Source organism: Hibiscus syriacus, unplaced genomic scaffold (genome assembly GCF_006381635.1).
Source record: "Hibiscus syriacus cultivar Baekdansim isolate YM2019G1 unplaced genomic scaffold, ASM638163v2 tig00112857_pilon, whole genome shotgun sequence".
NCBI classification, from domain to species: Eukaryota; Viridiplantae; Streptophyta; class Magnoliopsida; order Malvales; family Malvaceae; genus Hibiscus; species Hibiscus syriacus.
Window position 1 is genome coordinate 794296 of NW_024063412.1, and position 144179 is coordinate 938474.

The 144179-nt window shown below is 33.6% G+C and overlaps 14 protein-coding genes, 1 long non-coding RNA gene and 4 pseudogenes across 21 annotated transcripts in view; 9 read left to right on the forward strand and 10 right to left on the reverse strand.

Moving 5' to 3' along the window:
* Positions 1 to 2407: 2407 nt before the first annotated feature.
* Positions 2408 to 4018, reverse strand: LOC120184079 (F-box protein PP2-A14-like). The gene is made up of 3 exons (XM_039188642.1): positions 3497 to 4018; positions 3259 to 3377; positions 2408 to 2843 (listed from the first exon to the last, which is right to left on the reverse strand). Exons 1-3 carry the CDS (start codon positions 3800 to 3802, stop codon positions 2423 to 2425), a joined length of 846 nt encoding a protein of 281 aa, XP_039044573.1. The 5' UTR covers positions 3803 to 4018; the 3' UTR covers positions 2408 to 2422.
* Positions 4019 to 8559: 4541 nt separating this feature from the next.
* LOC120184173 (protein 108-like) lies at positions 8560 to 8850 on the forward strand. The gene has a single exon (XM_039188704.1). It carries the CDS (start codon positions 8560 to 8562, stop codon positions 8848 to 8850), a length of 291 nt encoding a protein of 96 aa, XP_039044635.1.
* A 1452-nt stretch (positions 8851 to 10302) lies between these two features.
* On the forward strand, positions 10303 to 17993 carry LOC120184174 (annotated as a pseudogene).
* A 2973-nt stretch (positions 17994 to 20966) lies between these two features.
* Positions 20967 to 24622, forward strand: LOC120184072 (methyl-CpG-binding domain-containing protein 13-like). Of its 2 annotated transcripts, XM_039188636.1 has the most exons (6): positions 20967 to 21260; positions 22234 to 22359; positions 22476 to 22571; positions 22706 to 22858; positions 23000 to 23180; positions 23331 to 24622. In XM_039188636.1, exons 1-6 carry the CDS (start codon positions 21177 to 21179, stop codon positions 24560 to 24562), a joined length of 1872 nt encoding a protein of 623 aa, XP_039044567.1. In that variant the 5' UTR covers positions 20967 to 21176; the 3' UTR covers positions 24563 to 24622. The 2 variants fall into 2 exon arrangements, with proteins under 2 accessions (XP_039044567.1, XP_039044568.1); XM_039188637.1 differs by lacking the exon at positions 20967 to 21260 and having other exon boundaries at positions 22232 to 22359; positions 22468 to 22571.
* A 17176-nt stretch (positions 24623 to 41798) lies between these two features.
* Positions 41799 to 42760, forward strand: LOC120184067 (chromosome transmission fidelity protein 8 homolog). The gene is made up of 3 exons (XM_039188633.1): positions 41799 to 42016; positions 42097 to 42316; positions 42624 to 42760. Exons 1-3 carry the CDS (start codon positions 41867 to 41869, stop codon positions 42674 to 42676), a joined length of 423 nt encoding a protein of 140 aa, XP_039044564.1. The 5' UTR covers positions 41799 to 41866; the 3' UTR covers positions 42677 to 42760.
* Positions 42761 to 43046: 286 nt separating this feature from the next.
* LOC120184032 lies at positions 43047 to 45761 on the reverse strand (annotated as a pseudogene).
* Positions 45762 to 46926: 1165 nt separating this feature from the next.
* Positions 46927 to 47776, reverse strand: LOC120184175 (F-box protein At2g26160-like). Its single transcript, XM_039188705.1, has 2 exons — positions 47425 to 47776; positions 46927 to 47363 (listed from the first exon to the last, which is right to left on the reverse strand). The coding sequence occupies exons 1-2, from the start codon at positions 47774 to 47776 to the stop codon at positions 46927 to 46929; spliced, it is 789 nt and encodes a 262-aa protein (XP_039044636.1).
* A 2988-nt stretch (positions 47777 to 50764) lies between these two features.
* On the forward strand, positions 50765 to 51756 carry LOC120184176 (transcription factor LAF1-like). Its single transcript, XM_039188706.1, has 3 exons — positions 50765 to 50891; positions 51027 to 51156; positions 51270 to 51756. Exons 1-3 carry the CDS (start codon positions 50765 to 50767, stop codon positions 51754 to 51756), a joined length of 744 nt encoding a protein of 247 aa, XP_039044637.1.
* Positions 51757 to 72011: 20255 nt separating this feature from the next.
* Positions 72012 to 73656, forward strand: LOC120184062 (MYB-like transcription factor EOBI). The gene is made up of 3 exons (XM_039188629.1): positions 72012 to 72221; positions 72760 to 72889; positions 73006 to 73656. The coding sequence occupies exons 1-3, from the start codon at positions 72083 to 72085 to the stop codon at positions 73610 to 73612; spliced, it is 876 nt and encodes a 291-aa protein (XP_039044560.1). The 5' UTR covers positions 72012 to 72082; the 3' UTR covers positions 73613 to 73656.
* A 7174-nt stretch (positions 73657 to 80830) lies between these two features.
* Positions 80831 to 85410, forward strand: LOC120184120 (golgin subfamily B member 1-like). Of its 4 annotated transcripts, XM_039188675.1 has the most exons (11): positions 80831 to 81177; positions 81266 to 81466; positions 81567 to 81689; positions 81794 to 81831; positions 81913 to 82009; positions 82140 to 82883; positions 82962 to 82979; positions 83010 to 84140; positions 84388 to 84540; positions 84814 to 84902; positions 85017 to 85410. In XM_039188675.1, the coding sequence occupies exons 1-11, from the start codon at positions 81106 to 81108 to the stop codon at positions 85204 to 85206; spliced, it is 2856 nt and encodes a 951-aa protein (XP_039044606.1). In that variant the 5' UTR covers positions 80831 to 81105; the 3' UTR covers positions 85207 to 85410. The 4 variants fall into 4 exon arrangements, with proteins under 4 accessions (XP_039044606.1, XP_039044603.1, XP_039044604.1 ...); XM_039188672.1 differs by having other exon boundaries at positions 82140 to 82979; XM_039188673.1 differs by having other exon boundaries at positions 82140 to 82979; positions 84394 to 84540.
* A 2323-nt stretch (positions 85411 to 87733) lies between these two features.
* LOC120184095 lies at positions 87734 to 90160 on the forward strand (annotated as a pseudogene).
* A 1386-nt stretch (positions 90161 to 91546) lies between these two features.
* On the forward strand, positions 91547 to 94778 carry LOC120184113 (annotated as a pseudogene).
* Positions 94779 to 95554: 776 nt separating this feature from the next.
* LOC120184220 (heavy metal-associated isoprenylated plant protein 39-like) lies at positions 95555 to 96437 on the reverse strand. Of its 2 annotated transcripts, none has more exons than XM_039188742.1 (3): positions 96343 to 96437; positions 96134 to 96212; positions 95555 to 95984 (listed from the first exon to the last, which is right to left on the reverse strand). In XM_039188742.1, the coding sequence occupies exons 1-3, from the start codon at positions 96349 to 96351 to the stop codon at positions 95728 to 95730; spliced, it is 345 nt and encodes a 114-aa protein (XP_039044673.1). In that variant the 5' UTR covers positions 96352 to 96437; the 3' UTR covers positions 95555 to 95727. The 2 variants fall into 2 exon arrangements, with proteins under 2 accessions (XP_039044673.1, XP_039044672.1); XM_039188741.1 differs by having other exon boundaries at positions 96134 to 96215; positions 96343 to 96366.
* Positions 96438 to 99936: 3499 nt separating this feature from the next.
* LOC120184061 (heavy metal-associated isoprenylated plant protein 31-like) lies at positions 99937 to 111551 on the reverse strand. Its single transcript, XM_039188628.1, has 5 exons — positions 111546 to 111551; positions 110762 to 110763; positions 101211 to 101232; positions 101043 to 101121; positions 99937 to 100337 (listed from the first exon to the last, which is right to left on the reverse strand). Exons 3-5 carry the CDS (start codon positions 101217 to 101219, stop codon positions 100009 to 100011), a joined length of 417 nt encoding a protein of 138 aa, XP_039044559.1. The 5' UTR covers positions 101220 to 101232; positions 110762 to 110763; positions 111546 to 111551; the 3' UTR covers positions 99937 to 100008.
* A 242-nt stretch (positions 111552 to 111793) lies between these two features.
* Positions 111794 to 114326, reverse strand: LOC120184177. Its single transcript, XM_039188707.1, has 4 exons — positions 114246 to 114326; positions 112544 to 112733; positions 112134 to 112460; positions 111794 to 112062 (listed from the first exon to the last, which is right to left on the reverse strand). Exons 1-4 carry the CDS (start codon positions 114324 to 114326, stop codon positions 111911 to 111913), a joined length of 750 nt encoding a protein of 249 aa, XP_039044638.1. The 3' UTR covers positions 111794 to 111910.
* Positions 114327 to 130232: 15906 nt separating this feature from the next.
* Positions 130233 to 130774, reverse strand: LOC120184066. The gene is made up of 3 exons (XR_005521984.1): positions 130716 to 130774; positions 130552 to 130629; positions 130233 to 130436 (listed from the first exon to the last, which is right to left on the reverse strand). It is a non-coding gene; the product is annotated as an uncharacterized LOC120184066 (long non-coding RNA).
* Positions 130775 to 133975: 3201 nt separating this feature from the next.
* LOC120184033 (60S ribosomal protein L36-2-like) lies at positions 133976 to 135410 on the reverse strand. Of its 2 annotated transcripts, none has more exons than XM_039188605.1 (4): positions 135329 to 135410; positions 134754 to 134857; positions 134233 to 134432; positions 133976 to 134121 (listed from the first exon to the last, which is right to left on the reverse strand). In XM_039188605.1, exons 2-4 carry the CDS (start codon positions 134853 to 134855, stop codon positions 134088 to 134090), a joined length of 336 nt encoding a protein of 111 aa, XP_039044536.1. In that variant the 5' UTR covers positions 134856 to 134857; positions 135329 to 135410; the 3' UTR covers positions 133976 to 134087. The 2 variants fall into 2 exon arrangements, with proteins under 2 accessions (XP_039044536.1, XP_039044537.1); XM_039188606.1 differs by having other exon boundaries at positions 134754 to 134860; positions 135329 to 135388.
* Positions 135411 to 137003: 1593 nt separating this feature from the next.
* On the reverse strand, positions 137004 to 139809 carry LOC120184043 (uncharacterized protein At3g49055-like). Its single transcript, XM_039188615.1, has 5 exons — positions 138806 to 139809; positions 138433 to 138509; positions 137947 to 138058; positions 137705 to 137821; positions 137004 to 137415 (listed from the first exon to the last, which is right to left on the reverse strand). Exons 1-5 carry the CDS (start codon positions 139748 to 139750, stop codon positions 137071 to 137073), a joined length of 1596 nt encoding a protein of 531 aa, XP_039044546.1. The 5' UTR covers positions 139751 to 139809; the 3' UTR covers positions 137004 to 137070.
* Positions 139810 to 142650: 2841 nt separating this feature from the next.
* Positions 142651 to 144179, reverse strand: part of LOC120184034 (uncharacterized protein At1g76660-like) — a 3257-nt gene continuing 1728 nt past the window's right edge. Inside the window, exon 3 of the mRNA XM_039188607.1 lies at positions 142651 to 144179. This exon is cut by the window's right edge and continues 42 nt beyond it. Within this exon, the coding sequence (XP_039044538.1) occupies positions 143241 to 144179 (939 nt within the window). The 3' untranslated portion in view covers positions 142651 to 143240.

Sequence of the window (144179 nt, forward strand, 5' to 3'; positions counted from 1 at the left end):
ACATAAGTAATAAAAGGCGATAATAAAGATCAATACATTCAACACCAAGACGTTTCAAGCTACCTTCACAAGCTGCTTGCACATAAACAGGGCCACACTCATGATGATCATAAGTTAAATAAGTAAAAAATAGTTGGTTTAGAAAGTAGATGGCTTGTTTGAGGATTTAGAAAGAACACTAATTAATTCAGAGAGGAAATTGAAATTTATGATTGGTGCAACCTATAACTGGATTAACCGCAAATATTATTGAAAATGAACCTCCTATGATCCCATCCCAAGCAGTAAAATGTCAACTCTATTGGTGAAACTTAAAGTCAAAGAAAAAGAAAGTTACAGATGCAAATAAAAACCAGGAGGGGAACAATGTTATTCAAAAATAAAAAAGGAGTGATTTAATTACTAGTCCCATTCCATCATGTTGTTCTAAGTATACAAACTTGAGGTCTAATTGTCTGGTTATTTTGTTCAAGTTGTGGGTATCATGAACCCGAAGACTAGTGTGTACCATAATAAAGAATAAGAAACTGAAGGTATTTATTGTCGTGAGAATGCAAACAAATTTGAGTAGATTTGTTGGTGAAGGATTCATGGTGTCATATTTTAATGATGTAAAATCGTGATTACGATTCATTTCGAAGTCAACTGAGCTTTTGATTACGGTTTATGGTATCTTCCATTCATTGATGCTGACTACTGAAACAATGGAGTTTGCGTACTCTCCATCCTTGGCATGGGGGCATGGGTAAAATAACTCTTGCTCAGCTTGTTTACAATGATGTCAGCGTAGAAAATTTGTTTATCACAAGATTTGGATATGTGTTTCCGATAACTTTGATTTCCTTAAAATAACCAAAACTATTTTACAATGGAGGGTTTGATCGACCAAGGAAGAGTGATTTTACATAAATATCTTTATAATAGAAAAATTAGAATAAGAGCTTAAGGAAAGAGAGAGTATGACAAAGAAAGCGGACAAAAAGGTTGATAGGTTAGCACTTAATGGGCCACATAAGTTTTCGGTCACCCACGTTAACGGAGGTTAATGGCGAGTGACTGTTTTGTTACAAATCGATAACGTTAGTGGCAAATTTTTTACTTTTGAAACTTTAGTGGGAAAATGAAAACTTACTCAAACATAGTGACCATTTGTGTAGTTTACCCTTTTTCTAACGTGGCAGTCAACCCATCCATGTCAGCAGTTATAGCGTCAACTGTGTTTTCTGTCATGCCTGTTAACGACTATTAACGTAGAGTGACCAGTTTATAACCAATCGATAACATTAGTGATTGATTTGTAACTTTTGAAATATCAGTGGGAAAAACAAAAACTACCCCAAACATTATTGACCAATTGTATAGTTTATCCTAATATTTATCATATAAAGGATGTATATCTCATAATTCCATCAAAAGCAAGGAACTTTCCACCAGCAAATGCTTGACATTTGGAAAGATAAGTGAGTCACTCATCTCTTGGATCATCAATTATGATGACTGATTTGTTGGAGAAAAAAATAGGTGGAGGTAGGTTATATCAAGGAACTATGTAAAGCAAATTTAAAATTATTTTACAGGTTTTATTAGATAATTTTTCAAATTTAATATTATATTATATGCGATATGAATTAGGATGGGTACCGAATCCGAACTCGGTGGGTTTTGAATCCATCTTACATGATCGAGTTATTTTTTTTAAAAAAGGTTCATATTGGATTGGGTCATGTTTTCTAAAAAAATGTTTTGATTGGATTGAGGTTCAAGGTAAAAAATACATGATTCGACTAGACTCGAAAAATAATATAAATTTACCTTATATTATTTAGGGATAATTATAATAATAATCTTCTATATATATTCTTTTTCAATTAGATCTCTATATACTCGAAAAATAATTATAATAATAATCTTCTATATATATTCTTTTTCAATTAGATCTCTATATACTCGAAAAATAATATAAATTTATCTTATATCAGGTTCAGATTTTATCTTAAGAATCAAGTTAAATTCAGGTCGAGTGAAGTTATCTTTAAATTCGATTCAAATCAAATTTTGAATATAAAATATTTTTTAAATCAAATTGAATTGATCGAAAATCCGAACCACGGGCATGGTAAAATCAAACACACAATGATGAGGTGCGCCATAATTGTGTAGATAAGATCGCCAACGTCACAATTGTTTCTCACCTATGATTCACAGCCCAACTGTGTTAATTTCGCTTATATAATTCAATTAGCAATAATTGTATTTTCGACAAAAAAAGAAATTATATTTTTTTATGTAATTTTATTTTCAACAAATAGTAAGATCCAAACCAAAGGCACAATTAATAAAGTAGCCATGTAAAGGCACATGTACAAATTATATCCTTGTAAGAAATACTATTTTTTTAAGTAATTAGTATCTTCCTACTTAATTAATCAAAGCTCATTTGTCTAAATTCACTAGGACATATAAAGACAGAATCCACACAAAGACCTCCTTTAGTGTGTGTACAATCGATCTGCATCATTGAGAACTTGATTTTAACAGGAGAATTCGAGTCGTCGGTGACGACAAAATCGCCAACATGGTAGTAAATCCATTTCCCGGAATCATACAAGTAACACTCCGACGAGACTTCCTGGCCCGTCGATGTCGAGAGTTGGAACCGGACGGGCTTGATGTTCCACCCATGAACTTGGTCGACGTTGCACATCTGTCGACCGAATCTTCTCGAGGGTTTACCTAGATGTAGCCTGAAAAATAAACTGTATGATCCGGGTGGAAACTCGAACTCTAATTCTCCGACCACTTCAAACCACCATATTTGTTGAAGATACGCCACGGTCTCAAATCTACACATATAACAAATACAATCAGTATCTAAATTTACTCCATTTAAATTGTCGGCAATGCTGGTTATACAAGCTAGTGGGGATTAATAAAATGTAGCCACAATTTTCATTTTGTAAGGCATCTACTCTGCATAAGAAAACAAATATACAACAACAACAAAACCTTATTCACATATGTAATAAGATAAGGGTAGTAGACTGACCAACGCCAGGTTGAGAAACAAGACCAGTAATCGGCATATAAGTGAATTAAAACACATAACCATTCAACTTGGTTTTAGTCTATTTTAGGGTCTAGAGTGCAAGTTGCAAATTTCGAGATTCGATCTATGAACAACTAGACATCAACAATGTCATGTTCCATGGCTATTTAGCATGGGACATGAAGAAGGAGAAAGTAACACTATTGTATTACCTGGATTCTTCTGTCGGAATGTGATTCCAATATCTCCGATCATCGATCCCTGTTATTTTCAGCGCCTTGGCCGATACCGACAAGCAAAGCTTACCTCTCTGTTTATCCAACCACACTTCCTGCAGAAAACAAAGTCCATTTTACTCGTAAAAGACTCTTTTTTCTTCTTCTTCTTCTTCCTTTTTTTTTCCAGGTTTTTATCCATCGACAAGCAAAGAAGAAAGAGAGAAAGCTATACCTTGGTGCCGCCATCAAAACGATTAGGCCTGCACAGTCTAGCGAAAGTCTCTTTCTTGCACAAAGAGTCCGGAGTTTGACCGAGAACTTTCTTCACCAGGTACCTGTGATTCGACGGCAGCTTCGTCTCCCACACGAAATCGGCCAACGAAGCTCGACGGAAGGCCCTGTTCAGCCTAGCCAGTTTGCAAATCTCCGGCGGATCCAAGAACATATATATGGACGATATACAACCTTCGGGCACATCGTTAAGACCAGTCTCGAACTGAGAATCTGCAGCTGAAAGACCAGACACGCCAACCCCCATAAAAAGCAAAAAAGGAACACCAGAGGTGAAGGAAGATGGAAAGCAAGGGTTGTTCGTGGCTCAAGGAAGGGTCTGAAGGTAGAGGAGAAGATGGTGAATGAAGCAGAAAACAAGGGGAGAAATCAGAGGAGAGGGCACCACCAGTTTCTTCATGTTTAAGGGAGAGAGAAAGAGGGTTTTCTAGCAATTCAAAAGGTTCTGGTTTTTGGAGACTTTGGGGAAAGGAAAAGGGTATGAAGCCCAATGTTTAATATTCGCCACTTGACAAAAGTGAAAAGTGTACGTTTATGAGTGTGCATGGAATATATACATACATTATATATGATATTGAGACCGATTAGGGATTTTTATTGAATTCGACTTAAAAAAAAATTTATTATAGAAAATTAGATTAATTTTTGAGTCATGATTTTTTTAAATCTAAATCAATTTGAATGAAAAATTTTTTTGAATCAAATTCGAATAAATCAACTCTCTCTGCATTAAATATAAACCGTACATATATTTGGAATAATGTGGACTAGACCTGGTAAATTTGATCCGAGCCTAATTATTCAAACTGATTTATCCGAATTGAGACTTAAAATATGCCCAAACATAATGATCCAAATTTGACTCGAAACTCGAAAAAAATCGAATCGAAACCAACTCGAATTTTAGCCAAACTGAAAGTAACCCGAACCGAACCGAAACTAACCTAAATTTAACCAGATCAAAGGTAACCTAAACCGAAAGTAACACGAAATGAAATTAACCCGAATTTAATTTGCCAAAACCCAATATTTTTTACAAAAATATATCAATAATTCTATATATACTTGATTTGACTAATACCCAACTCAACTTGAATTGACATGAAGATTCAAAGTTGACCCAAACCGAAAATAATTGATCGGATATGACTTGACCCGAAAATTAACCGATCTAATTTGATCCGACCCGAAATCAACCGATCTGATATGACTAGACCCAATACCCGAACCAACCCGACTTATTATATACCCGAATAAAATCGAAAGCCGAAAAGACCCGACCCAACCTGACATACTATAGACCCGAATAAAATCGAAATCTGAAATGATCCGATCTGACTTAAACCTGACCCGAATTAAATCTAAACCAAAATGACACGAGTCAAACTCGATCCGAATAACCCGTTTGCCACAAGATGTATAAGTTATCCATACACCATTGTTTTTGGTGGTTTCAGGGAATTGCTGGTTGGTTCATTTAAATTCCCAAAACAAGCCAATAGTTAAATTGGCTCAAAACTTGGAAACTATAGGTTATATTTTTAGTGTATGCTCAGCCATCTGTCCATGACATCAGTTTGATAGTTCCGACTGAATTATAATGTGTTTTTATTTAGTTTTTCTAATATAGATGAAGTCAATTCTAGAAACTTCAACATTAATGAAAAATAAAATAATAGAAAATACTTGATATAGATATGATGATATTTTATAGTATGGTGGGTAAATCTCTCGGTAAAGATTTATTTCTTGTACAAAGATTCGAACTGAAGACCTATTTAAATAATATTAAAATATCTCGTTAGTTGATAGTTTACACTAATTTAAACAATATAAAAGAAAAGGAAATGATAAAATTAAAGATTCATAGTTATTCTTTTATATTTAAACAAAAAAAAGTCATTGGTTGGTTGTATTATAGAAGTATATGGTATGATCGTTTCCCCCCCCCCCTTTCATTCTTATAAGGTACTTTATGATATATCTTGAATATTTGATATTTTTTTCTCTCATTCTTGTAAGGTACTTTATGATATATTTCGAGTATTTGATGGTAACATAATTTTCTCATAGTTAGATTACATATAAAATTGTGAATGTTAGATTTGATATGTGAAATTTATTAGGCCATATAGACTTTAAGATCAAACTTTTTCGAGTGACAAAATATTACGGAGGATATAATATAAATGTTAATTGATATAATAAAAATATCCGATGAAGTACTAGGTCCCTTAAAATCAATGGTTCAAATCTTAGCGTTTACGAATGGAGCAAACTGGGTTGGGAGGGCATTCCTCGTCTCTGTAATACCCGATCTAGATTAGTCGATCAATAGATCGGATACCAGTGATTAATTCAAAAAAAATATCCGATAAAAATCAGAACTAAACATAGATGTTTAAGCATGTATAATTGCTAATTCAATTAATTAAGAAAGATTAATTAATTAATGGATCATCTAAATCCAAATAAAAGGATTAATTAATGGTTAGGGTTGATTTAATCACATGAATTCAGCATTTTTAAAAAAACCCATGCGTATGATGTTTTATAAAAATTAATAAGCTTTCTGTCTATTAATTAATAATGGTTCAACTGCCCAGATGTCCACATGCCATTGATTGTACCTGCTTCTCATCATATTATAGCATGACTGAAATTCATGTCGAGTGTCATGTGCTCATTTCGGTCGGCAAATGTACCAAAAAGCAAATAATGGAAACCCGAATGTGTTTTTGACCCATTATTTCTATTATTGATGACCAATATTTAATTGAACTAATTTCTGTAAGTATTATGATTCATTTTGATCCGCTGAATTATATCGTGAGAACGTAATATAGATATATCCCTTTAGATATCTACATAAGGGCGAGCTGTAAGAATTTCTAAAGATGCACTAAGGGTTGTCGGAAGATTAAATTTAAGATGCCAACTAGTATTGATAAAAGTGGTTGGAATTTATGAATTTGAGCTTATAAGATAAAATTTGAATCCTATCAACGTTATTTTTTATGGTCAATCTATAAATTCTTATGTAAATATTAATTGAATCATAGGTATGCCCTAACTCTAGACTGGGGAGCACCTAAACTTTATGTAACAAAAAAGAAGAAGAAGATTAAATTAAAGATAGGTCTCAATTAAAAATTCAAAAATAAATCACAATTATCTTAAGAATTTGAGGATTATGAATAATTTAAATATAGTATAACAATAATAAAAGTAATAATTTAAATGAAACCCAATAAATTATTTTGGTTAATGAAAGAAAAGACATGGGGCTGGTCCCAGACCTAGGGGCCATCCTAGTCCTTATAAAATGAACCACAAACCATCATTTCATCAACAGTAATATCAACGAGGATACAGCCCTTGACCTGGCACTGACTCAGCAATGCAATATAAATAAGACCCAGAATTAATAAACATGCACGTAGGGATGGCAATTCAACCCGAATCCGACAGGTTCCGATTCGACCCGACTCGATCGGGTCGGATTTTTTTTTAAAAAAATTAGGTTTGGGTCGGGTCAAGTTTTTTTTAAATGCACTGTTCGGGTCGGGTCGGGTCGGGTTTAGGATAAAAAAATCCGACCCGACCCGACCCGAAAAATATATAATTTTATCTTATATATTAGGGATAATTACAATAATATCCCTCCATATATAATTTTTTTCAATTAAGTCAATGTTTTCATTGAATTAAATTTTTTTTTTATTTCGGGTCGGGTCGGGTCGGGTTTCTAAGTCATATATTCGGGTCGGGTCAGGTCGGGTGAAACATTAATTTTGTCGGGTCAGGTCGGGTTACGGGTGGAGAACCCTTTCTTCTCGGGTCGGGTCGGGTGGCCCAAAAACCCGACCCGACCCGACCCATTGCCATCCCTACATACATGCATTTCGTCTCTCTCTCTCTCTCTCTCTCTCTCTCTATATATATATATATATATATATATATATATACATATTCGATTACATTTTACTCCAGGAATTGAATTCTGCTCCCCCAATTGATTCCAGAGCTTCACCTACAAGCACAAAGTAACAAAACCAAATAATCTGACTCAAAATATTGTTTCTTACGAATATTTTAAAAGGTCATTAATACCTAATATATTAAGCATTAAGATATTGCATATCTGCTTATCGCATTTAGTATGCAAAGAATTAAAAACAACAAACTTAAGTGCTACATAAATTATAGTTCAAGCATGCATCTAGGAATCATATTCCCTATATAAATTTAGTCATTGAAGGTGTCCACCTCTCAACGCCTTAATCGGCCCAAACTAGGTTATGTTGAAATAATCACATAAAATTTTAACAACACACATGATTCTCTAATTTTCTATAAAATAATTGCCGACGAGGGTTGGTATAAGAAGTTGGGATTCATGAATTTAAACTTGTAAGGTCAAGTTTGAATCCTACCACCGTCACTCTTGGTGGATAATCTGTAAATTCTTATGTTAATCTCAATTGGGTATTGGGAGCCACCCTTGACCTAATAAACTTTATGTAACAAAAAAATCTATAAAATAATTGCATGAGGGTATACTTATTAGTAAAGAGGGTCATTATTAAGTGTAATTAGTATAAATTTTAATTTGCTATATACATTTTCAGTTAATAAAATATAATTACGTATAAATAAATTAAACTCACTATTCAAAAAATAAAAATATCGATATTATATCATATAGCATAATAAGACGTTAAATACGCTAAACAATATTCAAAATCCGAATCTTCACGATATAAATAGAATAAACTAATCCTATTTAATGAATAAAAAATTTGAAAGTGGCTGCCACTAGAAATATAATGTTTCACTTTCACCTACCTTGAACACAAAAATAACTGTGATGTGCTAAAAACCATACAGGTAACTCACGCAATAGATGACTGTGACTGTTAGCCTCCAAGTCCACAACTATAAATGGGTCTAAAATTCCCAGTGAATAGTTAAAGATAAAATAAAAAGAAAAAAAAATCAGACATGGCAATTGTGAAGTCAGTAGTATCTCGCAGTTCGCAAGCTGCTGTACTAGTAGTGTTGTTGTCGGTCATAGTGGCGACGGGTAAGGCGCAGATGAGCTGCACGACTCAGCTGCTGGGCCTGAATTTGTGCGGACCCTTTGTGGTGCCCGGTGCCATCGGGACAGGCCCGAGTCCTCAGTGCTGTGGTGCTCTCCAATCCGTGCAGCATGACTGCCTCTGCAGCACTCTCAGGCTGGCTCTTCAGCTTCCATCTCAATGCAATCTCCCACCTCTCTATTGTGCTAACTGACAACGACCCTGTTCCTTTTTCACTATCATGTTTCGATTCAGTAGAGTTAAAAGTTCGAATCTTAAGTTCCCGTAATTTTTCTTTTAGATTAAATTATATATATATTTATGGAAGTGTATCAAGTCAAATGAGTAGACAAAATGCTTGTGTTGTTTTCAGATTCCAATCAGTCTTTCATTATCTCGAGTTTGTATAAATGTTCCTAACATAATAGTATATATTTAATCACCCAAATCAAATAGTCTGCTGCTTGTTTATGGGGGAAAAATGACATGCATTTTTGAGTAAAGAGTTCAGAATAATTTAAGTCCTTGATAGTTTAGGCTGCTCCTTGTTTCTTTTCTTGACCGTCAAATAGGGGTGTTTATCGAGCGAATCAATTGTGAGTTGGGCAGTGTTTGACTCGTACTCATTAAATAATTTTGTTGCTCGACTCTACTCGTTGCTCGTTAAACTCCTTAAAATTTTGCTCGACTCGTGTTCGTTAAGAAAACTTGTTGCTCAACTCGTTGCACGTTACTCGTTAAGCTCGATGCTCATTGCTCGTCTCGTTGTTCGTTAAGCTCACCGAAATTTTTACCTTATTTCCTTAACTATAGGTAAAATCTACTAATACTATATAGAATTTAATATAACCATAAATTAATACAATTTAACAAAAAAATATCAAAAGAGTGATTGAAGTAATTTTAACTTTAAAGTAACAATCCACAAATAAATTAACATAATAAATAAGGTTTGATTTTTGAGTGTATGAAATAATTTTTTTAAGATAACTACTAAAAAATTTAACTAGCTGCCCGCGAACTTATCGAGTTGAGTTGGATTTTGCTCGACTTAACTTGTTAAGGTCTCGAGTTGAGCTCGAATAAATCCAAATCTAATTTTTACCGAACTTTGACCAAGTTAAATTCGAGTTGCTCAAATCATTAAATACTCTAACATTCTATGATCTAGATAAGTCCCTTAACGAATTCTTATATATCTATAATTGTTTAAACCTACCCAAAAAGATCTCTAATTTTTGTATGTTTATATCATATTAAATTAGTAAATTATTATGTTTGGAAAAAAATCAAGAAAAATTTATTATTTTATTTTTATATTTTAAATATTTGATATGTTTTTATTTTATTTTATGAAGTTTAATAATTTGGTCCCTTATGATAGTAGCTTTAAAGTTTAAACTACAACTGAAAATTCATTAGACTTCCATACTAACGCTACCAACGCCAGCTTGGACTGCTCACTTCTTCTCTTCGGTTATAATTTTTTCTTTTAAATATAAGATTAGTGCCTCGTACCTCTTCCGAGCGCGACACTTGGTGGTATATGATCCACTCAAACAGCTCCATTCTCCCCTTAGCCGCCGGTGACGAAATCGAAGTTCCAAGTCAGACTTCAGCATTTTCATGCTCAGACTAAAACCAACGATGAACACCGTAAGCCCCCATGTCACACTCTCTGCAATCCAATGCTATATACGCTGCATGTAGAGGAGTCGCAAGGAACAATAAAGGAGAATGGCTATTTAGATTCGCCAGAGCAGTGGGGAATTGCACGGAGATGGAGGGTGAACTCTGGGGAGTTCACAAAGGAATGGCTCATGCATGGAATATAGGAGCCAAGAGAATTATTTTTGAGATAGACAATGGTTAAGTGTTTAAGATATTGACACAAGGACAACGACGACAGGCAAACCCGGCAATCATCCAGCACATCCAAAACTGGATACAGAAGGATTGCGGAATTTCTTTCTCCCAGGTGAAACGCAGATTCAATCGGCTAGCCGATTAGGTGACAAAATTGGTACAAAAAGATGACTTTGATGGACCTGTGTTCACAACAATACCGATAGCAATACAAGCAATGGTGCTTGAGGACAGCTTAGATAATTACAAGTACTTTGTGAACAGTTAGCTTTATTTACAAAAAAAGAGAGACAATATTTACATAATTTATTATTACAATTCCACATTCATATGTCAAATTTGTGAATAGTTAGCTTTATTTTATTTAACACGTGTTATATATGTACATACAATAATCATTGAAGTTGAACAAATACAATCAATAAGATCATTACAATTTTTAACAGATGTTATATGCGTACTAAAAACAATAATTGAATTACATGAACTAATTTATCTCAGTAATTAAAAGAATCGTTGTTGTTCTTAGAGGTCATGGGTTCGAGCACTAGCTATTACAGTAGGGTGATTGAACGTTCATTGTCAATTGATTAAGTTGAGAGTATTTAGAACAAATATTAATTTATAATCACCTTAGCTTAATAAAAAAATAATTGAAATTGAACAAATACAATCATTATAATTTGATTTGATGATAACATGATCTAACATTGTCACTCAGTAACAAAAAGAACTTTCTCAGGCGCGTGAACTCCGGTTATTACAATAGATCCAATCATTTTAGAGTTGTTTCTATTGATAAATCAAACTATTGGTGTCACAATAAACGAAAACAATATTTATTAGTATAGTTTCACATGTACATTTCAATTTTCATAACACGTGTTGCATGTCTATAAACAACCATCATTGAGGTCGAATAAATACAATAAATAAGATCGCTATATTTTGACTTGATAATATGATCTAACGTTTCCACTCAGTAACAAAAATTCTCTTTCTCAAACGCTTGAATTCCATTTATTACAATAGATCCAAACATTTCAATTTTTTTTCCATTGATGTACTAAATTATTAATGTCGCAATAAACGACAACAATATTTATCAGTATAATTTCACATGTACATTTTAATTTTTCTAACACGTGTTAGATGATATAAGCAACAATCATTGAGGTCGAACAAATACGATAAATAGGATCATTATAATTTAACTTGATGATAACATGATTTAACGTTTTCACTCAATAAAAAAAATCTATTTCTCCGGCGCGTGAGCTCTATTAATTAATATAGATTCACATGTACATTTCAATTTTCATAACACTTATTACATGTCTATAAACAACAATCATTCAGGTCGAACAAATACAATAAATAGGATCATTATAATTTAGCTTGATGATAACATGATTTATCATTTTCACTCAATAATAAAGAGAAGTTTCTCGAGCGCGTAAACCCTAATTATTTAATATATCCGATCATCTTAGAATTATTTCGATTGGCGAATCAAATTTCCGATGTCATAATAAACGGCAATAATATCTATCATTGTAGTTCAACAAGTACATTTTAATTACCGTAACAAGTGTTATATGTCTAAAGACAATAACCATTAAAATCGGATAAGTACAATCGATAAAATCGTTACAATTTGATTCGATGATAACATGATCTATCTATTTTAATTAATAAAAAAACTTCATTAAGAGCGTAGGTTCGAATTATTTCAATAGATTGAACTATTTTAAAAATTTATCAAAATGATAAATCAAATTATTATTATCAATGATAAAATATGGTAATATTTATTATTAGAATCCATATTATCATTTAAGTTTTAATAAAACATATTATATGTTATAGAGTATTATTATATTTGATATAATCAGAATATCTATAAGATTGAAGGGGAAAAAAACCGTCCAAATATGGTTAGGACAGAGACCGCCGTTACATGATTAAGGTATCTTACCATAACACAAGGTCCACGCTCACGTGTGGTCCCAGGTCCCCATCAGTAAAGCCTAAATTACTTATTTAGCCCTGTAACGTTCAGGGCTAGATGAAATTCTCGTGCGAAAACGGTAAAATCACCGTTTCCAAGTAACCCTCGACGTCCCGGCAGAATACACGCGCCCTAGTTCAACGCGTGGGAAAAGAAAGGGCGGACATCCCGAAAGCTGGTTTTGGTGTTGTGGGGCCCACACGACACTGTATTAAAAAAGGCTCTTGATTTTCTGCTATATATATCCAGACCAGTTCTTCTTCATTTTCATAACTCAAAGAAAAAAAGTTCGATTTTTTATAGTAGTGTTACATAAGCTGCTTCTGTCCTTTTGACTCTGCAACAGATCCCAACATTTTAAAGGTAAAGAGAAAGGGAAATATCCGAGGATCTGAATACCATGTAATCTTTTACTCTGTCGAAAAACACACAGACCTTTGCTTACTGTTAAACATGATTTCTTTTTAAAGAGATAAAGCTAACATTTTTGTTTTCATTTTAATCTCTGTACTGACTTTGGGTTCTTGTTTGTGTGCATTACAGCCTGCTGTTGTGCTTGTGTATACCAGCATTCCAAAAGGGTGAGAGAGACGTCAACTGGGTATTGTTTTTCATTGGCTTTGATATCTTTTTTATGCTTTAGTTTCATCACACCTCCGTCATGGTTTCAGGCGCCGTTAATCATACAGGATTCGAGTCGTGTGAATGGCAGAGTGATGAGCTTTGCCTTTTTGTGTTCTTTGCTTATTTTTTTCCTTTTCATTTTCATTTTTCTGTCAGACATATCGATAAACAGTTGGTCAAGCCAGCTGCAGGGAAAATTTAGGGTTTTTTTGTTGTTGATGGTAGTCATGTCTTCTGGTGTTTTTCAGCGATTTTCTCAGGTGGTGCTTAGCTAGAAAAGGCTCAAACGAAGGTCTGAGTGTAAACTGCGAAGTGCGAGCTTATTTGGTTTAAAAAAAAAAGTGGATCTTTTTTGTCTTGTTCCGCTTCAGTTTTCTTCTTTTCTCTCTCTTACGGTCTTTAGAGATAAAAAAGAAAACGTCTTCTAGAAACAGATAGATACCTTGAAGTCATGTTTATTTAAAAAAAAAAAACATTTAAGTCATGCATGGGCGTTAACGAGGAGAAGCGTTTTTTTTCCTTTCACCATTGGAGGAGACGGAGTTGTTCAAAAAAGGTTTAAACTTTATGAAAAAAGAAAAACGAAAGTCAAGATTTTCATTCTTGGGGTGTGTGTTTTTTCTTCTTACAGATTTTATAGTAGTTTTGGGATTTGATCAAGGATAGCTGTGACTGATATCGTTCAGCAACATGCTAAGTGGCGATGATGCCATTGTTATTCCTTTTGTACTAGCGTGTCTCTCTTACTCTCTCTATCTCCCTCCATGCCGTGTTCTTTATTTATTTTGTTACCTACTTTATTATTGTTTGGGTTGATCTTTTGCTCTGTGAATTTATGTTTATTATTATTATTTATTAAAGACAATTCATTTAATTTTGAGGGGCTTGGTTTTGGTGCAGAGAACAATGGATCAGTTGGGGGAAAACTTGGATCCCAATCTAGTTGGGAGGACGAGGGAAGATGAAAATGAGAGTAGGTCCGGAAGTGAGAATATGGAAATTGCTTCCGGTGATGATCAGGATGCTGCTGCTCCTTCTAATGGACGCCAGCCGAAGTACCATAGGCACACTCCACACCAAATCCAAGAGCTTGAATCGTATGGTTGCTTTATCTTTCACTTCTTTGACTCAATCTTTTGTTGTTATTGAACTTTACATCTTTGCGTTTCTTGTGTTTGTTATGTAGTTTCTTCAAGGATTGTCCTCACCCTGATGAGAAGCAAAGGCTGGAACTTAGCATGAGGCTAGGCCTGGAGATCAAGCAGATCAAGTTTTGGTTCCAGAACAGGAGAACCCAAATAAAGGTCAGTTTATGATAAAGCTTTTGGTTTTGTTGGTCTTGTTGTGGTTGTGTTCTAATCTTCAGTTTGTGATAGCTGATGATGGTGATTTGTTGTTTAAACTAGACCCAATTGGAGCGCCATGAGAATGTGATCCTTAGACAGGAGTGTGATAAACTCCGAGCCGAGAATGATTACTTGAAGCATGCCATGGCTAACCCGGTATGCAACAACTGTGGTGGTCCAGCGGTTCCTGGTGAAATATCTTATGATCAGCACCAACTTCAGATGGAGAATGCTCGACTGAGAGAAGAACTAGACCGGGTTAGTGCTTTAACGAGCACGTTCTGGGGCTGCCCTTCCTCATCCTCATCCTCGGCCGGTCCTATTCCTTCCCAAGGCTTAAAAAACAATCTGGAGCTTGGAGTGGGGAGAAATGGTCTTGGAGGCTTGAACAATTCAGGAGGCACCTCATTGCCAATGGAATTCAACTTTGGTGATGGAGCTATGTTGCCGAGACCTATGGCCAATGACATGCCATATGACAGGTCAACCGTGGTAGATATTGCTTTGGGGGCTTTGGGTGAATTGATTAAGTTGGCACAGGTCGATAGTCCATTTTGGATCAAAGGTTCGGATGGTGCTTTGGAAACATTGAATCTTGAGCAGTATAGTAGAACTTTCCCCTTTCATTGGAATGAAACCAAGTGGCTACCAAACTGAGGCCTCAAGGGCAACTGGCCTGGTTTCCTTGCGTGGCTCGGCTCTCATTGAGGCATTAATGGATGCGGTATGCTGCTCGATCACTCGTTGCCCTTATGATCGACCAAATCTTTAATAATGTAATATTGTTTGAAAATTGTTGTTTAATATTATTTTTCTGTTACTTTATGAATAGAATCGTTGGGTAGAAATGTTTCCCTGCGTGGTTTATAAAGCAGCAACCATCGATGTGCTATCATCGGTTCAGGTGTAACCAGAGACAATGCATTGCAAGTGGTATGTTTTTTTTCCTACAATCTATATTTGTTTTCTTTCACCACTTAGCCTGGCCTAATGAAAATCATACTTTGCAGATGGATGCTGAATTTCATGTGCTTTCTCCACTGGCTCCTGCCCGTCGACAGAGATTCATCCGGTTCAGCAAACAGCATTCGGAGGGCGTGTGGATTGTGGTCGACGTTTCGATCGACGCCACTCGTGATGCCGCAGATAAGTACGCATTTCTCAACTGCAGGAGGCTCCCTTCTGGCTTTGTCATCCAGGATCTGGACAACAAGTACTCCAAAGTAATTGCCAATCTTACTTTACATTTTGATTCTTATTTAGCTTGCATAGTACTTGATTTTCTCCTAATATGCATTCAATGAGGTCGTTGCTGTAATTACAACTTCTGAGTTCGGTTGAGACCATATGTGTTGAGAAATAAACCAGTAACAAGTAATTTCCCTGTTACCAGATTAGTGAGAATACGAAATAAAAACGGAAAAATAATACCCAAAAAATTGATAACGGAGTTCAGCCAATTATGCTTACGTCTCCGGACTGCTGCAGATCTTTTACTAAAGAGAAAAAAAGGTGTTTACAAAACACACTTGAGAGAGAACTGGAAGATTTTGGGATGATTTTGAAACTAAATGGACTAAGGTATTTATAGTTGAAGCTAAGGGATTAATTTTATAATTAATCCTATTTTAATTATAATTAAAAATTGAGACACCGAATCATTTTTAAAAACCCCATTCATCCTCGTTGAATTCGGTGGAAAGAAGCCAAAGAAGCCGCACTTCTTGACTTCCAACAATATGGAGGTGAAATCATTTGCACTGACTTTGGTATCCATCTCCCATGACTTATGCTTTTCCGAATTTAACGCTCCTTTTATAGCTCACCATATTTCCTTTCTCTTTGATGGAGCTAACATTATTCGTCTGCTCAAGAAGATGCTAGTTGAACTTAATTGGATTATATGCCGATCTTTCTAGTTTGTCATAACACATATGTGCTTTTATGATCTTTTAAGAAGTGAATTAGGATCATATGATGATCTTTTTAAGTTGTCGTAATGCTTATGTGCTTTTATGATCTTTTAATAAGTGAATTAGAATCATATGACGATCTGCTTAAGTTGTCCTAACACGTGTGTTTTTAATGATCTTTTAAGAAGTCTATTAGGATCATACGATGATCTTTCTAAGTTGTCGTAATGCTTATGTGCTTTTATGATCTTTTAAGAAGTTATTCGGTTTGATATTTATTGTAAGTGAGCATGCTTACGAATCATTTAATTGTAGATTACTTGGATTGAACACTCGGAATACGATGAAAGCGCAGTTCACCGTCTCTTGAGGTCATCACTCAATGCCGGTTTAGGCTTTGGTGCACACAGGTGGATTGCTACACTTCAAAGGCTAAGTGAATGCTTGGCAGTCCTAATGTTGGCTGACATTCTTAGTGAAGATAATATAGGTATCCCCCCCCCAACTGCTACATTATTCTTTCATCTTTGATGATAAAGCGTGGAATCTACCTCATCTAATACATGATATTTTGCTATATAGGAATAACTTCGGCCGGACGGAAAAGCATGTTGAAGCTTGCGCAACGCCTGACACGTATGTTCTGTGCCGGAGTTTGTGTTTCGAGCGGGACTAAATGGGAAAAGGTTACTATTGGTGTTGTGGATGAGGATATGAGAGTAATAAGCCGGACTAATGTAAACGATCCCGGTGAGCCTCTTGGTGTGCTGCTGTGTGCTGCTACTTCTATTTGGTTGCCGGAAACACAGAAAAGGTTATTTGATTTCTTAAGGGACGAACGGCAGCGGATTCAGTGGGACATTCTGTCCAACACTGGTCCAATGCATGAGATGCTCAAAGTTTCCAAGGGACCGGGTATAGGCAACGCGGTCTCTCTGCTTCGTGGCGTTGTAAGTATTGTCCCCCTGCACACATTAGGCCTTAAACTGCATGTTTCTTAGATTTTCTCATCCAATGTTTTAAGCTATGTTGCAGGCTATTAATTCAAACGAGAACGCGATGCTAATTTTACAAGAGTCATGGTCCGATGCCTCCGGTGCATTAGTACTTTACGCTCCCGTCGATGTACCATCGATGAGTACAGTGATGAATGGTGGCGATTCAGCATGTGGCACTCTTACCGTCAGGATTCGCAATCCTTCCCTGTATTTCACCTACTTATTGTAGTGGACAAGGCAACTCCAACGGACATCATGTGGTGAAGTCCAACATGGATGGCAGTATAAACAGCAATGGATGCATACTTACTGTTGGATTTCAGATTCTGGTGAATAGCCTTCCAACTGCTAAGCTATCATCGGACTCGGTTGAAACCGTTAACAATGTCGTCATCTGCACCATTAAGAAAGTCAAAGCTGCACTTATGGTAACACAGCCGGATCGAGCTCGGTAAGGTGCCTTGATAATAAAGTAACTTAATATATATAAAGTATAGGAGATACAGATAGAATGGGAATGGAATGGGGCTCAAGAAGAAGGGTTTCTAGTCAAGAACGAACCGACTTCTTACGGAGTACCGGTTCGGGCATTGACTTGAACGAACTCTGAGATGCTCGGTTCGTGTCTCTCACAGTTGGTATGTTTCTTTTACTGTTTTTTTTTCTTTTCAAATTCGAGCGAAGCTGATAGATAAAACACAGGATAGACATAGCAATGCCGGTCTTAGTTTCCATGTTCCGTTTGTAATAAAACCATGGACAAGCTATATCTTGCATGTACTTTACAACTTTTAGAAGGATTAAATCACAGATTTATCATTTTATAATCTTTTTATTTTTAGGAAGGCACTAAGTTATGCTCAAATGATCACCCTCTACTCGGTTCATTTTTCTTTCAAGAATTTCATAACCTTAATGGTCCATATCGATACAATATTGAACCTTTTCAATGTTTAAAGAATAATTTGACTGAACCTATTAAATCTAGGGACTAATTTGAATAAAATTATAAAATGAACGTTAACTCCGTTTTTTTTAATCAAAATTTTGCTGAAAAGGAAAAAAGAAAACCGGAACAACAGAACCAACCCACACACTACTCGGATCACCACCCTCTGCAAACATTTTATTATTTAATTTCTAATTTTTATTTGAAATCTCAATCACCCTATTTCAATCACCCTATTACAATCGTTGCTACTCAAACTCGTGACCTCTAGAAATAATAATTATTTCTTTAATTACTAATATAATTTCGTTAGTGCTATTAAAAAATGCATTTAAGAACAAGTATAAGGATACAAAATGTAATGGTTTTAATAGTTGTTCAGTAGCATATGTTTGTAGGGAAGCAAATAAGGTTACTCATACGTTAGTTAAACGAGCCCTTGATTGTAATGTTTCCTTTTTCTTCGAGGCTGAGTATCCTGAGTTCATTACAAATGTTGTAAAGAACGATTTGTTTCTAGATTGATTAATAAAATTTGGGCACTTTTCCCCTTAATAAGATCCCAACGTTACGTTGGTAGAAGGAGTTTGGAACGAGACTCGTCTTTCTTCAGAAAAATAAGGATACAAAATGTATAGGAAAAGGGGTTGTTTACAGATCAATTCAAAATTAATATCATCCCAAGACCTAAACATAAGTCTTTTATTAAACCGTTTTCTTACGTGATATTATTTATTATTACTATTAGTGTCATTATTATTTTTCTGAATTAATCATTAGTATCTGATTTATTGATTGACTAATTTAAATCGGGTACTGCAAAGGTGAGGATGACCCTTCCAACTGAGTTTGCTCCAATCACAAACATCAAAGTTTGAACCCCTAAACTTACTTAAGGAATCTAGTGCCTTGTCCCAGTGTCATTGTTATTTTACATAACGAAGTGATTATTTTAATACTCCTTGAGTGTTGCTTTCATAACTGGTGTAGCGCCGTTTGGATCAATCTCAACCGTTGCCACACATTTAAACTTATGCACATTACCAGGTTTGGAATTAGATGAATTTAGCTGCGATTGAATCGCAGACCAAACAACTTTTTCGTCACCTTGAATAAAATCAATATAGGCCTGTGATCGATAGAGATTTACTAATCAATAAATCGAACATCGATGAAGTTAACACCATAAATTTAACAAAAAAGGAATAACATCGTACCTTGTTGCTTTCATCGTTCATGTTGCTCCATGCAACGACCAACTTGATACTGTCTCTGAAAGAATAGGCAACCCCACCCTGTGAGTCTCCGGCGAAGGAACAGGAGTCGTGCTTGATTTTTCCGGGCATTCTTGCTTGGATAACCACCCGGGCATTTCCGGATCCATACCAATTGATTTGGTCGGACATGATGAGAACATCATTACTCCTGTTTCGGAGAGTGATGTCTGTGTGAAATTAGGATGCGGGTTACAAGCTGGATCGTCAGCCATCACCTTTATTTAAAAAAAAATGACTGTCCCTTGTTCTCATATGTAATGAGACAAGGGGAGGTAAGATAGTAGGCTGCCCCCAACACTAGGTTGAGATCAACTTCCGTAAGAGACCTCTAAATTATGAAATGCCCTCCATAAGACTCATCCCACGACCTCAAGGTTAAGAACTTTATGCTCTACCAACTGAGCTGGATGGTCATTTTCAGCCATCACCTTTATTTGATATTTGTAAATGCCTTAAGTTATTGGGGTTTGATTGTGTTGTTATACATATATATATATATATATATATACATCAGTTTGCAGCCTATAGTAGGAATGTAAACGAGTCGAGTTCAAATATTGCTGAGTTCGACTCGACTCGAAAATTCGCGAACTTAAAATTTTTGATCGCGACTCAAACTCAAAATCATGAACTAAAGCTCCAAAAGGCTCAAAATGAAAAAAATCTTAAACTTAACTCGATTGAAGCCTAAAACTCGAATCTAAATCTTAAACACATAAAAAAACCTTATATTGTATTAAAAAAAATCAATACAGAAATATTAATAGTATTCATAATTTAAAAAAAATCTTAATATATTATATTTTCGAGTTATTCATGAACTTTTTGAGTCGAATATCAAATAACTTATTTTGACTCTTTAAAACTCTAGTCAAACTCGTATTCTAATTAAGTCGAGTATTTATTAAACTTTAACTGAATCGATCTTAAATAACTCTCAATCTGTTTGGTCTTATTTATTTTCATAAACATGATCGGTAAGTAAACGAAAACTATGATAAATGGAAGTATCTAATGCACGTGTCTATTTTAGATTGGAATGACATGATAGAGGAATTTCATTCACCGAACCCGTGTAAAGCCAAGCAGCAGGCACATGTTATGTAAGTGTTGCTCTTCACCTCATTCCCCATTTCACTGTTTTTTCTTACCGAAGCTGAAACAATTTAATACTAATAAACCTAAAAGGAGAAGTAGAGCAAGGGCAACATGCTGTTGTTGGTTTACTTTCTTATACGAAACTCGAATCCAAGTGGTGGAATTTGAAGAAGTGGTTCTCTCGTTTTTAGTGTATTAATAAAAAAACAAAACAATTAATTAATTAACATCGTGGAGTAGTATTATTTATCTTCGGATGAAAGCACTATGAGTTTTGGCAACACGTGGTTTCTGAGGAAAGGAAAACCCTTTGTTTCTGTAAACACTTTCCCCTTTGGCGGGTTCATCTTCAACTTCAAGGGCTTTGAGGGGGGGGGAACGCATCCTTTGTTCTGTGCTTGTTTTCCTCGTTGTCGCCGGAAGTTTTTAACCGTTTGAAGGTCGAGACTTGTGAATAAATGGAGGACCGGACGGCTGATGACTGGCTACCACCTGGCTGGAAAGTAGAGGTGAAACGCAGAAGGAATGGTAAAAAAGATAAGGTATGTTATTAAATTGCATGTTTTTCTGTTAATGAAGAACACCCATTTTTCCCTTTTCTTTTTGCAGCTATTTTGTTTCATTTTCAAGGTTTTAGCTTTGAAACTGTAAGATCCTTGGTTTGTTCGTTTTAACCTAATTTTACTTCGTGGGAGTTCAATTTTTGAGCTTTCTGTTTTGCATCATTAGCTGGGGTTTCCCCCCTTCATGTTCATGTGATATATAGGATCTTTAAATTCAACTACTATAACTGTCATGTTCATGTGAAAAATTTTAACTTGTTTCATGTTTGAAGGAAACAAATTATTCATGTGTAAAGCTGTAGCTGTAGCTGTAGCCTTAGCCTGTAGTCTGAAATCCTTGAAATTCTTGATGAGAAATAAGGTTCTGATTCGATTTGAATCGCAAGAGTAGATCACCGTTAACGATGAGAAATTATTGATGGGAAATAAGATTCTGATTCAAGTTCGAAATCCTTGAATTGCTAGGTTATGTGTGTAAGGGTCCATCTAGCATCCTTCTGCATCATGCGTGCTCGATGGTAGATCTCCGTTAACAATTCCAGCTATGTATTTTCTTATTCTATGAGCAGGGCCTTTAACAAATTGAGGAAAGTTCTTGTTAGATTTCTTAAATTTGGTTAGCTTCCCTTTGTTCCATGATCTTTGATATTGTTTGGAGCGGATGCAACGCTGATGCTTTTATAACTTGTACCTTGCTCTTTCTTCTAGTAAAGTAAAACGGGCTCGAATAATACTCTCTTTAAACGAGGGGAACACTCGTAGTGTTTATGCTTTTGTTTCCCTAGTTTTTAGTTACTGGTGGTTTTTTATGTACGAGACTCCGGACCCCTAGCATGCATTGACCGTATTTGATTGTCTTGTACCTGTTTATTTGTTTTGGCTGAGCAGTTTCATTAGCTATGAATGCAAGGTGATTTGTTCAATTCTTGCATGACATTTGGGCTTATTGCAGTGTTACTGTGCTCCGTGTGGCGAACTTAGATTCAATTCGAGGGCAGAGGTGACTCGCTATCTTGAAAAGTGTGGTTCTAAAACAGAGGAGAAGGAAAAAGTTTCGGGCAAGAAACCTTCAAAAAAGGTCTGTTGATGAAGTCTGAGCTTTTCCTTTTGTTTATATAACTTTAAATGCATGTTGATTTTTGCCTAAATTTGTTTGACTAAACGATAAATTTTTTTATTGGTCAAGTAATATAGATTACAGTTGAGAAGGCCGAGGCAGAAGGGTTACCTCCAGGATGGACTAAGGAAGTCAGGATAACGAAGAGGGGAAGGAGAGTCAGAAGAGATCCGGTACTATACTTTTTTCCTCGAAAATTTCTCTTCGTCTGTAATTCTTTGGATATTTTTTTCTTTAAATTTGATTAGTTGCCTTTACTATTAGCTGTTGACTATTGCTGTGTTAATTGATATTTATATTTCTGCAGTTTTACATTGATCCTGTGAGTGGATATGTGTTTCGTTCCATGAAGGATGCTCTTCGTTATGTTGAAACTGGGGAGATCGGAAAGCTTGCTTTCAAGCCTAAGGAGAAAGGCAGCAACAACGAGGACTTGGAAGAAGATAATATCTGCGTAAATGTAATCATGTTTGGTTTCTCCGAGCTTCTATATTTGCATTTCTCAGTTAATTTGATATGAAACTGTTCACAGGTGGACTGTGTTGATAAACATTCCGCAAAACTTTGACCGGTTCTTTGATTTTTGTTTCCTGTCCCTTAGGAGCCTTTAAGTGTCGAGAGCCAGAAGGTAGCTGTGAACGGAACAATCGATGAAGTAGAGAGACGGACTACAGAACATTTTTCGAATTCTAGTGGGATAACAAAGGAAGAAGAGATGCTTACTTCTGCTTGTACCGGAGGACAGATATCCCTCTCTAAGCATACTCCTAATCAGCATAAAGGTCTAAATTTGCAATCTCTTGAATCTATTGGTTAATCTTTGGTAACAGACTGTTTTATTCCGAAAGTCGGGGTGTTAGATTCCACTGATATGCTTATTGATGACATACGATAGGGTAATGGATCAGATCCAATTTTATCTTTTGTCTCAGCTGGAAAAAGCGCCGAGTTGATCAGCTTGAACCTGTCTGAAGCTAAGGGCTCGGAACAGATAGGGCGAAAATATTCTGAAGAAGGCGTGCATGCTTCGGACAATGCAGTTGGAGTCCTCTCGGATAAACAGTTCAGGGATGATGCGAAAGACCGAACTGAAAAATCCCAACTGGGAAAGGGCAAGACCAAGATCAAGAAAGATGTTAATGTTCCTCGACGAGCTTCGAAGCGACTAGCTGCAGTTGCACTTGATCCAACGTCAGAACTAAAAACCACTAAAACTTGCCGAACTTCGATTAACCAAAAAAGTGTAGTACCTGATGGAGCGGAGAATTCTTCCCCTGGTAATTGTATCGATAGGGCATCTAAACAGCTCATTCAACCCGAATCTTCTTTGGAAACAAACTGTTCCCTTGATGCTTCAAAGAGTGAAGAGCCGATACCGGTAACAAGTAACGTACTTTCTTCTGGGGACACACTGACAGTGAATGGTCATGTTGGAAATTTAGAAACAAAAACTAATGGTGATGAGGATAAAAGTGTTTTGCCTTTGGGGAATGTTGCTATTTCAGGAGTACATTCTGAAAAGCTTGAAAGTGATGAAAACTTTAGTGACGTGCCGGGATCTGATATCGGCATGCCTCTTGCAGATTTATGGACAGACCCATGCATTGCATTCGCCATTCAAACTCTAATCGGAATTCCCTGTGATACTCCGAAAATCTCCGAGTCAAACAGTGGTAAAGTTCCAGGGATTCAAACTACTCCAGAAGCTCGTTCCGAGAGGGAAGAAAACGGAAACAGGATTGTCGGAAGGCAAGGAAGTGGTATTGACGTGCCTCCGACAGGCCCGACTATTTGGAAAGAACAAGCCGGAAAGGTCGAAAAAGGCCACAAGACAGACGAGTTGGCCGGACCATCCCTCGAAACGCCTTTGGCGGATATCTGGGCAGACCCTTGTATTGAATTCGCAATAAAAACTCTAACAGGTGCAATTCCAGTTGAGTACGGTGTGGACAATCAGCATGGCCTTCAACAGCAGCCGATCAATACCACATACCAATCTGGTAACCATTTGACCCTGCCGGACATTGGTATCGATAAATTCTCGCAAACTGATTTCATATGCCAGCAATACGACGTCGCCAATAAGTCCATGTCTAAAGACCAAGGTATTAGGAATCCTATATATAATTACGCCCATCATCGTCGCAGGTGTGAGAGGCCATGAATACCGAAGGCAATCGACTTCGAAGCCGTGTATAGTTCAGGAAACTAGCAGGAATTTAGAGAAAATGACTAGTAACCTTGTTGTAATATCGTGTTTTTCATTAGTTTGACGTTTCAGTGTGATTATTGTAATCTGTAATCAAATACTTTTTTAGTGCTGTTAGACTCGAGAACACTATTATTTTATCATATGATGCTATAAATAAATAAACTTTACCATTGTTTTCAGTCCCAACCACCATAAGAGTGCTTGCAATGTTGATGTAGCGTCTGCTATTAATAGGGATGGGCACGGGTTGGGTTTGGGTCGGGTTTCGGTCAACCCGACCTGGCCCAAAAATTTTACACCATCCACCCGACTATGGCTTACCCGAAAAATATATGCCCTCCAAATGACCCGAATTCGACTTTACTTTTTGAGATAAAATTTTAACCCGACTCACATGAAATAATAAAAAAAATTATTTTTATTAAATAAAATTAGAGATTTAATTGAAAAATAATAATAATAATAATAATAAAGGGGTATCATTGTAATTATTCTTAAAAATACAAGGTATAATTATATCTTTCGGGTCGGGGTCGGGTAACCCGACCTAACCCGAACATTACCTTTAAAAATCCGACCCAAACTCGATTTTAAAAAAATCCAACCCGATCGGGTCGGATTAAAACTCGTCGGATTCTAGTCTCATGCCCATCCCTAATTATCAATATTGATAAGGCACATTTTACCATTTACATTGCATCGAGTGTGAAAAGCATTATTACCTTGTTGCTCTTACTCCATCGCGAAGATGAAAAGTTGTTAGTAAATAAAAAATGGAAATAAGATAAATGACCTTATCAATTTCACACGACAAAAACCTCATGATCACTTCAAAGAAAAAAATTGATGATACTCCACTTAAACACTCGTGTTTACACTCGATAATATGAATAGGCTTTTGTAATTCCCCTTATGATCTCATTTTTCTTTTTTCCTCTTCTTTCTCTCTTGTAAAGTTCTTAAAAGAACTAACTCGAGACTTGTCAAGTGCTTTAGACGTCGGCTAAAATGTTTGTTAGTGTAGAGGAAAGATAAAACAATAGAGGAAAGTTATAACAATGAAGGATATGTTAGTAATAGGAAGAAAAGAAGAAAGGGTTTACTTACTATGCAAAGATATTCACCACCTTCTCTAATAGAAACAATCAAAGACTTGAACACTTCTTCAGGCTCGATTGGAATGAGGATGTTACTTGTTTAACACTTCTTTGTGCTTTTTCTTTCTTTGTTTTCCTCATATTCTTCACTCGAATCACTTGTTGTTAGAATTTTGCTTGCTGTTTTATTCGCTTTTCCTCTTTGATGTTTACTTTCAATGCATTATTTTTTTGGATTTTCTTTTTGTTGAATGTGTGTTGCTTCATGGATGCCTTTCCTTGTTGCATTCCACCGAAGCTCTGATTATAGCATAATATTGGTCGCCCTACCTTCACTTGGATTCTCGTTGAAGACAAGGTTGCCTTTTGATTGTTTCGATCTAGGAAGACAACAAGGATCCCTGTACAAGCAATATAGCTCAAAGAGAATGGTTAAATAGAAGTAAATGTAATAGAAAGAAAGAGTTGGATGTGAAAGATATAGATGAAGACGATGATATTTTTAAAAAGATAAGGTGAAGTATGGTGATGAACTTTGAAGGTAATATTTCAAAGCATCAAGAAAGAACCCAATATATATCAAAGCTTAACCCATAACTTATAAGATGACTTTGAAGGGTGGTATTTAGTGTAATGTCCCGAATCCCGGGTTAGAAATATTGGACTAATCCGAGATGGGCATTGGTTTAATTCTTTAGCTTGTAGGAAGCCTTGACCCAAATTGAAGAGGATTTGGGCTTTAATTGAGCCCAACAGTGAAATAAAAAAGGGTGTTTTTAATCTACAGTCAAAATTAGAGAGACCAAAGAAGCAATGATCCATTTCAGACTCAGCATCTAAGCGAAAGCTTGTCTGTGAAATGGATTGTCTTGTAATGTGAAGGCTTTTATTTATGGTGAAAATTATTCTATGGTATTCATCGTTGGGATCAATATTTTTTGCATTTGCATTTGCATCTTTGTATTTTGCATCTACATTTTATTTTTTATGCATTTTAACATGCATCATTTATAAAACATGGAATTAATCCGCGGAGGATTCGATGAAGTGGTCCTCACCACATTATCCCTTCACAAAAGAAGAAAATATATATCCCTTGTGTCCCCATTTGAGCCTAAATGATATTTTCTTCTGATTCAACCCTAACCAAGAATCACCCTCCACACTGGGGGGCAAGGTGGAGGAAATCTGCTCGTATGAGTAAAGACCATCAATCCAGATGAGATATCAAAAAGTGAACCAAATGCCAAGTGTGAAGATCTAATCAAAACAAAGAGAAAAGAAGCAAAGAAAAAAAGAGCAAAAGAAAAAAAGAAAAAAGAGGATACGTAGCACATACAAAGATTCCCTCGAGTCAAATGACACATCAAGCTTCAAACCATAAGGTTGATCAAGTACAATCGTGTCAAAGATCTAGTTCACCAGGAGATCATAAAGGACACATAAGAGCATATCCAAATCGAGCAAAACAAGATTGAAGGCATCAGAATGAATTGATCCTCGGTTCAATTACCCTTAAACACTTGTTTGGACCTTTAATCACTTTCTTTCATAACCATGAACCATGACCTACATTACGTGCCTAAAAATTTCATTCTAATCATACATGGATTTCTAAAAAGAAGAGACTATCTTCAGATTTCATCCCGCATATCAGGATTAATCTTTTATTTACAAAAGTTTTTCTAAAATCTTTAACGCATAATAGAGAAAAACATAAAAAGGGGGGGGGGTTCAAGACGTAAATCCTGAATAACGTCTGGAAACCAAAGGAGGATTCGAGTTGAAAACCTGAAAAGGTGGCTCGAATATAAAGATTGTGTAGTTGTTGTATAGAATGAGATATCACAAATCCCTTGATAAGGCATCGCACAACCCGAATGTGCACGTGAGAGCTGGGAGTCAGAGAACACTTCTAGTAGATGAGCGTTGAAGCTTCTCTATCATATCAGTGAACATAAAAGAAAATAGAATACCAAACCTTTGACCAAAGACAATAACCTGAGACATTTTACCCTCTCATTATTTAACCCTACCTCAAAGATAGCAATATTTTTGACACTTTTCAAATAGTTATAATTTTTTCAAAGGATTAAAAGTGTAATTAATTCTTTGATATCCAATGAACTTTTGTTTTAAGATTTACTTCAATTGTGAAACCTAGAAAGGGGAAATATTTTCAAACTTTTGATTAAACATTTTTCAACATCCTTTTAATTGATATTTTCAGACTTTTGAAAATAAAAGAAGAAGAAAAACGTTTTTCAAACAAGACAATCTCTCTGGAGTGGATCATGGTAGTTGACATGTTGCTCTCAGACACAAAGCTCATGCTTAGAATCAGTGTTGAAGAAAGAAATGATAAATGATGGGACATTTTTGGAGATTCAACATCAAAAGGTTGAGGTATCTTTGGGGATTCAACATCCTGAAGTGAATGATCAGATCTTCTGAAGGTCTTTCTTCCACTTACAGTAACAAGTAAATTATTTGTTGCCTTTGAGATTGTTTCTCTCGAAACAAAATGTTGTCTCGCTAGAGACAGTTTTCTTTAAAAACAAGTTTTGTCTCTCTTGAAACAGTTTCTCTTGAAACAAAAGTCCTTGAGTCTGTTGCTCTTGAAACAAAATTTTGTCTCTCTTGAGATAGTTTTTCTTGGAAAAATCTTTGAGTATGTTTCCCTTGAAACAAGTTTTGTCTCCCTTAAGATAGTTTCTCTTGAAACAAAAATCTCTGAGTCATTTCCCTTGAAACGAATTTTTGTCTCTCTTGTGATAGTTTCTATTGAAACACCCATCTTTGAGATCGTTTCCCTTGAAACAATTTTTTTCTCTCTTGAGACAGTTTCCCTTGAAACATCATCTTTAAGTCTGTTTCCCTTGAAACAAATCCCTAAAGATGTGTTGAGTTAATCGATCGACGAAATCGGCCAAAAGAGGGGTGAATTGGCAATTAAAAAATTTGTGGAAGCTTTTGTAGAAAATTGAAAGTAATTGCACAGCGATTTAGAGTGGTTCGACTTTATCAACCAAAGTCTACGTCCACTACCTTAGCTATCCACACTAAGGATTTTCCAACAAATTCACTAATTTGTTCTTTCTTTTGAGGCCAAAGAGATAACCTTACAACTCCCTCAAGAATATACCCCAATTCTTGAGAACACTCTTTTCTCAAAGAGAAGATTACAAATTTGCAAATTTACAAGAAAAGCCCCACAAGGCAAATATGTTTGCACAATTCTAGAACAAAGAAAGAACACTCAAGAATAAATACGATTGAGCACAATAAGTGTTCTAAAATGAATATTGAATGAAAAATAGGCTTGAAATGCTCAAACTTGAGGTTTGATGCTTTCTCTTTGATTCTCTCTTGATTCTAGTTGCTTGATATTTCTTGTTGTTGATCAATGACTTCTAAGCTTGCTTAAATACACCTTGAATCACTTCTGAACGTTAGGGATCATTAATGAAGTTATTGTAGCAGTTTAAGTGTGAAAACAATAAATATTTCTGCTTGGAGCGTGGGGGGAATCGGTACCCCTGATGGGGAATCAGTTCCCTAAGTGTAAAATTCAAATATTTCGACCGTTGAACAGTGGGGGGAATCGGTTCCCTCCGAGCAAACTGGAATTCTCGGAGCCAAACCATTCAGGGGGAATCGGTACCCCCTTGGGGGGGAATCAGTTCCCTCTGAGCAATCTGGAATTTTTGGATTTGAAATTGTTCGAAATATTTTGTAAAATCGTTTTGAAATTATTTTTAAGATTAAAACTTAATTTTACACTTGAGTAAGGATTTAAAATGAACTTTGATTTTGATATTCGATTTAATATATCGAATATGCTTAGAAAAATCATTTTCAAAATTAAAATTCTTTTAATTTAATTTGTTATATCGAAACATCAAAATGTTTTCAACAATCTCCCCCTTTTTGATATAACAAAACATTTTAAGATTTTCTAATTTTTAAAATGAATTTTGATTTTGAAAAATACTACTCCCCCTTACTTTAACACTACTCCTCTACAAAAACGCTTTTATATTTTATCTCCCCCTTTTTGTTAAATCAAAACGACTCGTAAAAGATTTTAAACAAGGTTTTGAAATCATTTAGCCAATTGATTATATATATAAAGCTTAAACTGCTAAGAACACAATCAAAAGAGAGGTTAGCCATTAGTTTCATAATCAATATTCATAAACATGTAATGGATAATTGGTCATATATATCTAAAGATGCAAAATAAACACGAAATCCAAATCAAATTTATTAAACATAAGTTCGAACAACCAAAAATAATCAATCCTAAAGCATTCAAAATGTTTTAACAATAAGTTCAATCCAAACAACCAAAGCAAAGATCAAAGTTCAAGCATCCGTAGGAGGATCGGGAGAAGGGAAATAAGCTCGCATCGCTGCCATTTCATGAACGAGTTCATTAATATGAGCGTTGGTTGCTTCATTGTTTGCACGCATCTCCCGGAGAATTTCCAATTGTTGATAGTCGAGAAGTGAGATTCTATGGAAGTGAAGCGAGAATCCAAGGATGCATAACGGAAATCAAATGTCTCCATAAATGATTGAAAATATGAAGGCACATGATCTTCTTGCTGAGCTTGTTCCTCGTGTTGTTCAGGCTCATCGTCGGCTTCGTCAATATCTTGCATTAATTGTTCAAGCTCGGGATCGTCGTCAGCTTCTGGTGGAGCTTGAGAAGAGCTAGCTCCTGGAGTATTTTCAGAAGATCGAACCCATTCAACGGTGTCCTTATTCTTTATCCATCCCGCTCTCGTTAAGGAAAGAAGATTAATTTGTTTCTTGAGAGGAATGACGACATCTAGACCTACCCTAAGTCTGGCTTTAGAAAATAGATTACTCAGAATGCAACCGTAAACTAGAGATGAACAGAGTTTCTTATTTGGAACTTGGTTTACGGTTTCAACAATTTCAGCAAAAATAATCTCAGGAAGATTTATTTTATGATTGTTTTGAAAGCAATATAACCACCAAAGATCTAAAGCACGAGGAGTAGAGTAACGACCTCCGATTGGTCGAAACCACCAAGAAATCATTAGATGAAGAAAACGATCATGAAGATCTAAGACACTCGCAATATCCCTTCTTTTATAACGAGAACCTAAAAACTATTTTTTATTTGATATATCATCATTATCTAATCCTAATTCATTAGTTATGTAATCCGAGTCAAGATGGATGAATTGTCCTAGGAGATAGGAACGAACTGGTATGGTTTTGGTTTGAGCTAGGTTTTTAACACACACGACATTATAATAGAATATGCGAACAAGTTGATGGTAAACTATAGGTTCAAGGTCACAAAGTTTATCAAATTTATACTCTTGTAAAAGAGGAAGATATCTAAAATTGATATCTATCATATCTTGACGAGAAGGGATACGTTCTTCTCTAATTTGTAAGAGTCAAAATATTGATAATACCAAAAACGATGATTTCTAGGACCAGGATGATTGAAACACGAGTTTTGGATAGTCATATTAGGGTCAACAGGATTAGGAATAGGAATTTCAGGAATAGGTGGAGGATTTGGAGGTGGTTGGATTGACGGTTTGAGCGACTAGATGATGACCTAACACGTTTAGGATTGGACATTGTTTAGGAAATCAGAATAGAATGAATAACCTGTAATTTAGAAAACACATGTATGCAATTCAATCAATCCCAAAACTCAATTGAGTTCTCAATATTTCAAGGTTCTCTTAAACTAATCCTAATGGGCAAAGTTTTTGAAAAACTTATTGAAAAATGAGATTTTGAAAATAAATATATGTATAGTTTTCATAACAACAACATAATTCAATCAAAACACAATAATAATTTTTTTTATTTCAAAAATTTTAAAAAATTTGGAAAAAAATCTTGTGTTTTTGATGAAATTAGTTGTAAAAATTTAATTTCTAAACACTAATAAGCAATGCCCGATCACTATTTCTATTTAGAACTAATTGAAACTAGTCCTATGTTCAAAATCAATGAAATAGAGAGTTTAGAAAAATTTACCTTGAAAGGTGAGATTGAGTGGATTTTGATGTTGTTTGCACGATTTTAATGATGCTAGAAGGTTTAGAAGATGATATTTGAAGAATTTCGATAAGAAACGTTGATTTGAGGTAAAAATGGAGATAAGGAGAGAGTAGAGAAGGAAACGGCGTGAAGAATGAGAGAAAAGAGTTTGAGGCAAAGAAAGAGTTCTGGGCGTGATATAACCAGAACCCTCAGGGGGTATCGATTCCCATGGGGGGAATCAGTTCCTCTTCAAAGGGGGAATCAGTTCCCCTTTAAAGGGGGGATCGATTCCCCTTCAATGGGGTATCGATTCCCCTTCAAGGGGGTATCGATTCCCCTTCAAGGGGGTATCGATTCCCTTTGTCTTATAATTCAAAAATTTGTATTTTAAACACTCAAAATGCTAAATTAATCTTCTCTAGTGGTATTGGCAACTCATATATCAAAAATTAATTATGTTCAATAAATCAAATTAATCCTTAAACTACATTTGAACATAAAGTTATTTTTTCATCAAGAATCATAAACTCCCCCTAACTAATAGCAATGAATGTAATCAGAAATTACTATTATAAGCATTTTTCATTTAGTCTTAAAAGTGCTAAAATTATTTTAAACACTAAGTGAAGATAGGTCAGTTAAACTTAATTCTCTTCTAAGTGTCCAAAAACGTTCCTTGTCTAAAGGTTTTGTAAAGATATATGCTAATTGATGCAAAATATCAACAAATTCTAGAACTACATCTTCCTTAGTGACATGGTCTCTAATGAAGTGATGTCTTATTTCAATGTGCTTAGTTCTAGAGTGTTGGATGAGATTTTTAGTGAGACAAATAGCACTAGTATTGTCACACTTGATAGGAATGGTACCTACTTCAATTCCATAATCAAAAAGTTGTTGTTTCATCCATAAAACTTGTGTACAACAACTACCAGCTGAAATGTATTCGGCTTCAGTGGTAGATAATGCAACACAATTTTGTTTCTTTGAAAACCAAGAAATCAACATATTTCCAAGGAATTTGCAAGTACCAGAGGTGCTTTTCCTATCTAATTTGCATCCTCCATAATCCGCATTAGAAAAGACATGCAAGCTAAAGCTAGAGTCTCTAGGATACCAAAGTCCTAAACTAGGAGTGTCCTTAAGGTATCTAAAGATTCTCTTAACAGCTAGTAAATGTGATTCCTTAGGGCATGATTGAAATCTAGCACATAAGCAAACACTAAACATAATGTCCGGTCTACTTGCAGTTAGATAAAGCAAAAAACCAATCATTAACCTATATAATTTAACATCCACACATTTTCCTCCTTCATCCAAGTCAAGCTTTGTAGAAGAGCTCATTGGAGTGTCATGAGGTTTCCCATTTTCCAGTCCAAACTTCTTGAGCATATCTTTGACGTACATAGCTTGATTGATGAAGATGTCATCTTTTCTTTGCTTGATTTGGAGTCCCAAGAAAAATGAGAGCTCCCCCATCATGCTCATTTCGAATTCGATTTGCATTAGCTTAGAAAATTCTTGGCAAAGAACATCATTAGTAGAACCAAATATTATATCATCAACATAAATTTGAACTACTAATAAATCTTTACCTTTATGCTTTAAAAACAATATAGTGTCAACCTTCCCTTTTGAAAAACCTTTTTCAATTAAAAAAAATTGACAATCTTTCATACCAAGCTCTAGGAGCTTGTTTTAAACCATAAAGTGTTTTTGTCAAGTTAAGAACATGATCCAGAAATTTTGAATCTTCAAAACCTGGAGGTTGTTCCACGTACCCTTCTTCTTTTATAAAACCATTTAAAAATGCACTTTTAACATCCATTTGATATAGTTTAAATTCATGAAAACATGCAAATGCTAATAACATTCTAATTGCTTCCATCCTAGCTACGGGAGCGTATATTTCATCATAGCCTATACCCTCTTCTTGAGTATACCCTTGAGCAACAAGTCTAGCCTTTTTTCTCACTATATTACCACTCTCAACAAGCTTATTCCTAAATACTCATCTAGTACCTACAGTAGATTTATTACTAGGCCTTTCAACTAATGTCCATACTTTACTTCTCTCAAATTGATTTAACTCTTCTTGTATAGCCATAATCCAATGTTCATCATTTAATGCTTCTTTAATATTCTTAGGCTCTATGCATGAAATAAATTCAACATAATTACAAATATTTCTAAGAGAAGATCGAGTTGTTACCCCTTTGGATGGATCACCTATAATCTCACCATCCTTGATATAGTTGTACTCTCTTGGATAAGATACTTCCCTTTCTTCAATGGTTGGATTCTCTAGATGATCATGAGTTTCCTCATCTTTCGTTTCTTCCTTTGATGATGATTCTCCAACGTCATGTCTAACGTCATTTGTATTTATAATACCTACATCATCATTCAAACAAGAATCCTTTCTCGGAAGGAGATTATCATCGAAAACAACATGTATAGACTCTTCTACAACCAAAGTTCTTTTATTAAATACTCGATAAGCTTTAGAATTTAAGGAACAACCCAGAAAAATTCATTTATCACTTTTAGTATCAAATTTGCCAAGGTTTTCTTTACCGTTATTTAAAACAAAACATTTACATCCAAAAGGATGAAAATAGCTAATGTTAGGCTTTTTATTTTTGAAAATTTCATATGGAGTTTTCTTTAAAATTGGCCTAATCATTACTCGATTTACAACATAACAAGCGGTATTTATGGCTTCCGCCCAAAAATATTTTGGCAAATTATTTTCACAAAGCATGGTTCTAGCCATTTCTTCTAAAGTTTGATTTTTCCTCTCAACAACTCCATTTTGTTGAGGGGTTCTAGGTGCTGAAAAATTATGGCTAATACCATTAGAATTACAAAACTCATTAAATCCAAGATTTTCAAATTCAGTGCCATGATCACTTCTAACACTAGTGATATAGTAACCTTTTTCCTTTTGGATTACTTTTGAAAATGTGATGAAATTTTCTAATGCTTCATCTTTAGTACTTAAGAATAGAACCCAAGTATATCTAGAATAGTCATCTACCAAGGCAAATGCATATTGTTTTCCACCCAAGCTAGTAGTCCTAGTTGGCCCAAAAAGATCTATATGGATCAATTGTAATACTCTACTAGTTGACACATCATTAATGGATTTAAAAGAAACTCGCTTTTGTTTTCCTTTAGCACAAGCATCATAGATTTTATCATTATCAAATTTTAGTTTAGGCAGCCCTCGAACTAACCGTTGCAAAAGACTCATGCTAGCATGTCCTAGTCTCCTATGCCATAACCAACTATCATGCTCATCTTTTGCAACTAGGCATAAATTAGTCATTTCTATAGAGTCTAAATGCACCATGTATATGTTTCTTATTCTATGACCAACAAGCATAATCCTATTAGATGCAATGTCAAATGACTTTACAACCATTAGTTTCAAATATGACATTGAATCCCTTATCACATAATTGACTAATACTCAAGATATTATGATTTAATCCATTCACATATAACACATTTTTAATTTGTATGGAAGAGGTATTACCTATTGTACCTATACCTTCAATGTGACCTTTTGAATCATCACCAAAAGTCATTTCTCCTCCATTTTTGGCGTTAAGCTCTATGAACTGGTTTTTGTCCCCGGTCATGTGTCTCGAGCATCCACTATCAAGGTACCATGAATTTAGATTTGTTTCACGTGCCTTGTAGCAATGCTCATTTTTCTACAAACATAGATTAATTTTTTATTTTTGGTGCCCAAATTCTTTTGGGTCCATATTCATTAGTTTTCAAAATCCTAGTCCCCTTAGGTATCCATTTGTGTAGGATATCCATTAGAGGCTCTTTGGGGACCTCTATGATTGTAGTTTTTAAAACTTTTTCTAACAAAGCTGGATTTTGAATTTTCTCCATTTTCAAAACGTTTTGTTTCAACTTTATCAAAAGAAGCTTTAAGATCATCAATTTTCTTTTGATGATCATCATTGACCTTTGAAAGTAAATTTTGCAAATCCAAAATTTTCTTTTCAAACTCTTCTAGTTTGATTTGCAAATCTTTGATTTTACTTTCAAGATCGTTGTTGGTTTTGGATATGAGTTTATTTTCATTTTTCAATTTTGAAATATCATTTTTATATTTTAAAACAATTTCTCATAATCCGAAGCCAACCCATTATATTCCTCTAATAACTCATCATAGGATAAATCATCAAAATCAGATGAGTTAGAGGTTACCTTAGAATCTTCCCCGAATGCCATCAAGCACAAGTTTACTACTTCTTGTTCCTCTTCATCGGAACCTTCTTCATCGCTCCATGTAGCCACATGAGCCTTGTGCTTATTCTTTGATTGACCCTTTCTCTTCAATTGTGGGCAATCATATTTTACATGCCTCGGCTTTTTGCATTCATACCAAATGATTGGGTCCTTCTCTTTTGGTTCATTTTTGAGGCCTTCATTTCGTTTGAATTTTCTTCCTCGGTAAGGTCTCATCATTTTTCTAAACCGTTTGGCAAACAATGCCATTTCCTCGTCATCTTCATCCGAATCACTCTCACCTTTTGTGGATTTGAGAGTAACTCCAATATTTTTCTTCTTCTCATTCTTCTTTGGTGTCTCTTCAATCTTATCGAGGTCCACCTCATCTTCAAGCATCATTTCATGAGTGAGGAGTGAATCGATTAGCTCTTCAAGAGTTAAGGACGTTAGGTCCTTAGACTCGATGATTGCCGTCTTCTTTGATTGCCATGATTTTGGAAGGGAGTAAACTAACTTCCTCACAAGCTTTTCATTTGAAATGATCTCTCCATATGATTTGAGACCATTAACAATCGTTGAGAATCTATCCGTCATAGCTTTGATATCTTCATTTGGTTTCATCCTGAAATTTTCATAGCTATACGTTAGAATACTAATTTTAGATTTCTTTACCTCATCGGTACCTTCATGAGTGACTTGAAGTTTGTCCCATATTTCTTTGGCGGTTGTACAAGATGAAACTCTTCCATATTTATCTGGTCCAAGAGCACAAAATATGATATGGATGGCTTTGGAGTTGAGCTGGAACATTTTTGTCTCTTCCTCACTCCACAATCTTGGATGAGTGAGAGGCTTGATGTATCATTCTTCTACGACATTCCATACTCCCATGTCACTTGCTTGAATGAAGTACATCATCCTATTTTTCCAATAGGCATAGTTAGCCCCATTAAAGAAAGGATGCTTGTTGACGGGCATCGAATCGAGAACGGAGTCGAAGTTTAAAGTAGAGGCCATTGATGACTTTGATTATCGATGTAACTCTTCCCGAATCGACTCAAGAGGCGATTAAACCTTCAAATGAGTTAGGCTCTGATGCCAATTGTTGAGTTAATCGATCTACGGAATCGACCAAGAGGGGGGTAAATTGGCAATTAAAAAATTTGTGGAAGCTTTTGCAGAAAATTGAAAGTAATTGCACAGTGATTTAGAGTGGTTCGACTTTATCAACCAAAGTCTACGTCCACTACCTTAGCTATCCACACTAAGGATTTTCCAACAAATTCACTAATTTGTTCTTTCTTTTAAGGCCAAAGAGATAACCTTACAACTCCCTCAAGAATATATCCCAATTCTTGAGAACACTCTTTTCTCAAAGAGAAGATTACAAATTTGCAAACTTACAAGAAAAACCTCACAAGGCAAATATGTTTGCACAATTCTAGAACAAAGAAAGAACACTCAAGAATAAATACGATTGAGCACAATAAGTGTTTTTGAAAGCAAAATAAATATTGAATGAAAAATAGGCTTGAAATGCTCAAACTTGAGGTTTGATGCTTTCTCTTTGATTCTCTCTTGATTCTAGTTGCTTGATATTTCTTGTTGTTGATCAATGGCTTTTAAGCTTGCTTAAATACACCTTGAATCACTTCTGAACGTTGGGGATCATTAATGAAGTTATTGTAGCCGTTTAAGTGTGAAAACAATAAATATTTCTGCTTGGAGCGTGGGGGGAATCGGTACCCCTGATGGGTAATCGGTTCCCTAAGTGTAAAATTCAAATATTTCGATCGTTGAACAGTGGGGGGAATCGGTTACCTCCGAGCATATTGGAATTCTCGGAGCCAAACCATTCAGGGGGAATCGGTACCCCCTTGGGGGGGAATCGGTTCCCTCTGAGCAATCTGGAATTTTTGGCTTTGAAATGGTTCGAAATATTTTGTAAAATCGTTTTGAAATTATTTTTAAGATTAAAACTTAATTTTACACTTGAGTAAGGATTTAAAATGAACTTTGAAATACTTTGAGTAATATTTTGATATTCGATTTAATATATCGAATATGCTTAGAAAAATCATTTTCAAAATTAAAATTCTTTTAATTTAATTTGTTATATTGAAACATCAAAATGTTTTCAACAAGATGGATTATCGTCTTTTTCACGTATGAACCATGCCATCCCCCGACCAGACCTCCTCACCACGTAGGAGTCGTGTCACCCCTAGATAAACAGTCGTCCTCATCACGTAGGAACAATGTTATCATCCCTAAAGATGGCATGTCATCCTCATCACGTAGGAACTGTGTCATCCCCTGACCAGACCTTCTCATCACTTAGGAGCCGTTTCACCCCTAGATAATCAGTCATCCTTATCGCGTAGGAACCGTGTTATCACCCTCCCTAAAGATGGCATGTCATCCTCATCGCGTAGGAACCATGTCATCCCCTGACCAGATCTCCTCATCGCGTAGGAGACGTGTCACCCTTAGACGACCAAAACTCTTCATTACGTATGAGCAGTGTCATCCCCAACAACAAACATATCAAGTTTCCAAAACCAAAAAAATAGAACTGGACAAAAATTGGTTGTCTTTTTCGTCTTTGCCCTATTCTTGTTAACACAAGAATGTGTAAAGAAGGGCAGCTGTAGACACCCGTTTTTTTTCGGGTCTACAAAAATATTTTATTATTATTATTATTATTATTAATCAAATTTAATTACAAATTTTACAGGCCGACCCAGATACAAGCCTATCCAGTTGACCCGGTTAGACTCCTTCAACTCGGTTGGCCACCAACTACCCTGCCATGCCCACGTGAAGCAGCAACACACCACCAACTGAACACGCCACCACCCTGCCCTGCCAGCAGCCCATCCCCTGCAACACAGCCATCATCTCATCACCAATACCAAAAAGTCAAAATTTTTTTTTCAACTAATGCCTAATGGAAATCGGATAAAAATGGGGTTAAAACAATGTAAAAGGGGTTCCCCTTTTAGGTTTATTTTCCAATAACAACGGTAGGGGTCAGGTTTTTCGAAAACAATGTAATGGGAGAGGCCTTTGGGTTCGAAAAATAGAGTGTAATAAAGGTTCTTTCCCAACTTTTTTTCGAGCAATGAAGCAACAAGTTTTTTTCTCTCATTTTTTTATCAATATCAAACTATATATACATATATATATATATATATATATATATATATTTATGCATTTTTTATAATTTTGAACGAATGCCCAATAAACCGAAAAAATACAAACAAAAGAGTGAAAGGAATATTACTGTTCGGCCGGCGATGCTCACGGCGTTAGAGGAATCTGTTCGTGAATTCGGACAGTGAGAAGGTAAAGTACACCACCACGAACAATATATTGAAAAATCAGGTCGATCGGACGGCGGCAGACCGGAAAGAGGAAAGTCGAACGATTTTTGACCTTTTTGCGACAAGCGGTGTCGATTCTCACGAAATGGAGGTCAGATCGGGGATGAGGAGGTCAAGGCAAACCTTTTTGTGAAATTTAGTGGTCAACGACCACCAGCGGCGCGACGACCGACGGCAACCCGTCGAAATTCTAGAGAGAGGTCAAACCCTCACTCTCTAAAATTTAAAAAAAAAGAAATAAAAATTGTTTAAAAAAAAGGGAAAAGGTTGATATTTATAGAAAATTTTAGGGGAAATTACACTTAGGTCCCCCTAAGTTTACCCATTTTTGATGCATGTTATGTATTTTTGGTTTAATATCTATTTAGGTCCCTATTGTTTTCAAATCTCACCCGTGTTTTTTAATTTTTAAGGTACAATAGCATTTTAAGTCCCTAGACATATGTAAGGTTTGTTTTAGCTATTAATGGATTTTCATGTCCTTTTTATTTGGACTTCATGTTTATTTCTTGTTGCATTTCGTCCTAATCTGTATGTTGATATTTATGATGATGTTTTACATCAAGCCCTAAATTTATAATATTTTCATTTTAGTCTTCACATGCTCTGTAATATTTGTTTGGTTTAATGTTATGTTTTGCCTATTGATTATTGATTTAGTTCATTTAGGTCTTTGGTTGTGTTAGTAAATTTATTAATGTTTATGAATAGGTTCCTGAATTTGTTAGACTTAGGTTTTAGTCCTTAAGCTTTATTATAAGGAATAAATACTTAGTTTATATTTTGGATCCTGGATTTTTATGTGAGTTCATTTTGCTCAAGATTTTTAACACTTTATTCCTTTGTCCTTTTTTATTTAAGCATCTTATTAAGTTACTTTATTTTTATTTTTTATTAGTATTCTGAATCGTTTAAGTGATATTTTATTTATTCATTTTTATGTTTATTATTATATTACATGTAACTATATTTACTTGGTATTCCATAATTTTTGTATATTTGAATATTGATTATCCTTGTATATTAAATTCATATTAAGTGATCTCGCAATACTCTTAACCTTGTGGTCGTGGGATCGAGTCCCACAGTGGGCAATTCATAATTCTGACTGCCGGAGGTCTCCCACGGAAGCTGTTCTCAACCTGGCGTTGGGGGCAGCCTATTATCCTACCTCCCCCTTACCCAATTACATATGGGAATAAGGTCAACCAATTTTTCCCCTTACCCCATTACATATGGGAATATGGTCAGCTAATTTTTTTTTATATTCGATTAAATATTTTATTAATTAATTCAAACATTTTCAAGAGTTGTATTTGTTGAACGGGGCGTAGAAAGTATCACTTGATCGAAGTGTTGCAATTCGATACGATGTTCGAACGAAATAAGAGCTTGAAATAAATTGAAGTTATTTTCCATGCTAATTAATCGGCTTTAATTCAAATGTTGCAATGCATGTTTCTAAATGGCAATTTATGTTATTTTATGCAAATGTCGATTTTCCATTTATATTTGATTCGTGTTTTTTTTATAATCAATGAGGAGGGAATATTTTTTTACTGATAAGAAATAGGCGAGATAACTTTCCCAACATAGGATTGCTAATTTTGAGATTTCTTTTCGAGTTAAAGAATTTTCCCTAACAGTATAAACAATTCGAAACAAATTAATCAATATTCAATAAACGAATCATATTTTAAATTTATATTTGATTTATGATATCCACAATTACGACAACGTGTAAGCGACACAATACCAATTTTGGGTGCTGTGGGGGTGCTAAGCCTTCCCCATGCGTAACCGACTCATAAACCCGTTAAATTAGATTTTTGGTAAACACATAACATTTTTTGTCTTAAAAAACGATTTTTTTCTTAAAATTATTTTAAAAGACTTTTTAGGTATTCAGCCTACCTGACTCAAAGGTCGATGGAGATTCCTATCCAATTTCATCCAAATTAATCCAAAATTAACCAATTTTCAAATAAAAGTCATAATTATTATTTTTAAATAATATTTAATTATTTTTCTAAAAAATGATTATTACAGGTCCCTTAAAAGAAGCGGAGCAATATAATCCTATCAATATCAAAAGTGCACAATTGAAAACACCAAATCTTAATGCTAATGTTTTCTGTTAATTACTATTATGTCATTTAATATTATGTAAAATTGAAAAAATAACAATCAGTTTGTAATTATTGTTCTTAACCATTCACTTTTGAAAATAATAGGGACTGAGTTGTCTCTATTTTTGTTGAGAGTGACCAATTTAACCCGATCTCGGAAATAAAAGTGACCTAAAAGGAATTTTACCCGTTAAATACATAATAAAACCATCCCGCGCCAATCTACGTTGCTAGTTGCCGCCAATTCCCCCACATAATAAATTGAAAGTTCCGCAGGTAAATGTTCTCCATTTTTCTCGCACAGAGAGAAATTCAATCATTTTTTACTTCATTAAAAAGAAAATGCAGATCCAGGTGAAGTGTAGCTGTGGAGCAGAGAAATGCCCAGAATGGGCAATAATCGAATTGCAAGGCGTGGTTGAATTGCTGCCTTCTTTCCAAGATTCTCTCCAAAATCTCCAGATCGGACAGCTTTGTCGCCCATCTTCCCAGGTTTTTTTTTGCTGTTTTTGCTGTAAATTATTACAGTAATTGTACTAATTACGAACCCCTTTTTGTTAAATATTCTGCAGGAGAATTACACATTTACAATTGGGTATCATGAACTAATAGGGTCGAAAGTTGCGCTGAAGAAACCCATAGTGGTGCTGAAGAAAATCAAGTGCGTGGACGTTGATCGGAGTGACGGCGGCGGCCATGACGGTGCTTCTTCATCGAGTACGGAGCTCGACGTTGTCGGGGTTATTCGCCACAAGATTTTGTTCAAGACTAGGCCTAAGGCCCTCATTTCTGGTAAAGCTTTTTCCAACTTGATTTCTCAGAACTTTTAAGCCTTTCCACGGCTTACAGTCACGGTGGAAGCAAAAGCCATGAAAAAGAACCTAATAAAGCATTAATTTTTTTGGGGGGATGAAGTATATCATAATTGATTAAATAATTGATTAAACTTTCGAAAATTATACAATATGATTGAATTATTACTTTAATGATGTTTTATAAATATTTGATAAATTTAATGATGTTTTATAACTATTAAAAATTAATGATTAAAATGATCATTTAAACAAAAGTAATTGATCACTGTGTGATTTTTTTACAGTTAAAGAAAAGGCTATTGGTGCGGATGCTGTGACACGAAAGCAATCAGTATGAAATCCATTAACAGTAGTTTTTGAACAATTAAAGCAGTTTAGACTGAGAATTCCAAATGTTGTGATATTGGAATGTATTCAAGTAGGTTGAAATATGGACCTTGGTGCTTCTATGTTTCCAAATGCTGTGCGTTTTGCCACTTTGATCCATGTTGGTTGTAATTTACTTGTCCAGTTAATGGTGTTTTTTTGTCTAGAAATGATGCTTCCAAGGAATGATCTTGAATTTATTTACTCTTTGAATTCTATGAGAGAACAACAATACTACCAAAGAGGCATTACATTTTCTTAAACAATGACAATAGTTCAAAAATATGCTTATTGCTTTGTGAACGAAATAAACCGAGTTGTAAAAACTGCCCTTATAATAGTTTTCTATAATACTCGATCTAAATTAGTTGATGAATTGGATAAGTCATTTCAACGTTATCGACTTGCAATATCAACCTTTAATGGGGATTTGGAATCTAATGTGAACCCATAAATTATTTACAGAAGCTACAAAAGCAGGGTAATTTTAACCTGATATAAAGCTATAAGTCGGACCGTCCACACCTGCACGATTTCTCAACATTTCAGTTCTCTTGCTTCTTTCCATTACCTCCACTAACCACTCCACACCTTCTTTGATTCCCGTCCTGCAGTTATAAGAAAAACTTAATGTTTACATCTAAAATGTAAGTGGAGTGAAAGATTTGTGCTGTATCCAGGCAGGGAGCTCAAACTTACCCATTAAAAGCAGAAACAGCCTCAAACATGTAAACCCTCTCATCCAATTTCTTAAGATTGAGATATCGCGCGAGTTCTTCAGCTGTGACAGCTTCGGAGAGATCCTACATTAAATTACAGATGTTAAAAGAATTCAAATGATTAGGGATAAAATCTTGACCACGTTGTTTCATACAACTTGGAACGATTTGTAAATAAGAAGGAAAATAACCATCTTTCTGTTTTCTTTGCTCTCATTTCTATTTCTTACAAAGCATGCTCAATTAAATTTCTTCTCTCTTTCCTACCCTCTATCCATTCTTCCATTTTTCTACTCAACCAAGCGCATACTAAGATTCAAATGAACCAAATATTTCCTAGTCCAAAATGCCACGATACAGCAATAAATGCAGACATAATTATAGGATAATAAAGAGACATATACGATAAAAACAAGTATGTTTCATAGAAGCTTTAAAGAGAAAATGAAAGAATTTCCATAGCCAACTTTTGGCACAAATAGCTAGTATTTTGGCGATTTATATAAGGACTATAGATACCTGCTTGTTTGCTAATATCAAGAGAGGGGCTCCCTGCAGATCCTCGTGTATAAGAACTTTCTCTGGATAAAAAAGCAAAAATATGAGTAAACTATCATATACGCCAATCACAAAACTGTAGTCAATACCTTATACCAGAAGAAACCCAATATTATTAAACAATTAGATATTACTTACCAAGTGCAGATTTTGAATCTTCGAAACGAGAAGGGCAGGCAGCATCAATTATGAATACCAAAGCATGTGCCTCTTCATAGTATTTCTCCCAAATTGAGCGAAGGCCAGGCTGGGGGAGATATAGGAAAGAGGATAACTTTGTCACATACTGAGCTTGTTTTGGATATTGAATCATGCCTGACACAATATATATAGAATATAAAAGAAAATGCCAAGCTTTGGCATCAAACACTGAACATTATATTTCTAGCCTATCTCCATTATATACATTTCAATAAAAGTCGAGAAAGTTCTACTACATACATTGAAGCGAAACACCGAAAGATTTTGACTGGATGAAACTCAGAAGTAGCATTCATAAAAGCATGAGTTATATATGCATAATGCATTCAATAACAAATGAAATAATTAATGAAGATTCTATTGTGTTATTTTATATATGCATTCCACTCACCTGGCCTCCCAGGTCCCAGAACACAAGTTGTGTTTAAAACTTCGACTCGACCAATGTTAAATCCCACAGTCGGAACAATCCGATCAGGTGGTAAGCCTTCCAAATTTGAGTATAGGGTTTTCAATTTCTCCAACAAAGCCTAATTCAGAAATAACAAAAAGGATCAGCACGAAACTTTTGGCAAACTTTTCAATGTAAATGAAACCTATGACAGTTATTAAAACCCTAGAAATGAGTTCGGGGTAATCACTGTTTTCCCAGACTTGTCGATTCCAAGAATCAGTACATGAAACTCTGTCTTACTAAATATGTACTTCCAAAGTCCATAAAAGAGTGAGAACATCTCTGTCTTGTTCAATCGAATAAATCACTTGCTCCTTCCAACCTTCACCATTAAAAATGAATATCACCAACTCTCATCATTTACAGTCTCAATTCCAGATTCCTGGAAATAGAAGCAAGCCAACAAGGGAGCTAACTTAAAAACCAAAGAGACTGAGTTAAATATGCAAATAACTCGGCCTAGTCATGTCCTCTAAACATTGCTTGAACTCCTAGTTTTCATTGCTCAAGTTATTTCAGCAACAATTCTTATAAACATATACAAACTTCCAAAACATTTACAATAAAACAACATTTGCTTCTTTTTCAGCTTTTCCTACAGCCAATCTAACATCTCAAATGCAAACATCCATCAACTGTTTCATACCAAAACATTAACAGCCAAATTTACTCAAATAAACAAACAAAATTCTCCATAAATCACGAATCGATCACTTAAAATATTGAATTTCAATCTTTAAGGAAATCAAACTAGACAACAACGATGAATCAACTGGATCCAATCGAGCAGTGAAAAGATAAGGCAGAGATATCATCTCAAAGAACAAAAAGGGAAAAAATAAGTCCAGACTAACAGCTTCAAAAGCTTAAAAATAAATCAATCAACTGCCAGATCGAAAGTGAAAACAAACGCCTGAAAGCTTAGATCCAAACAAATAACACAAAAAACAATTAGAATTTGGAAAGAAACACGAGAAGAAATCCTTACTTTCAGTGCAATTTAATTGCAGGATTCTGCTTACTCGTGCCGTTGAGTCCCGTAAAAATAACTGAATAAACAAATAAATTAAGAGCTTCTGCTATTAATTTCTAACGAAATCCACTTTTCTGTATTCTTTTGCCATTTTCTTTTCTTTTCGGTTCCCACGGTGACTAACCTTTAATATTTGGGTAAACTACACCTAAGGTCACATTTTTTCTTAGTATTTTTTTTGGATAAGTAAAATTCATTCATCCAAAAAGAAGGCAGCACAAACTGCTACAAAACGTAATCACAAAGACATTACACCAAACCCCAATCTATATATATTTTCCTATTAATAGCATCTATATGACTTCTATACAATTTTATTCTAACAGATTCTTTAATACTACTGACAACAGATCCAACCGAACGATGCGAACCTCTAAATTGTCTGTGGTTTCGTTCCTCCCATATGTAGTAAATAAACCTAGTCCAAGCCAGCTTTAGGATGTGCACCAGTAGAGATTTGCCCTTAAGGTTGAGCAGCAGCCAGTGAATAGAGTCACTCCAGCTAAGAGGTGCTCGAGTAAGACCACAAGCAAGAAGGATAGCAGTCCAAACTTCCCTTGCAAAAACACAGTAAGAGAATAGATGATCACGGGATTCAAGCCCAAAGCTACACAGACCACAGCTTCCATCCATTATAATACCAAACCTAGAAAGTCTGTCCTTTGTTGGCAATCTATCCAAGATTGCCATCCAAGAAATCAGTGAGAGTTTTGGGATGTGACCAAAGAACCACACCAGGCAGTGCCAGCAAACCTTCTCACACCTATTCCGAGTGTTTTCCCATATCCATCTAGCATTAATTTGGTCCCAGTTTCTGCTGGAACAAAATAACCTCCTAACATTATTTTCTTAGTATCTTATTTTAGTCATCAATTTGAAAAAAAATATTTCAATCATAAATATTAACAATTTGATCTCTTGTATATACCTTAAACAAAAGTAGATCAAAACATCAAAAAATTTATCTGCTCAAATAATTTTAATTCAACTAATTTATATCGGATAGGTAATATTTGTATTTTGAATTCATTACAATTTCTAGTACTCCATTAATATTTGCATGCTTGTTTGCTAATATGGCTTATTATTCTATCAATAGCATTGCAGCGACATCAAGAAACAGGAAAGAAGAGAGGAAATTGAATAATAAAATCAGAAATAGAATAAAAATATATTTACATTAACAATAAGCTGTTGGCTTCACGACAAAAAATGAACACTTCAGGTGGGGGTTAAAATAGCTGCAGCCAAGCTTGCTAAGGTTCAAGCATGGCGGGTGGGACGATCCAACAAGGTGGTGGCTCAATATGGTGTGAAGAAAACTCATAGATTGACTTAAAACTTTTGTATTTCAAGTTACATATGCCCATATCATGTCCACCGTAGAAGAAATCATCTTCCACTCGCTCCCGGCTATCGTCGGTGAAGTAAATCGAGTTCTTCTCGCAGTCGGGAAAAGAGCGAGTCAAGACCAAAACCGATTGATTTCCTCCGAGAAACAGAGCTCGATCGCCTAAACATTCGATCTCCACCCATTTTCTTCCATGGTAATCCAGCTTGTAAACATGGAACAAAATTATACGGTAATCAGTTTCACGATCCCCATCATCCGCAATGAACCTCACTACCAACAGAAGATCCCCACGCGATTGGACCAAGTAAAACCTCCTGCTGCAAAGATCACTTAAGAAATCTTCTTCCGCAAGTAAATTGTCGGGAATCGGAATAACGAATATCGGACTTTTTAACTATACAGCCGCTGCCTTGTTGCAAGTCCCATACTTCAATACTGTTATAGTCTCCCAATGCAAAGAGATTGTTTTCATGGCAGATTATGTCATCGTAAGGTGCATGGCTAATATCGAGAACAGTCCAAAAATTGTCCCCGGCACGTCCGTAATATGCAATCCCTTCACCGTCGTTGTACAATAGAACAAGACCATGGTTTCCATTGTTGGAATCTGGTTTTCCTGTCAGGATTGCTTTCTGAATAAAACGTACTCGTACTTCTTGTTTCCTACACCGCGTGGACCAAAATCCCCAATGTTTCTGCTTACTATCCTCGAAATAATCAAGTCCATAGGAGCCATTCATTTTTCTTTCCATCTTTTTCAAACCTAGAAGACGATCCACCGAAGGGAGTTGTATCTTAACTTGCTTGAATGGGTGGAATAGAAACGGGCCGGATAGCCTTCTGTTCCAAGAAAATCAATCATCCATGTGATGAACCGAAGCAGCAACTTTCCCTAAACTCCTTTGGTGTCGTTTTCAAGCTATATACCTTATTCTCACCGAGATTCAAAAACCCATTGTGGCCGTTGTTTCCGGCATCAGCAACATCTCCTTCTTCAACTTCTTCCTTCGAAGGAAGCATAAGCCATGGCATCCTGGAAATCGAATCTTCTCCGACTAAGTTCCATGAAGAACACATATCTTTGGCTTGAACAACATCTTTGAAACTCAACTTGTTGATGATAGAACGCAATATATCGGTGGAAACTAGGTCAAAGAAGCTTGATGTTAATGGCGATGAATCGATTCTTCTTCTTTTGATAGGGTTCATCTTAGATTGTGGTACTTCCATCGGGTTTCTCTTAGCTTGTGGTACTTTCACCGACTATGAGAAGAGAAAATCCCTATTTTATACACACACACGCGAAGACTAAACTTGGAAATCAAGTTACTTGTTATTTAAGAAACCTCAATCCTTTTATATTGTTTTAATTATTAAATATTTGATTAAATAAAAAAATAAAATTAGAGACTTTTTTTTATTAAAATTTTCATAGTTTTTAATAAAATATGTATTTATGAAGAGACGATAATTGAGATTATCATGTGTTGGGAGCAGCCTACTACCCTACCTCTCCTTACCTCATTGCATATGAGAATAGAGTTTTGTTGTTGTTGTTGTTGTTGTAGGAATACTAATTAACACTAATATCAACGGAAGAGTTTATTTAATATTTTTATTTAATTTTAAATTATATGTATTAGAATTTTTTTATATACGAGATTCGCAAAGCACGGTTGTGATCTTTGGGTAGGAAAATATTGCTTCCATGTCTGAATTTTTTAAATTATATGAACTGTAAAATAAATAAATAAATAAATCGATTCAAATGCTTGTGATCTAACTTAATTATTTTGGATACTTAATTTATTTTATCGAGATATAAATCATTTTTTATTATTCAGAAATTTGGTTTTCTATGTCTAAAAATACCTGAAAATAAAATTTCTAATACCCGTAAATTTTATTTATATTTTTATTAATAGTTTAGTTTTATACCCTTAAATTTCTAATACAACTTCTTATTTCATTTTCTAAATAAAATTGTACGTTGTCCCTATATAAATCATTAAGAAAAAAATTTAAAACATCCAATGATAAATGTCCAAATATTATATGAACCACGTTTTGTATTTCTATAAAAAAATTATTATCAAGTTGTATAAATATTCTAACTCAACCATATAATTATTTAATGTCCCGTGACATTATACACGTGATGTCACATTATTCACAAATTATTTTAGGCAATTATTTGGTATAAGCATGAGATGACCATCCAGCTCAGTTGGTAGAGTACAAGGTTCTTAACTTTGAGGTCGTGGGATCGTGTCCCATGGAGGGCATTTCATAATTTGGAGGTCTTCTACGGAAGCTGCTCTCAATTTAGTGTTGGGGACAGCCTACTATCTTACCTCCCCCTTACCCCATTACATATAGGAACAAGGGACAACCATTTCATAATTATGAGAATTATAATTTAATAGAAATACTTAAAATATAATACAAAAGTCGTTGATAATTATTGTTTTAATTAAGGTAAACTACATTGGTAGTCCCTAACTTTCAGAGTACTTATATTTTGATCATCAAATTGTTAAAATGTGTACTACAATCATTAAACTTTCAATTCAATTATAATAATTTGGCATGTTAAGTGTAGCTTTTCTTTTATAATTTATATCATCCCATAAGATGGAGACATATACCATAAATTTGTATCAAAAAGTCATTAAGAATATCCCAAACAACTCTAAGACATATAAGTTCCGTTTTCCCCTTAATCAAAGACCTTGTATGTTAGGTAGTAGGTATCACAAAGTCAATAAGATTGCATTAACTCTAAATTAATTTCTATATAAGTAAATTATTAATGTGTCGGAATTTATATAAATAAATAATTAGGTTGGAAATTTCTATACGATTTATTCATAATGAAAGGTTAATTTATATTTTGGATCACTGAATTTAATTTCAAGTTTCGTTGAACTTAAGGGTGCGTAAATAAGACATTCATTTGTTGGCGAGCACACTTTTCTTAGTTCTTTACTTTGAATATAAATGAAAGTTTTATTGAAGAGAATCATGAAGAATAAGATCAAAGGTATGAGGTGAGCTTGTTACCTCAGGTTTTAGTTGATCCACCTATTGTCCACTCATTAGGTTATTGTCTTATTTTGATTAATGAAGTTATGTGTTCACTAAATAAACCTAGTTATATTAGTATTTAATTATACATTTCCTTTTAAAAAAAGAGTAAATTACAAATATAATCATTGAACTTTACCCTCTCTCTTATTTTGCTCAACTTAAAAAGTTTTCAATTTACTCATTAAACTTAATACATTGAGTTTTTTTTTATCACTGAAATTTATCTTCTCTCATATTTTTTCACTCTGTCGTTAAATAGTTAACGACGTTAAAAACAAAGTCGTTTTAAAAAATAAAATTTTCACTAAAACGACGTTGTTTTACATCTTTATAACAACCCATTTTAACGCCGTTAATTATTTAACGGCCGAGTGACAAAAAAACTCAATGTATTAATTTTGGTGAGGAAATTGAAAAGATTTAAAGTACAGTGAGTAAAATAAGAGAGAGGGTGAAGTTTAGTTATCAGATTTTTAATTTATCCTTAAAAAATAGTAAACATATAATTAATCTTAACTTTGTACTTCACCTAATTCTCCTTTTGGGGTCAGCTATTTATTGCTTTCGAAGCCTTTGGTCCTTGTGTCCCAATAAGCCAACTTGTGTCAGCTATAACACAGGACAGGCACTACTTGTTCTCGGTCTGAAAAATGGGGCGCAAATTATCTGAGAACAAGCACAGGAGGTGCTTATGGTCTCCTGAAGAAGACGTAAAGCTCAGAAACTATGTCCTCAAACATGGCCATGGTTTCTGGAGCTCCGTTCCCATCAATGCAGGTCATTTCTTCATTGCTCTTTCCTCGTTTCTTTTTCTCAAATATATTTTAAAGAATGATTTCTTTCTTACACACACACACATATATTAATATATTGATATTTGATAATAAACATAGTGTAATTTTGCTTTTTTAGGATTGCAACGGACCGGAAAGAGCTGCAGATTAAGGTGGCTAAACTACTTGAGACCGGGGTTAAAGCGAGGGATGTTTACGCCGCTAGAGGAGGAGAGAATCCTCACCCTTCATCGTTTGATAGGCAACAGGTAAGCAAGAACATTGTTCAATCTACTTCCACATGTACTTTAATACTGTATTCACTTGAACGTGTTGAAATTTATATAAAACCAGCCATTTAACCTGTTTTGTATTTGACTAGGTGGTCCCAAATTGCTCAACATTTGCCCGGAAGAACAGACAACGAGATCAAGAACCACTGGCATTCATTTTTGAAGAAAAGAAAAGCTGAAGAATCGGGTTCCCGGCCCACCAGGAGCCGATGCACCAGTACCTCAACCTCGGAAAACAAAGTATCCAACTCGTCTCCTCAAAATCACTCCGACGAATCGCCACCAACCTACAAACCAATTCCGCTTTTATTCGCGGAGTGGCTATCGCTCGATCAAAATATTGTCGGGGGCTTTGCGGATTCGAGTGAGCCGGCTGCCGCCTACGACGGAGTTAACCACGGTTCGGGTTCAAACTTACAGGATCCTTTCGTGAACGCGTATCTATTAAGCGGAGGAGCATTCGGCAGTGAGGCATCATCGCTAAATGAAATGTTCAGCTCGGAATTCATTGGTTCTTTGTCTGGGGATGATATCTGTAGCGATTTCAATATGAACAGCGATTTAATGTACGTATAAAAAGAGAGCTTTCATGTTTAATTAAATGTTATTCTTCCATGAAGATTTTCTTGCTGTACCCATAGTTGTATTACACCACATATTTATATATATATAATTCTTTTATGCTCGACGAGCAGCGATGAATACCACTAACGACGAACACTATTAATTTAATTTATAAAAATTTAAATTTTAAAGTACTCAACGTATAATTATAAATTAGTTAAAAATTTAAACATAAATTATTTAAAATAAAGGGCAAACTATACATGTGACCACCTAACTATTGCCTCTTTTCATTTTGAGTAATATTTTTGAAATTTTATCAATCAGGTCATTCAACTATTTAAATGCATTCAATTAAGCCACTTTCTGTTAATATTTAACGGAGAAGATAATGTGACATTTAAAATATTTAGTATAATTACACATTTGGTCATTGTTACTTATATATTCTATCAATTTGGTCTTAATTTTAATAAATTAAAATAAGCTTAACCTTCAAATCAAATGATGCCATGTATAATGACCCAAAATTCAACTTTTTATTTTAATTTTAAAAGTTACAACATATTCTATATTTATAACAAAATAAAATTTATAACAAAACCTTTTTTCTAAAAAATGAATAACTCAATCAATTAATTTATGATATAACAAACCTTTTGATATAGGTCAATCTCTTAGTGCAAAATTTTTCATGCTAAGTCCACCAAGAATCTTATCAGTATAAACTTATATTAAAGATGGACATAAAATTTTATGGTAGGATATGAATTTTTAAAATTTTAAAGGAATAATGTGTCAAACGTGAGAAAAATATGCCACTTTTTCCATTATAAATTTACTGGATAAAAATTTCTTAGTTTTACAGGTTAGACTAATCACTTTTTTTTCTAGTAGAATGTCATTTACAAATAGTAGTAGGATAAAAATTTTGTCCATCGAACTTTATATGCATGGGCTAATCAACTATATTTTCCTTGAAACCAAAAGAGGTTATGGTACCATTGACGGGATGCTTCTGAGAACCATGAATGGAATTTATAGTAAAATTTTTGTTTTGTTATAAATATAGAATATGGCAAAACTTTTAAAATCTTTTAAAATCAAAGATTTTAAGGTTAAATTTATTTTAATTTATTAAAATTAAGACCAAATTGATAGTGTAAACACTTATTTTCGTCCGAATTTGGGTTTTTATTTATTTATTTTTATTATTATAGTAATATAGTATAATTTTTGAAAGTGTTTTTGAAAAATATAATATATAGTTTTCAAAAAAATATTTTTTTTGAAATATATAATTTTTTGAAACGTTTTTGAAAACTTATGTACAATATATAAGTTTTAAAACATTTTGAAAATTGTATAGTATATAGTTTTGAAATCATTTTGAAAAAATATATATAATATATAGTTTTGAAAACATTTTTTGAAATCTTATATAATATTTTTAAATCATTTTTGAAAACTATATAATATATAGTTTTGTAATTTTTTTAAGAATATAATATATAATTTTAAAAAATATTTTTAAAATATATATATTATATAGTTTATATTATATTATTATTTTCATTTCATTTTATTCATTTCATTTCATTTAATCGATTTTTTTTTTGGTCCAGATCCAGTGCAATAAGTCTCAGTTCGGTTTGGAAGGCCTGAATCAGCCCAGTAAGCGTTAGGGTTTGGAACCTTAAAAATGATGCAGTCAATGCGTCGCATGGGGGAGTCAAGGGGACACGCATGGCCAACAGTCAACACCGAAACGGTCGGCCGGGATCCCGGGACTGACCTATCCCGGGATGGCCGGTCAACCACGAACCCATGACCTCGAAATATCCGGGATCGTCCCAGAAATCACCGGAAACAGCCTCCCAACGGGCAATATAAATACCAGTCGAAACAGTACCCACGGGAGGGGGGCCATCTTAACCACGAGAGTAAACAGAAGACCATCAACCACGATCTACACAGGAAACAACCACCAAAGCCTCAACAAGGCACAACCACAACATCATCGAGAGGTAAAACCACCACGACAGTACCATCAACGGTACCAAGATCGACCAACACAGATCAAAAACCAGAGAACACAACCAAGAGCCAAAACACCATCATCAAACCGAATCATCGAAACCACGAAACCATCGAAACAAAAACATTACAAAAAATACAAAAACCAAGCAAGAGATCAAAGAACACTCAAGTTTTTGAAGGATATCGTCACAGCCGAAGGCTTTCGTCTGTGGTTGCGTCGGGAAGGCGAGGAGCTTTCGTCGGCGAAGGTGAAAAGCCAATTACATTTGTGTAGATCTACTCCGATCTAGGGCCTAGTTCGTTGTTTGGTGGTTAGATCCGGGCTCCGGGGGTGGAGAGGAGTATTTTGAGGGGTTTTAGTTTTTTTGCGGCAGCAAGTGGTCAGCTTCCCATCGGTGGGATGGCCCTAGAGAGAAGCCAGAGAGAATGAGAGTTCTCTCTTTTAGAGAGATGGAGCAAAGTTTGCAAATGGGGTGAGTCGCCGATTTCGGCCTAAAATACCCCTTATATAATGCGCGTAAAATGGCGTCGTTTTGCTCAGGGACTTTCTGCGCAATTTCGTCCATGGGTAAACTATGTATCCGCTCCCTGGAACCTGTAATGCTTACGTTGTAGTCATTGATATTAGTTTTTATTATTTTTAATTCTGACTTCAAATTTCAGGCGTATTTTATTTCAGTCACTAACAATTCCTTCTTTTCTATTTTTTGGGTTAACGTTTTTCATTTATTTAACATTTTTTTTTAATTTTTCTTTTCCCTTTTCTTTTAATTATTTAACATTTATTTATTATCTTTTGTCTAACATTTCGATTGCTTTTTAGAAACTTCAGTCAATCAAAGTTAAGCTTTTCAAATCGAATAATTTTAATTTTAATTTTAATTTTTAATTTTCGCAATTAAAGATAACCGAAAAATTAATTGGTACCGAAAGGGAGGTTCAAGGGTGCTAATCCTTCCTTGATCGTAACCGACTCCCGAACCCGACACGTTTCTGGTACAACGCAGATCAGGTAAGATGGTGTCCGACATACCTAAATTCGTATTAAAGTGGTCGGTGGCGAATCCAACCCATTTTTCAAGTCGAAGCCCAAGTTCGGGGCCCAACCGAAAGACGGTTCCGACAGATAGGATATATAAGTAACAATAACTACATGTGTAATTATGCCAAATATTTTAACTGTCACATCAGTTTCTCCGTTAAATATTAACGACATGTGGCTTAATTGAATGTATTTAAATAGTTGAGTGACATGATTGACAAAATTTCAAAAATATTTTGTCAAAAATGAAAAGCGGCAATAGTTAGGTAGTCACCGGTATAGTTTGCCCTTTATTTTAAATAATTTATGTTTAAAATTTTAACTAATTTATAATTATACGTTAAGTCCTTTAAAATTTAAATTTTTATAAATTAAATTAATGGTGTTCGTCGTTAGTGGTATTCATCGCTGCTCGTCGAGCGCCGTAGAATTTTTCATATATATATATATATATATATATAGAGAGAGAGAGAGAGAGAAAAAAGAGATACATGATGTAGACGTATACTATATAACCGACGGATCTGATACGGTAGGGGGTAGCTACAAGCTAAGCTGTTACTCAATCTACTGTCGTATTCATTTCAATACTCTCACAATTGAACCTTCCATTTTGGTCGTCGGTGGTTTAGGAGATAAATATAATATATATATTTAGTTTAATATATTTATTTTCTTTAAAATAATAATATATTCCCACGTGTTTAACTATTCCAGGATGCAGCTGACCTTCGTGTATATATAATGTGAGTTAATTGCGCCACATATTTGAAATTAATTTCTACTTTTTTAAATTTTAATTTCATTTTAAATTATGACTCTTATTTTAAATTCATCTTAAATTTTTTAAATGTTCTAAATTCATTCTCAAACTATCAATATACGCTAATTACGTCCATTGTTAAAAAAATATAGTTCTAATATGATGTGGTATAAATTATAATTAATGTTGTGTTTAAATAAAATAATAATTTAAATTTAAAACGTAAAAAATAAAAAAAAATTGTAAGAACGAAAATAAAAATCAAATAACCTTTTAACAAGACATAGAGTAATAGATGTGATATAAATTTTATAAAATATATATTTAGAAACTACTAGATTTAAAAATTTTAAAATAATTTTATATTTTTTATCAATAATAAATTTTAAATAATAAAAAATTATAATTGATAAAAATTAACGTGTGACAATTTTAACAAGACATATAGTAATAGATATGATATATTGTGTGTCTGGGGTGTCACAATTATTTTTTATCTAAAAAAAGTAAATATATTTCTTAATTTAATTATTAATTTTGGTGGGTGTGACTTGCTATCAACCAAGAACATAAATTAGTATAAATATGATCACTTGTTTGAGGAATATTGACAATATATATAGAGTTATTTTATTTTATTTGAAAATAATATATATAGAATTAAGTCGAATGATTTGGGAACACTTTGCACATTGCAATTGAGCTGACGGCTCTGATAATAATAATTTATATGAAAAACACAATATTTATTTATAATTGTTCGTCCTTTTCTCGTTGTGCTCATGTGATCCGAGCATATTAAAATAAATACAAGAGAGGATAAAGTATATTAGAGGTTATTAAATCATATTAAAATTATTATTGTAGTTTTAATTTTTTTTAAAAGTTATAATAACATTAAATTTAAGGAATTGTTATAAGATGATCATTATAACGTTATAAAATTTATCAAAATCCATCAACTAGAACTAGCGATGGGCAAGGGAGCTGATTCGTCGGGTTCCGACTCGACTCAATCGGGTCATATTTTTTAAAAAATAATTTTGGGTTTGGATCGGGTCAGGTTAGATTTTTTAAGGCTATGTTCGGGTCGGGTTGGGTTCAAATTAAAGGTGAAAAATACCCGACCTGACCCGAAAAAATTTATAATTTTATCTTATATATTTAGGGATAATAGCAATAATACCCCATCTATATATTATTTTCTTTCAATTAAATCTCTATTTTTATTGAATAAAAATTATATTTTTTTTAATAAATATATTATTTCAGGTCTGGTCGGGTTTGGATTTTATCTCAAAAAATAGATCAGATTCGGATCGGGTGGAAGTTGTATATTTTTCGGGTCAGGTGGACTAAAAACCTGACCCATACCCATCCTTAACTAGAATATCCATTCAAATATAGTTTAATGACATCTGATATATTTTATACATAAATATGTACATATATTTTTGTATTAGTTTGATATGATTATAAGGTAATATATATTTAAAATATTGTTAGTCAACTGACCATGAATGTATATTCATCCTTCAGACATAACTGCTCGAATCTGAGACTTCTAAAAAAATTAACATTCTTTGTTACCACTAAAAACGCTTAATGAATTCTATGTATATATTTCCAGAATATAGAATATTCTTTTAATGAATAAAACCAGTTCATTTGGTTTAATTATTAGTTAATATATGCATGTGAATAAAACATTTTGGACATATGTCAAGGTAAATTATATAAATCATTATTTTTGTTTTTTGTTTTATTTTAGTTACTCAACAATCAATTCTAAAATTATTATATGAATCTTAATTAATAAAATAAATAATTTTTTAATAAGGATAAATTAGATGAAAAAGTAAAATTATTTTATATTTTCATTCTATCCATGAACATTTTCAAATTTTAAAATGTATTATTAGTAGCAATAGTATATACATGGTATTGGACAATGACTGGGTTAAAAAGTAAATTTTAATTTAATATTTTGTATATCAAATCTATGTAATAAAAATCTAACAAATCATGAATCAAGCGACATCGGTGGTAAAAAAAATTATGGTTATTGCCTATAAATGTATAGCAATTAAATAATCAATGTGATTCTTTTTGTATTATGATATTATTGGGGAATATCATTACGGTAAGATTTTGTTCATAAAAGTGCAATTGAACATCAATCATGATATTGTTCATGATATTATTGTTATGGTATTATCACCGCATAACCTTTGACCTATTAATATGGAATATTAAATATGACATGAATAAAGAATACATTTGGTATTTATAATTATTATTCAATGTTATAATAATTATTGTGTGTGTTTTTCGAAACACTATAAATTTTATTATTTTACTAAAATTTTCTTTTGAGGCAATAAAAAAATATCTTTTGAGAAATTTTATAGATACTAACGGATTTAAAGTTTAATCCAAGGCTTTTGAGTAATGTGTTGCGATTAAAATCAAAGGATTAGTTCCCTTCGATTATTGGATTGTGAATTAAAATCAAATGATTAGTTCTTTTTTATTATTGCGTTGGTAAAATTAAGGGATTAATTCCTTTTTGATTTATATTTGTTAAACATAATCGAGTTGTTATGTTATATTTGTTTCGAGTTTTAGTGTTACTAATCTCGTTGGTTAACAGAATATAAAAGAAATATATCATTGAATTTATTTCATCGTTAGAATCTTCCATTGATTCTAACTTTGTAAGAAAAATAAATTGTATCATATATAAAAGTTAATAATTTGTTTCGAGTTGTGATGTTATATTTGTTTCGAGTTTTAGTGTTACTAATCTCGTTGGATGATTCTATCATATATAAAATAAATCGTTAAATTTATTTTCTTGAGAATCTTAAATGATTCTATTTTATAAAAGTTAATAAATTGTTAAATTTATTTTCTTGAGAATATTAAATGATTCTATTTTGTTAAAACAAATAAATTGTTAAATTTATTTCCTTGGAAATCTTGAATAAATAAATAAATTGTTGAATTTATTTTCTTGGGAATCTTGAATAAAGAAATAAATTGTTGAATTTATTTTCTTATATGATTCTATTTTAAAATGAAATAGATCGTTGAATTTATTTTCATGTTTTGTAAAAATAAATAAATCGTTAAATTTATTTTCATGTTTTGTAAAAGGAAATAAATTATTGAATTTTATTTTCCTTAGAATCTCACATGATTATAATTTGTAAAAGGAAATAAATCGTAGAATTTAGTTTTCTATTTTGAAAAAGAAAATAAATATGTAAATTTATTTTCCTAAGAATCTTGTATGATTCTGATATGTAAAAGGAATTAAATCATTGAATTTATTTTTCTATTTTGAAAAAGGAAATAAATCATAAAATTTAGTTTCATGGTTTGTAAAAAGAAATAAATCGTTGGATTTATTTTTCTATTTTGTAAAAAGGAAATAAATCGTTGGATATAGTTTCCTATTTTGTAAAATGAAATAAATCGAAACAAATCGTTTGATTTATTTTTCTATTTTGTAAAAGTAAATAAATCTTTGAATTTGTTTTGTTTGGGAATCTTGTATGATTATTGTTTGTAAAAGTAAATATATCGTTGGATTAATTTTATGATTTGTAAAAGAAAATAAATCGGTGGACTGAATTTATTTTCTTGGGAATCAGATGTGATTCTATTTTGAAAGAAATAAATACATTATTAAATTTATTTCTTTAAAATCTCGATATGTTTGTAAAATGAAATCTTAAAAGTAAATTCATTTTGAAAATTGAATTATTGGTGTGATAATGTGCTTGCCTTATCTACTTTTACAAACATAAAGGAATAAATATTTTATTACATTCATTGGTGATAGCAAAAAAGATATTGCTTTATATTTGCTAAAAAGTAAAAGTGAAACTATAAAGAAATATATTATCAATAAATTCAAAGTTGAAAATCAATTTAATAAAACCATTAACATGGTAAGAAGTAATAATGGTAATGAATAAATTGAATCATTAATTGGTCAATAATATGCACAACATGATATTATTCATAAAGTGACATCATCATGGGGTAGCAAAACGGATGAATAAATTATTAAAAAAATAAAAGGAAATAATGAACGCAATGTTAAAAAGTTATGGGTTATCACAAAACAAGTGGAGGAAACTGTTTTTAGCTAATTACCTTTTAAATAAGGTTTTCCAAAAAAATCGACAAGACACCGTATGAGTTATGGAAATGTAGGAAATATTTCTACAATTACTTAAAAATGTTGGGGTGTCTTGTAAAGATAATGATCTCATTATAAAATGAAACAAAATCCCAAATCTGTTAATTATATTGGCTATGTAGATTATAGCAAGACATATCGACATATTGTGTATGAATCAAAGAATTCCGAGATTCACAAGAACACGATAACAAAATCAAAGAATATCTCATTCTTTGAAAATATATTCCCTTATATAACTAAGGAAGATGATTGAAGACTATCAATAAAAATAAATCTAGATGTTCAACGAAATGTTAAAACAAAGATATTATCATTATGACAAAAACAATTATTCAGAAATCAAACCTAAAATCGATATCAAATGAAGATTTAAATACCCCATTTATCACTTCATCTATTTCAAGTTAATGTGCATCAAAAGATTCTTAGATAATAATAATAATAATAATAATAATAATAATAATAATAATAATAATAATAATAATAATAATAATAATAAATAAAAGGTTGTGCTTGATAATTACAAGTACATGAAAAGAATTCCGAGCCTGTGTGGATTTCTTTGATAATAATAATAATTATCTGATAGCAACTTAATTAAAATTTTAATTAGGAATCTTTGAAAAGAATTCCGAGCCTGTGTGAATTTCTTACCTTCTAGGCTATTATTCAATCAAAATAGTTAACATTTTTCCTTTTTTAATATTAAAAAAAACAAACCAAACAGAAACAATTAAAAAAAATTGTCCTTTTGTTCATAATTTATATAAACACATTTGATATTTTAAAGAAAATCTAATAAACAAGTAGCATAAATAATGCCCATAAAATAATTGCAAAATGCAAGACTCGTACACCTAATATGACAGCTAAAAGTCACATTGTATACATAATCATTTGTTGCGAATAGAACCCTATTATATAAATTGCTTCATTTATTCTCGACAACAATTTTTCATTTACCTTAAAATATATAGTGACATATACATATGATTTAACATTATTCACCAAATCTTTTTTAGCTTCAAAAAAAGATATTAATTGGTTAGTTTGTGTCTCGACTCGGATATTAATAGATATTAATAGGGGTGATCAAATCCAGGTACCCGGGTCTTCGGGTAGTTAATTGGTCAGCTTGTATCTCGACTCAGATGTTACGAGTAGCCGATAATCGGGTACCCGAATTTTACAGATACCCATAATTCAAGTAATAAGGTATTCATTTTTTAAGTTTTAAATTATTAATTTTAAAAAAACATACGACTTATATTGTTAAACAAAATATTATATTAATTATTAATATACATTGGACCGTTTTTTTAATTTTTATTAGTTTAATTTAGTATATAAAATTATTAATAATTAAATATATAATATTATTATATATGTATAAAATAAATATAATCGGGTATTCGGGTAATCAAATAACCTAAAAAATGTAATTTTGTGACTTGGGCCCGACTTGAGAAATGTCAGGTCGAGTACTGGCTCAATCAGGTAATTTTTTTAGATAATTACCTAATTTTTTAGTTCGAGTAATTAGGTCATCAAGTTAAGTCAATCGGGTTGGATCTTTTTAAACACCCTAGATATTAGCTAGCATTAGTAGACATAGGACGATAACAAGTTTACTTTATTCTTGCAACTTGTAAGTTAATTATTACAAGGAACGATGAGAGGTTAAGGTTGACATGTTTATGATTATAACACCAAATCGAGCTTAATTATACCTATAATAACAGTAATAATGATTAATCTAATTATGCATTTAATATTATTTTTCTTTCAATTATTAAATCCAATATAATCTGTCAAAAGGATCCGAATCTTGAGAAGTATATTTTTATTTAAAAGTTAATGAACAAGGCAAGAATTGGGGATTAATAATCGGCAATTATTGATTAATCATTGATTAATGTCCATCTCTCCCTACCCACAATTCATAAAAATAGTAACTTTGGTGTTTAGGACATTAATACAAGAACATGAGGTCACGAATTCAATGAACCCATCTGTTTTTTTTTTTGTCACAGAAGGTGTTAATTTTATTAAAAATAAAAATATCCTAATAATAATAGAGGTTTATAATCGCAACCGTAAAGTAAACATATAATAATGACATTTTTTTGACAGAAAATTAATTACTTAAGACCACACAAAAACTATACAAGGAAAATATTAAAAAATATGACTACATAAACTCGAACAAATGATAGATACGAATAGATCTGGTTGTATCGATAAACAAATCATAAAAGGGAATGAAGCGATTGAAAGATCACCAACACACCGTAAATTAGAACCGAGCGATTTGAAAATACTATCCACAAATGCAAATCGCGTATCCAAATCTAATTCGATGGTACAAAGCAAGGAATATTAACATGATAACAAATAAGTGATATCTTGATCAGTCACGATGATGTCAAAACCAACCCTGAAAAAAAGATAAACAGAAAAAACGACCGAAAATGTGTCATAAATATAGAGAAAAAAACATGTCATAGAGATAGAAGAAGACGTGTCATAAATGCATAATTATTGAAAAAAGAAAAGAAAATTCAAAGATATACTGTAATAAATAAGAAAAAAATAATTAATACTGGCAGTCAACGATCGAAAAACTAACCACAGCTAAAAGAAGAAGAAGAAGAAAATAGGACAAACCCTCCAATGAACCCATTTGTTCAATCAACAAATCATTTAATTATTAAATTTGTATTAAGTATTAAGTGTAATAAAGTTTAGTTAAAAAAACATATTTTGTATTTTTTTTCAATATAACTGTCTATAAAGCAAGAAATTATTAGATGGTTTCAGCTCACCAGGTCATTTGTGGTCCCAACCAATAACATTTCTCCATATCATTTTTTTTTCCAAGGTGAATCTTCACCTCTTTCCTACATGTAAATAAGAGGTGGGTGGTTATTGTTGGAAAAATTCGACAATTTTATAACTTTGAATGAGGAATTGATCCAAATGTTGTTGAGCAAAATGTGAAACCAATTGTTAGTTTGTAAATGTGTAGACGTGCACAATGTGGGTAACGTTAATGACTGAACCGGTCAGGTCTTTTGTGGGCTTGCGTTAGGGATGGCAAACGGGCGGGTCGGGTGCGGATACCCCCTCCCCCATCCCCATACCCACCTAATATTTTTCAATCCACCACCCGCCCACCACCCATGATGGGTACAAATTTTCAAATCCACACCCGCCCACGCGGGTACATTCTCAAATCCATCCCCACACCCACTACCCACTAGCGACGTACCCGTCTAGACCCGCATGACAGCAAACTTAAGTTATACATAAGCAACAAACATAAAACAAACATGTCCATTAAGAAACATAATAAAATAATCTAAGGATTATCAAAGCTAAGTGTTAATATAGATCTTAAAATACACAAAACACCATAATAAAGGACATAATTAAAGTCTAGAAACATAAATGACAAACACATAATGTTTTTGTTCTTTGGCACAACATTCTAAAATTTCAGGCAATATTTGTGACATATAATACTCCAGTATTACAATCATCATTCTCTATTTCCTCCAACTGAGAGCGCTCTAATTTAAATTCACTACTACCTACATATATATAATAGAAAGTAAAACTAATATAAGTTAGTAACTAAACTTTAATAAGATAATTAAGCACAATTTGACAACTAATATAAACTAAATAATAATATTACCTTTAATATCGGCCCAAAGCCAATTTTGAGCATACATTAATGATTCAATCGTCTCCGGAAGTAGTCGACTACAATAAGGACCAATTACTCTTCCACCTATACTGAATGCAGATTTTGATGGGACAGTGGAGACAGGAATGCCCAAAATATCTTTTGCTATTTGTTGGAGAGTTAGATAAATTACATGTTATATCTTATACAATATTAGAATTTATAAATTAGTCTCTAAAATTACACCTAAATTCATAATGGTCCAAAATTTAATGGATATTTAGCTAGGTGGGCGGATGTGGGGCGAGCGGATGCGGGGCGGATGCGGGGCGGGTAATGTCTCAAACCCATTACCCGCCCACCACCCGCGACGGGTACCACTTTCTAAATTCACACCCGCCCACTACTCGCTAAAATTATACCCATCCCCGCCCCAATTGGAGCGGATGCGGTGCGAAATCCACGAAACTGTACCCGTTTTCCATCCCTAGCTTGCGTATATTTTAACACAAATGTGAAATATTTTTTTCTTCAAATACGACATATCTTTTCAAAAATTTGTTTTGGAATTAAAAGGATAAATATTAAAAAGTTCATTTTAATCAAAACAGTAATTTTGAAAATTGCTTAATTCTCATTAATGCTTCATTTGGTCAAAAAATTTCAATTGTTCACAATGTGAACTCCCTATAAATATCGTGTTAAGCTACTAGGTTAAACACAATTGAAAACAACTCAAAAACTATTCAAAATATTTTAGTCTCTTCTAGTTTTTTCGGCGATAGACGAAGACAATAAATAGTTCATGATCTCGACAGTTGTGCTACTATACGTTGATCATCTCGTTGTTGTATCATAGGAGACAAATGACCAAATATCTCAAGCACAAAAGAGTGGCCGAAAATTTGTCTTAAGGAAACTGCGTAGTTGCAGCCCTCAACTCATTTCAAATCAGTTGTTTCGATTCTTATCATGTATTTATCTCTATTTTATATTCCTTTAGATTATTTAATAGAATAATTTTTTTTCATCTCATTAATTATTTTGTTGTATTCTTGATTCATGTACACAAACTTTACGACGAGATCCTACTGAAGTGTTGATTGTCCTTTGCCGCAATTTGTTGAATCACCATGGAAATAAATCGTGAATCTACTCATGGGGATTACATGATTTTGTACTCGCATATAATTTCTTGGCTTTATTACAATTCATGCAATTGATTGGTGTTTCAAGATAAAAGTTGGCACGCCAATTAATTTTGTTTTATTAAATAATATATTTTGATTATAATTTTTATTTTATCGTCTCAGATTGTTATACCTCTAACAATCCTAAGACAAATTTGATCTTCTACCTTTCTGGAAAAAATAAATCTAAGACGATTCGAAAATCATGGAAAATTTGAGATAAGCAAATAAATTCGTTTTCGGGATTTATCCTGCCGTTTTAACGGGTTTGCTTAATTTCAAAGTGAACAAATTTATTTAATAGAAATTTCCATTAAATTAACATTGGTTACGAAGTTTGAACCGTTGTTTCTGTTAGATAATAAAAAATTGAAAATAAGTGAGATTGATTTGAATCAACGGGTTTTGCAAGCTCACGTAGGAACCAACTTGTGTAAATACACAAATGCATGGTGATATGTTTTTTTCGCAAGTAAAAGAATAAATGTGATTCTTTGGTTATAGAAAAAAAAATCTATCTGTGGTTATTGCCTATAAATGTATAACAATTAAATAATCAATGTGATTCTTTCTGTATTATGGTATTATTGGGGAATATCATTATGATAAGATTTTGCTCATAAAAGTGCATGTGAGCATTAATAATGATATTATTCATGATATTATTGTTATGGTATTATTACCATATAACATTTGGCCTATTAATATGGAATATTACATATGACATGAATAAAGAATGCATATGATATTTATAATTATTATTAAATGTTATAATAATTATTGTGTGTGTTTTGAAAACACTATAAATTTTATTATTGTACTAACAATTTCTTTTGAGAAATTTTATAGATACAAACGGATTTAAAGTTTAATCCAAGGCTTTTGATTAATGTGTTACGATTAAAATCAAAGGATTAGTTCCCTTCGATTATTGGATTGCGAACTAAAATAAAAGGATTAGTTCATTTTGATTATTGGGTTGGTAAAATTAAATGATTAATTTCTTTTGATTTCTGTTTGTTAAACAGAATCAATTTGTTTTGCTATATCTGCTTCGGATTTTAGTGTTACTAGTCCCGTTGGTTAACAGAATATAAATAAAATAAATCACTAGATTTATTTCATCGTTAGAATATTGCGTTAATTCTAACTTTGTAAAGAAAATAAATTGTTAAATTTATTTCCTTGGAAATCTTGAATGATTTTAACTTTGTAAGAAAATTAAATCTTCAAATTTATTTTAAAATGTGAAACCAATTGTTGGTTTGTAAGTGTACAGACGTACACGATGTGGGTAACGTTAATGTCCGAACCGACGGATATTTTAACCCAAATGTGAAATATTTTTCCTCAAATATAGCATATCTTTTCAAAATTTGTTTTGGAATTAAAAGGATAAATATTAAAAAGTTTCTTTAATCAAAACAATAATTTTGGAAATTGCTTAATTGTTTGATTCTCATTAATGATTCATTAGGTCAAAAATTTCCAATTGTTCACAATGTGAGCTCTCTATAAATAATGTGTTAGCCTACTAGGTTAAACACAATTGAAAAAAACTCAAAAACTATTCAAAAAAGTTTTTATCTCTTCTAATTTTTTCGGTGATAGACGAAGATAATAAATAGTTCGTAATCTCGATAATTGTGCTACTGTGTTCTAGTCATCTCATTGTTGTATCTTGAGAGAGATGATCGAAGATCTCAAGCACCAAGGAGTGGTCGAAAATCTGTCTTAAGGAAACCACGTATTTGCAGGCCTCAACTCATTTCAAATCGGTTGTTTCGATTCTTATCGTGTATTTATTTCTATTTTATATTCCTTTATATTATTTAATAGAATAATTTCCCCCTCTCATTAATCATTTTGTTGTATTCTTGATTCATGTACACAAACTTTACGATGAGATCTTACCGAGGTGTTGACTGTCATTTGCCGCAATTTGTTGAATCGCCATAGAAATAAATCGTGAATCTACTCATGGGGATTACATGATTTTGTACTCACGTATAATTTATTAGCTTTGTTACAAGCCATGCAATCGATTGGTGTTGCAAGATAAAAGGTGGCGTGTCAATTAATTTTGTTTTATTAAATAATATATTTTGATTATAATTATTATTTTATTATCTCGGATTGTTATACCTCTAATAATTATGTGAAAGTTAATTTGAAATTTGTGACTGACATTCATTAAGACCATGAATGGCGTAGTGAATCGGGTCTATTAAATAATTTTCCTATAGAGTCGAAGATAAGATCTTAAAATTAAAATCAACTCATAAATATCCAAAAAAATAATAATAATATTTTAATTGTTAACAATTTCGAATAATCGAAGAATCAGAAAAAAAATCCCTCAACCAATATCAATTATATTATTATGAACGTTCCAAAGTTCTATTCCTTCTCTTTTTTATCCACATTTAAACTTTTACTTTTTACTTTTATATATTCTTTGTTTCTTCTAACTTTTAGTATTTGTTACATGTGTATCTATATTTTGTTTTGAACCAAATTGGTACATATATTCGTCGCTTTTTATAAATTGGTTACATGTGATTTCCTTTGAACCGATTTAGTTCACATATTTGTCAAACAATACGTTTTTGGCATTTGCATTTGTCAAACACTACACAAAATACCCATATAAATTACTCAAAAATAAAAAAAATTAAATTTAAATTATATTATTTGATTTATTTTAATTTATAACAAAGTGTTTTATGAAATTCACCTCATATTTTTTAACATTGGCCATTAATTTTAATTTTAAAGCTCTCAATTGACACATCTCCTCTCTTTTATATTTCTCTATAGGTTGTGAGTTCAATATCCATTATGGGAAGTAAAAGTCCCAACAAAAGTCCTCAATAGAATTGGAAGCATCGCATCCTAAAATCTCAGCTAATATATCATTTGGGAGATAATATAATGAACATTTAGCTGCTATTGAAAACGATGGAAAGTCTATGAAAATGATATATAATATACTAATAAAGAAACACGGAAGGTAAAGTACTAAGGACCACTTGCTTTATCTTTCATATATATAGTGTCTAAATCTGGATAAGATACAATATGAAGAAAAAGAAAGGCGTGTTTCAATCGAAGTGTTCTTGTCCTGCCAATAGATAAAATTTCAGTTCACTGAGATTCGAAGACAAAATCTACTTTCAAGAAAAGGCGCATTCCAGGGGATGCATTTTCCCATTATTATTCAGAGAATATCTGGATTATAATAGTGATCCATCCCATCCAAAATGAAAAGCACGTTCCAGGGGAAGCGTTTTTCCATTATTAGCGAATCTCTTGAATATAATAGTGATCCATCCATCCGAAATGAAAGACGCATTTCGGGAGAAGCATTTTCCATTATTATTCAGAGAATCTCTGTCATGTCAGAGTGTTACATCCTATTTGAAATGAAAGGTACGTTTCGGGGAAAGTATTTTTCCATTATTATTTAGAGAATCTCTGCCATGTCAAAGTGTTCCATCATATCTAAAATGAAAGGCACGGTTTAGGGAAAGCGTTTTCCATTATTATTCAGAGAATCTTTGCCATATCAGAGTGTTACATCCCATCTGAAATGAAATGCACAATCCGGGGAAAGCGTTTTTATTATTATTTATATAATATATATCATGTCAAACTATTCCATCCCATCCGAAATGAAAGGCACGTTTCGAGGAAAGTGTTTTCCATTATTATTCAGAGAATTTTTGTCACTTCACATAATTGACATGAATTATTCCCCGACCCTAAACATCTTAAGCTCTTAAATTCTAAAATGCAGTAACTCTGAACTCTCAAACTCTCAAAACTTCAAACTTCGAAATGTTTAAAATACAAAAATGACTCCTATTTCAGTCGTTGTTTACTACGATGGAGAAATCGGGGAAGACCAATACGGGGTTGTTTTCCGATCAGATCATTATATTCTTATATCCTTCATGAGAAACATTACTCTTCATGATTTAATCACAAAAATCTCAAGGAATGCTCGTGTTAGAAACAGTAAAAGATTGGCTACACTTCAGTACAAATTTTTGATTGAAATTTTTCCGTTAACATATACATCGTTCAATCTCTCAAACGTTGACGATGTTAATATGATGGTTAATGCTTCTAGTTAAAATTCAAATTCTATTACAGAAATGTATGCCACTTTTGTTGATGTATATGCAGTTCGGGGTATGCCCTTCTCATCCCACTATAGATTACTTGAACCTGTTGATCAAGTTGACAGTCCAACTCAAACAATATGTAACTATTTCACGTTATTAATGGCTAACTCACCTTCTGATAGCATTATATCATGTTCAAGGGGAAGGCATTCAGCTGCCACTTTTTTAAATCTCAACATAGAGATACCTTCCAGTTCTAGGGGAGATATTCATTTGCCAGCACCTTTGAGGATATGGTCATTCCTTCCAGACAACACTCAATTCATAACCCATATGGTGACATCCCTTCAAGTTCCAGAGGAAGGCATTAATCTGTGAACTTCTTCGAACAAAACATCGGAGTCACAAAAGAACCATCATCTCCTCCAAAAGAACCTCTTTGTGAGCCAGGAGCAGATGGTGTTGAAACTAGATTATTCATTGAACTCGAGTCACCATAATTCAATATGGACTCTGATGATGATGCGGATTAAGTTCCTACAAATACGGTACAATACGAACCTCCAACACACATGTATGAAGCTGACTATGATGCGATGTACGGGCCAGAATTTCCTGATATGCCTCATCTTGGAGACTATGGAAGGCATTCATTAGTTAGTGATGGTGATTTATATTGTGGAATGACGTTCACATCTAAAGAAGAAGCAATGATGGCAATTAAGAACTACAATATTTGTAATTCAGTTCACTCTAGAGTTGACCGATCTACCACTAAAAAGTATGTCTGTTATTATGTCTAACGCAATAACGGTTGCAGTTGGATGGTTGGTGTTTCAAAAAGAAATAAGATCAACAGATAGGAACTAAAAAAATACAGCGACCCTCATACATGTTGTGCAAAGGAGATCAACCAGGACCATCGAAACTTGGACTCCAATGCCATTTGCCAAGCCATCATGCCCTTGGTCAAAGCAAGCTCCTACATACCTATTACAGTGTTGATTTTTGCAATACAATCTCAATATGGGTACATTGTCTCCTACAAAAAAGCATGGAAGACAAAACAAAATGTCATTATAAAACTATACGACAAATAAGATTCATCTTACAACTACCCAAATTCATCTTACAACGAACTACCGAGTTGGTTTAACTTGTTCAACGACTTAATCTTTGGACAATAGTTGAGTTCGAAACTTGTCATACCTACCACAATGATCGAGTTCTTCGAGATCGCTGCCAATTTCACAATGTTTTTTGGACTTACCCATAATGCATTAATGCAGTCAAATACTGTAAACCTGTTGTCCAAATTGATGGTACATTCTTATATCGGAAATAAGGAAGTTTTATTATTAGCAGTTGTCCAAGACATTAATTGCAACATTCTTCTTGTTGTCTTTTCCCTTGTTGAAGAAGAAGATACATAGTCTTGAGCTTTTTTTCTAAGAAATATACGACTACATGTCATCACCCGTGATCGTATTTGTATCATTTCATATCGAGAAGCTGAGATCAAAGTAGCAATGGACTCTTTGGGTCCAATATGGAAACCCCCAAACATCCAACATCGTCTCTGTATCTAACATATTACTGCAAACTATCATGGAAAATATAAGAAGAATGATGAGCGACAATTAATTATATGCATGGGTATGTTACATTTTTCTCAATTTCATTTCTCACTCATTTTCATTTTTTATACTAACTACTTCAGTTTGTTTAGGTTACGAACTCTCACATCAAACGTTTGAGGATATGCTTCAAGAATTGCAAGGAAAAAACGAATATGGATACAATTACATCAATTATATCAACAAAGAAAAGTGGATAAACGCATACGATGATGAATATCGATATGGACATATGACAACCAACTTGACTGAGACAATCAATTCAACCTTAAAGGGGCCCTGTCATTTACCAGTGAGTACTTTGGCTAAAACGACGTATTTCTGTTTGGGTCAACTTTTTACCAAGCTCAGGGGACAACTCTTACATGGATACAAAACGTTCATCTTTATCACCCATGATTAGTAGCAGATTTGCAGCAAAAGGTTGTAGCATCAAACAAAATTTTCCTAATAAGCTTTTCTCGCACCCAATAATTATTTCGAGTCACAGAAATGCCACGACCCTTGCAAGAGATTGAATCTAACTCTTTCAGAGTTAATTTGTGGGAAAGATGTTGTGATTGTGGGTTTTTCCAAGCTTTGAAGTATCCATGTTCTCATGTCATAGCAGCTTGCTCATTTTCTCGTCAAAACTATAAGCGTTATGTGGATTCCGTATACCAACTTTTTGAAGTATTCAAGGTATATGAATATGAGTTTCCCCCATAGGTAATGACAAAAACCCAAATGAGGTTCAGATTTGGCTTCTAATTATACCGAATCTGGAATTATTAAGGGAGTCAGGTCGTCCAAAATCCACTAGAATTCATTTTGATATGGATATTCGAGAGACGTCAAGACAAAACTTAAGATGTAGCCATTGTAGAAACATCGGCCACAATAGAAAAATTTATCTATCTCTTTTATCATCACGTAACCGTTAACCACTACTCATATAATCATATCAATATCATCTTATGTTTCAACTTATGTTATTCCATTTCCTTTTTAGTTTCGATTAATGTGATTTCACCTTTTTTATTTTTTATATCTATTTATTTTTTCGATTAAATGTTTATCGTTTATTTCTTACAATCTAACATACAACTAAAAACACAAACATCCTAACATACAACTAATTTTAAACTTCTTTAAAGACCCTAAACCATACAAATGTAACCTAAACCACTAAGAAAATAACCTAACCCACTAATCAAACCCCTAAAACAATCTTAAATTAAAACCCTAAATCTAAAATAATCAATTAAATAAGGCATGTGCTGCAGGATGCGTCATTCAAGGGAGGCGTGTTTCCTAGGATGTGCCTTAAGTGGGAGGTGCGTTTCATGCGACGCGCCTTCTCTCCCCGCACCAAAGGCGCATTCCGTGCAGAGCGTCTCCTTCTCTCTTTTGAAAAAAAGGTGTTAAATCGGTAAATAGTTATAAATAAGTGTTTGGTAAGGTGAATTTTTTAAGGAAGGTGATTTTCTTTGGTCAAAACACCAAACTTGCAACTAATCCCAACTATAGTACTTCTTCTACCTTCTGGTGTCGGCTATTTATTGCTTATGCAGTCTTTGCTTCTACCCCTGTACACTGCCTTCCCTTAATTTTATTTCTATCTGTCTCCTCCATAACCAAAGGCTAAAAATGGGTTGCAAGCCATCTGAAAATAAACCAAAAGTTAAGCACAGGAAGGGATTATGGTCACCCGAGGAAGATTTGAAGCTCAGAAACTATGTCCTCAAACACGGCCATGGTTGCTGGACCTCTGTTCCCGTCAATGCAGGTTAACTTCATTTCCCTTGTTTGATTCTTCTAACACCCTTTAATTGATCTCTAACAAATTTTGTCATAAATATCTTTTTCTTCTTCTGGGATTGTTCTTACAAGGTGATTCATGTGTCCTGTAATAAATATTTTTTCTTGGTACTTGTTTTGGTTTTGCCTGTCGGCGTAAAAGATATGGAAGAATTTTTTACTTTTGTTGTTGTTGTTATGGTGGTGATGCTGATGACGATGCTGGGAGTCAACAAAGAATAAGTTTTGTGGTAAAAATCTTGAGTTGGAAAGCGATTGATTCTTTTATTGTGTGATGGAAAAGAAAAAAAAGTGAGAGGCATTGTTGATGACTCCATGTTTGATAAAATAACAAAAATAACCCCTCAATCAATCTTTAGTCTTTACCCTTTTTTTACATGAACTTAGTAACTTCAATGTTACTCGAACTCGTGTATGTGTCCGATATGAATATATTCAATTTTTTTTTTAAAAAAAGAAAGATTTAGTAATGGAAAGTAAACATGGTGTAATTTTTATTTTTCCAGGATTGCAGAGGAATGGGAAGAGCTGTAGATTAAGGTGGATTAATTACTTGAGGCCGGGGTTAAAGCGGGGGGCTTTTACACCGCAAGAGGAGGAGACGATCCTCACCCTTCATCATTTGTTAGGCAACAAGTAAGCAACAGAGATTTCTCTCAACTTGGTGCAAATGATGCCTCTAATGAACATTAAGGTTGTCGATGAGTCCTAGACTTAATGAACTAACGAGGATGCTCTGTTTTGTATACTAGGTGGTCCCAAATTGCACAAAACTTGCCCGGAAGAACCGATAACGAGATCAAGAACCACTGGCACTCGTATCTGAAGAAGAGGTTTGCGAAAGCCGAAGAAGCCGAATCCCAGGCCACCAGGAGTCAATGCACAACTTCAAGCTCGGAAAACAAAGAATCTGCATCGTCTCCTCGAAATCCCTTGGACCAAACGCCAGGCTATGCACCAGACAATCACACGGAACAATCCTTGGTAAATACTCATCAAGCCATTCCACAACATTTCGACTTCTCCAGAGACCCTCGAAGAAACCAGGTTCCGCCGAACCTTTTATTCGCGGAGTGGCTATCGCCGGATCAAGAGGTTGGGAGCTTCGCAAATTCAAGTGAGCCTGTGGCTGCCCCCGACGGATTTAACCACTGTCCGAGTTCGGACTTCCAGGATCCATTCGTGAACTCGTATTTGTTAAGCGGAGGAGCATATGGCGATGATCTTCATCATGGATTAAGCAATACATTTAGCTCACAATTCAAGTTCGATACCCAAATTTCCGAAGACGAATTTGTTGGTTCTTTATCCAATATATGCACCGATTTCGATATGAACAAGGATTTAATATACATATGAAAAACCTGGGGAAAGAAAGTTACTTCCTTTCATTGTATAGAGATGTTATACCCCACAAATAGACTAGAAGAGTTTGAAAGTGAATAATTGTTGAAATTGTTATCGGTGTGCCCCTTGTAGTTTCAAAGGACAAATTTCAACTGTGTTTGATTCCTAATGATATAAAATATACAAAATATATAAGAAACTTCTTCTAAAAGGTAAACTTCTCTCTAAGTTGTTCTCCACTCCTCTCTCTCTCTCTCTAAAGAGCTGAGTTTGATTCCTAATTTCCTATTATTATCATTATCTAATAATTTTCCGTCTAAACAAAAAGAAGTGAACCGTAAATAGACCCACCAACCTCCCTATATCGAGTTGTACATCAACAAAGAGTAAAAAAAATCCATGGTTTCATTGACTTTCTAGATGCAATTCAATGCTTAAAAAACTGAAAGTGCAGCTCCACTCCCATTTGCCCGGCGTGTATGTAAGTGGAAGAAGCCTTGCCTTACCCCATCATCACGCTTATTGATACCCCCGTGAGGTCAAGGATGCTTTGTCCTTCCAACCAGCTCAAAAAGTAGTACAATAATTCATCCCAAAGTCCTTGATACACTCGGTGTTTCGTAGTTTTATTCAGCTTTAAATGAATTTGGGGTCGAACCTAGTTATATCTTGGGTAAAGTACACGTATGGTCCCCGACTATAGGATACTACATTATTGAGTTTCTTGCTTATTAAAAGTTACAAAATAGTCCATCGATTATAGTGAGTTGCTTTGTTGATTCCATTGACTATTAAAAGTTACAAAATGACCACTAGACTATTCATTATATTTCAAACTCCTCATTTTATTTTAAAAGGTTAATGGTCATCTAATTTGGACGTCAACATGTTGATTGAGTTATGATAGTTGTTTGAGATTATAATATCATATTTTATCATATGTCATTCAGCAGGCTAACATACAACTTAGACTACCGTCAATTTTTTAATGAAAAAATACGAGTTTAAAACATAATGAATAGTCGGGTGACCATTTTGTAAATTTTAATAGTCAAGAGACTCGACAAAGCAACTCGCTATTACAGTGTTGATTATTTACAACTTCTAATAGTCAAGGGACTTAATAAAACAATATCATATAGAAACAATTTCCTATAGTCAGATAACCATTTATGTACTTTACCCTTAATTTTTTTTTAAAAAATAAACTTTTTAAATTTTAAATAGATTCAAATCCAAAATATTATTTAATACGTATTGTATTATTTATTATTCAACCCAACAGACACAATGGTCCCGTAGTTAGGCTTTGGCCCATTTATCTGTCTATGGAAGAGAACACCTACAGTTCCCGGGTAATTTTGGCCCAATATAGTAGGCGGGCTAATTATTTAGTCTAAATTATACTAGATTTTTTATTTTAGAAACTACGACATTTGTTACAGTGACTTGAAAGTGACGAATTCTAATCAAATATATTTTTTATTGGAACTTGTCACTTCGACGAGACAAAATTTAATAAAAAATTATATTTTATTGAAACTCGTCACTTCGACATGATGAGTTTGAATATAAAAATATTATTTAGGTAAACTCGTCAAGTGGACGTGACGAATTTTCCTTACACTATAACATTTACCGTAAATCTCAAATTAATTTTCGAGATGGCCTAATGGGCTAAATTCTTCACTCACCTGGTTTATTGGGCCAATTTTGCAAGCCGCAGCAACCCAACTAGTAAACCACGGTTTCGAATTTCCAGGCCCAAGTTGTCCATATCACTCGGGCAAACTTAAATGTCTGAATACAGATGAAAATCACTTGAATAGACTCAGCTCTTGCACGTGTATGCATCACAGAGAGAAAAACAAATAAAAGAAAGAAACAAAAGCATCACAATATCATACCAACAACCCGATGGCCAGTGGGATGATACACTAGATCCTTTAAGTAATGTTAGTAGTTCGAATCTTGGTGATTGTGAATGAAGCAAATTGGGTTGGAGGAGTCGCCCTTACATCTGCAATCCTCGATCCGAATTAGTCGATCAATAAATCGGATACCGGTGATTATAAAAAAAAACATCACAATATCACAAGAAAGTTGCATAACCCACAACAAACATACATACTATCCTCATCCATTTAAGGCGATGAACAGCGTGACACCTACTAAAAACTACCATTCAATACTACAGACATCGCCTTGCCTTGTGAGAATTGAATTGAACTTACCAGAATTTAAACATCACAATTTTTAATTTAATAAAGGTCTAATAACACTTTTGACCTTAAACTTCTTTTTAAAAATCATTTCAGTCCTTAAACGTTTGTTTGTCTGAATCTTTGAACTTCTATTCCTTTTGTGAAATTGACCAATTAATGGAAAAACTGACAAAATCGTTGAACAATAAAACATCTAAAATTATACCAAAAAAATAATATATATATATATATATAACCCCTTATTTTTGTTAATTAGTTCAATTTGATTAAAAAAGAAGAAGAAGAAGTTTGATGGCCAAAAGAGGTGAAAAAGTTTAAGGACTAAAATAAGTTTTTAAAAATTTTGAGAGCCAAAACGTAATTAAACCTTTAACAAAAGTGTTGTTGCATGACCCTCCTAGGGCTGTAAATGAGACGAGACAGATCGTGAGCTACTCGAGATCGACTCGATCAATGCTCGATAAATACTCGGATCGAATGGACTCAACTCGAGCTCGAGCTCGCTCGAATTCTTAACGATCCGAAATGAGCTACTTGATACTCGACTCGGAAAGCTCGTGAGCAGCTCGAAAATATAATATATAAGATTATATTTTTTTTAAAAAAAATTATTAAAAAAATTATATTTATGTATTGATTTTTTAAATAGAATACATTAAGATTTTTATGCATTTAAGGTTCGAGTTCGAGGCTTCAATCGAGTTAAGTTTAAGAATTTTTTTCTTCATTTCGAGCCTTTTCGAGCTGCTCACGAGCTTCAGTTCAGGATTTCGAGTTCGAGTCGAGCTTTAAAATTTTAAGCTCGCGAGTTTTCGAGTCGAGTCGAGCTCAATTTTAGAGTTTTCGAGTCGAGTCGAGCTCAGCAATACTCGAGCTCGACTCGGTTCGTTTACACCCGTAGACCCTCCCCACGAAGGTGGCTGGCTGTACGATAGTGGTCCAACACATACTTATTACAAGGACGGCGAAATTACACCCGCCCTCACTCGGTCCCCTCTACACGCCATCATTCATTGGTTCCGGCATGAAGATAAGTTTTAAAGCTGATCTTTACACAGCAAACAGCTTTACAATGGTTGCATATTAAACAGAGGAGAAATCCAATCGGCTTTTATCCATCGGTGTAAACTCCAAATTCTTATATTCGGGGTTTAAGAATTGACTATTAGGCTGGGTTTTATCTACCAAACATACTAAAACTTTATCTAAATTTTCATTTGGTCCCAAATTCTAAAATCCTCAAAATATCGATGTCGTACATGAGGATGGACATTTAGCTCGAACTAGACAGGTTCCAATGTGACTTTATAAGATCTTTTAAATTCAAGTTTGGATTAAATTCGAGTCGATGTTTTTTGAAGATAACATTGGATCGAGTTTTATGGTGAAAAATATTAATCTAAGAATAATATTATAATTATTTTTTAATAGAACAATACAATTCACCTCTATATATTTAGGGAAAGTTGCTATAATATTTTTTCATCTATATATTATTCACCTTAAAATCATATCAAATTTCAAGTCAGGTAGAGCTTCACTAAAATCGGATCAAGTCAAACGACAAATAAAGAGAATTATACTTAGGTCGAGTTCAAGTGACCAAAAATCCAACTTGACTCGACCCATGGTTATCTATAATCACACTAATCAAGATTTAATGTATTAGTATAACCATCAATTTAAATATTAAGTATTTTACTCAAATATAATGTGAATTATATTTAAAATAACACAATCAAATGTTATATATATATATATATATATATATATATATTATATATATATATATATATATATATATATATATATATATATATATATATATGTATAATGTATCCATTAAATTCTAATGATATATGTGCATCTATTGTATTAATAGGTCAGAAATATCCTATTAAACTTTAACGACGAAATCATCAAATGATTTTAATGATTAAAAAGAATGTTATTATCTCTAGAAATCTTATGTTCAAATAGTTATGTCTATAAAATGTATGTTATTAATTAATTAAAAAATTCTGAATATATTCTACCTTATTATAATTTCAAATTATTAAAAATAATTCTAATGATATTATGTTTTCTAATACATTAGATCCAAACTAATTATATAACAAATATACATACTTAAATTTTAATAATATACCTTAAAAACGCTCCATGTTATATCCGAACTGATATTTATTATTTCAATTAGTGTCTAAATTAAAACATTTTAAAATCTAAAACTAATCTAAATTTCTAACTCGATCAACAAATTAACCTATGTTAAACCTCACAAAAGTCTAGGGGTGGGTTCAAGAGAGAGATGATAGCACATGCACCAACGTGTTTCCACACATATTACAGGGCAAATTGGCGGGGATTTGACCTACACTAAAGCATCCAATAATAAATGTTAGGGTAAATTACACTAATCATCACTAAATTGTTTTTTATTTTACTCATTCTACTTTAAATTCATTCAATTTTCTCACTGAATTTAACATAATTTTTATTTTTGGTTCTTCGGTCATTTTCTCACTAAATGATGTTATAAATGAGCTGTTATATAGACGCAAAACATCATTTTGGTGAAAAGTGTTTGTTTTTTTAAAACGGAATCATTTTAACGCCGTTAAATGTTTAACGGCTAAGTGATCAAAATGTTGATTGTATTAAATTTAGTGAAGAAATTAAACGGAATTAAAGTACAGTAAGTGAAATAGGAGAGAGAGTAAAGTTTAGTGATGATTGGTATAATTTACCCTAAATGTTAAGGTCTTTCTGGCATTGCTGGAAGTAATGAAGCTCCCGTTAAACATGGATCAGATTCGTGGAAGTTAAGGGGTCTCTCGGGCCATCGCTGTCTCTCATCAAATAATTCAAACTATCATTATCATCATTATATATTTATGTCCATTCCAAAACCAACTAAACATTGAAATCCCCAGTCCTAATAAATTGTCAAATCAAGGGTTAAAATGTCTTAATTAGTAATAATATTTTTATGATTATATATGCTATAGCTGCCCACTAACACACCTTTGATAACTCCGAAAATTATGCGGAATCTAATATCAGAATTTTATAATATTTAAAGTGCTTCCAATTCACAGAATATATAATTGTTTTTTGTAATATAATATTAATTGACATATTATTTAAAATATTATATTATCTTATTTAACTCATTTGACAATGATATAAAATTACAACATTTGATCAAATGAATATAAAGTTATAATGTTTAGTTAGATACATTTTTATTTGACAAAAATAAATACTACTCCTTTTATCAAATAATTTTAAAAAGTTATGTATATAGATGCCTAATAAAACCTAACCATATACACAAACTAAAAATGATTTGAAACATAATATTTTATTAATTTTTTTAAATATTTTTTTTTAAATTTTATAAGAAACATTTCATTAATTGTACTCTTTAAATATTATTTTAATACCGTTAAGTTTGAATTCCACCATCGTTATTTTTTGTGGGTAAATTTTTATGTATATCCTAATTAGATCTTAGATACTCCGAACTGAAGAAGCCACCCTTTACCTGAATTATTATTTTTATAAAAAAATAATAATAATTCTTTCAACTCAATTTGATTTTCTCAAGATTTAATAAAGTGCATTGTTCAAATACAAAAAAGAATAGGAAGATGCTTTAATGATATGATAAGTAACAACTAAGTGCTAACCCCTTACCTATATCGCTTCACTTTTCATATACTTTATTTTCGTTGTTTTCCCGTCATTGTTACAAAAGAATAATACACTTATCTATTAAATTTTGTAAAATAAAATTTATTAATTAATCAAAACTTGTGCATCATCTACCAAAGTTTCGCACCTCGTTCTTTGCTGCAAACAAAAGAAAACTACTTTCCAAGCCCGAAGCTTTTATTACTTAGAAGGCTTAAATATAAAAAGGAAAAAATGTCCAACGTATACCTTTGATTCTAGTTTGGTATGTATCGTTTTTTTCTTTCTAGTTTGGTGTCTAACATTTCATTCCGTAACTCAGTTTGGGTCAGATCATGACGGACCGTTAAGTTTTATCGTTAAGCAACACGAGTCACAACTTGGTAAGTTTAAAAATTTTATTTAAAATCAAAAAATTAAAATTATGCATATATATATATATATAAACAAAATTTTGAAATAAACTCAAAACTTTAAAAACCTTCATTTCAACCCCTAAACCTACGCCAGTCACCATAGTATATTTGAAGCAGCTACTTGACCCTATCATGATGCCTTTCGAGTTGCTAAAGAGACTGAGAGGTGAACGCGCTGTATGAGATTTCATTATATTTTATCATCTGTTGAAAAATCTTTAACCATAAGGATTAAACGAAGAAATTATTATATGCCATTTATACAAATTAATTACAGCTTTGTTGGTGACTTTCAACAATGATATTTAGTTTATATTAGTAGTATTTGTCAACTCTGCATTTCTAACTCTATTTCTTTCTCACAAACATTTCATCGAACATCTATGCTTCACCTAAGATGACTTATATCTAACATTATACCTTGAATCGTTGATGGTCCCGATAGTCATTTGGTCGGATCTTCTCTCAATGGACCTTTATTCAAGTCAATACCTTCACATAATTCAAAGTTAGATTAGAATTTCTCATGCATCCCCGACTGAAAAGTTACGCCGGAAATGAGAAGAGAGAAGTGAAAAAGGAAATTCGAGATCGAAAACGAATTTAGGGTTTAAAATAAAATTGATGATTATGTTGCAAATTTTAAAAGTTGGGGAACCTAAATGCAAGTGCCTGAAAAGTTCAGTGACCATATTGAAAATGTACTAACAACAGTGTAACGACATCAAACGGTCGATTACGTCGGAGACCATATTGCAAACAGACTAAATGTTGGAGGATTGTATTACAAGTTTTAAAAGTTGGGACCTAAATGAAAGCTATAGAAAAATTTAGTGACCATTATTATACTTTACCCTTAATATAAATTATAAAGAAACTCTTTATTTGCCCTGTAATGCACTACGTTTATTAGTTTGACTCTGAGTCATCTTCCATTTGACATTTCTTTAACACCCTGCATCTCCAATTTCCCCAAACTCAAGGAATCCAACACTTCACTACACATTAAGCATTCACCAGCTGTTCAGAAACTACCTTTTTTCTAGTTTTCAAAGTTGTGGATCAAATAACATTGTTTGTCATTCAGAATCCCGATGCATTGATTGAGTGGGATTTGCGGCAAACATTCAGCAGAGAAACTTAATCATTTATACTACTCGAAAACATGTTTAAGTCATGGAGGAGCGACAAGAAGAAGATCAAAGTTGTATTCCAATTGCAGTTTCAGGCAACTCAGGTATATGCATTAGACTCGTAGTGAAAGATTAAAGAGTTACGAGTTCTGGAAAGATCTAACCTGATTCAGCCGCTTTGTTTTATTCCAGGTGCCCAAGTTAAAAAAGTCGGGGGTGACGATAGCGTTGGTGCCGGAGGATTTGGGGAAGCCGACGCTGAGATTAGAGAAAGTTGCAGCTCAAGATGGGAGTTGTTTGTGGGAGAATCCTGTTTATGAAACTGTGAAAATGATAAGGGAGATGAAAACAGGGAAACTGAGTGAAAAAATTTACCATTTCGTTTTTTCGAATGTATGCATATTAGAAATTTGCTAAGCCTTTGTTCCTCCACTGCTTTCAGTTTCCACTGGTGACTGGTTTTTTCTGAATTTTTGTTCTGGGTTTGTTGTAGGGATCTTCAAAAGCAGGGTTCCTTGGTGAAGCTTCGATCGATTTTGCTGATTTTGCAGCTGAAACCGAACCTGTTACAGTCTCCCTGCCCCTTAAGTTTGCCAACTCCGGTGCCATTCTACATGTTAGTTTCTCTCTCATTGTCACCTCTAAAAAAACTTCTGTTGATTTCACAATCTAATATTGGCATCACTGTAACTTGTTTTTGAAATTCATGGTGATCCACAGGTGACAATTCATAAAATTGAGGGAGCAGAAGATCAGAGGTAATACAAGCATTAATAATCCATATCTCTAGTCATTCACTATTTCTATCTGCCTATATTTAATTCAACTTTTGATATCAGATATACTCAAGATGGTGGAGATTTGACCATTTCCAGGGAGGGAAGCCTGCACAGCCAAGGCATGAATTACAGTGACAATCTCCAAAATTCAACAGAGGTAAGTTCGAAGTCCCCGCTTGTATAGTTTAGCATGAATGATTTGGTTAAAGCAACCCTGAAATTACTACCTGGGCCAGATGACTGTTTTATGCAAGCTTACAACTAAATTGTTCTTAATTTTTACACAGGATGGGGACTTGGACACTGCCGAATTATTTTCATCTTTACGGAAAAACTCGATGCCCCAGAGAGCAGCTGATACTGGCATTAATAAAAAGAACATGCATCAGAGAACAAACACGGATTGGTCGGGCAGTTCAACTTCAGATGGAAGTTTAGCTGAGTTAGCTAATAGCCCTGAAGACATCACAAGAGAGTGGCACAAGGGATCAGGAGATCCTGTCGAGAAACTCAGAAGTGAAAATGCTATGTTAACGAGGCAGGTAGAAGTATCGGAATTAGAGGTGCAGTCTCTTAAGAAACAGATTTTGAAAGAGAACAATCGGACCCAGGATCTGTCGAGACAAATTAGCAGCCTCAAAGAAGAAAGAGATGCAGTGAAGATGGAGTTCGAACGACTCAAGTCAAAGAAAAACATGGATGAGGAAGAAAGTGACAGTGGATCGGAAGATGAGAATGAGGGGTCAAAGGTTCTGCTGAAAGAAATTAGGCAGGAGCTGGAGCACGAAAAGGAGTTGAATGCAAATCTCCGTTTGCAGCTGCAGAAGACAGAGGACTCGAATTCTAATCTGATTCTTGCAGTGAGAGACCTCAATGAAATGCTAGAGCAAAAGAACAGGGAAATAGCTAGCCTCTCCAGCGAGATCGAAGCAAGTACGAGTGTTGAAGAGGCACGCTCAAATGAACAACATGATGCTGATGAAATGCACATGCTGAAGCAGACAATCACAGATCTGAATGCAGAGTTGGAGTTTTACAAGAAACATAAGGAGGAATTAGAGATGCATATGGAAGAACTGAGCCAGGAAAATGACAAAATGTTATCACAGTTAAAGCAAAACCAGCAACAAGAAGCAATGAAGATAGAAAATGAGAACTCAGAATATTTGGCTACCATAAATGAACTTGAATCTCAAGTGCAAAGACTAGAGGATAAAATCAAGCAGCAATCTGAAGACTACTCGGAGTCTTTAATCGCCATTAATGAACTTGAAAGTCAAGTAAAAGAACTAAGCAAAGAACTAGAGAATCGGACACAAGGGTTCGAAAAAGAACTTGATGCGATGATACATTCCAAAAATGAGCAGGAACAGAGAGCTATCCGAGCAGAGGAGGCCTTAAAAACGACAAGATGGAAAAATGCTGCTAATGCCGAGCAGCTTCAGGAAGAATTTAAAAAACTCTCAGTTGAAATGGCTGGTAGGTTTGATGAGAATGAAAAGACGACCATGAAAGCAGTTGCAGAAGCGAATGACCTGGAGGTGCTAAAAATAAATCTCGAAGAAATGCTCCAGGAAGCCAATGAAGAGCTCAGGCTACTTAAAGATCAGACTGTGACCGAACGAGAAGACCTTACGTACCAGCTGGACCTCAAAGAAAAACAAATAGCAGAAATGTCAAGGGAACTTGATGATAAGACTGCACTACTTGAATATGCGCAAAAGCAAGAGAAGGAAAGGCAGGAGGCCTTTTCAAAAGAAATCCAAATTCTCAAGACTGAGATCGAGAAGCTCGAAGAGCAGAGAAGCCAATTTTCTGATCATGCAAAGCGCTGTGATGAAACCCAAAAAGTGAAGAAGTCAAATGAAAAAACTGAGATCCTGATACAAAGATGGAATAAAGAAAGAGATGAATTGGAGAAAAAAATCGCTTCAGCAAAGAAGGAAACAGAGAGGGCACAGAAGCAAATAATTAGTACAAGGTCTTTAAAGGATAAAAAGGAGATGGTCTCAAATTTGCAGTCAGAAATGGAGAATATTAGAGGGGAGTGTAATGACTTAAAACACAGATTGCTCCGAGAAGAAAGGGAGAAAGAAAAACTGAGAAAACAGGTATCTCAATTAAAGAATGACGTACAAAAGAAGGAAGAAGAAGTCAGCTCTATACAGAAAGAACTCAAAAGTACTGGTGGTCAAGTGGACATCACTGCAAGGAGCGGCTACTCTGCCGTGGCGCCTCAAGAGTCCAAAGATATCACTAGTTTGCAGAAAAAAATGAGGTTACTTAAGGTAGCTATTCTAATAGAAGGATTAGAGACTAAAAATAGTGTATATTATGCATGGAAAGATTATATATACGTCATATTTAACAAACATAAATAGTGGAAGAAAACTGCATTGGTATATAATATCCTTTATCTAACCATGAGATGTTTACATTCTATGTTTTCATCCCATCGGTACATCCTACACGATATAAAAACTTTTGCTATCATTCATCAATAGCAAAGATTGATAATTTTATAATCTTTGGCAGGAACAGATAAACCTCATGGAAGCTGCATTGAAATCATCAACTAATTCAGATCCAGTGAAGGGAAGTAATCTCAGCAACATGATGGAAGAGCTAGAAATCATCATGGAACAACTCAAAATATGCCATTGCTCTTCTGCAGATCAGTGTCAAAAGGTTTGTGGATTACAATTACGAAAATGCTTGAATAATATCGTTTTGTGATTTGTAATGCAACTTGACAGCGATATGTTAGTTTCATGCAACACAGTGATTTGTAATGCAACTTGACAGAAGTTGCTTTAATTCTAGACCTTCTCAATTGAAGTTTTGATGAAGGTTACTTACTGTTAATAAAGGTCACTTGTATCATATTTTTAATGAGACAGAAATTGCTTTAGTTCTGGACTGTTACTCCAGTCTCAAGATTAGCAATGTTGAAAAATACAGGAACAAGGAAAGTTCCGTGACAAGCTCCATTCAAAGATGACCAATGCTGAAGGCAAGCGTTCCTCAACAATAGTGGTACCAGTTGAAAGGTATGGGCATATCTTTTTGTCTTGAGAATTAAAGCTAATTATCAACCAATATCTTTACTGTAGATGGAGTTCTTTGACTGATCATTTATGTTTTCCTGCCTATGAAAACAACAGTGATGTTAATATTGCTGAATTGTTAAGTGAAATGGAAGGCCTTAAGGAAAGGAATAAGTCTATGGAGCGTGAGCTTAAAGACATGGAAGAAAGATATTCAGAAATAAGTCTCAAATTTGCAGAAGTGGAAGGTGAACGACAGCAACTTGTAATGACAGTGAGAAACCTTAAGAATGGCAAGAAGAACTAGCATGTTCAAAGGAGCAGTATGTTGGACGAAGAACACTAAGCAGGGTGAAGCAGCAGATCCTCTAAAAGGAACTACGTGTGGTAGTTAAATCGAAGTCCAATCAAGAAATCTTCATCATTTGAACTTGTGAAATAGCATTCATCCATTATTTGTTGCTCATCTATCCTGTTAGTAACACTAAAATATTAGATTCAACCAAGTTCATCGAAAGCTCAAGCAGTAAGTTTGGATATTGAGATTTTAAATTTTAGATACCTAGAGACACCTGATAGAAATATAGGAACTGAATTTTCTGCCGCCTCCATTTTTCTCAATAAATTAAAATCTTGACTTAATTTTGTGGAAACAGAAGAGAACCAAACGCATCAGTTTACCTCAGAGAACCTTCGCCGGGGTTTCCACTTGGAAACAGAGTATCCTTGAAATCTCTGATATCGACATCGATGAACTGAGGAATCGCTTCAGACAATTGGAGAGAGCGGCGTTGATCGGCAAATTCTCGGTTTGGAGCGGGAGGTTGACATTTAGGAACGGATCAAAGTGAAGAAGATCATCGACATTGAAGTTAGAAACATGAGGAGGCAAGTGAGGAGGTGGTAGGTTGGGGAAGCTTAGGGTTCCGGTGGTAGATTGAGAGGCGCTCAAGTAATCGACGTTGAGAAATCGAGTTCGCATATCCGGCGGTTTCTACCAGTTGGTTTGGGTTGAAGAGTGTGAAAGGTTTTGGAACGTGAAATTTGAATTGGCGCTTAAAATATAAATCGTTGGAATTTGCTTCAGCTTGCCACTTGCATGGATGGCGCGCACCGTTGCTTCGTCATTGTCCCATATCCTCCTTTTTCCCATTTCCCTCTATAAAACGAGAATACGGGAACTATGGGTTAAAATGATACATATTATGAGTTATTCGATATTAATTTGATTGAAATTTGATAAATATTTGATTCAAATAGATTCGAGTTCGAGTTCGAGTTCTTATCAAGTCAAAATGAACTATTTGATACTCGACTCGTAAAGTTCTTGAGCAGCTTGAAAATATAATATATTAAGATTTTATTTTTTTAAATAAATTATTAATAATATTAACATTTATGTGTTATTTTTTAAAAAAAATATATAGTATAAGGTTTTCATGTATTTAAGGTTCGAGTTTGAGTTTAAAGCTTCAATCGAGTTAAGTTTAAGATTTTTTTTCACTTCGAACCTTTTCGAGTTTTTATGAGCTTCAGTTCATGATTTCGAGTTAGACTTGAGCATGAAAATTTCTGACTTACGAGTTTTCGAATCAAGTTGAGCTTCATTTCATAATTTTCGAGTTGAATCGAGCACAACAATACTCAATCGTAGACTACTGGGCTGTAATCAGAGGTTTTCCTTAGGATATGGGCTCCGTTCAGGCCTAACTAGGGTCAGGTTATACAAAAACTAATAGGTTCACTAAACGTTTTTAAAGTACTCCAAATCCATAATGTTTAGTTTGTAATTCTCACTAGGGTGTAATTAGATTGAGCAGTTCGCAAACGGTTAAAGCTTCACTTCATTAAAATTTTATTAATATTTAATTTAAATTTATTTAACTCTAATAAAAAATCTTATCAAATCGACTTAAATAAAGTTCAATTCGATTCAATAAATTTATAGACAATTCATTATTTTTTTTTAAATTTTTTATGTATATTATACGAGTATAATTCTGCATCAATTAGTTATCTTAAAAGTATTTATGTAAAAAAAATGATAAACTACGCATTTAATACCTAAACTACAAGTTTTAGTTCATTTTAGTACTTAAACTTTTTATTTTTTTCAAAACCATACCTAACGTTTAGTTTTACTTTATTTTAGTACCCGTTTTTAAAAACTTAATAAATTTAGTACCTAAACTATCAGTTTTAGTCTGTTTTAGTATATAAATTTTCATCTTTTTTAAACTTAACGTTAATTTTTTGGCGGGATACTAAAATAAAATAGAAATTAAACTTTATGTATAATTTTGAAAAAAATTAAAAATTTAAATACTAAAATAGATCAAATTAATAATTTAAATACTAAACGTATAATTTACCTAAGATAGAAACACAAAACATTACTAACAAATCGAAAGTGAAGGTAGTTTACATTTCCTGCCGACATCTCCATGCCTAAAATTCAAAAATAGAACATTTAAGAAATCTTTTATAAACAAATGTCCACTAACTATTGATTGATGATTGGAATTTGGGTGTGACTCCGTGTACGCGTGTTCCCTTCGGCACCGGACACCTACTCCTCATGGGACCTTTAACTTTTAAGCAGTTCGTCGTTTTAACTTAAGCATTAATTCTTCTGATAAGATGATAACGAAATTATCCCAACCCGGGGATGATGCCACGTGCAAAAGGAAACGCCAATTACGTGGTTGGAAAGGGACTACTGTCGCTCGTGTTCGACGTGTGCCAATGTTACGGTGCCACCTCCATGCAAAGGTGGCGAAACCACGCGTTTTGGTTCTCTATAAAATCCGCACTTTCATCAAATCTACGATCAAACGGTTAATTTTATCTGCAAATCACTATTTCCCTGAAAAATGGAAACTCAATCGGCGCTTGACAGCAACATTAGGCACCAGCATGGTGAGTAAATTTTTTTAGGCTGAATTTCTCTGTTTGAAATTGCATTTTAACCTTTTGGGTCATTAATTTTCTTGCAGGAGAGGGGGGAGACGACCAGCACCAAGAGAAACATTCGGTTTTCACTAAGGTTAAGGCAAGGGCAAAAAAGATGAAGGATTCGATTAAAAATTATAGCCCTGGACATCACCATGATCAAGGTCATGATGAGTACCGTGAGGAACAGATACCTAATGATCACGATCTGGACGAGGAAGGCGACGATGGTGAAGAAGAAATTGTTCAAAATCCAGAAGTTCATGGAGCACCATGTATGTTTCCTAGCACTACATTTCATCATCCTTGGCGTGTTTGTCTGTTTTGTGTGCGTTTAACTTAACTGAAAGTCATCTGTCGCTCTTGGCAGTGAACGAGTCTGCCGCTGCCAAAAACGTCTTCTCCGGACAACCGGCAGACTTGAGCCGTCCTGGAATTACAAATGTCGAGACGTCAAAACCCTTGCCAACGGATCCACTGGCTTCAAGGGAGAGATCTGAAAACTCACACACTGGAAACTACGAGACAAAGCACAGTGATCCACCGAACAGCGCTGTTAGTGGCTTGGAGGCGCCACTAGTGGGAGAACAAGCGAGGGTCGACTTTGGGAAGACGACCGATACTGTTGAGGAACCTCTATCATCAAGTATGTTTCCTAGTATTACTTTCATAATCCTCGGCATGCTTTTCTGTTTTCTCTGTGCTAAAATTATCTATCGTTGTCGGCAGTGTACAAGTCTGCCGCTGCCAAAAATGTCGTAGCCGAACAACCAGAGAGCGGTGGAATAACCAATTTGGAGACGTCAAAAGCCTTTCCAACCGAGCCACTAGCATCACGGGAGAGTTCTGAAAACTATAACACTGGAGAAGGTTAAATCATTTTCTAGAAAGCAAATATATATAGTTTGTTGCTTATGCATCGACTCTATTAGTCATAGTCCACTCAATTTTGATAACATTGTACCAGGGGGAGAAGCAACAGGGATTGCTCCAATTCATCATTCAATGGATAAAATGAAAATCTGTGATGAGCATGACACGGGAAGAGAGCAACACTTACCTTCTGCAACTCAACCTAAATCATCCGAGTCACCCTTCCCGACCGGAACCCATGACCAATTCTCACCTGAGCCAGCTCGACCATTACGCACCGTTCCAACTCCGACGAGCATACACATAACGTTGTCAAACCGTCAAACTGGAGCAGTTACACAGAGGAAAATTCATCTGCAACCTCTGCTGCTGTAGATAAAGCCGTGCCGGCCAAGAACATTGTTGCTTCAAAGCTCGGGTACGGTGAAAAAGTTCAGGCTCAATCTCAGAGTCTGAATGAATCAAGTGAAGGTCAAAATACAACCAAGCAAGAATCGGCAATGGATTATGGAAAGACGGATAAACCAAGTCCAGTTTACGAGGAAGCTGCCGGAGCGGGAACCACCGTCATGTCGAAGGTACACGGTCCTGGCTCTGGAACTGCAACCGAAGTGGAAACAGAGCAGGGTCAAAATACAACCAAGCAAGAATCGGCAATGGATTATGGAAAGGCGGATAAACCAAGTCCAGTTTACGAGGAAGCTGCCGGAGCGGGAACAACCGTCATGTCGAAGGTACACGGTCCTGGCTCTGGAACTGCAACCGAAGTGGAAACAGAGCAGGTTCAAAATCAGGATAAAGGGACGTCTGTAAAGGGTTATATTGCGGAGAAATTTAAGCCCGGCGATGAGGATAGAGCACTATCAGAACTGATTTCGGAGGCTCTGCAAAAGCGAAACAAGGATTCTCCCGAGGCCGAAAAGGAAACAAGGGCAAGGGTTAAGGTGACCGAGTCGGAGGAGGTAGCGACCCCGGAAAAGACCGGCGCAGAGTCGATGAATAGTCCGACTCAGAGCGTAGTGGATAAGCTCAAAGGTGCTGTTGGTTCATGGTTTGGTAAAGGTGAAGGGCCCCAAATAACTCAACAGACACAAAGTTTAGGTAACTATCTACATCTACATATTTCCCGTGGATTAAGTTTCTTTCTTGCTTGTTGATTTGTTTCCTCTTTACCGTATCAGATACTACTGGTTCTTCAGCTTCTGCCGACGGTCGAACTCTTCAAGAGTCGGACAATTGATTTAATAAGAAGTTATACAAGGCCTGCAATAATGGAGAGATTATAATGCTTTTGTAATAAAAATGCATCAAGTTTTCTTTTTTGAATGTGTGTAGCCATGGCTTATGGCCTCTATTAGATATGTGTATTTGCTTCCAGTGTGGGATGTATACTTCGATTGATAAATTTACCAGCATAAATGTATTTCTTCATCCAATTTGTCATGATCTTTTGATGTTACAGTTATAGTGTTGCAACAAGAAATAGGGGTCCTACCGACTTCTTGTTTTAGGTTAGGAACCTTTCGAATATATCATTAATATGACGAAGTTCAGCAAAATATTGGAAACTCAATTTCAAAGAGAGTGAGAGTAAGAGAGTAACATACATTTTTAAGGTTAATTGTTTAGATGTGTTTTATTTATATTTCTTTTGTCATAAATTATTTATTAATTTAAGTAAGCACAAAATAATTTTTGATCTAAAATAATTGTTAATATTTTAACATTTAACGCTCATTCTTGATTTTTTTTGTACTCAAACTCGGATCTCAAAAAATGATAATATTTTTTTTACTACGAAAATCATTTGGTTTGTGTTTCTTTATCATTAGATCTTTCATTGGAAATATCCCTTTCTTTTTCTTAAAATTTTTCTTTTTCTTTTTGTAAGGTAAGATTAAAACTGATATATTTGCAACAACAATAAAAAAAATTAAAATTGAATTTTATATAAATTTTATTATATAACTTTTATTTATTTATATCATTATAATTTTTTAATATAAGTAATTATGTTTATATATTATTACAACAATATAAAGATTTATCTATTTCATTATTTACTTCATCATGCTATTAAAATTCATTAAAATTTATTAAAATTTAATAGTTCATTAATATGGATAAGTTCAAAAAAATTATAGAAATTGTTAATCTTATTAAAAGATATTTAGAATTACAATAAAATATTACCATCATAATCGAAAATTAAACATTTAACTATGATATTTTTATAACTATTAACTACAAAAATTAGTCACTTAAGATCATATAAAGATCAAACAAGAAAAATGTTAAAAATTAATTAAAAATTTGAATGAAAGATAAATACAAACAAATCTGATTATATTTTGACAAACGAGTTATAAAAGAAGATCAAACTTTAAAAAATAGTCGATAAATCATAAATCAGAATCGAGCGTGTGAAAAATTATCTTCAAATGAAAATCGCATATTCAAATTCAATCTAAAAATTCAAAGCAATGAAAATTAATATGATAATATATAAACATCATTTTTTGATTGTTTGTTAAATTTAACCTTAAAAAATAATCAAAAACTTATTAAAAAAATAAAAAATGTCATAAAATATAAATAAATATGTTATAAAGATAAAAATATTTGGATATGTCATCTAAAATATAATGGCATATGATATATTTTATTCTATACTATATTTAAGTTTAAATTAATAAAATAAAAGAAAATTAATTTAGGAACCGGACCAAGCCCAAATTTCAAAACCCCATGTCGGATCAGATGACCCCATGAAAATGTTTGTTTTGTTTCCCCTGCTAAACCACGAAAACTCGCCGTTTCACAGAAAACCCTGGTCGATTTTGCTCTCCTGGATCACTACTCCCTCGCACATCGTATCTTCCTCTTCTAGTTTCTCACTTGGCCTCTTCTCTTTTCTCGCCAGCGAAATCTGCAAAACTCTGGGAGACAAAATCTCTGTCCTCCTTAAAAGCTTGTAATCCCTCCATCGACGTCTTTAATCCCAGGTAAGTCCCCCATTCAACTGTTCACAGAGAAATTGTAGCTATTCGATGACAATTTGCTGCCCCAATAAACCGCTATCGCGCAATTGGCTATTTTCAGCTTAATGGGTATTTATCAACTCGAGATCACAACATTTCTCGAGCTTTTCGTGTTTGGGTATTCCAATCTGCTCTTGCGTTTCTTGGATTCGTGGGGTTTTCTAAAGACTCAAACGTAATGGGAATGATCCAACGCTTATTCGGTTCTCAAAATGAACTCTCTAGATCTATTCGGTGCGAGGAATGTTTATAAATCATGTTTTATCATCATTTTATCTAGAAAATTGTGTAGTGGCAGTAGTTTTGATAGCGATAAAATTGATAGTGATTTTTATTGTTCGGATGAACCCTTGAGGAGAATGTGGAAGGGTCCCAGTTTTGAATCTGTTTTTGATGAAACTCATGATAATTGTGGGGGGTCCGGAAGTAGCTTGGAAGCCAGTTTTACAGCTAGAAAAGGGTTTTTCGAGAGGGGAAGGGATGATGTTAGGAGAATTCTTGAGGTTTTAGAACAAGAGGGGCCGGCCGGGATTTGATGCAAAAGCTGCTATTAGTGAAATGCAAGTGAGGGTCTCCGGGTTTCTTGTGAGAGAAGTTCTCAAGGGAATTTTGAAGAACATTAATCATGTGAATAAAAACAGGTATGCGAAACTAGGGTACAAGTTTTTTGTGTGGTCTGGTCAGCAAGAAGCTTATAGGCACACCACAAATTCATATCATTTGATAATGAAGATATGCGCAGAGTGCGAGGAATACAAGGCAATGTGAGACTAGTGGATGAGATGACAGAAATGGCTTCCCTACAACAGCAAGGACATTTAACATTTTGATTTGTACGTGCAGAGAGATAGGCTTAGGTAGGAAAGTTGCGGAAAGGTTCATTAAGTCAAAAACATTCAATTATAGGCCGTTTAAACATTCATACGATGCCATTCTGCATAACGAATACAAGCTAATTGAGTGGGTATACCAGCAGATGTTAGCTGATGGTTTTTCCCCAGATATTCTTACTTACAATATTCTTATGCGTGCAAAATACAAATTGGGGAAGTTAGATCAATTCCACAGATTACTTGATGAAATGGGTAGATGCGGATTTTCCCCTGATTTTCATACATATAACATCCTTCTGCATGTTCTTGGCAGAGGGGATAAACCACTTGCTGCACTTAATCTATTAGATCATATGAAAGAGGTGGGATTAAACCCAGGTGTTTTTCATTTCACAACATTGATAGATGGCCTGAGTCGTGCTGGAAATCTGGATGCTTGCAAGTACTTTTTTGATGAAATGATAAAGAATAGATGCGTGCCTGATGTCGTCTGTTACACTGTAATCATTACAGGATACGTTGTGGCTGGGGAGCTGGAGAAAGCTCGAGAAAAGTTTTGTGAGATGATTGCCAAAGGACAACTTCCGAATGTATTCACATACAATTCGATGATTCGTGGTTATTGTATGGCTGGAAAGTTCGAGGAGGCACGTTCCATACTTAAGGAAATGGAGGTGAGAGGATGTAAACCAAATTTTGTTGTGTATAGTACTCTAGTGAATTATTTGCGGAGTGCTGGAAGGCTTTCTGAAGCTCGGAGGTAATAAGAAGCATGGTGGAGAAGGGGCAGTATGTTCATCTAGTCTCAAAGATCAAGAGATATAGAAAATGCTAAGCAGTAGATTGTACAATATAAACATTGTTTATTGTAACTCAATTGCCAGTATACCCATTGGTTCAGCTATCGACAGTCAGTGCCACGGACCTGCTACATGTAATAGATGTCAAGGGACTAGAAAGGATAAAGTATGCACTTCTTAATCAACTTTCCCACTCTGCTCAGTTGGCCTCATGATGAAATCTAACAGTTATTTTTTTCTCCTTTTTTATGGTTCTTTAGTTATATTTTTCTGAATTGTAACTAATAACCTAATCCAGGGATTAAGCAAAACTAAAAGATAACGGTGATCAGAGTCCTTTTCCTTAAGGATCGTGCACATGTGGTAGCGTAGGTATTGACTTGGAGGATTATCTGATACTTGCTGCTTGTTAGTTCTGAAAAGCATGAACGGGAAAATAGAGTTGAAAGGTGAGCTTGGCAGTGGTCAAATGATGATAATGGGCAGTATCACAGTGGAGGTTGAGTTTTCTGTAGAGTTGCGGTGATCATGATGATGATGCCTCTGAATAATTAAGAGGATCAGTTTCCTAATCTGGAGACCTTCTACCAAGGAATGCAGCTTACAATTCATGAATTGTAAGGTTTGATTTCGTTCAATGAACATAAATGCAGTAAATTTATACAGTTTCAGTCCGTTCTAAAATACGGATTCCTCTTCCTTATGTTGGCATGTTCAGAAGATATACCTAAATGTGTCTGTTTGGCTTTTATTTTCCACTGCCTTGTTAATTGTTGTATCTTATTCAAATATAGACGCCTACAAAGGTGTTAAATGTTAATGATAAAGTTGTTCATTGAAAGAGGGCAATAAACTGATAAGTTTGCTCTTCTATTTCCTTGTCATGCAGATTTCGCATATTCTATGCATTACTGAAGAACTTTTGCCTTTGATTCCATCTCGGATTCACAAAGATTCACACACCTCAAAGGTGGCCTGTCTGATACTTCATTCCGTTTGTAACCTTTTCGGCCTCTCCCGAATTTACAGGGATGCTCTCCTGGTGAATATATTGCCGTTTTCCACATTACTCATCAGATTTAAGTCAACATACAATGATGAAAATCTTAAATAGCCTGACAGAAGAAAGAATGGCATCTGTAGGCTTATGTGAAACATGCCCTATAGTTCCTAGTGGAAAATATTGGGTTCAATTTTGCAACTTCATTAGAGGTGTAGAACGCGTCACATGAATAAGGTTTCATTCTTTTAGTTTTGGGTATTGCAACAAGGAGAAACATGTAGCTAGGTTTAAAGAAACGGGGACCTTGAGGCTTCCTCTATAGTTAATATTTTTTTTCATATTTCTTGATATTATATATAAGCACTTACAATTTCTGGCAATCCTCAAAGCTAATTCCTCTTGTCCACCTGTACTCCCAAGCGTCGACTTAAAGAAGAAGATCAAAGACACCTCCTTCATGTCGGCTTCCGTGTACTTTGTAAGCTTCGAAGTTCGAAGAAAGATGATTCTTTCTTTTAACAGTGAAGTTGGGGCTGGGTTATTTTCTTTTGTCGATCCCGTTCCGTCTTGATATTTCGCTGGATAGACGTGACCCCAGACAGAACAGTTACAAGCGAGACTATTGGCAGTACAAAGTACAAACCATGCCATCTATACGCGTCCTTTGCTTTTATGAATAATGAAGGCGGTACGGGAAGAATCTAATAAATAGAGATGATCAAAATATTCTAATATGATAAATTTTAGGTCAAATTATGTGTTTAATTTAAATTATTAGTTTTGGTTCATTTTAGTACCTAAATTTTCACTTTTTTTAAAAAAATATATACTTAAAGTTTAGTTTTTATTTTATTCAAGTATCCAGCCATTACAAACTTTAATTTATTTCATTTTAGTACATGTTCTAAATTTAATGTTAAGATTTTAAAATATAGAAAGTTTATGTACTAAATCTGATAATTTAGATATTAAATGCATTGAGTTTTTAAAGATGAGATACTAAAATAAAATGAAAATTAATAGTTAGATATAATTTTGAAAAACTTAAAATTTTAGGTACTAAAACGGATTAAATTAATAGTTTAGGTATTAAATACATAGTTTATCCTAAAATTTGATACTAGCGTAAGAAACCTAATTAAACATCGAGACAGGTCGAGGTAACAATCAACCATCTAATTATAGTCTGCTAAGACACTACTAATTAAACAAGAAACCAAAACCCTTTTCACATTGCTGGTTGAGCAAGTGAGCATTGGCTCGTTCAGGTAGTCGGAGAAGCTTAAAAGCACAAGGCAAAGTAATACATTCAGATCAACACAGAAATCATTTCTTTTCTTCCTTCTTCTCTTCTTTCTTTTCCTCTTTCTTCTCTTCCTTCTTCTCCTCTTTCCTCTTCTCCTCCTTCTTCTCCTCTTTCTTTTCTTCCTTCTTCTCTTCCTTCTTCTCTTCTTTAGCAGGTCCGATCGATATTATATCCACTTTGCCTACTTTCTTCAGTTTCTTCACCAACGCCACTGCGTCCATCGCCCCTATCACTGTCAGTTTCTGATCCTTTAGATCCGCCGCTATCGAATCAACCCCTGTCCACCCACAATTTCCGCATAAAACAAAAGGAATCTCAGTAATTCCCCTGATTTGTAACAGTATCCCATAAAAGAATAATCGCACACAACCGAGATCTGATGTTTTAAAAAAAATGATATTGTATGCTAGGTGTTTGACAAAATACCAAAGATATCTGCAGCAGCTTCTATGGATTTTTGCTTGGTTTTGTCGTCGGTCATGGTTAGAACTTTCAACACCGCCTTCTGCTAAAACAGTGAAACGAGATTACTACACGAGACATAGTGGGGAAGAAGATGAAGAACAGAAGAAGAAGAACAAAATCAAATAGCTTGTTAGTAGAATCATTAAGAACGAAGGGAAAAGAAAAATCACCTGAGCCATTTTGCTGTGAAATTGAGTTGGTTAGGAAAGTAGATGAACTTTCGAGGACCAGTTTGGCCTTTTATAATGTGTGAAATTTGAGGAGGTCCGCACACTGATTTACATGGGAACCTTTTGGGTATGGCGAGACTTGTGATCGTATGTACTTTTGAAAGAGGTCTTCACTCGAGTATGGTAAATGGAAAAAAATAATATTAAAAGAGTTCATATTTTAAAATGAATCTACACAAATTAATTTGAAATTATAATTCTTATATGATATATTACTTAATTTTTTATTATTTAAAATTATTTTAACTTAATAGTATATTTTTTCCTCGAAATAAATTCAAATCATTAATTTTATTTTTTATTTTTAATTATATTAATTCTACATTTGATAATATTTGATTTTATTAATTTATTTTTTAACCAACATTGATTGTTCTAGTATTGGTGTGATAGTTCATTATGTGACGGTTCACTCTGCTGACATAGCGGTCCACATGTAAATGATGGCATGACTGATGCATTGAATCGATTTTTTAACCAACTTTGGTCTTTGAGGACATAAATAATTGTTTGATCGATTTTAAGAGTATGAATGACTAGATTAATTTCATAATCGATTTTAAGAGTATGAATGACTAGATTAAATTCAAAAACTAAAAATTATATTAAATAAATCATTAAACTTTCAATTAAAATCGGTCAAAAAATAATTTTACTCTTAAAGTCCGTTAAAAAATCAATTGAAATCTTCTACTATGTAATAATTTGCATGTAAATATCACATCATTATACTGAATTATTACGTGAAAATTATTAAGGGTAAAATACAAATTTGGTAACTGAACTTTCATAAGATTCCTATTTTACTCACCAAGCTTTCAAAATTTTCAATTCACTCTCTCAGCTTTATGGATTGAACTTTTTTGGTCACTCCACCGTTATATCACTAACAGCTCGTTGATGTGGAATATTTTAATATTAAACATGCCACGTCAGATTTCCACAAAATAATAATAATAAGGGTAAATTACAAATTTGATAACTGAACTTTCATATGATTCCTATTTTACTCACAGTATTTTCAAAATTTTCAATTTTGTTCACTCAACTTTATAGATTGAGTTTTTGCCCAGGGTGAGACGAAAGAACGCGAGGTGGCCAGAAAATAGCGTCAGACTTAGGCACTGACGATGAGAGGGAAAATCGAATGGGTTTTGGTCGGAAAGAGGAGATGACTTCCGCACTGGCGGAGGTGAGACGAACAGATAATCGGGGTGGCTGAAAATCGACGAAAATCGATGGAAAGCTTTGGTTTCCCAATGAACCTTTGACGGTTTCTATACGACGAATGATGGGGAGCTTTGACGATCGGCCACTAGGGTTTTGGTCGCGGTGGCATGACGTTCACACTGGTACCGGAGGTGACGATCATCGTCCAACGAAGATGAGGGCAACGGTTGATGATTGTTGGCGATGAGAACTTTAACAACAGAGTGATAAAAAAACTCAATTTATAAAGTTGAGTGAGTAAAATAGGAATTATATGAAAGTTTAGTTATCAAATTTGTAATTTACCTTTTTTCTGATTTGTCGTCGCATCTGTGGCTTTTAACAATTAAAAAATATATTTCTCTAAGCCACGTCATAACGGCATAAGAGGTTTAACAACAGAGTGACAAAAAAAAGTTCAATCAATAAAGTTGAGTGAGTGTATTGAAAATTTTAAAAGTACAGTGAGTAAAATAGAAATCATATGAAAGTTCAGTTACCAAATTTATAATTTACTCATTATTAAATATTATATCAATACTGTAACAATTAATGTTGGTCAAATAGGTTGACAAAATTAAATAACTTATAGGATAAAATTAACATAATTAAAAATCAAAAGTAAAATTATTATTTTGAATTTGTTAGAATAAATATACACCATTAAGCCATTGATTTTATATCTTAATATTAAAATTACAAAATAAAGTACAGTAGAAGTCATAAATTGAATGGTAGTTTCTAATTTCTCAGGTTCCTCTTAAGTCATTTTCAAATTTTCTGGTGAATTGACTATGAAGGCAAGGTAAATGGTTAAGAACAAGTTGTAAAAGGGTGGTTTCTATTTTATTTAAGAAATGATCACGTGCGACAGTCTTAATATATGGTTAAAAGAGGCATTATCGAATTTATTATTATTTAAATAACAAAACCAATAAAAGATTACTAAAAATATTATTATTTCTACCGATTTTGTTATTTTTCTACCTGTTTTGTTATTGTTGGACATTTTACCGAAAATATTAAAAAATTGATATTTTAAATAAAAAATAATAATATTTTAAATAAAATTTTACCGATTTTATTATTTAAATAATAATAAAACTAATAATATTTTTTTAACTGTTTATTAAATGTGTCGTACTGTATAACTTATCATTTTATTTTATTATATTAATTTTCTAAGATTCTCCCGTTCAAAAGTGAGCAACAGAAGCCTTTGCTGACATAAAAAAGTACACAAATTATTTAAAGTTAGAATGATTTCTTTGAATATCTCTACTCTGCCAGGTCATATCCATGCAAACCAAATACCCACCGTTAATGTCTTCTCTTCCTTTAGTCGTCGTGTATTAAGCAGTTGGTACCGTTTATCATTACGTTTTAATTTTTTTTGGGTAAAGTACACAAATGGTCCCCGATTATAGGGTACTATTTTATTAAATCTTTCGACTATTAAAAGTTACAAAATGATACTTCAACTTTAGAATATTACTTTGTTAAAGTCCCTCAACTTTTAAAACTTAAAATATAGTCACCCGATTATTTATTATAATCCAAACTCGTTCTTTTTTGTTAAAAATTTGGTAGTTGTCTAAGCTGAACGTTATAACATGATGATTGAGATGTGGTAGTCATTTTAGATCATGGGATCATATTTTATCATATCACAATCAACATGTTAACGTTCAACTCATAATACCGTCAATTTTTTAACAAAAAATGATTAGTTTGAAACATAATGAATAGTCAGGTGATAATTTTATAACTTTTAATATTCAAGGGACACTACAAAGCAACTCCCTATAATTAGAGTATCATTTTATAACTTTTAATAGTCAATAGACTTAATAACATAATATCCATAGTCGAGGGGCCATTTGTGTACTTTACCCTAATTTTTTTTCAAGTTGAAAACATTTTTTATGATATAAAGTTTATGTCAGGTGTGGCTCTCTCAGTCTAAGACCAGGGAATACCTAAGACTTAATTGGGTTTTACATAGAAATTTACAGATTTTCCACCAAGAGTGACGGTGGTAGGATTCGAACTTGACCTTAAAAGCTCAAATTCTTGAATCTTAAGCACTTGTGCCAACACTCGTTCCCAAGTTGAAAACGTTTTAAATATTAAATATATCTATATTAAGGTTCTTAACATTGAGGTCGTGGGATCGAGTCTCATGGAGGGCATTTTATAATTTGGAGGTCTCTTACGGAAGCTGCTCACAGCCACTATGTTGGGTACAACCTACTATCTTACCTCCCCTTACCCCATTACATATGGGAACAAGGGACAACCATTATATTAAGGAGGAGTAATTATTAAATCAACTTAAAATTTAAACGCACATTCTTTCCAAATACGAAACTAAAAGAAGATGCACATATATTACGTTCACATGATGGAGCAAGCATGCGGATTATCGTCACTGAAAAGCGAAGCAACGGCCTCATCGGAAGCAACAGCGACGGAGTAAACGGCCGGAGTATGGAAGAAAGTATGAACACCGTCGGAAGCTTCGTTCTTGTAATAGTCATAGTAATGGTTGACTATGTAGGTTGGATACTTGTAAAAGGATGCGTAGTGGGAGTACCCCGGAAACGGCCACGCCTCCGCCGCTTTCCCCGCCCGTTTGATGGATTTCAGCACCTTCTCCTCTTCCAGGCCATAGCCTCGGACTGTGATTTTTTGTATCTCCATCTCTATTTCCACTTCTTCAACCCCTAAAAACAATGCACATGGAGCCAAAGTTGTTAGTCTAGCAGAGCATAGTTGGGCTTTCCAAAATATTTTAGCCCATTGTCGTCTTCTTGCTAGATTTGGCCCATTTTTATTAAGCATATTTCTGCAGGAAATAGATCAGTATCATTGTTATCGAACTATTATAAACTCGTTCCTAAAATCATCTATATTTATAACTATTTTATAACATATAATTTATCGCTTCATAATGATTCGATAAATTTTTCGATAAATGTTTCAAAATGAAAAAAAACTAAATTCTAGATATGGTTTTAAAAAAAAATTGAAAGTTGAAGTACTAAGAAGTACCAAAACTGATTGTTTAGGTACTAAACACATAATTTACCCTATTATTTATATAGTGTATGTAGTCAGGGGCAAAACTAAGGGTAGAGACAGTGGCCTTGATCCCTTCAAAACGAGGAAATTATTTTATAGTTCCTTAATAAATTGTGAAATATTATATTAGTCCAATAAAAGTTACACTTTGATCCTTCAAAAGTCTATGATTTCAGTTTGACTCCTTAAAGGAATTATGAATTCGTCCTTGCATGCATACTAACTTTGCATCTGGTTATACAGTTGCTTAAAATTTACATAGTCAAAGCCAGAGTTAATGAAAGATAAACAAGGCAAAAAAATCAACGAATGGAGAAAATTAAGTAGACAACTCATTTGAAGTATACCTTTGAGCTTCAAGAGAGCTTTCTTTAACTTGGAAGCACAGCCCTCACAGTCAAGGTTTGGAACCCTTACTTCAAGCATCTGCAATAAGTTCAAATTTACACATTATCAGCACCTGCTACAAAACATCAACTCCAAAGCAACACAACAGACAGACAGACAAAACTCACTGCAGACATGTTTGCAACAAGCCTCCTAATGCGAGTTGTCTAATGAAGGAAAAGAACAAGGAGAGCTCTGTGCTCTTTTTTTCTTGGCAAGTGCTGGGAGATGAGCCTGGTGGTGGGGGGCTTTTAAGTGCTGTGATGAAGGAGCCTTGGGGTTTGAAATTTGAAGGCATGAGGTACCTTTCACGCGTGGGATTGGGAAAGCGTGACTTCTTCTCTCTCTCTCTCTCTCTCTCTCTCTCTCTCTCTCTCTCTCTCTCTCTCTCTCTCTCTCTCTCTCTCACACACACACACAATGCCAATGTAGAACGCGACGCTCTCATATGGAATGATTAAGATTTAAGAAACACTCATAATTCAAGGGCAAAACACATATATGAAATAATATGAATGCTCCCCCATTTTACGTAGGACCATACAGGCTACATGCACTTGAATCACTTCAAATATGTTTCTCGCTTTAATTAAGGCTTAAAATAATTATTAGTCCCCTAAATTATATATATTTCAACGAGTTTTTTTAAGATCTTTTCTTCTAGCGTTTAGTTTCATTAATCATTTTATTAGGTTCTTTTAACATTGTTAAGATTAAATCTCTAAATGAATTCATCAATTTAGCAATAAACGCTCAATTACCATACTGCAATCATAGGTGTTGGAATCCGCTAACTCTAAAAATAATAACGATTCCTTTAAGCATTGAGATAAGTTGGTTCATGCCAAAAAACTTTTGAATCTTTAAGTATGAGTAAAGTTCCATTTTCACTCATAGTATTTGAATCTATTTTTTTTACAGACTTCACAGATATTTTGAATTATTTCATTTAAAATATCTTCCCACTATCACCCACAATTCCCCCACCACATCATGTATTGCTTCCCTGAAATGATGATGATCACCCATGGTCATAATTCATGATCAAGTTTGATTCACAGTGAAGACCTAAAGTTCTCAAAAGCTCGAGACACTCCCTAAACGAAAGTAGTGGCAGTAGTTCCCCCCCCCATTGTTGTAGCTTTCTTCTGTGTGGTGAGGTCCTGCAAGACACTGTTTACTGTGCGCGGAAAGTAGAAACTAACAGAACGAAAAACAATTCGGCTTTACCGAATCAGCTTTGACACTGCAAAAACATAATTCTCACTTTGCTACCTGTAAAAATAAAAGTCCATTCTTCGGGCAACACAAAGATACGCTCTGACATAAGCTAAAAGCTTCACTTGTAAAAAAGGGTAAATTATACAAATGGTCCCTAGACTATATAGGGTATTACTTTATTAATTTACCGACTATTAAAATTACAAAATAGTCCACCGACTATAGAGTGTTGCTTTGTTCCCATGATTATTAAAAGTTACAAAAGGGTTATCCGATTATTCATTATGTTTCAAAATCGTCATTTTCCGTTAAAAAATAGATGATATTCTAAGCTAAACGCTATCATATTGATTATAATACGATGAAATATGATCTCAGAATTTCAAACGACTATCATATCTCAGTCATCATGTTAACATCCAGCTTAAACAACAATCGATTTTTTAATAAAAAATGACGAGTTTAGAACATAATAAATAATCGAGTAACTATTTTATAATTTTTAATAGTAAATGAACTTGATAAAGTAGTACCCATAAACGGGGATCATTTTTACCCGAGAAAATCACCTATTAATATGTCAAATAATTTCTTTATATTAATAAGATTTTGACTTTTAATTTTAAAATTAAACATTATTATGTAACAAATATTATTTTTAAATTTTACTTCCATTCAAATCTCGATGTGAATATTGTCTCGAGCATAGCACAACCAATAATATACATTCCCTTGAAAAGCTGCAATGCATAAGAGCTTGACATGAAAGAAAGCTGAAGAAACATACAGTCGCTCTTGTCTCTTCAGAAATGAAAAAAAGGGAATTTTAGGGTAATAATTTGTTAGGATTGTTTGGGAGCATAATGATCATATAGGTATAGTGCTTTTGGAAGAAATGAAAAATAAAAATATATTTATGATGAAAACCCAATAGATTATTACATTTGAATAAAAATATTTTTTAATAATTAATTTCGCCTATACTTATATTAATTATATCAATATAACGTTATAAAATGGTCTCCGACTATAGAATGTTGTTTTATTAAGTCACACGATTATTAAAAGTTACAAAACGATCATCCGATTATTCATTATATTCTAAACTTGTCATTTTTCGATGAAATTGGTTGTCTAAGCCGGACTTTAACATGATGAATGGGATATGATAGTCGTTTGAGATTCTAGGATCATATTTTATCATATCACAATCAACATGTTAACTTTAAGTTCATAATACTTAATAGAAAATGACGAGTGTGAAACATAATAAATAGTCAAGTGATCATTTTATAACTTTCAATAGTAGGACTCAACAAAGTAACACTCTATAGTCATAAGAACATTTTGTAACTTTTAATAGTCGATGAACTTAATAAAATAATACTCTATAATCAAGAGATCATTTGTGTATGTTACCCTAAAAATATTATAATATTGATAGATTTTGATTTTTAATTATGAAATTGAGTCGACCAATGGGACCTTGATGCCCTTAAAGATGTGCAAGCCAACTCATGAGACAAAAGTATTCCGAATTAGAAAAAGGAAAAACCCTTTTTCCAGGCACATGTGTCCCTCACTTTCTCCAAATCCCCAAAATCTAGTTAAACACAATCTAACACAAAAGAATCATTATCTTCAACATAGTTTTTAGTAAAGTTCAGTAAGGTATGGCTTATAAATATCGGTAAAGTTCGGTAAGGTATGGCTCATAATTTTGTAATTATGTACCAAGTTTTCTATTATAAATAGAGATATAACCTAAACCTATGAAAATTGAATAAAATTTTCTAACGCCGACTAGACACCGAGGACATAAGTACATGCTGAACCTCGTTAAAATTCTTGTGTTCTTTCGTTTACTTTGTCCGATTTATCAATATCATCCCTTTTAAAATCGTTTTGGATTTTCGTTAAATTTTATCTTTATTTGATTTAAATATTTTTTAGGTGATATTTGCTTAGAATTTTCTTAATCTATTGTAAAGATCAACTCGGGAATTTACTTGGACTCTTCCAGGCCGAGATAGCTACTGCAATGGGTAGGAATGGGGTCTTAGATTAGATCTTTCTGATTACTCTTTTTCGATAAAAAAAAAAGAACGTACACACTGTAATATCATAACTCGAATATATTATCTTTAGAGAGATAAATTTTCTTTTATTATTGAAGTTATTTAATCGATTTAAAATAAGAAGATAATTAAAATATATGTAAAATAATACGGTAATTATCTCGGAATATATAGATCAACCTTTCTTTCCCCTCGTTGCCCTTGCTTTGTTTTAGAGGTTTATTTCTCTGTTTTTTGTTCGGCCTCATTCAAAACCTCAAGCCCAACTTTTTTTGTTACATTTTATTGGGGTTTTTGGCCCAATAGGGCAAACAAGTAAATTATTTGAGAAATAAGACAAGTATAAGTTTATTTTGAGATATATAGTATTTTTATAGTGTTCATGGAACTCGTTATGTTGAGTGATGAATTACAATAATTTTTTTTAATCAAACTCATAACCTCGAGTTGACGAGTTACGATAAAACATAATTTTTTATTAAAATTCATCATCAATGTAATAAATTTAAAAAATATATTTTATTAGAAATCATCACTTTAACTTGATGAGTTTTATGCACAGTAAAAAAATATGTATATCCCAAAATAAATGTTTGTGCCCTATTTAAAAAAAAACGGGTTGCCCTGTTGGGGAAACCCCATTTTATTGTTCTTTGGGCCCAATGGGAGTCTATTTTGTTGTTGGTTTTATGGATTGGCATGGGATCCGAACTTGACCCGATCGAATTGGGTTTTTTTATATAAAAAATCGAGTTCGGTTTCGGGTCGGATCATTTTTTTAATGTCGGGTTGGGTCGGGTTTGGGTTTAGGGTGAAAAATACCCAATCCGACCCCGAAAAAATATAATTTTACCTTATATATTTTAGAATAATTACAATAATACCCCTCTCTATATATATATTTCAATTAAGTCACTGATTATTGAATAAAAATAATAATTTTATTATTATTTCGGGTTGGGTCGGGTCTCGGGTGGAGGATTCCTTTTCTCATGTCGGGTCGGGTTTGGTCGGGTGGACCAAAAACTCGACCCAACCTGACCCATTCCCTTCTCTAGTTGGTTCCCATGGTTGATTGCATTAGCTTTACACTCGCTATGAACATAATTATTTAAACGTAAAATAATAGGGTAAAGTATACAAATGGTCTCTCAACTATAGATATTGTTTTATTTAATACTCCAACTGTTAAAAATTATAAAATAGTCCTCTATTGTAGGACGTTGCTTTTTTAAGCCTTCGACTATTAAAAGTTATAAAATGATCACATGACTATTCATTGTGTTCCAAACTCGTCATTTTTCATTAAAAATTGATGATAATTTGATTTGAGAGTTAACTTGATGACTTTGGATATGATGATTGTTTGAGATCATATTATATTATATCTTAGTCAGCAGGTTAACATCCAACTCATGTTGTCGTCAATTTTAATGAAAAATGACGAGTTTATAACATAATAAATAGTCGGTTGATATTTTTTTAACTTCTAATAGTCAAGAGACTTAAAAAGCATCGTCATATAGTCGGAAAACCATTTTGTAACTTATAATAACCAAAATACTCAATAAAACAACACTATATTGTCGGGAGACAATTTGTATACTTGACCCAAAATAATAATATATTAATAATTTTATCCAATTGGGAAAACATTATGTATGCTGGAACGCAGCTTTTTATAATACGATCGAACTGAACTCGAGCATAAATTGATATTTATTTATCTCTAATTAATAATAATAAAATAAAATTTTAAAGTGGTGTGTGTCATTTACCTTTACCTTTCTTTCCCATATTGGTTTTCATGTGTTAGAGATATATAATGTTCACTTTTCATTTAAATTTGAATTTTCTTTTTTTTTAAATCAATCACGATTTATTGACCAACTAATCTAGATCGGGTATTGCAGAAGCAAGGACGACACTCCCAACCCAGTTTACTCCATTCGCAAACATCAGGATTTGAATCCTGACCTTACTTAAGGGATCTAGTATCTCATCCTACTAAACCAACTGATTGCTGATAAATTTGAATTGTCTTTTGTTTATGCATGCCTAATCTATGACCCATAATTCTTCATGTGCCCATCACATTGCTTTTCGTACTTTTTTTTATTTTTTTAAAAATATTTGTGCCAAATCTAGTATTTAAGATAATAAAATTAAAAATTTAATATAACTCAAATAATAAAAGAATATTTATCATTTACTTATAAAATAATTTTGAATGCTACGTTACTATGTAGTATTGAATATAGTAAATATAATATTTTTTTTGAACGAGATGATGCATTGGACTTATTTGTTCGAATTCAAAAATTAATCTAAAATTTAGGTCGGAAAAAATCTCATTTCTTATAAGGAGTTATTAAGATTTAAAAGGAATGTTCAAGACCTTTCAGAGTTTTAAAAGAAAGATCAAAATTATCGACGAGTCTAAGAGTTTAACTAATGTTTAATAATATGACATCTAAAATTTTACTTAGAGATTAAAGAGATCTAAGATAAAGTAAATCAAGTAGAGATTCTTATAATCGGAATGAATGTGATAAAAAAATTACATTACATGGTAGTATAGACTAAAACGAATAATCATTATGGAAGGGCAAACTAACTACAACGAGAGTGTAGAGCAAGTCAATATACCAAGGGATGGGTATCGGATCCGAACTTGACGGGTTCCGACCCGATCAGATTTTTTTTTTAAATTTAGATTAGGGTATGTTTTTTAAAGATAATGTTCGGATTCGGGTTTAAGTTGAAAAATACCCGACTCGACCCGATCCATTTTTTTTTATAATTTTACCTTATCAATTTAGGGATAATTACAATAATACCCCTCTATATATTATATTCTTTCAATTAAATCCTTATCTTTATTGAATAAAAATATTTTTTTAATAAATATATTATTTTGAGTTGGATCGGGTTCAAGTCAGGTGGAATGTGTATATTTTTCGAGTTGAGTGAATGATTTATAATTTTCGGGTCGGATCGGGTGGACCAAAAATCCGACCCGACCAGACTCATGCCCATCCCTAAATATACCAAAGAATATTCAAAATGATCTCTCTCTCTTTTTTTTTTTTTTTTTTGACAATACAAAGCGATCCAATTTAAGTTCGTTTTAAAGAAACGACAAAAATATGGAGTACTAAATTTGATGAGAGAAATATCATAAACCATGAGTTTAAGATCAAGATGTGTAGCGAAATTTAAGTATATTTCATTTTGAACTTAAGGGTAAATTACATGTTTAGTATTTAAACCATCAGTTTGGTCTATTTTAATATTTGAACTTTCAGTTTTTTTAAAATCACACTTAATGTTTAATTTTTATTTAATTTTAGTAACCGTTCAAAATTTAATGTGAAGTTCTAAAAAATGAAAGTTTAGGTACTAAAACGAACCAAAATTGATAGTTTAGTTACTAAACGCTTTAAGTTTTTAACAGTGATGAAAAAACAAAATATTAGGATGATTTTGAAAAAGTTAAAGGTTTAGATACTAAAACATACCAAAATCGATAATTTAGATACTAAATATACATTTTACCCTAAACTTAAATTAGTATTGACTTAAATTGCGCCCTACTGCTCTCAGCATATTCTCCTCATCCAGTTCTATTGGTCTAAGAGATATTTGGATTCTATCCGTATCAACAGGGAGAAAGTTCCTTGGCACAATCTTATTTGGTTCCAATGCACATTCCTAATCAGTTGATTGCTTGGATGTCTTGTTAAACAGATTACCAACTAGAGATCGACTACTCAAAATGGGAATTTCAACTGATGGGTCATGTGTTAACTGCAGAGACGAACAAGAAACAAGAAACCATATTTTCTACCATTGCAACCTCGCAGTTCGTCTTTGGAACTCCGTCCTTTCGCTTAATGGTATGAATAATACCTCCTCTACTTGGGAAGAAATGGTTAATCGGGCTTCTTCAACTTGGAAAGGGAAATCCTTACTCATCACAATTCTGAAGATTTCTTGGACAACCTTGTTTTCTTTTATCCGATCAAACTTTTCGGTACTCAAGTGCAGCCCCGTCAGAGCTGTAGAGCTTGCTTTCCAAGTTTCATGAGATTTTTTTCCTCTGCTGCCACTTTGCAGCGGGAGAAAACACCTCGAAGCTCTCCATTACTGAACTACGCCATTTGACGAGACTTAATTCAGAATTGCGATCACTTGACCCCCGAGAACTTATTGCATCCGCCAGGAAAAAAGAAAGATATCTACGGATATATAAAGAACTCATTCATGTATACGCATCATGTTCTATAGTTATAAAATTGGTTATATTTGATTCAATCAACACTATCATGTCTCCCTCTAACTTCTGCTATAATTTTGTTGTTATCCTTTTATCTATTGAAATTTAAAATTTTTGAAAATTTTTAATTTCTTTGAAATCTTTTACCCTCTTACTCTTTACGATATCTTAATATAACCACTATTCTACTAATAGAGTCTCGTGATCTATCAGCTAAATTTACTATGCGAGGATCATATTTATTTATAATGTCAACATGCAAATATTCATCAACATCTTAGACTTAACACCGATACTACGTGTTTAGTGTCATAATTGTTTACCATCTTTTTCGACACTCACTTTCTTGATCTCTCGTAACAGTTCACCATCTTTTTGAACTTTATTTTTTCCCCACCATATAATTATACATACGACTTTCCGTTTAAATTAAAAGAAGTGAACCGTCAAAAACCACAACCTCATTTCTTAACTCAAATTCAAAACAATTCGAACATAAAATAATTCAGATTGAAAATTACTAAAACTCAGAAAACCAAAATCTCTAAATGATTTGAACACACAGAATATACATCAAGATGATTGGAAATATATTTTTAATAAAGTATAGAGAATTAAGAGTTATATTTATCTACACAAAGTATTGAACAAAACACAAAACCACACGGCAGAGAGTGAATTCTTTTAGGCGAAAAAGACGTACGCACACACAAATAAGCGATACTCGACAATGCTTCTGGACAAGAAGCAGAGTAGGTAAGTTTAAGTTGCTCGGCCTTTAATAAGTCGAAGCTCATTTCGCTCGGATCGGTCGCCTGCAACTCGACTTGAATGCCGTCCAATTCCCTCTTGAATCTGTCCTTGGAGCTAGCGTACACCATCTTGCTCCTCACCCTTGATGTATCAGGTTCCCTACAACCACTAGCGTTGAATGAATGCCCCAAGATTTGTGTGCTTAGATTTCCTTTTTCAAAACAAAAAAAGGGGTTACCATGCAATGAAGAAGATTTTGCTCTTCTGGCAATTCTCGTCGGTGGTGAAATCGAAATCAAAGATGGCGTAGCGGCACTTATCGGCTGGCAGAGATGCCGTGAACTCCTCGCCTTTAATTCCAAGAATTTTAGCTTGCATTCGTCGTGGACCACCATCCCGGATGCCGCGTTCGCCTATTCCACATTTTAGTCCCCAACACATACACATGAAACCAAGAACACCAAAATACATATTCATCAACCGAATATACATCTAATGTAAAAGCTGACCCTTTTTCCCATAGGTAATGGGGTAAGGGAGAGGTATGATAATAGATTGCCTCCAACGCCAGGTTAAGAGCAGCTTCCGTAGAGACCTCCGAATTATAAAATGCCCTCCGTGGGACTCGATCCCACGACCACAAGATTAAGAACCTTGTGCTTTACCAACCGAACATCTAATGTCAATGTATCAAATATAAATTCAATATACAAATTACGATGATCATCCAAATACGAGAAAGATAAAAAAAAAAAAGAGGCCTCACCATATTGTCGTTTGAAGAGAAAGAAGACTTTGTGAGAAATTAAGAGCGAGAAGAATGAAAGAGAGAAATGTAGTATTGGATAAGACATTAACAGGTCGTCCCAAAAGAAGTCGAAGCCTTATGTTACTTTTTAAAAATAAAGTCCTTAAAATATTTTATAGTAAGATGAAATCGTAAAATGTCAAAATTTATAGTAAGAGATCCTTAATTCAGGAGATCGATTGTTGGCAGGCGAGCAAAATGTGACGGTGAAGAGAACTTTGTGGTCGAAAATCGAGGGGTAGGCAGTTCTTCCAATAACTTCAATGGCCCTGTTTGTATGCTCAAATTTTCTTGTTGCCTATTTTTATTTTAAGTTTTGTCTCGAACTTCTCATGTTTCATTCCAAAAATGATTCGGGTCTCGTCATGCGGATCTAAAAATATTTTTTAAGATATACACATATGTATTAACAAAAAAAAAACATATGAGGTGAACACAAAAATTTAAAGATTAGTACCTTCAATAAAATGAATAATTAACATAAAAAAATTCAGATTTCAGGATTAATACGTTCCCATCGTAAATTTTACCTGCAATCACCGCTGCTCATCATGTACGGATTCTTAATTTAAAATTTGTTTTGATTTAAGATAATCTCTTCGAAGTCAAGGACATTTCAAAACAGCATCTCTCACATGGTCACTTACGTAAATTTTTAATTTTTATTTTATTTTTTGTAAACCATAAAACATTATTCATAAGAAATAGTTGAATAGATAGATGGGTTTGTGTGTTGAAAATATACTACTATAAAAATTATTGTGATGAGAAGAAATATTGTATTTAAAACGATTTTATTTTTATTAATGTAGTTATAAATTAGATAACATCTTTTCAGATTAATACACTTTTTATATTTATATTAAGCAAAAATATATGCTGTATTTTTTTTAAATACGGTCCTCATATTATTTTTCTTTTAGTGTGGTCTTTTAACTCAGAAAATGAACTCAGTGTGTTTCTTTAACCAACGTTTTTCGTCGTTGAGCGTTATGATGCTGACATGACAGTTTACTATATTGACATGACGGTCCACGGTACTGACATAACAGTCTACAACGGTTGATAACGTGGCGGATGACATGATAGATGAACTAAATTGGTAACTCAAACATAGCATATGGATTGTCACTCAATACCGTGGACTGTTGTGTCAGCACCGTGAACTATCATGCCAGTATATCGGTCAACGAAAGAAAAACGTTAATTAAAAATCACATTAAGTATTTTTCTAAATTAAAGACTCAAGTTAAGAAAAAAATAATACGAGTACGTATTATTTTTTTCGCTAAATACAACAGCTATGCTTTTTACTTTATTAGACAGAGAAGGTAGAATCCAATTGATATTGACTTTCTAGAAAAGAAAATAAATTGATCGGAAAATGTTTTTAGTATGAAACAAGAAGCTCATGGCTCACAACGTGCACGAATCGGAAATTGATAGTAAATAATACAAGTATATTTATAAACTTTATAATTTTCTTTTCACACCCATTTCAATAAGCAAAACCCTGTAGAAAGTAGCATCTTATTGGATTGAACACAACAAGCTCATGGCTCACACATGCACGAATAAGATCACACCGGTCCATGCACTTGAACCCAGCTTGAGAAATCACCCCTAGCTACTGCAACTTTCCTTTTATTTCCAACTACTTGTAGAACTTTTGTGAAATTTTCCATTCAATCAAGATTTTAGAATGGCGCATTTGCCGGAGGAAGTCCCATGAACTTCGCGCCGCCGACGGTCCGTTGCAACCAAACCCGAGCCTTCGATCTCCGACATTCCTCTTCGCGTGTTTCCCCGTCGTGCTTCGCATAGCTTCGGAAGAAAAACACCTGCCAAGAAAACAGAGAGTTAAGTAGATTTGGTCAGGATCTCTAGTACAATTAACTCTAATGTTTTCTACCTTCTCCGGCGGCGAGGTTGAAGAAAAGGTCGACGACGTTCGGGCAGCCGTCGTAGCATTGAGGGGAGCAAAGCATTTCCGTGAAGCGAGACTCGATGAGCAAATCGGACGAGATACCGAAGGAGTTCCGGTCGATGCCGCAGGCTTTAACGCACTGGTCGGTTTCGATCCAGTTCCTGATCTTATCGGCTTCGATTTCGGATGTGCGGCAGGTGTATTCTTCTTCTCCGCTCCGCTTGACGTGCTTCTCTAGCACACAACGCTTGCCGGTCGACGCCACAGCGTAGGCGCAGGTGTCATGGTCAAGGTGTTCACATGTTATTTCCCCTGCAAACAAAAATTGAAACTTATAATCATAAAACAATGCCGATTTTACGTAGTTAGGAGCATGAAATGCCATAAAAATAGACCTAGGTGGCTCGCATATTGAAGGCGAACAATGCAAAAGCAAGAACAGCTAAAGTCTTGAAGCCATGGGGAATGTAATTGACCGACAAAGGCTAAGGTTTTGCAACTATGCCGGGGAATTGGTGTGAATATTGATGGGGTGGGGAAGGAGTCTTTTATACTAGTTGGTTTCGGTTTTCGCAATGGCGGGGACTTGAAAATTCAACAAACACGACATCGATGAATTTCGTGTTTGAAAATGATACGTACACTACATCGATGAATTTCGTGTTTGAAAATGATCTTATTTAAATATAGGAAAAAGATAAAAATTCATATTAAAAAAATAAACTTGACAAATATTATTGATTGAGACCACATGAGTGATAAATCTTATCGATCTAATAATTTTTTAACCCTATAGGTTCCTCTACATCGTAAGTAGGAATAAGCATAAGTCGACTTAGTTTAGGTTTTTAGTCGATCAGAACATTTTTAAAGTAAAACCATAAATATATATATATATATATAATTTTTAGTTATATTAGATAAGATCATGACCGTCCAATGAGAAATATAGAATATGATCCGTCGTAAGATCCCAAAATTTATGAGCCGCATGCATAAATGCCATTTAGGGGTCCTATGGTGGATAAGTTAATTTAGATAATTATTGTAATTATCCCTAAATATTTAGGGGTCCTATGGTGCATTAAAAAAAACCCGACCCGAACCCAAACCTAATTTTTTTAAAAAAAAATTCGACCCGATCGGGTTCAGGTTGAGTTGCCATCCCTACATATTCATATAAAAAGAAACGGGAAGACTACGATAGCTGGTCTATGGAGTCAACTGGTGTCGTGATCAGTGGCGAAGGTATTAAAATCGAAGCCCAAACTTTCCCAGACGGTCATAGTTGGAAAAATCCACTATCCAGTCTTTCCAAGTTTGGAATTCAGTGTATTTCATTTAAACGTCAAACGTTGCCTACCTCTCTAAATTCGCTTTTCTCTCAGCAACGAACCAAATGTTCAACGAACTCTTTGATAAAAAATTTGTTTATGTCCGTTTATTTATCAAACGAATTAATACGAACAAGATTTTATATTCGTTTAACTAAATGAATGAATACGAACAAAGGACTCATTCATTCATTTACGTTCATGAATATTCGATAATTTGTCTATTTATTTATGTTCGTTTGTTCATATTTGTTCCTTTATATTCAGCTCAATCTCTAGACTCGTTTAAAATATTAAGACCTAATGAATTTTAACATTAAACCCATTAATATTGTAAAACCTAACTAATTTTAAACCTATATAAAAATACTCAAACCAATTAAAAAACATATAAATCCTAAAATCATTTGAAAAGAAAAAAATCTTCTCAAATATAGATTCAATTAATTTTATTTCCGTTCGTTTGTGTTAGTTTATCATTTTAACGAACAAAAATGAACGAACACGAACAAGCAAAATTTATTAATGATCGAATACGAACAATAAATTTTATCGTTATTCATGTTTGTTCGTTTATTCGGTTAAAGTTAAATGAACGAACATGAACATACACTCGTCCGTGTCCGTTCGATTCATTTACAGATCTACTTTTATCAATTAATTTAATTCAATGACCATTTACCCTTACGAAATACTAATGAAAAGTGTTTATGAGGGGTGGCTGCTAACTAAATTTCCAATACAAGTACTTTGAATTTGAGACAGCGTCATTTACGGCGTAAGAGACTCGTACGTTTATGTTTCTCTTCAAGCCGGTTATTTGTTGAACTTTTGCACTCTCCATGATTAGGGGGTAAATAATGGGGCATTAGATCCGATTTCTCAGTTAATTTTTGACCAAAACATGCTTTAAACAAAAGTTAGATCCTAAACTTTTGGAAAATAATATATTTTTATTTAGCTACCCGTTTCTTATTAATTGATAAATTATTTTAGATTAAATTTTATTAAAAAACAACAACCCTTTAGAAAAGTCATTCTATTAGACTAACAAGAATAACAATAGATTGGAAGTGTTCATACGGGATATTATTATTTTTGGTCTAAATTATTTTTGGTACAATCATATGCATTCAATATATTAATCGACTAATTAAGAATGAATATTGCATAAGCGAGGACGATTTTTTCTAACCCTGTTTGCAAATAATAGTCTTCTTAGTGTTCCTTCTATTACTTGGGCTAATAATAGAGCTGAATAGTAATGGAATTGAAACCATCTTATTGGGTCAAGGGAAAGCCCTATACCTTCAAAGTTTTTTTTTTTGACAATAAATACTTAAACCATCTATATTCTCTCTAAACCCTTAGAGAAAAATAATTATGTTTAAATATAGAATAAATTACAGTTTTTAAAAATTAAAAATATGTTATTTAGAATATTATTATAAATATTAAACTCATCAAGTGATCTCAACGATAAAAGGTAGTGTCATTCTCCTTATAGGTTCTGAGTTCGAGCAGTTACGTCTGCAGAGTATGTATGCATTGTTAATTATTAAGAAATATTATGTACAAATACTATTTTGTAATCACTCTAGACTATCCAAAAAATTATTACAAATATCACTTGGTCGTTAAAATTAAAAAAAAAACCATCTAATATGACAAGATATAATAACATTTTCAATCCTCTATATTATATAGTTTATTAATTTTATATTAATTCAAAACTATTATGTAATTTTAACCCTCCATATTCAAAACAATTAGGAGTGGTTTTTATAAGGGTAAACTATGCTAATAGCGAATAGCCACTTTTGTTTAGGGTCTCTATCCGATTTTGGTTACCAATTTAAAAAGTAAGGGTAAATGATCCCTAATATATTGATCCATCCGATTTAAAGAAGTTAACCCTGAACAAATATGTGACATAACCGAGGGACTAAAATCGAACTAAAGTTAACTATTGAGGGACTAAAATCGAACAAATCAATAACGTTATAGACCATGTACCCCTAATTGGTGATTAAAATCGGTCAGATCAAAAATAAAGAGGACTATACATATAGTTTACCCTTTTTATAATTAGTGGAAATGCAACCTTTTAAGTTTTTATTTAACTTTGGACTCGATCATAATGATAAAAATACGTTATTTTTTTAGATATTTAAATTTGTACAATTTTTCAATAAATATATAATAAATTATTTATATTTGAAAGCCGATATTAATATTATTTTATAATTATAGTATAATCTGAAAAAAAAAATATTTAGCCTTTGGTAAATTTAAAATAACATAGAATAACGAGGATATGGTTTCCTATTTTCTTTTCGGATTAGGAGAGGTGGAACTTATGATCACTGTCATTACGAATGAATTAATAAATATTAATACCAGTCTTTGTCCTATTAATATATAGACATGGAAATAATTGGACGGGTGATGGGTCATCCCCATTTTTTTCCTTAATTTTTTTATATTTATATAAATGTTAGTTTTACATAAATTCAGAAAAAAAGACATAATTTTGTTGCATATCTAAAAATATCACTGTTAGCTGATTCTGGACATGTGGAGTAAGCCTGTAAACGAACCGAACATTAAATGAACTGTTCAGTGGGAAGTTCGTTTATATTTGTTTATTAATTAAACGAACGAACATGAACAAGATTTTGTGTTCGTTTAATTACATGAACAAACACGAATAAATGGCTCGTTCGTTCATTTATGTTTGTGAGCGTTCAGTAATATGTTCGTTTATGTTCATTCGTTAATGTTTGTTCATTTATATCAGTTTGTTTATGTTCGTTATGTCTGTTTGTTTATGTTAATTTACTTTCATTCGTTTATGTTCATTCATTTCTGTTTAGACAAACCTCTCTAGACTCATTTAAAATATTAATGCCCAATAAATTTTAATATAATACCCATTAATATTTTAAAATTCAATAAATTTTAAATACAAATAAAAAAACCAAAAACAATTAAATAAAATATAATCATAAAATTGTTAAGAAAGAAGAAAAAAATCTATTTTCAAATCTCAATCTTATCGGCTATTGCTCATGCCTCACGCTATTTAGTCTTTGTCCACTGATGTCTAGCACTCTTCACTGAATCACCGGAGACGACTCGGTCAGAAAGTCAGAATAAATTTTTTTCAAGACTTCGAGATCTTGTTGTAAAATAAGTTCATTTATATTCGTTTGTTTTGTTCATTTATGTTCGTTTACATTCATTTATGTACGTTCGTTTACATTCATTTATTGTGTTCATTTATATTCTTTCATTTGTGTTTGTTTATCATTTAAATGAATGATCTGAATGAACATGAACAAGCTACATTCCTTAACTAACGAACATAAACAATAATTTGTTTGTTTGTTTATGTTCGTGTTCGTTCATTTGTTCGGTTAAAGTTAAACGAACGACCATGAACTACCCTCGTTCATGTTTGTTTGGTTCGTTTACAGGCCTACTGCAGAGAATGTTGGTTGATACAACTAGGGATGAGCATGGGACCCCCGAAAAAAATTTCGGAGTGGGGTCGGATTTTTTTAAGTGTGATGTTTAGGTCGGGTTTGGGTTTAGGGTGAAAAATACCCGACTCGGCCCCAAAAAAATATATATTTTTACCTTATATATTTAGGAATAATTACAATAATACTCCTCTATAAATAATTTTTTTCAATTAAGTCACTATTTTTAATGAATAAAAATAATTTTTTATTATTTCGGGTCGAGTTGGGTCGGATCAGATTTCTAAGTTATATATTGGGTCGGATGAACAAAAAACCTGACCCAACCGTACCAATGCCCATCCCTAGATACAGCATGTGACAGAGCCAAAACTTAGTGAGGGTGGACACATGTCCAGCTTAAAATTTAATTTTTTTTATTAATTAATTATTTTATTGATAGTGTCTACCATGAAATCTGAGTTTTATTCATTAGTTACTTATTTTACGGACGATGTTCACCTTGAAATTTTATTTGTACCCATCCCATTTAAAAACTTTTTATTGTTAACTTATGTGTCCATTGTAACACCCTTATACGGCCTCGTATACGAGGTAGAGATGTCACATCAAGCGTATAAAACATATATTGTTTGAAAGTGGGTAATTTTTTGTTTCATTTAAAATCAACATATAAATAAGTAATTGTAATTTAAAACTATAATATAAAGTATTTAAATACTATTCATTTATCACAAAATCAAAAAGAATTCAGACATGTTCGAATCAGAGTATCATAATAAAAATATATACATGCCAACTATGAATATCAAATCATCGAGAAGAGGTCATACTGATTATGGATGCCTGAACGAGTCTTCAAAATGTAGGATGTCTAGCCTAACTCCTTACTCTTTTGGTTCTGCTTTATCTACGTGTAAATCAAATACACACTAAGTTTTTCCATTTAGTGAGGCGACATCATAAATAAATAAAGTGTTTAACAGATGTAATTAAACATACCATAATTTTTTTACAAAAATAAACACATGCAATTTACATCAAACAAATATTCAAATTAAAAATAACATTACAAGAATTTTCATAAAGCATTTGTACTAAATTTATTTTCAAACTAATACTTTTCCATTTCAAACATATTAGTTTCATATTTTATTCAGATGATTACTTTGGCCACTATATTATCATGAGAATATGCGGTACGCGAGTCCGATAACAAGTGAGAGCGCTATATATAGATTTACTGTCAGAACTGAGTCACTTCACCTCGTGTATCACTAAGGCACCCGAGCCAGACCCCGAGCGACTCATATTAGTGCCATATAATGCACATATAAAGCTAGTCATATACACTAAATCACTCCACCTCGTACACTATTAAGGTACGCCAAGTCAGACCACGACTGATCCGCATTGGTGTCATATCAGAAACATATTAAAATTCACTCCACATCATGGCACACCATTATACCACTAACCCTCATTTTCATACAATGGGCTTTGTTCTAAATCAATTGCTAATTTGCATAAAAAAATAATTCAAATAATTTAATAAAAAAACCATTTTTATTAAAAGATCAAAACTTTGGACAGTTCATACACAAAATAATCATATGTTATAAAATAAAACAACTTGATAAAATCTATGTTCAAGTAATAATTTAAAACTCTTTAAAAAAATGATTGAGATTGACTCGTCGCAAGTCTTCATCGTATTATCTATTATAAAATAAAGTTAAGTCGCACTCACATGCAACCTCACTACACTTTGTTATCGTGGTCACTCCAATATCAGTTTTTTTCCTTATCTTTTAGTTCTCTGTGTGCTCGATTTCAATCGTGATCTTTACGAGCGTCGATTAATCCAACATATAAATTCCAAAACAAATTACTACTTTAACTAATATAATAACCCAATTTCGTATAAAAATTCTATCGACCTATGTTCGATAAAATTTCCATCATTCAATCAGAACACAACTTTAACATCACCAAACTAACTTATCAACTTAACCTTTCAATACTTGTAAAATTATCACTAGTTAGTTTCCAAGACCTTTTAAATTGATTCTAAATCTTACACCACTTTTCATTTCAACCCAGCTCCACATTCTAATAAAAATTTCAGCATAGGATTCAATTCCTCGACAATTGCACATTAACCTTTTTAAATTACCAAATCTTGCTAAAAGGTCCTCAACATCTAGCAAAGTTCCAATTTGATCCCAAACATTACTTCAAGCACCTAGAATCATTCCTAAGTTAAATCTAGAATATTAAGAATTTTTTACAAAATTTTCCTTTAATTTCTCCTTGGACCGAAACTTTGCAATATATCCCCCTAATGGCTCCCATTTCGATTCAATCACAATTTAATCCTTAACACATCATTTCTAATCCATTCCAATCAAATTTAAAGCTACACAAATCAAATTCACACAATTACTCACTAATTCCTTCAATGGCCGAATCACTAATCCAATTCATCCAACAATTTTTTCAACTTTCGTACTCAATTATAACTCCACAACACTCTTAAGATCCAAATTTAACCTTAACTCAATCAAAATCAACTTCCCCTTCATCCACCATTCAAGCATGAATCAAAGAATAATTACACCAAATTGTAAAGAAACTAGTGTAGAACAATTTCTTATTTAACACTTTAGTCCCAAAATTCAATAAACTGAATAAAAATGAGAAGAAAAAAACCCACTTACCTATTATGGAGTTTGGCCAGAAGCTGCAGAAGGAAGGAGAGTTTCGTGAGATTTCTTAAAGAAACTCTCCCGCTTTCCTTTAAATTATAATTAAAAATTTAATTTTTATTTATTTTGGGTCAAAAACCAAAATTACCCTTAATGTATTCCCAAAATTACTCTCATGCCACTCCTTCATCTCTATTTTAATATTATTAAATAAATATAAATATCTCATCTCTCAATTTTTCTCTTTGACCATCAATTTTCCAAACATTCATTTTAATCACTAAATTGCACTATTTCATTTTATAGTGCAATTTTCACCGAATTACACCAATCCACTTCAAATTTTACTAATTAAAAATATCCTTATAATTTTTTCTAGCCCAAAACTACTTTCCTTCAAATTTTTATAGACTTCTGATTTGATTCGATTATACGAATATCCTTCCGATATTTGTCCTTTCATAAACTTTTATATAAACTCCAAATCAAAATTCTAAATCCCACTAAAATGATTGTCTTGGGATGAACTACTTATTTATAGATCCAAAATATAACTTTTAAAAATTTACATTTTAGTCTCTGAACTTCTACAACTTACACTTTGGTCTCTAAACTTTCATAATTTACATTTTAATCATTTGTCCAAAATTTGGGATATTACATCATCCTAAAAAATATTTCTAAATATGCTACTAGATTCAACTACCTATGGAATGGAAGAAATGTGGTCCAGACCAGTTGATACATGAGGAAAGTAGGTTTTGTTTGTGAATGTACACTAGGCGTCGGTGCGCTCCGTTAATTACTTGAATTTGACTCGAAAAATTTTAAAAATAATTTGATCATTATCAAGTTAATTTCAGTTTATTGAATTTTAAATCAAATATAAGAATCAAGCTAATTATTTTGTTACATAAACTAGCTTAATTTAAACAAATCAAAAGAGCTTAAACCGATCAATTTTCTATCTCAAAATCAAGCACAAACTTAAAAAGCAAAACTTGGTCGAAGCTTGAGCTAATTAAGCTCCGATTTCTTATGGCAGTGACAAGAAATATAAGGCAAGTCGGTCACATAGAGCATCTTATATTATGCGATGCCATTCCACAGAACATAAATGAAAACAAACCTGAAACACCACAACTCGACAATCAGAAGGCCACGGAAGAGGAAAACTCCGATCGTTGTCGGACGTGAACCATAACACAAATGATGTTTTGTTCCATGAAGATAACACTAGTTACCGGACAAGAACTGGTAACAGCTAGAACATGTCCCCTACACATTTGAACCGCAACCAGAAAAACTATTAGTTAATTTTCATAGCCGGAAGAGGTATTACGTTGCTTGGGATCGATATGGATTTAGAGCTAGCGATGGAAAATTCCGAAGGGATGGCATGATCCAATGTCTGAATCGAATATAATTGATCGATCATCAATTCATTTGCCTGGAGGAAGCCATCAACATCAGATCAATGCGATCCCTTTGGAGCTCTCCACCTGCACTAAGAATAGAGGCTTTTCTGATGGGGTTTTCATTTGTTTCTTTGGTTTATTTTTATAGAGGAAGAACACAAAGTGGGGTTTTAGCTCTTTGCCCACTGTTAATCATCGGCATCACATGCACACGAATTTGGTTGTTGATAGACGGTGGCAACCGGCAAGTTCGGTATGGCTTAGAATACAACCTTTTTGTTTCTTGGGTGATATTTTTATTTATATGTTTGGAGTTTAAAGTATTTTTACGATTATAAACAATAGGGTAAACTACATCAATGGTCACTAATATTTGAGTAAGTTTTCGTTTTCCAATTAAAGTTTTAAAAGTAACAAATTGGTCACTAACGTTATTGATTTGTAACAAAATGGTCACTAATGTTATCGATTTGTAACAAAATGATCACTCCACCTTTATCTCTATTAAATTTATGATACGAAAACGTTAATAAAAAAGTTAATATATAGTTTTACCCCTAAACTATTGCTAAAACATCAAATAAGTCCTTCAACAATGATTTTATACCTAATTTATCCCAAAAGATTTCTAATTTATAGTTTTTTTTAAGCACCCTACCACCACAACTATATTCGAAGCACCTTCCTTACAAAATGGAAACCAAACTGTATAGATAAATGGATTTTTCCATTAAAGAGAAATATACGAGTATTTAAAGCCATATATTCAATTAATTTTAATGTAAAAAATAATGCACCTGACAACCTACAGATCACACAAATTGTAAACTAGCCGATGACAATTTAAGGACCTACAGATGGTGGCGTGTTAAAAAAACTGAAAATTAGGAAGTTTTTGAGATAAATTAGATATAAAATCATTGTTTAATAGCCTATCTGATGTTTCAACAATAGTTTAGGGGTAAAACTAAATATTAATATTTTTATTAATGGTGCCACATCATCAATTCAACAGAGATAACAGTGGAGTGACCATTTTGTTACAAACCAATAACGTTAATGACAATTTTAATGAGAAAAACAAAAATTTACTCAAACATTAGTTACTATCGGTTGCATGTGCACCAAAAAAGCTAACGTGGAAAAGAGAGAGTTAAGTCATGTGAGGGTGAGTTTATAAGGGAGGCGATGTGCTTGCTTTCCAACCCACGAGGGTTTTCCTATTTAAATTATTGGTTGTCCCTTTTTTCCCATATGTATGGGGTAAGGGGGAGGTAAGATAGTAGACTACCCCCAACACCAGGTTGAGAGCAGCTTCCGTAAGAGACCTCTGAATTATGAAATGCCCTCCGTGGGACTCGATCCCACGACCTCAAGGTTAAGAACCTTGTGCTCTACCAACTGAGCTGGATGGTCATTTCTCCTATTTAAATTATTGTAATTAATTAAATTCTTAAGTTATTATATATTCGATTTGTTTTATAGATAAAAAAAGCTTAGAATGAAAAAACTCTAAGGCATCGTTGGACCTATTCTTTTAAAGGGTAAGGTAGACAAATGATCATCGATTATATGATTTTTGTTTTATTACGTCGTTCGACTATTAAAAGTTTCAAAACGATACTCTGATTATAGAGTGTTGTTTTGTTGAGTCTATTGACTATTAAAAGTTATAAAATGATCTCCCGACTATTCATTATGTTCCAAAATCGTCCTTTTCTATTAAGATGTTGGCGGTCATCTGAGTTGGATATTAACATAATGACTGGGACATGATAGTCGTTTGAGATTCTAGGATTATATTTTATCATATAACAGTTAGCAAGTTAACGTTCAACTCAAAATATCATCAATTTTTTAACAGAAAAGGATGACTTTGGAACATAATAAATAGTCAAGTGAACATTTTGTAACTTTTAATAGTCAAGGGACTCAACAAAGCAACACTCTTTAAAGGAATAATATTTTGTAACTTTTAATAGTTGAGTGACTTAATAAAGCGGTACCTTATAATAGTCTGGGACCATTTTTATACTTTACTCTTTTTTAATTACTATCATAATATACATCGATTGAACAGTGATCATAAAAGTAAAGCTTAGTTATAACATGGGTTGGTTTAAGCGGAAAACGAATTGATATCGTTTAACTAAGATCTCGAGTTAGAGTCATTGTGTATATATGTAAAAAAAACCTATATAAAGATTCACCCACCAATATCAAATATACAACACGGGTCGGTCCTGAATAACCAATGCGAGTACTTGAAATCGGGAGGGCAAAAACAAAAGAAAAAAAAAGTAAAGCTAAGTAGTTCTAAATCTAGGCATACAAAACACACTAGGACAGGTAAGGGTGCATTGGCTAAATTTTTCTGAAGTTGAGCACATAGAAATTGCATGTCACATAGGCAGTTAAATCACGACACGTGGTCTAGTTAAAAAGCCAGGCAGACCAAGGGACACGACGAGAAATACGTTGAGGACAGACAAGATAAAAAGATCGAATAAGGTTTTATAATTAATGTGGGTAAGAGTACCAATCAAACAGCTAATGCTGTTGGGGAGAAACTGAGCACCAAGTCCACTTTCAGAAAATGACCTTGTCCCTTTCATTTTTTGCTTTTCTATTTTCTTATTCATTGCATTTTTTATTAATGCAATTCTTCATGGACACGTTCGACCGTCTTTTGGTTGGGCCCGGAATTGGGTTTCGACTTAGATTAAATGAATTGGAGTCGTCACCGACCATTTTAAAATGAATTTAGGGACACCATCTTACCTGATCTGCGTTGTACCAGAAACGTGTCGCGTTCGGGAGTCGTTTACGGTCAAGGAAGGATTAGCACCCTTGAACCGCCCTTTCGGTACCAATTAATTTTCCGGTTGTCTTAGTTGCAAAAAATTTAAAATTAAATTTAAAAATTCAACCCGAATTAATTACCGTTGATTGGTTGAAATTACTACTGAAAAATAAAAAATGTTGGATGATAAATAAAAAATATTGAGTAAAAAATAATTAAAAATAATAATAATAATAAAACAATAGAAATAATAATACTAATTGTCTAACCTAACGAATGAATTAATCAAATAACAAATTGTTTAAATAATTCTAATCAATTTATTAATCAAACATGAAAAATAATTATGTTAATTACTAACCCCGTAAAATAGTTAACACCCTAATTAGCAAAATTAATGTCACAATTACAATTTAATTCGTACCAACGGACATCGAAGTGAACCAATTATGCTGCTAATCAGTGTTTTAATTATAAATCAAAATCATGGTCAATACATGGATGAAATCCTAAAGCAATTACTGGTCGCATTTGTTCCAAGAAAGTCAGACGAAGAAATCAAACTAATAAATTACTTATTACATGCCAAAGTCAAGTTGATAAACCAAAACGAATCTTTAATCAAGCCGATCGCCAATATTGCACGATAACCACGGAAATTAAGCCACACGATTCGAAACCAAATTAAAAGCATTAAAGAAACAACCATGTAATTGAAAGCACAATAAATCTGATCGATATCATCACTCAAACGTCGATTGGAACAAAGATCTTAACTGAATTAATTGAGCGATAAAAGTCACATTCGATCAAGCAAATTAACGTCAAATGGAAAACATTAAACCATCAATTATAAAGACAAATATACAAAGAAAACAGTTTCGTCCTCTTCAAATCTAGAAATTCGCCATCGAACGTTCGCTCGCCCAAGATTTGAAGATTCGTTTGCCGTTTTGATGCTTTGACGTTCTACTTCCCTTGATTCAAGGAGCTCTTTCTCTTCTCTTTTCGTAGGTTCCTTTTCTTCTCCAAGATTTTTTTTCCCCCTTTACAAGGTGTGAAGATGGGTTTAAAGATGTATGAGAGATGATGGTGAGAGTCCAAATTTTATGAGACTCTTGAGGAAGTTGAGTTGTAGTGAGATGGTGGATTTCATGGGATAAGGTTGTTGTTAGTTTAAAAGATATGGTGGTGGAAGAGTCATTCTAGGAGAGAAACTCTTATTAATTTTTTTATGTCTTTTTTTTGAAGAAAAAAAACAAATAATAATAAAAATATATGGACGAAAATTAACACACATTAACCTTTGTTGGTTATCTTCAAAATCACATCAAATTTACCGGTTTGGTTCTCAATCAATTGGGCAAAAAGGTCCATCAAATGCGATAGATGGAAACTTTCCCCCACACATGAATATGCTTTGATATTAAATATATTTCTCTTTTATTGTTCCATCGTTTTCTCCTTTCCAAGCGATGTGGGAATGATCGGATCGTTTTTTACATCTTTATAAAAGATTTTCTAAAGAGATGACTATCCAGCTCAGTTGGTAGAGCACAAGGTTTTTAATCTTGAGGTCGTAAGATCGAGTCTCACGTAAGGCATTTCATAATTCAGAGGTCTTCTACGGAAACTGCTCTCAACCTGATATTGGGGGCAGCCTACTATCTTACCTCCCCCTTACCCCCCCTTACCCCCATCACATATGAGAACAAGGGACATCCATTTATAAAAGCTTTTCTAAAGCTGTGCTGGGATCAACTAATTAATGGTTAATTTGTCCGAGTGGATGTCCAATGAGCCATTGACATACATAAAATTAAGGAGAGTAAGATAGGCTCTAAAGTTATTTATTGAATTTAAGTCATTTGAAACGTGTATTAGACATTATACTTGAGGATATTTCATAAAACATATCCTTTGGAATACCCAATAAAAATAAAATGAAGGACAAAAAAAAAACAATAGAACATATGTTACGTGATCATTTTAAAAGGCAAGATGTGATATTTATAATATTATGCATGAATCAAGTTATATTAGTTATTAAAGGATGATTATTATTTCTAGATATTTTGGGTTCGAACACCAACGACTATAGAGTATTTGAATGTCTTTAAAACAATAGTATCACTTGTAATTACTCTTAGATTAATAAAAAAAAGTAAACTACATCATATACCATCGAATTTCAGGCGTTGTATTGTTTATACAACTGAATTTTTAATTTTACCAATTATAGCATTAATCTTTGATTTTCATTTCAATTCAGCCATGTCAATAGTCGTCAGTCACATCATCATGTCATTAACGATTTAATGGTACAGTTGTATAATTGAAAGGAAAATCAAAATTTAGTACTATAATTGAAAAAAATAAAAGTTCAGTAATATAAATGATACAATTTTTAAAGTTTGGTAGTATCTGATATAGTTTACCCTAAAAACTAACCGATACAAGTGAAGGGTGAAATTTATTTAGGTCAACAAAGAAGAGTCCGAGACGACCACAAATGATAGTTGCTTGCAGCATGCGGCGGAGGTGACGGTGGTGCTGGGGTCAAAGACGCAAAAGAACAACCAAATCCGATATTAGAGGCAACGTGAGGCTCGGCCACCGGCACATGTCCCCTGCAGGATCCGCCGGTGATACACTTACATCGATGTGTTCCCCCGATCCTTTACCTGAGGGGTCTCCCTTCTGAAATGACTATTAAAACTTCATCATTGTTATTATTATTATTATTATCATCATCACATTTCGCATTATAACAAGGATCTGGTTTCATCACTGCTGTGAGAAGGAAGAGAAATCAAGAATAAGTCAGATTGACTAGTCAATGCTGAAATATTTAACGTCAGTTTTCTTGGTCAAATTCAGTTATCAGTCCCTTTAGTATTTATAAGTTATAGATTTAATTTCTTTAATTTGAAATCTGATGTTATTCCATATATTTTGTGTAAGTCATGAATTTTATTTATGTTCCTTAATTTAATAATTTAATCATATTTATTAATGTTTAGGTTCTGAATCCTAGTGGTTTAAAGGGTAAACTACATATTCAGTATCTAAATTATCAGTTTTGATATATTTGGTACCTAAATTTTAAAAAAAAAATTCAAAATCATATGTAACGTTTAATTTTTTATTTCATTTTAGTACTGACCGTTAAAAACTTAACGTGTTTAGTACCTAAACTATCCGTTTTGGTCTATTTTAGTATCTAAACGGGTACTAAGATGAAACAAAAACTAATTTTTTTATCGGCGAGATACTAAAATGAAACAAAAACTAAACTTTAGGTATAGTTTTGAAAAAATTGAAAGTTCAGGTACTAAAATAGACCAAAATTGATAGTTTAGGTACTAAACACATAACTTACCCTAGTTTAAATGGAGTAAGTTAGATTGAGAGCATTGAATCTTAGTATTGTAAATGAAGCAATTAAATTCTTTAAACAATGTTCATAGTTTGAATCTTAGTATTACGAATGATACAAGTCAGATTGGGAGTATCACCATTATCGTGAATTTATACAATATCTTATTTGAATTAGTCGACTATTAAATCAGATATATATATGATTATAAAATAGGTATGGATCAAAAGAATCGGTCTTTGTAGAGATTGAGGAAGATCATAGCTCAATGGTCAATGTATTTGTATGATTGGTGTCGTATGTGTGTAGGTAAGAGTTGTTGAAGTGTTGTAGAAACAAAATGATAAATCCAAAGACTAAACATATAGGATATGCCATTCCTAGCATACCTCACCAAAATATATGGATAAAAGGATACACTACGAGTTTAATACGTAAGCTATATGTTTTGGTTTGTTTTAATGTCTAAACTTTCAAAAGAAAATTTAAAATCACACCTAACATTTAATTTTTGTTTCATTTTAGTACTCACAGTTACAAACTTAACATGTTTAGTACCTGAACTATCAATTTCGGTCCGTTTTATTGCGTAAACTTTCAATTTTTTCAAAACTTAACGTTAAATTTTGAACAGGATACTAAAATGAAACAAAAATAAACTTTAGGTATGGTTGTGAAAAAATTAAAAGTTTAAATACTAAAACGAATCAAAATGAATAGTTTAGGTACTAAATACATAATTTACCCAAAAAAAGGGCCTTGAGTGTGTAATTAGTAAATTAGGTTTAGCTTTTATGAAAATGGGAAGGTGAGTTGACCTAAGAGTGGGAAAAGGGGCTTTGGAAGTAGCGTAAAGAGGAGGAAAAGATCCAAATGCTTATAAAGATGTGCTGTAAAAAGAAGCTTAAGAGCTGTGCCATTGAGCATAATGAAAAATTCATGAAAGCGATCAAAGATGATTTGTCAGGCTCTTTCCTTGTTTATATAAGTAAACGAGGGAGGGAGAAAGAAAGAAGGTTGTGTACGGGAATGTACATAGATAACATAAAATTTTATGTTCCCGGACGAATTTTAATTTAGGATAAACTTAAATTTATAAAATTTATGGGAGTAAAAAAAAATTAAATAGAAATTATATAAAAAAAATTAAAATATAGTAATTTTAAAATTTCAGGAGATAATTGTCCCCACCCGCCCTCTCGATCCATCTCTGGGAATGTCAGTGGACGAATTTATATCTGTTTTATTTTCATCCACTTCATACAGTTATTTTTATATTAACATTATGTATAAGGTATTTTTTTTTTGTTTCCCTCCCGTTTCAAGGCTTCACCTTGATTAATCTGGACTGATCTGGATCGCACACCTGACTTTGTTGAGTGAGTCATTCAACGAAAATTTTTTGTATACACAAATAATCGAACCTAAAACCCTACTTAAACAATATCAGGTTACGTACCACTTGAACTAACCATTGATTATGCAAAGTTTTTTTTTTGAACTTTCATTGAAATTATATTTTAATTTATTAATTAAAACTCTAAATGATAGTAGTTGGGATAATGTCGCCATGATTATTTGAATTAAGTATAATCAATCAATCACCTATAAAGTCATCTTTTATAAAAAAACATTTAAAAATATAATTTTTTAAAAGAAATATGTGTTTAAAAATAAGTGAAATTAATTGAATTCAAAAGTTTTTTATACAAGAGAAAGTGTAGTGTTCTACCAAAACGCTCAAAATTGATATTTTATTAAATTATATGTTTGTTTTAATTTTTAAAGGTCAATGATTTAAATTTAAGTTTAAATTTAATCTATTAAAATAAAATGTGAAGACAATTTTAATAAAAAGTGTGAACTTATTTTACAAGAAGAATATTTAATCGATTTTTATAATTCCTCAATAACAGTGAATGAGAATCGGACCAGAACGACCGATCGAGTTAAAAACCAACGATCCAGCTGATTGAACTGGTGGTGTGACCTAAAATTATGTGAACCGGTAAAAAACCAAATTTCAAGGTAACAACCCCAGTGATTCAACTGGTTAATTTTTTTTAATCTTTTATTTCGATGGTTCAACCGATCAAATCAAAGTTTAATGGTCTGACCAGTTCAACCACCGGTCCGGTTTTTACATCTGTAAGTAGTATACGGGATAATTTGTCGCAAGTAAAGAAAGAATCATCTATCTGAGTGAAACCTGCAAAAGAATTTCAGTGGCGATGACGGTGTTATTTTCACCAAACAAAAGGCCCCGTTAACAAGATCGTGGTGGGTGTAGGGATGGACATGGTCCGGTTATGTCGGGTTTCTGGTCAACCCAATCCGACACTAAATTATACACATCCACCCGACCCAAAAATTATACACCCGAACCCGACCCGTCCTTTTGAGATAAAATCGAAACTCAATCCAATCCGAAATAATATATTTATAAAAAATACTTTTATTTAATAAAAAATGAGGATTTAATTGAAACACACACATATATAGGAGTTTTATTGCAATTATCCCTAAATTTATAAGGTAACATTATAATTTTTTTTGGTCGGCTCGAATATTTTTTACCCTAAACTCAAATCCAACCCAATCGATCTCCGGTTTTTTTTATTATAAAAAATCTGGTAGATAGAGTCGGACGTATCGAATCAGAACCCGTGAGATTCGAGTTCCGTTCCCATCGCTAGAAGGTGTAGGGAGACATTACCTGTTGTGAGGGTATAAGGTTGTGGCATATGGTCTGTAATGACATTTTCAAGGTTTTTTACACGTGAGAGTAAGTATCGGATATGCTTTCGGCGCTTTATTCATTCTAGGGATGGGCATGGATCAGATTGGGTCGGTTGTCGGGTGGAGGACTCTTTATTTTCGAGTCGGGTCAGGTGGACCAAAAACCCAACTCAACCCAACCCATGCCCATCCCTAGAATCAACAGAAAACCATGACTCACTTTGACAATGAACAAAGCATGAATTTATAAACATTCCTCCTCTTCCTGAATTTCTGTAGAATGAATAAAGCGCCGAAAGCATATCTCGCCTCAAACCTTGCAATACATTAATCTGGGTTGAATTGCATGTTGCCGGATTAAGCTTGCAACGATTCCAGTGCCCGTGCAGATCGGTCAAAGGTGGAACCAAACTATGATGAAACTGTTGGGGAAGAAACTCAGTGATCAACACTGATTATATCTACAAATGCTAGAACATTGACTCGACGGGGTATAGTGTCGAGTTCATATTAAACAAAAAGAGCAAAGAAATGTACCTGGTATACATCATAAGCTGAGTTCAAGATAAAATAGGGCGTTGTGATATACTTCAATGCATACTGGGGAAAGAAACACTGCAGAAAGGGAAGTTAAATACCTTGCGCTGCAAGCAAAAAGCATAATCATTCTTTTATTGATAAGAGCATCGCAGAGTTCATACCAGCTTTGGATGGTCGATCGATGTCGTGCAATTTGGATTTAGATTTTTCTCTATCCCGTCATGTACATTTGGTTGGGTGAATAGTTTCAGGACTAAAACAGGGTTTGGATGGGTACATTACATGATAAATCACACTCATAGTTCATACCTGCCTTATAAATCACTAGAGATGTGGATATAAAAGCAGGCCAAAATTTAAGCCAGTGATAAAAATAAGTACCTGTAAAGTGATTAGATCAAGATAGAAGGACCTCGTGGTAAAATTCAAACTTATGTCTCGTCTGCAAAATGAAGATCGAAAGATGTTACCCTCCGGAAAGAGAAGCTTGTCTGCTGCAGAGACATGTAATGGAACTTAAACATCCAGGAGAAAGTATATTCAAGGTGTAGGTCCTTAAATGGTCATTTCAGTTTCAAGCTCGAGAAGTTTATTCTGGTTTGCAAATTACACTTGCAGTCTTGCACTTGGGATCTCAGCGGTCTGAACTTGTCAACCAACCATTTGTTATTTGCAATTCATGCATTTGTAGAGAGAAGCACTCCAATAATATGCATGTGACATTTTGAGAATAACATCGTAGCGTTGTTTATCAGTTCCACATTACTTTGCTGGCTGTTGTCAACCCTTTTTTCCCTCCCCAATCGTTAGTGTTTCTGACTTTTTCTTTTCTTTTCTTGGGTTCTTGTAGACTATTCCTGCAATGCTGCTAGAATTGGTCCTCTGTTTTGATCATCGAAAGAGTACGGAAACGGTAAATCTTTTAGATTAACATTCCTCTATGGGGCACAAATATATATGGTATGCCCTTCCTGGGTATGCTGTTGGACTAATAAGTGCACTTGCTGCTGGCATTTTGACTCACTCACCTCAACCTGCTCTCCTTTATCTGGTATTTTGTCATTACAGCTTATTTACACTTGTTGACATTCTATATTTAGCATGGGATTTTGCGAACATGTTGTACTTGTCCTGATCATTTCTGTTATCCCTGTTTACTCGATAGAAATCCGACAAGGCTTTATTAAAGTTGTTATTGAATGTTATTGTCTGTTGCACCTCCACATCGTCTTTGACTTGCATTTTTACGTGTGGGTACCTTCAACGCTGGGACCTGTAATTTTCATGTCGTGGTTAAGGAAGGAGCTACTTGAATTATGGGAAGGAACCATGCCAAATCTCAATGACAAGGCTAGGCAGATAGAAGCGTGAGCCATTTCGTCCTGTGGCGCATCCCAGATAGGTTGCGTCTCGTAGGGGTACGCAGAACCGTTTGGTTGTATATTCCTTTGATGTTCTGCCATTGAGAAGTAGAGTAATATGTCAACAATTCAATGTTTTACTTTATGAAATCCAACTTTGCCAATGATACATCTCCCTAATGAAAGCCAGAAAACAAACTTGGTGAGGCTAGTGCTTGAACAATAAGAAGGTTGCAAAATCAACAATTTGCTCTAAAATGCTTTCTGGCCTTCCATTTTTGCCTCACTATTGACGGCAAAATATACCCCCACACGAAAACTAACATGCCTCGCATGAATCGAGTGATTCAGTGGTAAAAAAACTGTTGTTATTCTTTTGAGGTCTCGAGTTCGAACATCAGAAATATCACGGGTGTAAACATTTAATATCAAATGATTGAGAGTATTTTTTAAACAAATATTATCTTATACTTAACTCAGATTAATCAATACTTAAATAAAAAAACTACATAAATCTAAATAAAAGTTAATTGGAAGGGTGACGTCAAATTCAGTCTTAAGAAGGAAAAAAGTCGTAAATGAAAAAGAGAAATTAATCAAACAAAATAAAAACATATATACAAAACATATACACAAAGGAAGGAGAGAGATTTAAAACGGCACCGTTCCAACGACCTTGGGGATTCAGGCTCCAGCGCTTCACTGAAACGTTTTGTTTTTTTTGGAACCATAGCAATCATTTTTGTTTCTTTTGTACTCCGACGCCTGCACTTAAGGAATATGGTCGCACAAACCAAACTTAGTCGGGATGTTTCTGCAGACATCATCTCAAAGACTCTAGAACGTGGTGGAAATGTTCTACTACCTGTAATACTGCTGCACGTGTCTTCAATGGCAGAGATACAACTTGGTGAGAGTAGGCACATATCTTAAAATTCGAGTTTCCTTTAATTTATCATTTATTTTATTAATGGTACGAAAATTTATGTGTCTATCATAAAATTTGAGTTTTCTTTTTATTGATGTTCACCTTAAAATTTTATTTGCATGCACATCATTTAAAAATTTTATGTTATCCATCCTCAATGGATCCATCACTTGACTCTTGTTTCTTTTTAAGGTTGTACTAGAATCGATGGCGAGGTTGGGAGCAGGTTGTTTTTCTCATGATATCTTTGCCAAATGGATCTCATTATATTTACCGAAAGGTGCCAGGTGAGTTCTTTATCATGTGAGGCTTTGAATTCATGCAGATTTTAGATGTCGATGAGCATCTACTTTGTGGTCAATAGAGGTTCACTTAGTCGATGACCAAAGGTTTTAAGCTCTTTGTCATTCAACTTGAGTTTCATGATTATTGTCGAGTGCTGCCCCAATATTTGACAATACTTATGACTGGGATGTTTTTGTCGAGGTCATAAGATTATGTAATGAAGGATGAAGATATGGACCAAGCAGCTATGGGTACAATTATCTGATGATCAATGTGCTCTTTACAACTTAAACTTATCTTGTGATCATGAAAACCATCTTCGAGTTAGATTCGATCTCCGCCACTTTGTCTAACATTTCTGCGACATCAGTTGGGTGACTTCGAAATAGTTTGGGTATATGCTTAAGTAGGGAAGACGAAAAGTGACTTTCTCTCTACTACCCTTTACACGTCCACATAAATCTGAGGTACTAGGTGACCTAAAAATGTACATTTTACGTAGTTGTGGCTTTTACACAATTTAATCATCACCTTCACATGTTAACAATCTACCATACGTGAATCCACTTGAGGTCAAGTATTGAAGGTGTGAATAAAACGAAATAATGATGACATTAACAAGGGTGGACAGAGTGTAGGTTTTTCAGATAATACATGCATGAGTGAGAAATCGATCGAATCGATGTAGAAAAATTAAAAATAAACTAAATTTATTTTCGTTTTTCTAAATAAAAATCAAATCAATTCAAAAGAAAAATCGAAATCAACCGATCAATTTGAATCAACGAATCTAATGTAGAAACTTTTAAGTCACCACTTTTTCCAATTTCTCATATCTAACTGGAATCAATAAGTTCTCAAAATAAACTTTTGTCTCAAACAACAACAAAAACGAAACATAGGCTAAACAATGTAGCTGCTCCTAAACGAGAACAGAGTAAAACCAAGAAAACAAAGGTTTATTTCTTCTTTTCTGCACCTCCACCATGGGCCCTGCAGGGGACATCACACGAGCACCAATATTTATTACCATTTTCAGATGGCAAAGGCTCCCTCGAAACATAAGAAGAAAACATATACTTGCTTGCCAGATAGAGATATTACCTCATCTTGCGGAGAACGCTGGACATCTCTTCACGCTTCTTCTTTGCCCTTTTGTGAGTTCCCAACTTCCTCTTAGCTACCTTTAGAGCTCGCTTGTCCTTGCCAACTTTCAGAAGCTCAGTGATCCTCTTCTCATATGGTGCAAAACCAGCAACTTCTCTGATCAAGCTCCTTACGAAATGGACTCTCTTGCTTGTTTTCTGAATAAAATAAAGTAATCGGGACCGACTTCTAGGCCGAAACAAGTCTTCGAAAAGATAGACACAGAATAAAAACAGATCTAACACCGCTATTTTCCTATGTTGCTCCTACTATTTTAATGTACTCACGTCCATGCATATCCGAACATGAACACGGAATTGTAACCCGCCAAAAACATGTCAAGCACATTACCATAACTAAAACTCATGCCCTAATCTGAGCCATTTATCTTTTTCACCTAAGCAAGTTCCACTTTCTCTTATGATAGAAGACATGCACAATTACAAATAATCTACATAAATGAGAATAGATGTACTTACTCCTTTCCGAATCGAGGGGCGAGGAGCCAACTCCTTCTTGGTCACAACATGACCCTTGTTCAATCCTACAAAGAGGCCAGTATTTGGCTGCTTGGTAGCCATGCCTGTTTCAGAAACAACAAAACAACTATATAATACTAACAAAAAAAAAACAATACATTCAATCAACATTTCAATAATCTTTCATATTCGAATTACAAACAGAAGTCGATAAATCATTTTAAAATAGGAATTAAACCCTTCATTAATTATACTTTCCTCCATAAACAGCTCAAATTCCACAAAATATATTTGCAGCACCAATTAACAAAAACAAAATACAGCTGCATATTAATCTCCAAATACCTCAATACCAAGATCTACATTTAGATAAAATCGCATGGGAAAATGGGCTTCAAAACTAACTCTAGCACATAAAGCATCAGCTAAAACAAACCCACCAATCAACGCAGAGCAGATAATGAACACGTCACACGCAATTTCTGGGTTTTCAGCTTACAGTCTCGCTTCCCAGAAAATCGAAAAGAGCTAAATTCTCTGTAAAACAGATACTAAAGAAGATAGTGAAGATGTACCTGTGGAGACGGGATAAATTAGGCGGAGTTCAAAGAAAATAGGGTTTCGGGTTGGTGATATAACAATTATATTGAGCTCTAACCCTAGGTTTTTAGGGTTTGTAACATGGGTTATGGGCTGAGAAGCCGAGAAATAAAGAACGTGCAGAGAAAAATAATGGCTCTAGGATTGACCCAACCTAAAATCTCTTAGAGCCCAGTTACTTTTAGACGATCTAGCTTTTAGGGTTTAAATATGTTAGGGTGTTTGAGCTATGTTAAAACTTAAAATTTAGTCCATATATACTAATTTTTTGACATTGAATCCTGTAATATTTTTTATTCAAGTTAACGTTGACACGGTAGTAGAGATGATCATGAATTGAGTCGATTTAAACTTGATTTGAGTATAACACTTCATCTAACGTTCGACTCGACCCAGGATCAGGAAAGTCCAACCCAATTCGAAATTTGATCCGATTTATGAAATAAAAATCTACACTCAACCTGATATAATATTTTTTATTTTATTAGGTGAAATTAGGATATAATTAAAAATATATAGATACAATAGTATTATAGTAATTATCTCCAAATATATAAAAAATTAATTATATTAATTATTCATGGTTTGAATATTCTTCACCCCAAGACTTGAACCTTACCTGATCTTGTAACTCAAAAAACTGGCTTAATCTGAACTTAATTTTAAAAATAATCTTATAAGGTTGGATTAGATATAAACTCGTCGAATTCAAATTAAATGTCGTTCCCTACATCATAAGAGGCAGTGCATTTTTTTTATTTATATAGTTAAGATTTTATTAATTTGACTCACAATTTTAAAAAAAAAATCAATAACTAAACATTTCAATTTTTTTATCATCTACGATTATAACCTTTTTAATAATCAACTCGTGAGAATCGAGTTGGGAGTTGAATCAAGCCGCAAAGTGCTAAAGAAATTACAAACGAATTATAGTTGGTATGATCTATAAGCTTAGATGTTTGTTTTATGTCAATCTTTGTTTGCTCGGATTTCTTTTAGGGTAAATTACACATTTAGTACTTAAACTATTAGTTTTAATCCGTTTTGGTATTTAAACTTTCAATTATTTCAAAATCATACCTAAAGTTTAGTTTTCATTTAATTTTAGTACCCGCCATTAAAAACTTAACGTGTTTAGTATCTAAACTATCAGTTTTAGTTCGTTTTAGTACCTAAACTTTTAATTTTTTTTTCAAAACAAAGAAGTTAAATTTTGAACGAGAGTACTAAAATGAATCGAAAACTAAAAGTTTTTAACAGTGGGGTACTAAAATGAAACGAAAACTAAACTTTAGGTATAATTTTGAAAAAACTGAAAGTTTAGGCACTAAAATGAATTAAAATTGATAATGTAGGTACTAAACATATAATTCACCCTTCATTTTAATTGGTTGCTTTCAAGGGATAGATTACTGAAGAAACTATATCCACAGAGAGAGAGTGTGATAGCCTTCAATAGGCAACTTGAAGTTGCCAAGTGGTATAATTTGCAACTTGAAACTGTTCTCCTTTATACCATAATGGTCCGACATGAAGTTTGATGTTTGTATTTTATTCAAAATCTTATCTTTCTTTTTGATTTTTTAATTTTGAAGGCCTTGGTGAATATAAGTATGGTTTACAAGAGACAAAAAGCAACAATTGACATATTTAAGGCAAGATAAGGTAACACTTAACAGCATGGTTTATATGGTACATCTACAATTACCTGGTGTTATGAAAGCAAGGCCTGCATTTCTGGTAGCATGCGTTTAACATTCTTAGTTCTACTATTTGTATTGTTAGTGATATTCATTTTCAGGACTTGCCATGGCCAACAACGGTGCCTCAGCTTACGTTGGCTCCTCTCTCTGCCCTCTGCTTCTTCTAATTGTTTCGTTAACTCCTCGATCAGCTCTCGAAGCCCTGCAGCTCTGCTGTCGGCTAGCTGCAGAGACAGCTCTGCAGCTGCCTGTGCGGCTATAGCAGCGGCTGCGAGTTCTTCTTTCAGCTTTAATTTGCCATTGGATATTTCCAGTGCTGCCTTTGTTTTGTCCAACTCTTGCTTCAAAATGACAACCTGATCAAACATCAACGCTGCTGGATTTTATCTCAACAACTCCAATTAAATTCTATCCAAGATACAAATAATGATTATCTATGCTACTACGACTACTTTTGCTTGAAGCACATGTATTTGACGTTTGTGTCATCCGAGGACATGATCCTCCGTATTCATAGAAAACTTTAAATATTCCTATCCGACACACGCATCCGAGATCGAGTAATGTAAAAGATAAAATAGTATTCGTATTCATTTTCAGACACACAAGTTTGATTTTTCATATCGACAGAATAGAACTACGTACCAGTTTGTCACGCTCTTTAACCTCTTTTTCTCCAGCTTCTACTTCCAACTCACAAGCTTCCCTCCATCTAGCAACATCTGCTTCAGTTTCTTTTATTTCCATCAATAGTTCCTGGACCTTATAAAGTTGAAATTTCAATAAAATAATAAAGGAACTAAGAACAGAGAAAGGGTGAATGAGGTTAGGAATGAAAAGAACATAACATGTCCAAGGGTTGCAGAAAAAAAAAGACAGATGCTAACTTTTTGAGCTAAAACCATCTCCCTGTCTTCCAATTCCTTAATGTACGGTGTGTTTTCTTCAATTTTTTGAACTTGTTTCTCTGTAAGACTCTGCAGTCGCTCGTTATCGGACCTAGATTAGCAACGACACAAATAGTCGATAACAACAAATCTTTTAGCAGGAATAAGAATTGAGCATTTAAGGACAGGAGAGCATAGATTCATAATCTTTTCATCTTCCAAAAGAGGCACATTGATAGAGCTTTTACCTATACGATATCGTTGAAGTTATAAACTACTATCAAAGGATGTCTACATTGTCATCAAAAGCAAAATATTACATAGAGAAGTGCAATCACCGGGAGTTCCGATACGACTATGTCTCCTATATATGCTCAATTAAGTTTTCTCGTGTATGTAAAGGATCATATTCTCATACTCATTGGAATATTTATCAGACGCAAGTTCGAATAACATAAGAAATAGCAGCAAACATTAATGAAATACCTAGATTCCTCCAAAGATCGTCGTAATTGAGAATTTTCAACTCTTAACTTCTTCATTATCTTCTCCACCATAGAGGCCTGTCGAAGATAGAAGTTAGACATTTTGCTCGTTGCAAATTGATCAATGTATAGTACAGACGCATACCAGCTAGCTAGAATTACCAACTATCACTCATTCTTAGCGAACGGTATGTGTCATACCAGATTTAAGCTTGAACATATATGAAAACTAAGCTTTCAAGCCACAAAAAGAACAAGTTAAGGGATCTTAACCAATATGAATTTTGGGTTCAATTGAACGGAAAAATTGAAGCATCCATGTCAAGCTAATATGCCAATGCAAACACAGATGAAGCGAGTGAACTAGAACATACCAGGCTAACAACCTCCTCTTCACATTCGCTATTATCCGATTTACTCCCAGCAGCAGAAGTACTACTGGCCCTGGAACTCTCGATGGCTTGCTCATTGCTTCCGCTTCCCATCATAAACCCGAACCCAACTCTCTGCAGCCCCCGCTCTGCAATATGTAACAATGGCACCCTCTTTTGCTCATTGTTCCCTTTCAACTTATTCAAGTTCTTCTCCACTGCCTCTTTCTCCACCAAAGCGATCCTCAACAAGCTATTGATGTCACGGTTCTCCTCCGTTAAACTCACAAGGCTTCTCTCCAATTCCATCTTCTCCTTCTTTCTTGCTTCCTTGAACTCGTTTGCTTTCGAGTTAGCTTCGCTCGCAAGTTTTAAAACCGTGGTAATTTCTCTCCAAAAAATCCCCAGTTCTTTGTGTTCTAATTCTGTTTTCTCGCTCTCACTATCGACATTCTCCATCAACGCCTTTTCATCATTCAAATTTTCGATGAGTTTGACCAAATTTTCCTTCACTGACCGGATCGAATCCAAGCTTTTCTCAAAAACTTCATTTCTAACATCAGTTTTGGATTCAAGCTCTTCGATTTTCCCTCTAGAAATTTCAAGTTGTTTCTCGAGTTCTAGCTTCGATCTCGATTGCTCGTCGATCTTTCTAGCGAAATCTTCTTCGTTTTCTCTCAGAACGACTTCAAATTCCTCGATTTGGTGGCCAAGAAAGTCTCGCTCGAGTGACAAGCCGTGGACTTTCTCCGTTAAAGTAGCGGCGTTAGCCATTGCTTCGCCTCTTTGTTGCTGGAGGAGACGCATATTCTCCTCCAAGGATGAATATTTGGATCGGATAGATTCGAATTGGACGAGAAGATCATGATCGCAGATTGATGACGACACGGCGGAAGAATCGCGATCGTTGTTCGAGATTTCTGATGAAGGATCTGCGGCGATTTCCATGGTCCATAGACAGAAGAAAATGATTTAGGGATTGTGGTGAGTAAGGGAGATGGAGTAGGCATGGAGGGATGAGAGTGGATTTTGAAGCTACCAGTCAAACGGACACTAGAAAGAAGGTCAGGTGGGCGAGAGGAATGCATGGATAACTAGTTTTGGCGGGGATTAGTTAAAATGTCACTGTGTTATTAACTTCCGGTTAAATCCATATTTAGCCCCCAAAGTTGGTTTTTTTATCTATTTGGTCCCTAAATAAAGTTTTTTTATTAGCTTGACTCTTGAAATTGCAAAACATAATCAATGCTAATCATCATTGTCCATTTTTATATTTGTAATATATAAAATATAAAATTCATTATATCATATTAAAGGTTATATGCATAACATTTTTGTAATTCACAGTAAAAAAAATCCTAAAATAACTTTTTACTCTTTGACGTTAAAAAATCTTTAAAAGATCTAAATTTTGAGAAGCGGTAATTCTAATGATACGACCTTTGATAGGTCTGCATAATCCACCAGAGCTAAATTCTCCGTCACCTAATCATATCCACTTAGATTGCTAGCCTTCTAGTAGTTGTTATATCATTACGGCTGACAAGCACACTAATATGTCCCTATATAATCTCTCGAGCCTGACCGAAAGACAAGATACATCCTTAATGAAATCACTTCATTTTAACTTTTCTTTGCTCTACCTCTTTATGAAGACACAATTCTTTGATACCGGTCAACAATTGATCTATCATCAATTGTAATTTTTCGTTCAAAACGGAAGGAATGAACCTTCAATAACCGTTATAATCTTTTTGATTCTATCAATAAAATCATTCTTTAAATCCCATTTTTTATTTCATACAAATAATATAAATTTAAATATATAAAATATTAATAAATAATTCTCATAAAATTAATCATAATCTTAGTAAAATATAATTTAAATTGAATTATTGATTAATTAAAATATGAAAAATAACAATAATTCCATCATAACCAAAACAAACTTTAATCGAAACAGATTCTTCAAGATGAAAATGGAAAGCAATATGAAAGTGCAGACGACAATGCTAAAGCATTCCAAAAGTTTATTTTTTTACAAAAACGATTGAAAATCAATATTTTAATTAGTTTTTACGTTAGAGACGATTCATTTTTTATAAAATTAGGACTCAACTTTAACTATTTTTTAAAATATGATAATTAAATGTAATTAAACAATAATAATGACTAACATGATAAATTGTATAAAACTTAAGGGGTACATTTATCATTATGCCAATAACATAATGGAGGGCCGTGATTAGACAAAAGTACTGTTTTCTATGATCTTATCAGTTTCAAGCCAGTGAAAGTGATAAAAGCAGAGTGGAGAGCCATGGGATGTCACACTTTACCATCGTTCGAAAGATTCAAGTGTACATTCGAAACATGCCACAACAGCTTGCTGCTTGCTGCATGTGTCGTTATAAGTTGTATAAAAATAGACTCAATTAACTTAAATTTAAAATTTTCAAAAAATAAAATCAAATAACATTTAAATAATAAAATATAATTCATCGACTTATCTAATTCAAAAATATTTAACTTGATTCAATCGAATATCCGCCCTTAATTTTTTTCAACGAATAATTCTTATTTTATTTTAAGTCCATTGCTTTAGGCACAGCCTGTCACATATTTTCTCTCTTTGCTTTAGGCATCAGCTTCGGCTGTTATCGAAGGCCAAAATTAGAGCCTTTTAAGGGATTATTACATACCATTAGAGGTATTAAAAATTTCGGTAAACCGATCAAATCGATTTTTTTCCAATTAATCAATCAATTAATTTTAAGTTTCATCGGTTAATGGTTAATAATTTTTTGAAAGTTTGACTATCGGTTCGAAACGGTTAATTAACCGAATTAATTGAAAATTTTAAATATTTAATATATTATTTATATATTAATAACTTTAAGAGCGTATAAATTTTGATTTTAACCGAATTAAACGAATTAAACAAAATATTTAATATTTAATATATTTTATTTAAAATTTTGATTAATTCAATTAATCGACCGATTAACCGAACTTTGTTTGGTTCGCTTAATTATTTTTAAAAAATTTCAATTCGGTCGGTTAACTAAACCAACCTATTGAACACCCTACAGGCTACGGACCATAACCTTTAAGATGTTAAAAAAGTTAACTTGGAACAGTGATAAAATTATTTTTACCTCTAAAAAATATAATTCACTCTTATCCCTGCAAATTTAGACAATTTTAAACAACTCCGACAGTAAATATTGTTGATTTCATCCCTATTAACAAAACATTGTTATGCTTGTCCTTGAGCCAGCACAAGTATTGCCGGCATCAACCATAAATGGCCATCAATTTATGATCTACTATGGACTTCATTGCTTTAATGATCTATGCCCTACAAAAATCTGTCTATTAAAACCATATATAGACTTATCAAGGACTACCGCCCCAAACATGTTTTCTCCGGCATCAATGATATGCAGAGCCCTTGTGGTTAACTACCATGTAATCCGGACTCGAATGGATTGCCGGATACATGTATACACGGTTTTCTTAAAAGATACTTAGCGTAAATTCCGAAGATCATAGTATCGCACCTATATCGGATTATAGTTGAAGAAAAACAAACGGTCGGGATAACTAGCTTAACTAGATGCAAATGATCCAAACACCGTGGCATAACCAATCAAGGTTAAATTTCTGGTCCAGTATATGCAGTGATACGGGAAAGATGTCGAAAAGAGCAAGATATTAACCACAGAAATCACCAAATGAGCTACAGAGAACAGAGTACTAGCATGAAAATATATATATATCCTTCTTGCAGTTGCATGTTTAAAAAAAAGTAATAATAATAATACAACATTACATATTAAAAGAATGATCTATCGGTACCCACACAGTTTATCCCTATGAATTATTCCCTCACTGGATCATCTTTTAGGTCATAATGAATAAACACTCTTCTGACCTCTGAAAACTAGCCTTTTAGTTCACTTCGCCATCAAATTATGCCAAGACTATTGAAGAAAGTACGAGTTTCGACCTTCGGATAAATCAACTGAAAGGCTAGTGGTTTAGTGTTGCAAATCTATTTAAACGAGTTTTATGACTTTATGCATGGAGGTGAAACTAAGTTGCATAGTTTACAAAATTCAGCTTACCTCTGGCTGCATCATAGGGAAGAAACTCCAGTTGTTTCCGGGCCTAGCTTCCTTTCCGGAAACCTTTACATTCGCCCACCATTCGGACCTTATGGTGGGCTTGTCAGAAGCTTCTCCTTTTCTATTGTCAAAGTTGAACTCTTTAATTGACCCGAGAGTAACGGAGCGATGCTTTTGATAGCAATGATCCTCTTCAGCTTCTCCTGACACCTTTTCATCTGTTTCTTTGGATGTTTCTCTAATATACAGATCACAAGAACTTTCTGCATCCTTTGTTTGTCCATCTTTTTCTATCCCGCCCTGCGCCACTAAATCCTTCGGATATTCATACTCTGGCATGGTTCTGCTTGATGCCAATGACTTGTTTTAGGTCTATGTGTTGGGTTAGAAAGCAATGCTGCCTCAGAAATCTGACTCTCCACTAGAACACCATCTCTTGAGGCAGGGCCTAAACCATCAGGTGTCAATGATCCTGAACCCAATCTTGAACCCAAACCCAGACCATCTGGAGTCACACATCCAGAACCTAGTCGTGAACCTTGCTCCAGTCCATCTGGTGTTAATGATCCAGATCCTAGCCTAGAACCCCATTTCCTAGTAGTAAAATGTTCAAATCCTAAGATTTTGGGAGCCTCCCCCATGCGGAACTCAAGGATTGGACGTCTATCAGGGAAAGGAGAGGATGTGCCTGAATTAGAGATTACCGACCCAGGTGATATGAGATTACCACCAGGGCTCCCAGGGTATATTTGATAAGACTGAAATCCATAATGGGACAATCCAAATTTCTGATTGATCCCACTGTTTATCCGAGTACTCCCCAAGGAAGATGTCAGCAATTGGGCAAACGGTACTTCGGGAGATGAAGATGTAGTCAGCTGAACAGATTCTGGAGGGGGTGTAAAAGGAGCTGTAGATGGTTCAGTTGTCAACGTAGAGAATACTGGAGGTGTGACTAACTGGGTTTCATATGCATAAGGCACTATGGCAAAAATGGATGCAGGTCCGCGGGGAGAGTAAGTGTTAACCGAAAGGGCAGTTAGGGATAGCAATTCAGCCGGTGATCGGGTGGCAGATGGAGGATCCGATAGCAGGAATGATGCAGGAGATGAGGGAGGGGAAATAAAGGGCATTACAATGCTGGTTGGATTGCTTACATTTTCAGCAGTTGAAACTGCAGCTCTAGGTACCACTGGTTCAGGGACAAGGACAGCATGGCCAATTCGTTTACTGTTCTTATGAGATCC

Coding starts and splice junctions, on each gene's coding strand:
- LOC120184079 (XM_039188642.1), bottom strand. CDS start 3,802: ATGGGGGTTGGCGTGTCTGGTCTTTCAGCTGCAGATTCTCAGTTCGAG. Junction 3,378..3,496: donor GTTTTGATGGCGGCACCAAG/GTATAGCTTTCT, acceptor TGTTTTCTGCAG/GAAGTGTGGTTGGATAAACA. Junction 2,844..3,258: donor ATTCCGACAGAAGAATCCAG/GTAATACAATAG, acceptor TTATATGTGTAG/ATTTGAGACCGTGGCGTATC.
- LOC120184173 (XM_039188704.1), top strand. CDS start 8,560: ATGGCAATTGTGAAGTCAGTAGTATCTCGCAGTTCGCAAGCTGCTGTA.
- LOC120184072 (XM_039188636.1), top strand. CDS start 21,177: ATGGAGGACCGGACGGCTGATGACTGGCTACCACCTGGCTGGAAAGTA. Junction 22,360..22,475: donor GCAAGAAACCTTCAAAAAAG/GTCTGTTGATGA, acceptor CAAGTAATATAG/ATTACAGTTGAGAAGGCCGA. Junction 22,572..22,705: donor GGAGAGTCAGAAGAGATCCG/GTACTATACTTT, acceptor ATATTTCTGCAG/TTTTACATTGATCCTGTGAG.
- LOC120184067 (XM_039188633.1), top strand. CDS start 41,867: ATGCAGATCCAGGTGAAGTGTAGCTGTGGAGCAGAGAAATGCCCAGAA. Junction 42,017..42,096: donor TTTGTCGCCCATCTTCCCAG/GTTTTTTTTTGC, acceptor AATATTCTGCAG/GAGAATTACACATTTACAAT. Junction 42,317..42,623: donor GCCTAAGGCCCTCATTTCTG/GTAAAGCTTTTT, acceptor ATTTTTTTACAG/TTAAAGAAAAGGCTATTGGT.
- LOC120184175 (XM_039188705.1), bottom strand. CDS start 47,776: ATGGAAAGAAAAATGAATGGCTCCTATGGACTTGATTATTTCGAGGAT. Junction 47,364..47,424: donor CTTGCAACAAGGCAGCGGCT/GTATAGTTAAAA, acceptor TTGCGGAAGAAG/ATTTCTTAAGTGATCTTTGC.
- LOC120184176 (XM_039188706.1), top strand. CDS start 50,765: ATGGGGCGCAAATTATCTGAGAACAAGCACAGGAGGTGCTTATGGTCT. Junction 50,892..51,026: donor CTCCGTTCCCATCAATGCAG/GTCATTTCTTCA, acceptor TTGCTTTTTTAG/GATTGCAACGGACCGGAAAG. Junction 51,157..51,269: donor CATCGTTTGATAGGCAACAG/GTAAGCAAGAAC, acceptor GTATTTGACTAG/GTGGTCCCAAATTGCTCAAC.
- LOC120184062 (XM_039188629.1), top strand. CDS start 72,083: ATGGGTTGCAAGCCATCTGAAAATAAACCAAAAGTTAAGCACAGGAAG. Junction 72,222..72,759: donor CTCTGTTCCCGTCAATGCAG/GTTAACTTCATT, acceptor TTATTTTTCCAG/GATTGCAGAGGAATGGGAAG. Junction 72,890..73,005: donor CATCATTTGTTAGGCAACAA/GTAAGCAACAGA, acceptor TTTGTATACTAG/GTGGTCCCAAATTGCACAAA.
- LOC120184120 (XM_039188672.1), top strand. CDS start 81,106: ATGTTTAAGTCATGGAGGAGCGACAAGAAGAAGATCAAAGTTGTATTC. Junction 81,467..81,566: donor ACCATTTCGTTTTTTCGAAT/GTATGCATATTA, acceptor GGTTTGTTGTAG/GGATCTTCAAAAGCAGGGTT. Junction 84,541..84,813: donor CTGCAGATCAGTGTCAAAAG/GTTTGTGGATTA, acceptor TGAAAAATACAG/GAACAAGGAAAGTTCCGTGA.
- LOC120184220 (XM_039188741.1), bottom strand. Junction 95,985..96,133: donor AGCTGCTGCAGATATCTTTG/GTATTTTGTCAA, acceptor GTGGGTGGACAG/GGGTTGATTCGATAGCGGCG.
- LOC120184061 (XM_039188628.1), bottom strand. Junction 100,338..101,042: donor AGCTCTCTTGAAGCTCAAAG/GTATACTTCAAA, acceptor CATTGTTTTTAG/GGGTTGAAGAAGTGGAAATA.
- LOC120184177 (XM_039188707.1), bottom strand. CDS start 114,326: ATGGAGAGTGCAAAAGTTCAACAAATAACCGGCTTGAAGAGAAACATA. Junction 112,734..114,245: donor CTTACGCCGTAAATGACGCT/GTCTCAAATTCA, acceptor TGAATTTTCAAG/TCCCCGCCATTGCGAAAACC. Junction 112,063..112,133: donor CAACCTCGCCGCCGGAGAAG/GTAGAAAACATT, acceptor TTTTCTTGGCAG/GTGTTTTTCTTCCGAAGCTA.
- LOC120184033 (XM_039188605.1), bottom strand. CDS start 134,855: ATGGCTACCAAGCAGCCAAATACTGGCCTCTTTGTAGGATTGAACAAG. Junction 134,433..134,753: donor GCCCCTCGATTCGGAAAGGA/GTAAGTACATCT, acceptor TATTTTATTCAG/AAAACAAGCAAGAGAGTCCA. Junction 134,122..134,232: donor AGCGTTCTCCGCAAGATGAG/GTAATATCTCTA, acceptor TGTCCCCTGCAG/GGCCCATGGTGGAGGTGCAG.
- LOC120184043 (XM_039188615.1), bottom strand. CDS start 139,750: ATGGAAATCGCCGCAGATCCTTCATCAGAAATCTCGAACAACGATCGC. Junction 138,510..138,805: donor AAGAGGAGGTTGTTAGCCTG/GTATGTTCTAGT, acceptor TATCTTCGACAG/GCCTCTATGGTGGAGAAGAT. Junction 137,416..137,704: donor TTAAAGAGCGTGACAAACTG/GTACGTAGTTCT, acceptor ATGTTTGATCAG/GTTGTCATTTTGAAGCAAGA.